Source organism: Candoia aspera, chromosome 13 (assembly GCF_035149785.1).
Source record: "Candoia aspera isolate rCanAsp1 chromosome 13, rCanAsp1.hap2, whole genome shotgun sequence".
Taxonomy (NCBI): Eukaryota; Metazoa; Chordata; class Lepidosauria; order Squamata; family Boidae; genus Candoia; species Candoia aspera.
The window spans coordinates 23,027,090-23,135,790 of record NC_086165.1 but is presented as its reverse complement, the minus strand read 5'-3'; the positions used below and the strand labels follow the sequence as shown (position 1 = coordinate 23,135,790).

The window sequence follows — 108,701 nt, the reverse complement described above, 5'->3', positions numbered from 1 at the left end:
ATGTACAGACTTTCAGCTGTTTGCAGTGAACAAATCAAGCAAAAGCAATTGAAATAGCTCAACACAACAAAGGCTTCAAGCGGTGTCCCCAAATTCAACTGAAAATGCAACTTATTCTGACTTCTCCAGTCTCAAAATTATTCAACCCCCTGAATAGAATCCGTCACGACAGCACACATACAGGATGCAAAACAGGCGTTGTCTCAAGCACACCTGATGCAACTAATCAAGGGCTTCATTAGTTGCACCAGGTGCGCTTGAGCTGGAACACTTGAAATACCTGAACTGGCTAGGGGTTTGTTGAGTGTCACGTTTGACTGCATGTTAGAAATACAGTATGGCTAAGTCAAAAGAACGGTCCAGAAAGGTAAGAGAAGAGATCATCGCCCTTCACAAACAAGGAACAGGATACAAAATGATAGCGAAGGCACTGAATGTTCCCGGAGACACCGTTGGAAGCACAGTTCACAAGTTCAAAGTTAAAGGAGCAGTGGTGACACTACCTGGACGGGGCAGAAGAAGGAAGCTGTCAATGGCTGCAAGCAGATTTCTGAGAAGGCAGGTGGAGAGAAACCCTCGAGTGACTGCAAAAGACCTGCAGCAAGACTTGGTGGCAACAGGCACTGAGGTTTCAGTGAGCACAGTAAGGCGTACTAAACACAGAAGGTTCCCATGCCAGAACTCCAAGACGTACACCACTACTGACCCAAAAGCACAAGAAAAGTCAGCTCCAATATGCTCAAAATCATATAAAGAACCCACAGACGTTTTGGGATTCTGTTCTGTGGAGCAATGAAACAAAACAGGAACTTTTCGGCCCGATGGATCAGTGGTATGTCTGGAGGAAGAAGAATGAAGCATGCGCTGAAAAGAACACTCTGCCTACAGTTAAGCATGGTGGTGGCTCGGTGATGCTCTGGGGCTGCTTTGCATCCTCTGGCACTGGAAACCTGCAGCGTGTGGACGGCAAGATGGCTTCATTGAAGTATCAGGAAATCCTAGGAGAAAATGTCATGCCGTCTGTAAGGAAGCTGAAGCTTGGGCATCACTGGACCTTCCAGCAGGACAATGATCCCAAGCATACCTCAAATTTCACTAAGGCTTGGATGAAGAAGTAGCCCTGGAAGATTCTACAGTGGCCATCACAGTCACCTGACTTGAACCCCATAGAAAACCTCTGGTGGGATTTGAAGAAGGCGGTTGCAGCACGCAAACCCAAGAAGATGACTGAACTGGAGGCCGTTGCTCATGAGGAATGGGCTAAGATTCCTCAGGAACGCTGCCAGAAGCTGGTGTCTGGCTATGCATCTCGTTTGCAGCAGGTCGTAGCAGCAAAAGGGTGCACCACTAAGTACTGAAGATGCTTGCCACGAAGGGGTTGAATAATATTGAGACTGGAGAAGTCATAAGAAGTTGCATTTTTAGTTGACTTTGGGGACACCACTTGAAGCATTCGTTGTGTTGAGCTGTTTCAATTGCTTTTGATTTGTTCATTGCAAACAGCTGAAAGTCTGTACATTTTGACAATCAACCTGATTTGCAAGGGGGTTGAATAATTTTGATTAAAACTGTACAAGGCAACACAGAGCAGGGCTTGGCCTCTGCCTATCCAGTGGCCCCCTCTAGCTTTATGATTCCTTCAAACAAGGGGCTGTTTTGAGATCTTGTCTCTTCTCCTGCGTTAAAGCCTGTAGGTGCTGGGTATGAAGAGGGTCACTGCCCAGCCCAGCTTTGGAAAAAGCCTGGTGGATGTGTGAGGAGCTCCTGGGGCCCTTAATCTAAAGGCACTGCGGGAGGAGGCACTTTTTCCTCTCTAAGCTACTTGCACAGCACTGCCTGCAGCAGACCAGGTTCAAGACCCCCATTAGCAGGATCTTTCCCCTAATGGATTCTCCCCACCACCAGTCTGGCAGAATCCCCACGGAGGCGAGGGCTAAAAGCAGGGCCTAATGGCACAGGGAGGTGCCTGCTAATGGATGTGGGAGCTGGGGAGGTCGGTGTGGTTTCTCTGCCCTGCCTTCCCGTCCAGTCCCTTCTGCAGAGCAGACAGTCCGGGCTGCCTCCGCCTGGGCGCCGCGGGGAAGATGCTGCTCGGGCTCCTGCTGCTGCTGCCGCCGCCGGCCTTCCTCCAGCCAGGTACATCTCCTTCCAGCCCCGACTCTCAGTTTCTCGGGCCTCATCTGAGCTGAGCGGTGCCCCTCGCGGGCTCTCCCTCTTGCAGCCCAGAACGCGCACCTCTGCGAGGGCTACTCGGGAGCGGACGGGCGCCTGCACGCCGGCTTCTTCTGCCCGCGCCTCTCGGACGCGCCGGCCGACGCCTACTGCTGCCAGCCCGGCGGGAGCGGCGCCCTCAAGTCCTGCTGCCCGCGGCCCGACGCCGACAGTCCCCGGAGCGGCAACGCCTCCGCCGCGCTCCCGGCGGGGCTTCGGTAGGGCAGGGCGGGGCCGGGGCCGGGGCGCGGAGGCCCCGCCGCCGGGCTGATGCGGTTCTGTCCCGCTGCAGGAACCCGCTGCTGCCACTGCTGGCCATGGGGCTCTACGGCAGCCTCGTCCTGGCGCTCGCGGCGGCCGACCTCCTGCACTTCCGTCGCCGCCGCCGCGCCGCCGGAAGGGACGCCGTCACGTGCCCCGCGCAGGGCCCTTCCCCGGAAGAGCGGCCCGTCGCATCCGCGTGACGCTTACCCTACGCGCCATGGCGGCCTCGCCGGCGGAGCTGCGCCGAGAGGGGAACGAGCAGTTCCAGGCCGGCCGCTACGCGGAGGCGCTGGCCCTGTACACGCGCGCGCTGGCCCTGGCCGGGGCCGGGGCCGGGGCCGGGGCCGGGGCGGCCGCCCAGCGCGCTCTGCTGTATCGCAACCGCGCCGCCTGCCACCTGAAGCTGGTGAGCCGGGCCGCCGGGGGCGCGGGCGCGGGCGGGGGCGCGCGGGGCGGGGGGGACCGGCCTTCTTCGTCTCCCGCCTGCCGCCTTCCTTTCGCAGGAGGACTACGCGCAAGCCGAAGCGGACGCCTCCCGAGGTGAGCGACCGGCCACCCCCTTCCCCCGGCGGCCCCGCGGCCTCGGCTTCGCCACCGAAACGCTTCCCTTTTGCTCTCGCGCAGCTCTGGAGCTTGACGGGCGCGACGTGAAGAGCCTCTTCCGCCGCAGCCAAGCTCTCCGGGGCCTGGGCCGCCTCGACCGGGCCGCCTCGGACTTGCAGAGGTGCGTGCGCTTGGAGCCCAAGAACAAGGCCTTCCAGGAGGCTCTGCGCGACCTCGGTAGCAGCGCCCAGGAGAAGGTAGGCCGAGGGACGCGTCCCCGCCTCCCGCCTGGTCCGGATGGCTTCCCCGTTCCCGCTGTACCGAGCGGCTTGGGGAATGGGCCGGTGCCATGCAGAGCAGGCCCTCTCTGATTCCGGGATTAACTGGAGAGCCAGTTTGGTCTAGTGGTTAAGGTGCTGGGCTAGAAACCAGGAGGCTGTGAGTTCTAGTCCCGCCTCAGGCATGAAAGCCAGCTGGGTGACCTTGGGCCAGCCACTCTCAGCCCAACCACCTCACAGGGTTGTTGTTGCGGGGGAAATAAGAGGAGGAAGAAGTATTAGATACGTTTGCCGCCCTGAGTTATTTATAAAAATAATAAAGGTTGGATAAAAATAAAATAAAAATAAATAAGGCCCTGAGCTGGTAATTGGCCTTCTGTCTCTTTCATGGCTGTCTCAGATGAAAGCCCTGACCTGTACTGACTCCAAAGTAGAAGCCATGTTTAAGTTGCTGCTGAGTACTGAAGAAAATGATCCAGACAAGAAGCAAAAGGTACTGGTCAAAGAGGAGGGAGTTGCAATGCACCTGGTGATGGGCTGGGCACAGTGTGCTGCATCTTGTCATGTGCCATTTTTGTAAGCTGGTGAGCTTGTTCTGAAAGTCTCAGGAAGTTTGCAATTCTGAAACTATCACTGGCCTGGAAAGAGCGTAGAAGCGGTGCAGAAATTTAGATGCTAGCATGTTCTTGCTTGCAACTTAGCAGATGTTCCCTCCCTCTAGCTGGTCTTTTAAACGAAAGTTTCAATTGAATGTTGTACCAGAATTGTAAATAATAATCTTGCAGGTATGTTTGGGGGAGGGGGCAGTGAGTGGGCAAGTAGGCATGTGCAGTCTCACAGTAATGGGGCATGAGCTTTGTAGTTTGTGGCGAGTGTCTCCCTTCGTTCCCCACCCACAACTTTTGATGTCCTGTAGCAGTCTTTCCTGATTTGAAGTACCAGGCTTCAACTCTCATTGGTTAGTGGCTACGCTGGCTTGTATTTATGGGAGCTGAAGCCCAGCATAGGTGGAGGGCATCAGGCTGGGAGGTCTGTTCCTCCACATAGCAAGACACGGGTGTCTGATGGGCCAAGAGTTCCCAAGATCTGATATAAGTCAGTGTGAACAGGGAAAGCTCTTTCAGGCCGCTAAACAGAGTGGTTCTTCTCCTGATCAGGCAGCTCAGAACTTGATAGTTCTGGCTCGAGAGGAGCCTGGTGCTGAGAAGATTTTTCAGAGTGATGGAGTGCGTTTACTGCTGCAGCTGCTGGACACGGGCCATTTGGATATGAGGATAGCAGCCTTGCGGACCTTCACTGGCCTCTGCCGTGGCCATTGTTCTCGAGTAAGGGCTGCTTTAAGAGAGTGTTTCTTCAGGGCTGGGGGGCCAACACAGTTTGCCTCCTGACAGTTTTGAGGAGGGCAATTTGGTGCTAATGTCAGTATAAGTCAGTGGGTGGTGTCTTTCCCTGAAACAGCAACTGCACCTGGCCAGGAGCTGGTGGAGGCACCCCTGCTGACCGGACTCCTCTTCACCAGCTGCCCAGCAAAGGGGCTTGGGGGAGGGCAAATGGTCACGCCGTTCTGCAGCTCAGTGCTGGGAAACAGTCTTGGAGATTCCTTGCCATCCTAGAGTGGACACTGAGGTGGTTGAACTCTGGACTTCTTGTGTGGTGCCATAGGGACTGGCTCTTGCTGTGCCGTTGAAAAAACAGCCCCACCTCCTTAGCCTTTCCTGCCTGGATCCCAAGACTTGAGAAGGAGTGCCTGCCCCCTCTTGAGCAACTCTGGTTAGACTTTGATTTCAGAGAAGAGGCTGGTTCTAGAGAAAAAATAAGAGAAGATGGGTCTAGGTCCTCCCCATGTCTCAAAGATGGGTCCCTCCTCCACAGACAGTGGTGATTCTGGGTGACCTGGGACCTCAGCGCCTCTTTGCTGTGCTGGAGATGGAGGATGAGCAGCTTTCACTGGCCACCTACAACCTGCTGCAGGTCATGATTGACACCCTCAAGCAGGGGCTGCAGAAAGATGTGCTCCACAAGGAGGCGGCTTTGGTATCAGGTGAGTTTCCAGCTGCCTTTCTGAAGGGGTGAAGGTTGTACCACCAGCCCTCCCCTGTTCAGGAGAACAATTGCCAGAGCTGCATTTTCATGATACAGTTTAGATGGATTTCAAGGCACCCTATGGATCATTACTTTCTCGTCTGCCTACTTTCATACCAGGAAGGGCCGAAATGGAAGTTGCAACCAGCCTGGCCTGCCTTGTTTCATACTGTGCTGAGTGTTGCTTAGGATGGTTGTTCTAATTATTACTGGCTTTTAGTTTTTTAACCTTCACCTTTTTATTTGTATCCACCAAGGATGAAACATTTTCTTAGATATTTGCAGGTGAACAGCTTGTGTTCAGTTACGCTAAGTCAGGTTATGCCTTTGCTCCCTTGCATGCTATAAGTGAGAGTAGCTCACAAGCATCGGTGGAGATATTGGTGACCTTCTGTCTGGTGCTTTTCCTGTAGACTCATCCGGAGAGCTGAAGTTGCTCCTCAGATGGCTGTTGGAGGCTCTCACTCGGGCAGGCCTCTCTTCCTGTGGTCGCGACAGCATCCTCAATTTGCTGATCAGTGTAATCACCCCGAAGTTGCTGCAGGCCTCCAACAACTCCTCGACCCTTTGGGTCATTGATCACGGTGAGCGCGGCCCTCTGCGGAGTAACTTTTCTATTCCTGTTCCCTTCTCTGTTTTAGTAAGCCATGTGTCCTTGCAGGTCTCAAAGAGATCCTGGAAGTTGGGGGCACGGTACCCCACAGTCCTGGAGGCCTGCGTGTGACAGAGAACACCCACATGACTGCCGCTGTCCTGCTCAGCAAGCTTTATGAGGATTTGAAGTGTGATGGGGAGAGAGAGAATTTCCATCGGCTCTGCGAGGATTATGTCCGGTAGGTCTGTGAGTTTGTAAATGCTGTTTGAAAGAAGGAGCTGTTGCTTCTTAGAAGTGAGTGAAGAAGAATGCTCGAGCGGAGGGCTAGCTGCTGCTCCTCTGGCCAGCTTTCTGATGATGATCGTTTCGTGACATTGCAGAGGCCTCACCAACGGGGGAGGTATGAGCTACCTCTGTTGCTGGTTGCTCCCCACAATACATTCTGCATTGACGTAGCAGTTGAGCATTTAGTCTCTTCCTTTCCAGGAACTGGTTCCAGGACCATGGCATGCCTGGAAAGCTCAGGGCCATCCAGACAGTGAGCTGCCTCTTGCAAGGCCCCTCGGAAGCCGGGAACCGGGTGCTGGAGCTGAATGGCATCATGGAGAGTATTTTGGCATTGTGTGCCTCATCCCAGGTGGCTCACCAACTTGTGGCCGTGGAGGCCCTGATCCATGCAGCTGACAAGGCCAAGCGTGCCTCCTTCATCACTGCCAACGGCGTGACACTGCTCAAGGAGATCTACAAGCACAGCGAGTGTGACAGCATTCGCATCCGGGCCCTGGTGGTGAGGAGGAGGAGGAGCCTGTTCTGGGTCAGGGAGTGTGTTCAGATATGCTCTTTTCCCTCCCTCGATTGCTTGGGACGAGGCCTTTGGTAGCGAACACCACCTGGTGCAGGTTGTGCGATGCATCATTTTCTCTGTTTTCAGGGTCTTTGCAAATTGGGCTCAGCAGGGGGCACAGACTTCAGCATGAAGCAGTTTGCCGAAGGCTCTACCTTGAAACTGGCCAAGCAGTGCTGCAAGTGAGTGAGGCCCTTCCTTGGCTGCAAGTGGTGCTCTGTCCCAGAGATGCTGGTACCTGGCCTGGCACCTTTTGTGGGGGGAAGGCATCAAGCATTGCTTGCTGCTTTCACATTTGTAAAGGTGGTGGACATCCAGGGGTGAGCGTGACCTGGTTACAGGTAGAAGTGCTCTTTGCATGCTGTGGGTGGAAGCCAGCAGCCCGAGCAGTTATCTGAGGTAGTTGCAGAATGGATGAGGTCTCATCTTTCATAGGTGCTGTCAGCATTGCTTGTTTTTCCCTAATGGCTGGAGTGAACCCCCGTGTTCCCTGCTGAATGGGCGGGGGGTGCTTAGTGGATCCGATAACTTCTTGTTCCACATCTAGATGGTTGTGCAACAAGACTCTTGACGTTAGCACCCGCCATTGGGCAGCAGCAGGTTTGGCGTTCCTTACCCTGGACGCAGATGTCAAGGAAGAACTTTTGGAGGACAAGGCAGCGCTGCAGGCTCTGTTCCAGCTGGCACAGGTAGAACTTCTTTGGGAGGCAAACATGACAGGGAAGAGACTGTCCCACCTGCTATGTTCCTCACTTAACGACCACTTGTTCGGTGACCATTCAAACTTGTGATAGTGCTGAACAAGCACTACTTACGACTGGTCCTTGGAGCTCTGGCCATCACAACGTCCCACAGTCATGTGGTTGCCATTTGTGACCTTCTTTGCTGGCTTCCAAGAAACAAAGTCAGTGGAGAAGTTGGCAGGAGGTCGCAAACGGAGACCATGTGATGTCCTTGCCAAACAACCTGCGGTGATTTGTGTAACAACAGCAACCAGGAGTGCCAGAATTGCCATCACTAAGCAGGGAGGCCAAGTGACATTGCGCTTTACGACTGCATCACTTAGCGACTGCAGTTCTGGTCTCAATCAGTACTGTACTGATTTGTAGCTTCCCAGGGTTAAACCTTTCATAATAATCATAGAGCAAAAGATGCAGGAGGTGTGAAATAGTAATTAGTAAACTTGCTCTGTTATTCTAGGCAAATAGTTGATTTCTAGAAAAGTGTTCAGGTGGACAGCTATGGACAGCTGATGAAATGATTCTTTTGACTAGATTATAGCAGTTGAATGATGTTCAAAAGGATTAGCAGCAGTAAAAAGGGTAGAGATGTTGCTTGTGAGTTGCTCTGTAAAAAATATTCACATCTGCACGAAGGTCCAAGGGGTTGAACTGAGATGAACTGTAGGATTGAAAATAAGGGACAAAAGCAGCGCTGTTCTTTGTGTCTCTTGTTAACAACCCCACAGAAGAGAAGATGTGGATGATGATGATTTCCAAAAGGAAATCACAGGTCTTTCAAAGAGGCATGAAGTCGTACTGAGCAATGTGAAAGTTATCGATAATAGATACCGAGAAGACAAACTCTGCCAAGCACAGCCCTTCTGGAAATTCCTGACTCACCAGCAAGCTTTCTCCTTCCCAGAGTGGGGAGGGGATTAGCGGTCTGTGACTTTATACCAGCCAGTAGAGAAGACGTGGATCAATGAAGTGGAAGTCGTGGAGCACTGGGGAAAAGTGATCATGCAATGCTGGAATTCCTGGTATTCAAGGAGGCAAAGGGTGGGGGTTGGTTGAACTGTGGCTTAGATCCCAGCAGAGCTTAGAACGATGACAGTTAGGACTCCACAACATGAAAAAAAGCCCAAGTCACGTTGGCTTTTGTGTGGGAGTTTTTAAAAACGAGATGCTGAACACAGTCACTGATGAAGAAGTGGCTGCTTCTGCTGCCTTCCGACATGGCTGCACACGAGTTTAATGAAAATGTAAATAGAGAGAGGGACACATTCAGAAGGTAGGAAGGATGGGTCACCATGGGAGAATATGTAGAGACTGCCCTGTATCGTAGTGGCAGGAAAGTTAAAGTTTGGGATGCACTGAAATTAGAAAAGGATGCTAGAAACTACCCAAAGCTGCCTTCAGATATATTTGAAATAAAAGGAATAGTTAGAAAAACATAGTCTGCTGCTCAGTGAAGATGGCAAAAGGGCAGAGGTTCTCCATGCCAGTTTGCTTCTTTGACAAGAAAATATGTCTTCCACCGAGCAAATACCAGATAACCAGAGGAAGCCAAATGTTGTCTGATCTTCAAAAGGGAAAAGAGGGGGTCCAGGAAACTAGCCATCAGTCTTCCATCAATACATGGAAAGATTGCAGAAAGCTGAAAACAGTGTGAATTTGTCAAGAGCAAGACTCTTAATAAAACCATAAATCGGAAAGCACCTTCAAGGTCATTTAGGCGACCCCTTGCCCATTGCAGGAACCCATCGTTACAGCATCCCTGGCAGGTGGCCATCCAGCCTTTGTTAAGGGCTTCAGTGTGGGAGGGTCTACCACCTCTCAGGGTGGCGAGCCATGGTGGCCTGTGGTGGCAAAAAATCGGGTCTGGGGGCACCTTTTCTGACTAACAGCTTTTACTGAAAGGCATAAGCTCTTGTGAGCGGCAGTTCACGTCATCAGACGCATAGAGTGGCTGCACCGATGTAGGAGTTAGATTGGGGTGAGGTGGGGAGAAATGGTAGAGGAAGATAGGTTGGCCCTACCGGTGGAAGTTGTGTAAGTACCTTATGCAGTGACAATTGTACTTGTTCGTTGATACGGTACTTGTAATCTCTCCCACGTACAACTTCCCTCGTGTTCGTTGAAACCTCCTGAGATTGTCTGAAACCGTTTGATGTATGTGCGTACAGCAGTTTCTCACTTGGTGATGCTGCCAAAGTCCCGCTTTTCCAAGAGAGTCACTCTGAGGTCTGCTGCGGAGTGTCCTGGGAGGTCGAGGTGCCCTGCGGATACTCTGTCCTTGTTTTGAGCCCGGATGTCAAACTTGTGTCCGTTAATTCTGTTGCACCAAGTTTGTCCTGCTTGTTGGAGGAAGAATCCACAGGGGCATCCCTGGCAGGTGATGGCATCGATCACACTGGAGGAGCAGCACATGAAGGTGCCTCTAATCTTGTGTGTTCTCCTTGGGGCCTGTGATGAAGCTGTTGGAGTAGATGTGGGGGCAAAGTAGACATCTGCGTTGGTTGCGGGTCTGGTTCCCAGGTTGGCATCATTGTCCTGTTGCTTCTTGTTGCTTGTGAGAATCTGCTTCAGGCTGGGTGGAGTCTGCACACAAGTCTGGACCTGCCCCCCAGTGCTTGAGAAAGTGCCGTGTCACTGTCCAGAACGGGCTGCACCACATTTGTTCTGCAATAAAAGCAGTAACATTTGGAACAAAAGATTTATTCTTTATGCTTTTTGTTGTGTGGCACACCGGTGGCTCTGGGGAGGTCAGATTCTGCTTGAACATTGGAAGAAATGTTCTGACGATAAGAGAAGTGTGACAGGGGAACCAGTGATCACCCAGGGGGTATGGGCTGGTTGTGTCCTGTGGAAGTTAGGCAGCTTCTCCCGGGGATGCTTGACTTTGATTCCTGGGCAGGGAAATCGGTGCTTCCCAAACTTGCTCCTTCATTACCCAAAACCACTTATCAGAAAGTTCTTTCTATCCAATGTAGGTAAAACACTAAGTCAGTTTAATGGGTTCGTGTGTCATTACCCAAAGAAAAAACACTTTTACCCAATTTTGGGTAATTTACCCAGGTTTGGGAAGCACTCGCTTAAATGGACCCTTCCAGCTCCAGAATTCCATGATACCTGCAAGTTACAAATGCTGGTTGGTGAACTCAAAGGACTAACTAGCTGCTGAGTAAAACTCCTCTCTCCCTGTTCTTTGCTTCCCCCGTAGTCAGAGAATCGGAGCTGTTTATTTGCAGTGGCCTCTACACTGGTCAACTGTACCAGCAGCTACGACTATGAGGAACCCGACCCACAGATGGTGGAGCTTGCTAAATATGCCAAGCAGCACATTCCTGAGAAGCATCCCAAGGTGAGGAGGACAAGTGCGGGGGAGATGAAGAGTCAGAGGCCTTCTGGTGATGGTGCCTGTGCCTGACTCTCCGTTCCACCACCTCCTTTGAGGTTGCAAAAGCCCTTTGGAAGAGGAGGGGCTATACATCTTGGAGGTGTATAGCCCCCAGGAGCAATGGAAGTGCCTGTAAAGGGCTCCCACTGCTGGATGGCTTCCCTCCTCGTCTCATATTCTAGGATAAGCCAGAGTTCGTGCACAGACGTGTGCAGAAGCTCTTGGCTGCTGGTGTGGTTTCAGCACTTGTGTGCATGGTCAAGAATGAGAGCCCTTCCTTGAGCCCTGCCTGCCGTGAGCTGATTTCCAGGTGAGGCTGTGCAACTCGGCCTGGAGCCCAGAGGTGAACAGGGTCTGGTGGAGGTGAAGGTGGAGGCGGAGGCGTGGCAGCGGGGAGGAGTTCCTGCGGGATGGCTGGGTGCCGGTCTTTCCTGCGATGGGCTGAAGATGACTTGCAGCTCCAGTAACCGTCAGAGCCTTGGCTAATGCTCCGTTAATGGAATGTGCCTGTGAGATGCAGCCATCTCGTTCTGCTGCTGATCTTGCTAGGCCCGAGTTCCTCTTCAGAGCTATACTTGGACGACTGGAGGGAAGGGAAAGGGCTGCAGAAGACGCTTGAGAACCGGCAGTCCACGGGCTGTGTGCATCTCCACAGTCCTTCTGGGAAATGGGTCTGAAGTTTCTGGACCTGTTTTTTTCTCACTGGAGACTGGGGCAAACTAGCATTATGATGCCTGTGGCAGGAAAGCATTGCTCAGAGCCCCGTAGAGCAGTCAAGGGATGAAGAGTATTGCCCACCCCTGCCTTCTGCAGCTGCCCTCTGTCTTGCAGCCCCTCCAAGCTCCTCAATTAAGATCACAGAATCCCAAAGTTGGAAGAAGCCATTTAGGCCTCGCCCAGCCTCCAGTGCTTTGTGCAGGATCCAGCCGAAAGCATCCCTGGGGTGCCCGTGTCACTGCCACTTGAAGTTTCTCTCCAGTGCGGCAGGCTTACCGGATCCTGTATTTCCAGTTGTCCTGGCGTTGTTCAGCCAAATGGTTTGGAACGTGACTTAGCAGTGTAGCGTGGATGCGACAGTTCCTCCTTGCTTGCCGCGGCCTGTTTTCCCACGTGGTGGGCGTGAGTGTGTGTGCTTGACACGGCCCTGACCCTCTACTCTGTCTTGCTCACCGCAGGGTTTTCCTGGCTGTAGTAGACAACCCAGAGAACCGAGGGGCTGTGGTGGCTGCCGGAGGGGGGAAGGTGAGTGTTGCCCCCCCCTCCAGCCTTGCCCTTCTTCCCGAGAGGCCCTGGTGCTGACCGAACTGTTCTCCCCCTTTCCTTCACCGCCACTAGGCTCTCATCCCTTTGGCTCTGGAGGGGACCGAAGCAGGGCAGAGCAGGGCAGCCCAGGCCCTGGCCAAGATCGCCATCACGACAGCTCCCGAGATGGCCTTCCCTGGAGAGCGGGTCTGTGTAGGCAGTGCTGGCTGGGGACAGGGAGGTGGCCCTGCCCAGGACCCCACCCCCCAATTGGAGCAGGGCTCCTGGCTAGCCCAGGGCTTTTCTTCTACAGGTCTACGAGGTGGTCCGGCCCCTGGTGAGCCTCCTGCACCTGACCCGCTCTGGCCTGCAGAATTTTGAGGGGCTGATGGCGCTCACCAACCTGGCTGGGACCAGTGAGAGGCTCAGGTGAAGCCTGTCCGGGTGGCGGGGGGGTCCCCGGGGTCACAGTGCGGCTTCCATTGCTACTTCTCCCCCCACCCCTTGCAGGGAGAAGATTGTGAAGGAAAAGGCCGTGCCCATGATTGAAGGCTACATGTTCGAGGAGCATGAGATGATTCGTCTGGCGGCCACTGAGTGCATGTGCAACCTGGCCTTGAGCCTGGAGGCGAGTAGCTCGGAGCGGGCTGGGAGGGCTGGCCCAGTCGCCCCCACGCCTGATGGCTGCCCGTCTTTCACATAGGTGGCCAAGCTGTTTCTGGCAGAAGGCAGCGACCGGCTGAAGTTGCTGGTTTTGTACAGTGGGGAGGAAGATGAGCGGCTCCGGCGGGCAGCTTCCGGGACACTGGCGGTGTTAACCTCGCTGCTACCACAGATCTGCAGCCGGATTCCCCAAGTGGTAGGTTGCTTGACATCCCAGCCCCCCAGTTGTTCGGGGCGTGCCTTGCTCTGCAGGCCCGAGAAGGTGGCCTGGTGCCAGAGGGCAGGACCCTTCTGCCAGAGGCTCTTTTCCCAGGAGCACCTCTGGGATGGGCATCACCAGCCCTGGAGGTGGAGCGGCTGCTGTGGCTTCCAGCTGGCTGGCTCCTCCCAGAGAGCTGCTGGGGGTCTGGCAGCCATGGTGCGTGGTCAGGCCTCGGAGGCTTTGCAGGGCCTGAGTGCTGCCTGCCTTTCCATCCTTCTCCCAGACAGTGGACTGGCTGGAAATCCTGCAGTCTCTGCTGCTCGCCCCCTGCACAGAGCTTCAGCACCGCGGTGCTGTGGTGGCGAGAAACATGATGTCGGCTGACCGGGAGCTGGCTGTGAAGCTGATGGAGAGCGAGGCACTGGAGATCTTGTCTGTCGTGGCCGGGGTGGAGGACAAGCCCCAGGTGGCGCGGGTGGCCAAGGAATGCCTGGCCCAGGCAGAGTCTTACGGCTTGATAAAGCCCAGTGCCTCTGCCCGGGAATGAGGGCCGTCGCCTGCCACTGCTCAGAGGCGCTGCTGCTGCTGCTGCCGCCGCCGGCCACAGGCACCAGGATGGGCTTCTGGCGAAATTGGCTGCTGGGACCAGGCAAAGTGGGAGCTTTTCTCAGGGCTTGTGCAGATCGTGGGCGGGTGCTGGGCAGCCTCCTGCTGCTGGAGAAGGGAGCCTTTGCCTTAGCCTTCCTCTTCCCACTTTCCACATTTTTTTCTCTGCATTTTGTACACGATGGCAGGCGAGCCCTGTGGAATTTAGGGAACCACGGGTCATGCTGCTTGAATAAAAACAAATGCACAAGCCTCTTCCTCCGTCTGGTATATTCAGTGTTCAAAATTACAGTATTCCGACGGTGAGAGCAGGTGTGTGGCGGCAAGAGAGCCACCCTCCCAAACTGCGGCTAAACTGGGCTAGCGTTTCCCTGCCCAAGAGATTGGCTCCAGTCCCCAAATTTTCAGCACCATCCCTGCTGGCTGGTGGGTGACCGGGAGCTTAATGCTGTGCCCTAGCCTGGCTTAATGCTGCTACCCAGGAAGCCCGCCCACCCACCATTGGCCCTTCTCTGTTAAGCAGAGCAGACCCCAACTGGCAGCAAAGCTGCCCTCCCTCAGGGCTGGCCAGCAACCAGGTAAAGGAGGCGCTGCCTGCTCAGTGGCTCCTGGGGCTGCCAACGCTTTCGAGTGCGGTGGCGAGGCGGCACCGGCACCTGTGCCCACCCCCACCCCCGCTGGGGTCTGCCAGGCTCTGTTACGCGGAGGCGGGGGCGATCCTGGTCGCGCCCGGCTCGGGGCCAGGGAGGCCCGGGAGACTCGTCGGGGGTTCCTAGCGGAGCGCCCCGGAAGGCTGGCTGGCCGGCCGGCCGGCCGGCCGCTGGAGGCGCTGGCGGACTGCGGGCCGGCGGAAGGATGGAGCCCGCGCTCGGCGACGGCGGCTGGTTCTGCTTCGGGTTCCGCCTGGGGGACGGCGTAGAGGGCGGCCCCGAGCCACATCCGTTGTCCGCGGACGGGCCCGGGCCGGTGTGCCGGGTGCGGCCCAGCTGGAGCTTCGCCGCGGTCGTGGCGGGGCCAGGCGCGGGTCCGGCGCGGGTGCGGCTGCAGGGCGCGGTGCGCGCCGCGCTGCCGTGGGACTGCCTGGACGCGCTGCCCTCCGAGACGCACGTGCTGCTGCTGCGGGAGGCCGCGCTGGAGGCCTGGCCCGCCGCGGGGCCGGCCGCGCTTCTGGAGGGGCAGCCAGCCTGGCGAAGGGCGCTCCGGCCGGAGGAGGCGGCGGCCGCAGGTGGGACGGGGCGGCGGGGGGGGGGGTGCGCCCCGGCCCGCCCGCGCTGACGCGCCTCCCCGCTTCTCTCCCCGCAGAGCTGCCGCTGGTGCTCGGCGGCTACGCGGCGCCCCGCCCGCCCTTCTTCATGCCGCTGCCCGCCGCCCTCGCGGCGCGCAAGCTGGCCCTGGGCCTCGAGCACGCGCTGCTGCTGGCCGCCGGCGGGACGCTCTACTCGTGGGGCGGCGGCAGGTGAGGCCCGGCGGGCGAGGGCGAGGCGGCCTGGGGGCGGCTTCGTCCTCTTCTCTCATCTGCTCCCCTCCGCGCAGGCACGGGCAGCTCGGCCACGGGGACCTGGAGAGCAGGCGGGAGCCGCAGGCGGTGGAGGCCTTGCAGGGCTTGCCCGTGGCGGACGCGGCGGCGGGCGGCTGGCACTCGGCGGCCGTCGGCGGTGGGTGAGGGGGCTTCCGGGGCGGGGCGGGGGGCGTGCTGGAGCAGCGGGGCCGATTGTGGGGGGCAGCGGTCTGTGGCCCGGATTCTCCCTCCCTCGCCTGGTCTGGGCAAGGCGGCCGCCCCTCCGGGGGAAGAGGCCTCTCCGCCTGCCCGCGTGCCGGGGGGTGGGGCGGCGAACTGATCCCCCTTCTCCGCAGAGGCAGGCGACTTGTACTTGTGGGGCTGGAACGAGTCCGGACAGCTGGGGCTGCCCTCCAAAACGGCAGCCGGGAGTCGAGCAGCAGCCACGGAGGAGGAAGCCGGTGAGTCCCCCGCCGCCGCCGCCGCCGCCGATTCTCTGGGAAGGGGCTGCTTTCGGCCCGGCCCCTTCGCCGGCCGGGGTGGAATCACTCCTTCTAATAGCGGGATTCTTTGCAGGCGGCACGAAGCTGAATGTGGGCCCTGGGGATGAGCCAGAAGGGGCCGAGGCAGCCTTCATTTCGATGCAAGCCCTTCCTGCGCTGCTGGACTTGCCTCTGGAAGCCGAAGTGCGCAGAGCCAGCTGCGGATCCCGGCACACGGCCGCCGTCACACGTAAGGGCAGTCCTGCAGGGGGTGGGGAGGCAGCTCCTCTCATACTCTTTTTTATGCACAGGCAAGTGGGTGGTGAGGGAAAAGCAGGCTTTAAAACAAGGGGAGGTGCTGGGTCAGGAGGGTTCTGCGTCTGACCTTGCTTTGAAGCAGCGGCCAAGGTGCATAGGATTCACATCAACAGCACTTGGTTTTTCTTCAGTCCCACAAGACCAAGCAGGCCCATTGCCACCTCCCCCAAATTGCAGCCCTTGCTCTGGAACTCGGGTGGCCTTTGCTAGCAGTGCTGCATCTCCGCCTCACCTCCCCGTGTTCTCTTTCCAGGCACTGGCCATCTTTACACCTGGGGCTGGGGTAAGTAAGGGTCTTGTGGGGCGAGGGCTCTGTTGCCACAGGGGTCTGTGGTACCAACAGGTATTTTTGTTCCCAGGCAAATATGGTCAATTGGGGCATCAGGATCTGGCCACCTCAGATCAGCCAAGGAGAGTGTCCTACTTTGTGGAGAGGAATCTCAGTGTGCAAGATGTTGTCTGTGGGCCATGGACCACGTATGCCCAGGCCGTGGCTGCTGAGAGCAGGCCCCTGCAGCAGCCCTGATGCACCCCCTCCCAGACATCTGTGTCCTGCCCTAACTCTAACCACAAGATGTTTCTCGGAAGACCGAGGGGCTTCAGAGAACTTCGTCTTGATCACTGAACCAGGAAGCCCCTCAAGCAAGAACCCAGTGGTTTTGGTAGCGGCACTTGGCGTGTCTTTCTACCTCGGATTTCATTTGCAGTGAGGAGTGCAAATGTTTCTTAGGGCAGCGCAGCCATGTTTACATATCAGAAGCACAACAATCAACGCAGAATAAAAATATCTTTTATGTAGAGCAAAGCCATACATTAAGAAAGCAGTCATTTAATTGAGGCAGTTCCTGTTGAGGTTATTCCTACAGCTCTGTAGCCAGGACAGGAGCACTGCAGCAGGGGCCAAACCATCACCCCAACTAACCAGGGAAATGGGGGGAGCTGCCTGGGCCACAAGTCCTGGTCAGAACAGTACAACTGATTTTCTGCTGATCTTCTGCATCCTTGAACAAGTGAACAGCCAGGCAAATAAATAAGAGGGCACTGTAGTGAAAAAGGTGCAAATCTAGCCATGATCATCAGAACGGACGGCAGAAGCCCCTGGGCTGCTTTCCACTTTTACCCCAGCCAGGAAATGGGCCAGTGGGTGAAGGGGGCATCTGCCCACAGCAGGGTGGCAAAGGAGGCATGGCTCAGCCTCCCCAAGGTGGCTGGGTTTCTCCCTTTCCCCAAAGACCCTCATTGTAGAGGACTCCCCATGTTTTCTTCCATTCCCGCGCACAGGATGGTAGGATGCCATCTGCTTAACAGCAGGACCCGGATGCTTGCCCAAGGAAGGATAGAGGCAAACCTCTGCCTGTTTCCCCTCCCCGCCCCCACTGAATTAGGCAGCAGTCCTGCGCACAGAACAACTGCTGCATCTATACCTTTATTCCCCTTTACATAAAACTTTTGTGAAATCAATTAATTAAAAACAGTTAAAAGTGGCAGCACAAACTGGGCCCCCAGAAGGTCCAGTTCCTGCAGGACACCAGACCGTGAGAGGGTCACGTGGCTGGCAATGGGCCTCCCTTCAGTCAGGATTGGAAACCGTGGAGTTGAGGACGTGGTACTGGTGCTCAGATTTGGAAGCCTTTGAAAGTCCGTGCTGGGGGGAGAGGAAAATTCGTTGAAGGATGTGGAATCAGACAGATGGAGCCATAGCAGGGAGCCCTGGAGGGGGCAGAGGGAGGGGTATTCTGACAGAATCTGAGGGAACCTTCAGACATTGTGTTTGGGCTTGCAGTGGGAGAGAAAGCAGCTGCAGAAAGGACCCTGGGTGACTTTCTTTAGGGGTACAGCTGGGAAGAGTTGCAGGCTGCCCACCTACCCTTCCCAAGCTTGCTTCCAGCCACGGGGCCTTGCATTTTCTACACACAGTGGCCTCTTGCTTTCATGCTGCAAGTGTGGCCAAGAGCCTCAGCCCCCCTTTGGCAACAGCTGCTGGCATGCCCACTGATGGAGCTGCCAGAGGCCCTGATGGAGCGCAGCCGAGCACCCCTCTGGGGATGCCTGGGGGCTCCTTCCAGGCTTCAGAGGCCAATGGGGACGGGGGACAGAGGAAGAGAAGAGGGAGAAGGGAATTACCGCAAACTCTGAATAGGTGCTGGCAACAGAGTATATGCTGCCATTACGCTGGGCAGGGACTGTCGGGGTACACCCACCGCTCAGAGCTGTCCTGTTGAGCTGAGACGTGTTCTCCTTGTTGCGCTCCATCCGGCTGTGGGGGGTGGGCTTGGCAGCCACGCAGCTGGGGGTCCGGGCGGGCTGTGGACACAGAGAAGGGAACTGCACTGGTGGTTAGAGCTTTGGGCAAGGGCAGCCAGAAGATTAACAGAAGGGGCACAGGAAGGGCCATGCTAGACAAGGTGCCCAACCACAGTAGAGCTTCTGTACTCTTCTAAGCTGATGGCCGCCATTTCCATTTCCCCCCCTTTTCAAACTATTGGCCCAAAGGCATTTCTGAGCCTCCGCAAGCTGCCACGCATCTTCTTTCAGCGCAGGCGTGGCACCATTTTGGCTCCACAAGCTCTGGTGCCCTCACCTGAGCACGGCTGAGGGGGAAACACAGGGGAACCCAGGCTCTCATGCTGCTTTAGCCTCCGGTGCAATCTTGCTTGCTTTCTGAACACTTGAGCTGCAGAAGGCCTGCACCCCAGCCAAACTGCCCAAGGGCTGGATTTGGGCAGCAGGCCACACACACAGGCTGCCCCCTACCGAGCCCCAAGAGCCTAACGTTGGCCAGGGCTCCCACTGAACGTCCACTGCGCTGTGGCCTGCATAGCACCGGCCAGCTGGTCACACAAGCAAAGCCAAAGCCTCTGCTTCAGCTGTGGTCACAGAGCCTCGCAAGCTGTTCGGCTTGCCCTGTTCCATGTGAGCCGGGCAACAGGCGCCGCTGCTGGTGCTTTTCCAGGCTCGTGCTAAGGAGGCCAAAGGCTTTTAACCACCTCAGAGTAAGAATTAAATTAAAAGGGTGCAAGCACTTGCTACTGAGTCCATCCCATGATGTTTTGGGGCAGATACAACCCTCGTCAATCTCACGCTCCTACCGATTCCTGTGAGGAACTCTCACTTGAAACTCTTGAGCATGACTAGACATTTCCTGATGTGAACAGAAGGCAACCTCTCCAAAAAATGAGATGGTTCTTACCGCTGTCCTTCAATTTCTAAGCAGTTTACTGTATTCTGTTACATTTCTCCCCTCACTTTCTAATTTTTCTACTTCTGGGTTACACTTCGCCACTTTTGCACTTGCCCAATTCCTACTACTGAGTTTCTGCCAGTTCCTCCTGCTTTTTGACAGACCTGGGAATGGGATTTGAACGTGCCTCCCTGGGCCAGTGATTTACCTTCCTTCCAGAAAGGGGTGGATGGCATCCAGGGGAGTTTAACACCGAACCTCGCAGGGCCGAGCGGATAGTGCTGTTGGGGGTTGTGGTGGTAATGTTGAGCTGCAAGAGAAGCCCAGGTGTTAGAGCTGTCCCTGATGCAAAGCAGAAAATCAGATGGCCATTTCCTTTCCAGGAGAAAAGTCCTGCTTACTTTCAGATCTATCGTATTTCTTTATATTAGAATACCTTCAGCTGCACGGAAAATGGATTAGAGACCTGACCGAGGACATAATTTCATGGTGTCTCACACATGGAGACTCACTTGATCGTACCCTGAAAGGTGTGCCTGTGCAGAGAACTGGGAGGGATTATGTGCTCTGGGGATGCACGAGTCTTGGAGAAGCCTACCACCCTGTTTTTTTAAAAAACACATTTTTAGAAACAAAGCTTTAACTGGGCCACTTAGCAAGTAACGCCAAGCCCACAATTTTTCCCCCTTGTCCAGAATAACCATGAGTTAGTCCTGGACCCAAGGAGTCTTCAGGTGAGCAAAAAAGGCCAAGAATTTCCAGGGCAAAGCTCTGCAGCTTGAAAAACAGCCGTGGAAGCAAAAATAAAAACCTACTACTTGGATAAGCTTAGAAAACTAGGGAGGGGAGGGGAAGGCTGCAGAAATAGGGAAGAAAAGCTGGTAGTAGGGAGAGAAAAGTCCACGAGTGAAAAAGACACTAAAGAGGAAAGGAAGAATAAAATGGGATATTTTTATGCATGGGATAAAAATACATTCCCGACTTTTGGGATAAAGGGCTGTGGGACTTCTTTGTGACCGCATTACCTTTCGTGCTTTTCCAGGTGTGGTGATGCCCAAAGCCTGTCTCTTGTTGGGGGTGCAGGGGGTGCTGCCATAGAGCATCTCCTCCTCCGTCTGGCGGGACTTTTTGAGTTGCTGGAAGACAGAAGGGAACGGATGGGTCTAAGCAGGAGTTGGCAGCCTCTTCAGACACAGCCTGAGATGTACCCCACCAATCTTGATCTGACCGATCTCAAGCAATCCTTAATATTTTTTAAAAAACAGATTTAATTCAGTAAAGACACAGACCAACTGCTTGGCGACTTTAGGGTTAGGGTTAGGCACCAGAGGGCAAGATGGGAGAAGCTGGGGAAATCCTAGAGAGGAGGACACTGCAGAAGGGCTGCAAGGAATCCCAGTCCACCTTCTGCACTGCCAGACATTAACAGCAGCACAACAGTTGGTCTTGCCATGGAACTGGCTCTGTTGAGGCTTGGGGAAGGGAGGCTTTTATAATCTGGGGTAGAGTCTTGCTTTGTGTGTCCAAAAGCCCAGCATCTTTTGGATCTGGGGAAGAAATGGTGGACTAAAGACAGCTCCGTGAAAAGCAGAGCCAACAACCGTGGCGGAATGAAGAGCCGGTGAGTAAACTTTGATTTTTGAAAGTTATAGACAGACTAGGGGTCCAGATAAATTTGAAATACGATTTTGGAATTAATTATCCGAAAGAATCCCTCCCGTGGAAAAATGCTTTTGTTTTGAACATTTTTTAAGATAACGTAAGACTTTAAAAATTGGACACTAGAAAGAACTAGAAGGAACTAAATATTACAATTAAAGGAGAACACTCAAACTCAACTTACAATTACAGGGTGAAGCAAAATATTCTAACATTGGACATATTGAAGGATATTTTTGAAAAATGGATCCAGAAGTTAATATTAATGGTGTCAACAGAGACATCTGCCTCTATGGAGAGACTGTGTCTAAAAGATGTTATGGAAGAAGAACAAGTTTTACGTGACAAGATTGAGACTGAGTTGAAGGTGGATTTACAAATGACAGGCTACAAGAACGACGTGGAAAAAGATGCTACACTAGACATACAAAAGAAACCAGCTGATGTTTTAATAATTAAAAGGGATACACAAACAATAAACCGAGAGACTAACCTGGATTATTTTCCTATATTGGATTTACAAGACAGGCTTGTTAAAGCTTTGAAGAATTTGGTGAGAAGGGGCAAAGAAACAAATGAAAAAAAATCAAGTTCTAGGACTTTGTTTGAAGGGACTAAAGGTCAAGGTTGTTAGAAGTAAAAGGAAGGAATATAAAGTTGGTTTATTTGATGAAGGTTAAAATGGATATGTTGTTATCTCTGGTGAAACTCCCGGAGTCCCTCTTTTGAGGGAGATGGGTAGTGATAAAATCTGAAATATAAATAAATAAAACCCTTAATGGACTTTTGCTGACATCAGGACTGAAACGATGAGGCTTTATGTATTTGTTTATAAATAAGAGATGGGATATGGGAAGAAAAGATCATTTGCTGTATTTAAAGAGGTGATAAGTTATTATAATTTTTTATACTTGTGATGAAAGGGGAAGTCACTTCTTCATATATTTCTTTTCCTTTACTATATACCTATTTTTTCTTTCTTTTCTATTTCCCTTCCTATTTTTTTTCTTTTTTCTTCTTTTCTGCACCTTTTACGTTTTATTCTTTTTCAGTTTGCATTAGTTTTTATTTTCGCAATTATAATCTTTAACAGAATTACTATTAAAACAAACAAAACCCCAAAGCCCAGCATTTCTGGAGGAAGCCTAGAACTGCCTCTTTTGATGGTAGGTGAAAGCAACAGCTGCAACGCTTTGCAGGGAAACCCGGTCCCCCTCTGCTTCCGCCACAGAGGGCCTGAGCACACCCAGCAGTCCATGGGCTGACTGCAGTGGCTGGGCAAGAGACATCGACAGCCGAGGCTGCCCCTCACCCGCTCCTGCCGCTCCTTCTCCTTCTCCAGACGGTGGAGGCGCCACTGCTCAGCCACGTGCTCCATGAAGTGCTGCCCGTTTACCAGGAAGTCCCGTGCTTGCTGGTGCTCCCACAGTTCCACACGGACCCTCAGCTCCTCCTCCAGCTGCAAGAAAAGGAGCCAGGTCAGGGCAGGCTGCCAGGGGCCCAAAGGGCAGTGGGGCTGGGCCACTTGCCTTGGGAAGGGTCTTCTGGAGCTTGGCGCGCAGCTTCTCTTCTTTCAGGAGGTGTCCTCCTCGGTTGGTGAAGCGGGCTGGGTCCGTGGCCTTTTCCTGCCGAGGAGAAGGGGGTCAGCGTCTCCTGTTCCCTAGGGGGGCAGCAGAAAGAAAGACAGGGCCCAGCCAGCCCGCAACCACCTCAAGCTCCTGAAAGAGACACCAGTTCTTCTCCCACTTGTGGATCGCGTCAAAGAGCTCCTGGTGCATCTCGTAATAACGCTTCAGCTGCACGAGCTCATCGTCGTGTTGCTGCAGTAACTCTTCCGTGAAGTGGTCTGCAAAGGAAGAAAGTAAGGTGGGTGGCAGAAGGGCCCCCCGAAGAGAAGCTAGCTCACCCCCAACGCAGGCCCCCCACCCACCTTGGTAGTAGGGGCCAAAGGCGCGCCTCTGCTCCTCTCCGAAGAAGCACCTGTCCCAGTAGGTGGCCAACTGCACCCGAATGGCCTCCACCACATTCTGGAGGTTCTGGCGCTTCAGCTCCTCCAAGCGATCGACTTCCAGGTGCAACTAAAGGAAGAGGCCGGCCAGAGTCAAGGCAGCAAAACGCGAAGAAGGGGCTCACTTAACGCAATCTCCCGCCAAGAGTCTGTTGGCAACGTGGCAGCCTGCCAGCAGGGACTCAGAGGAGACCGCTGCTCCTTGACCCCTGAAACGGACAGGCCCTCATGCCAAACAAGGCAGCCCAGGGAGTCAGTCGAGGGGAGGACCCAGCCGCCTTACAGCGTTCATAATGCCGGCTCTGGAACCCTCCATGTTCGGGGCAAAGGCCTCCCTCTCCTCCGGAGACACCTGCAGCCAGTCCCAGAGTGTCAGGACGCGGGAGCGCAGCTCTTTGCACAAGGCCTCCTTCTGAGCCCTCCTGCCCTCCAGCTAGGAGAGAGCACAGGGACAGCCTCAGAAGGACAAATGGGGAACCAGGAAGAAGGGCGGGTGGCCCAGGGAAGGTGCTTCCCAACCTGCTGCAGCAGATCCTTCAGCGCAGCCAAGTTGTCTGGGGAGAGGCGGAAGGCACCCGCCTCCTGGCAGGCGACCTCTCGCTCGAAGGCGGTGCTGGGGGCCTGCTCCAGCTCCTCCAGACAGAGGAGGACCTGCTGCTTCATGCAGAGGAACTCTGCCTGCTGCTGCTCCTGCCATGAGGGGAGAGAAAGGGAGGAGAGGTTGGCGACCGAGCCCGCCCCTTCCTGGCCCACCCCCTTGCCAGCCAGGTGCGCCGTCAGACCTTCTCAGCTGCCAGCTCTGCCAGGTGGCGCCGGAAGCGGTCCAGCTCCGCCAGGCTGGGCACGGGCTCGCTGCTGACGCTGTAGTGTGCCCGGCCGAGGAGGCCCGCCAGCTCCCGGTCCTGCTCCTGCAGCGTCCGTAGCTCCTGCTGCCTTTCGTGCTTCTGCTTCAGCATCACCTCCACGCGGGTGCGCAGGTCCTTCTCCAGCTGCAGGATGGTGGCCTCCTCCTCCTCCTGAAAGGAGAACGGCAGGCAGCAGAAAGGCCCGGGGCGGCGGGGCGCCGGGCGGCAGCGGCAACGCAGACTCACTCACCTGGAAGGGCGCCAGCTGCAGCTCCTGGCACAGCGCGGCCAGCTCCCTCCGGCACAGCGCGATGCTCTTCAGGAGCCGCTCCCGGAGACTCTCCTCCTCCGCGATCATCCGGTCCAGCAGGTCCTGCGCGGCGCCGGGAGAGAAGAGGCGCGCTTGAGCCCCCGGCCAGGCCCGGCCCGCCTCGCCACTCGCTCGGCCCGGCCCGGCCCGGCCCGCTCACCTTGACGTGCCTCTTGACCACCTCCGTGCGCTGCAGCCGCTGCTCCTCCGGGATGCCGATCTCCTCCCAGATGCCGCGCAGGTGACCCAGCGCCCGGGTCAGGCAGGCCACCGACTCGCCGGCCAGGACGTCGCTGCGGAGGGAGGGAAGGACGGAGGGAGGCCGTCAGCCCAGCCCGGCCCGGCCCGGCCCGGCCCGCCGCTCCGCGCCCCCACCCGCGCCCCCACCCGCGCCCCCACCTGCGCCTCATCGCGGCCAGCCAGGCGGCTCCGCGCCCCGCTGCGCCTCCGTCGGGACCGTTTCTGCTCGGCGATTCAAACGCCCGCCAGGCTGCGATTGGCTCCGCCCGAGGCCCCGCCCCGCGGGAGCTCTGCGGCGGCCAATGGGGGCGCCGCGCAGAGCCCGGGATTGCTGCAGCAACGGGCGCCCGGAGGCTTTCGCAGCTGCTGGAGGAGCGGCACCCGGGAGGGGCAGAGGTTGCATTCCCGGGCGCGGCGCCGCCCTTCGCCCTCGGGTGGCGGGTCCCGAAGGCGGTGCCGGCACCCCCCCGTTCTGCTCACGGGCCCCGCCCTGCTGCGGCTCCGCAGGGCTGGGTCAGGCCGCCCCCCAACCCGCCTTCATCGCCTTTGCATGAACCTTCCTTCGCTCCATCATAGCGTGGTCCGGTTAGCTCTTGCTTTTAGATGCTAGCCATCCGGGGCTGTGGCTAAACTATAATTACTGAGCCAATAAATCTGGGATCTGCTGCCATTTAAAATATTCGTGTGGAAAGGGAGAGTCCTGCCCCTCAAGACGGTGGAGCTGGCCTGTTTGTCGTTTAATTCCCTTCCCCCCACCCGCCCCCGTTAGGACCGCGCGTGTTACTGGACTTGCCTTTGAGTCTTGGCTGCTGACCTCTATGGAACGCACTCAGTCCTTTCCTTCCCAATTCTCTCCATCCAGGTTCGTCTTGCTGCCCCACCTACCCACCCAGCCCCCCCTCCAATTCCATCCTGCTTGGCTTGGCTTCTGCCAGAAGGGAAAGGAACCTGCATGTTTCTGGGTAGGGGACTCAGGGAGTGGGGAGAGTACACCCAGGGATCAATTAACTCAAACAGGATACCTTGCATGACAGGCAATTAGTTTTAATCAGAAGCAATTACTTCAATTGATCTATCGTTTTGTCCTGTCCCTGTCCCTTTTGGAATGTGGTTTCTGGCAAGGATGCATAGGTGCCTTATATGCAGACCATTTATTGCAGGAGAAGTTTCCAGGATAGCCGGAGGCTGAAAAGATGGGGCAACAGGCCCTGTGTAGGGTTTCTTTATATTTATGGAGGGTTTTTCCTTCATCTCCTCTTCTTGGGTGAGCTGTCTGACATCCTGGGCTTTCTTCCTTTCACTAAATGAAGTCCCAGTTTTCTTCTGCTGCTACACCCTTCTCTGCCTCACCAGACGCTTCCCCTCCGAAGGGGAGCCCCCATTTCCGAAGTTCAAAGCAGAGAGATCCCAGCGGCCCGCAGCGAAAGGCCAGAAGGGGAAGGGGCTGTCTCCCAGGCTCTTCTTGCTCCCCGGATGGTAAAAGACAGTGATCCTCCAGCTGGTGGGAACACTGACTCTCCCTGGCGGGGCAGGCCCCGAGGCCCTTTCGAGCATCCCATCGCCTCTGGTTTGCCTCGGAGGCGGTCACATCCTGATCTCCATGGTGGACTCCAGCAGGCGAGCACTATTGGTGATGGCTGTTGTCAGGATTATGAACCGGAGCCCTGGAGGCGGGGGGAAGCAGGGGAGGCAAACACGAACGGTGTGAACCTGCTGAGAACCAAAGGCCTCCCCGCCTCCCCACACCCTGGTTGGTCCAGAGACCTGGCAGGCCAAGAACTGCCCCAGGAGCCAGAGGGGTGGCGATGGGGATGATGCTGAGACCCAGGTCCAGGTCCACTGTTAGCCCAACGTATCTCACACGACTGAAAGAGGGAGGGCCATCTACACCCCCTCAGCCTCCTGAAGGTCGAGCAAGATAGAAATCCAAGAGTCTCCAGTCTCAGCCCCAAAATAGGTCTGTCAGGAAGCCACCACCCACCAGCTTTTCACTCACTTCACCGGACAGTGAGGGGAAACCAGCTGCAAAAAAGCTTGCTTTTTCTCTTGATTTTGCTAGAAACAGGGCCCTCACCTCAAACCAATCTGCAAGCCCACTTTCCCCAGCGCAGGGGCTCTGGATGAAGCACCCTGGAGGCCTGCCAGCGATCGCCCCAGTTCAGGTGCAGCTCATACCTCTTTCTCTGCCGAGGAAGCGGAGAGCAGAGATCTCAGAGAAGGTGCAGCCCCCTAGGAAGACTGCCAGGATGACTTGCTGGGAGGCTGATGCCCGAGGTTCTTCTGCAGCTGCAAGGAGAACAGACTTGAATCCATGTCTCCACATCAGCTGGAAGGTGCATGCTCACACCACCAAAGCAGAACGCTAGAAAATGCTGTGCAGGGATGTAACAACAAAGCCTCCTGGAGAGTTCACTGCCATGCCTCTACATGCTTTGGGCAGCGGAAGGGAAGAGCTTCACCATGGATGCCTGCTGGGATTGAGCGACTGATCAAGACTTCAGTCCAGTAGCTGGGATCTCTGGTGGTCTCCCTTCCACGTCCTAATCAAGTCTGACCCTGCTTAGCTTTTTCTGGATCAGCTGAGATCCCGTCGCAGCACAGCCATAACGGTTCCTTCATATCATGGCCTCCCAGGGGGAATTGAAATTGTCAGGATCACAGAGACCCTAGCAGCTCTCCTGACTCTCCTAATCCTGTTGCTAATTACATTTCTTCCTTTTAAACATTTTAGTGAGATTTAGTAACCACCATGAACCTTTCTTAAGGGACAGATGCAAATACTTTTACTCGTAACAAAATCCCCACCCAACTGCCAGAGCGAATGCGCAACGTGCTCCTTGCTGAGGGGAGCAACGTGGCTGGGACTGGGGTGCCCGGACCTTGGGCACAGGAGCCGCCCACACAGGTGCCCTAAAGCGAAGGTGCAGCGGCCCAGCTGGCCCACTTGCCTGTGACGAACTCATGGCCCCCAAGCAGCCTCGCCACCTCTTCCAGGCCTAGCCAGCCCTTGCGCTCCAGCACCTGAGACAGGAGGAAGTGGTCAGGCCAGTGCTGCCAGGGGGTGGGGGTGGGGGGAGGAAAGGAGCCCCCTGGAACACTCCCGTTCCCAGCAGATTGAGGGCCCTTTGAGGCACCTGTTCCATTATCTTGCAGCTGAGGGGGACGTAGGCACCGCTGAACACATAGGCCATGTCCTGGGGCACTTTCAGGTCATACTCTCCGGCCCCACGTGGGATCTGCAAGGGAACGAGGTGGTCAGGACTGTAGGCCTCTGCCCCCCGCTCCCTTAAGTGAATCTTAACTCACCAAGCCCAGTTTCTTGCTTACAGCTCGGAAATTGTTCTTCCTGGCCAGTGAGCTGAAGGCATCCGAGAGCTTCTCTGGGGAGAAGGAGGAGATGGAGAGGCTCGTGTGGACCGAAAGATGCCCATCTGAGCGGAAGCATGACGGAGCCCCACGCCCTGTACCTGCAGCTCGGTCGGTCACCAGCTTGCTGACTTTGTTCTCCACAGCTGTCAGAGTTTCACCGGACACTTGCTCCGTCAACAGCCCCAAATGCTTCAGGTTGTGGAAGGTCAGCAGGTGCTCTGGTCCGTAACTCTGCCAGGAGGCAGGAGTCAGGCATCGCAGCAGAAGGGGCCAGTGCAGAAACTGGCCCTTTCTGGCAATGCAGAAACTGGCGAAAGTCAGAGGTACCCTGGGGGGGGGGGCAGCCTGCACACCCCAGGAACTGACTCTGGTCCCTCTGCCCCCCCGGGGAAGGGCTGATCCTCCAGCCTCACCTGCAGGTACTGGGTCTTCAAGGAGCGGTAGTCCTTGGACGCAAGGCCTGGGGAAGCAGGGGGAGGCACAGAGGTCAAGGTCCACAGCAAGGCCTGCACGCTCCCCGACCTCCCTCCCCCGGAGCAAGAACCCACCGTTCTCTGTGACTGACAGCAGGCAAAGCATCCTGAGGCTCTCGACTGGGGCGACCTGTGATGGGAAGGAGTGCGGGGGAAAGCACGTCGGTGGACAGCCATTCCCCCACCCCAGCTCGAGCCGCTTCCCCATCCTCGCGTGTTCCGCCATCCTCTCACCTGCCGGTCGATGTGCTCCTCAATGAAGCTGATGCTCTCCCGGACTTCAAACCCTTCCAGAAGGGCTGCCAGGGAAAGCAGGGGGAGATGAGAGCAAAGCTGGCCCCGGCCTCAACTCCAGGGACTGGAACAGCTGGGAGCCCAAGCGCTCTCGCCTTCTGGGCTTGCCCAGGGCCCCCGGGGGCCTCCGTCTCCCAGCGCCCACCCTCCCCAGGAAGTTCCCTCCAGTTGCCAGAAAGGAAGCAGCCAAAGCCCACAAGCCACCTCCCAGGAGCAGCCCAGGGTGACCCTGAAGCCGAGGACCTCCCAGAATTGGGCCCGTGCCTGGGGCTGGCGGGAGGGGCACCCCTTCCCCCGCGGTGCTCCTCTGCCTTCCACATGGAGACTTCCAAGATCAGCACTCAACGCTCATGCCGATGCCAGCCTCGCTACGCCTTTTGGGGGATGCAATGTCATGCAAAGCCCAGACAGTGAGCCAAGGCAATTAAAGGCATTAAAGTAAGCATTGACTAAGCCCTTTATACCAAAACTGTCTGATGTGGCTCTCCGTGTGTTTCTCTCCTTGCAGCCATGCTCACCCTGCTCCATACCTTCCTTCGTGTATTTCTTTTGCAGCTTGACCGTAACTCATTTCCTCTGTGTGACCAGACCACCTCAACACATTTTTAAATGCCTTGGTAGTTGGTCCACAGTCATTCTTGACCCCATCGCTTCCTGCTTTGCCACTCACCCGTTCAAGTTACTTCTATGTTTCTCCTCACATTCCCGGCAATCGCTTTGACATAGGAAAGTTGGAAGCAGCACCTTCTTCTGCCCTTTTTAGGTGCTTTCATTTCTTTCAACAAAAGTTTATTCTGTGCAACAGGCCACATCCTATCCACTACCTTTATGCCAGCATTTGCATGTCCTAAAATTTCTTCATCCATTTCCCCTCATCTGTACATGTTCCTCCAAAGTACAAAGATTCATCTCCTTGCTCTGGTGTTTACCATCTATGTATCCTGCAATTATTCATTCCATTTCCCCATCACACATAACTACCTCGGTCTCTGGTTCATTAGTTTTTGTTTCCATGCTTGTTACTTTGTACATTCTTTTAATCATCACTGTAAATCCCATTTTTCAGTCAGCAACACAGTGCCGTCTGCATACAAAAGTACACGAATGTTCACGTCCACAACCAATACACCTGACACTGCCACAAGACTTCCTTATACGTTTATCCATAAATACCTTGAAGAGCCAAGAGGGCAATGTGCATCCTCTTCCTGCTCCCTGCCCATGGCTGAGCCACTTGCTAAGCCTCCCACTGATTCTCAGGAGCGTATTTCCATCATTTGATGCCCTCGTCACATTCAGCAACCAATCTCCAACTCTGTAACCTGTTCACTCTGTACGCGCTTTCTTACCATGTTCCGTCTTCAACAGTTCCTGGAAATCTTGTCTGGTTTTTTTCTTCATGATGGACTCACAGGCCCCAATATCTGCACATATGAGGAAGCTGGTCAAACCAGGAAGGGAAAAATAAATCTTTTTCACTTGGGGCCTGTTTCCTTCTGGGACACACCTAAAGCTACTGTGACTCCTCCAGCAACACGTCTTAACAACTGAAGGCAGCTGAAAGCCCGCCTGCTGGGGGACAAGGCCACAGAGCGGTCCTGCAGAACGGCTGTGAAGGCTTTGCTGGCCACATCTGCTGTGACAGGGCAGTGCGCCATGCCTGCAGAGAGGATCCGGGGAGGCTTTGTTACTGAGATTCATCTGCCAGTGACACGACGCCCTGACTGGGAGAACTTACGGAGGCTCAGCAGACGATGTTCCTGCTTCAAGCCCTTTAGTTCCTGGGAGACAAAATTCTTCATCTGCTTAATATCCATCCCACGCCGTCGCTGAAAGAGGAGACGTTTCCAACAGACTGGGCAAGCCAGAATCAGTTCCCTTGTTGCCATTATCGCCCCATCCTAGCCACTTACATCATACTGGGCCTGCAGGTTCCGTGCCTTCTGACTCAGGAGACCAAAGACATTGGAAAAGTGCTCATCGCGGATTTTGCTGAATACCTGCAGAAAGATGCAGGCAGCCTTATAGAAGCCGGACCACTGAAGCCAAGAGGGACCACTTGCCACTCTCCCAACCACCACCACCACCACCACACTTCTACTCTCAAAATCCCTCAAACCATCTTATGTCCCAGAACAGAGAAAAGCTTACCTTGTCCTGGGAATTCAGCAGGACTTTAATGCTTCGGTCAGAGGAGGTAACATCTGGACCAAAATCCACACTTCCTGCAGAAAATGGGTTCCTCAAGTCATTTGCCCCATGGCACCTAGCTTATAGGGGGCCTCTTGCTAGTTGCCCAGTAATTATCTTGGATGCTGGCAACCTCTCAATGCCTACAATCCAGCCCTCAGAAAGTGGCAGGTCGGATGGCAATATCAGAGGCTCAGGAGCAGGGAAACACTCACCACATTTTATGCGGAAGGTATCATCCACCAGGCCTTCGTAGACTACTTGAGAGCAAAGGGCCGTGACATAATCCACATCTGAAGAGAGACAGATAGGACACCCCTTGAGGCCCAAGAGGCACCTCTGGATGGGCTATAGTCTCGTAACAGAGAAGACCCCCAGCCAAGAAGTCGAAAACAGCTTCCACAGGCAGGATGGAAGAACAACTGTCTGAAGCCAGAGAGGAGCTGCCACTTGGTGCAGACACAGGAAGCTCCCAGGATTGAGCAGACTATTTCCCCACTTTTATCCACCAATTTCAAGCTCATTAATAAATCATTTGCTTAAAATGAGGCACAAACAGTTGTCTCTCTCTGAAATCACTGTGGCATTGGAGCCCTCTCCCTCTTGGCAATTGCTTAGGTTGCTGACAGTTTCCAGGACACATGAAGTCAAAAATCAAAAGTCTGTGGGACAAACTAGTATTTCAGAGAAACACGTCTCTCTCGTTGACTTCCAAAATATGCCTTCCACGCTCATGGTAAGCTGCCACACAGCTACTACACCCAAAGGCTAAGCAGGACTTCCCACTGAAATCCAGGCAGGCCTCGAGGCTCAAGGACAGACACCCAGTCCCTCCCCCCTTTCCCACAGGCCAAGCAAAGCCCCCCATCAGACCCCACCTCTGTCTATGAGAAAGATGTGGCCAATCTCTGGCTTCCGGCTCATGCTGTCAACCTCGCTCTCTTCCACTATTTCACGCCAAAGCTCGTGGACCATCTAGGAGAAAGGCACCCCTTACCCATCCATTGTCTTTGGCAGGACCCCTAGGGATACCACATAAAAGGCAGGAGTCCCTTGCAAGATCACTCCCAGTGACAGGGTCCTGCTTTATGTCAACAGAGTGCCAAAATCTTACCAACGTGGAGAAAAGCTTTCAGAAAGGCTTTTGGTAGCTTGGAAGGAAGAAACCCTTTTGTATAAGGGCTGCATTTATTCTGGGAAGTGTTTTAGTGGATAGACCCAAAAGGAGGAGTGGGACACCCCTTCTTTCTGCTTTCAGCCTGAACATGGCCCAGCCAACAACAGGCTCAAGGGAGCCTTCCACAGGGCATCTCCTTCTCTGGAGCACGTTCTCTACAAGCCAGTCCACCCGCCTGGGCTGACCAGGCCACACCTTAGCACACCGTCCAATTCCATATGTCTTGGCGAATGGGCCAAAAAGAGAGTTCATCAGCTGCAAAGCCTGGGCCACTGTGCTGATCCACCGCTGGTCCCCTTCCTGCAGAAGCAACAGAATGTGACCACCTGGGCATCAGGCAGAGAACAGCTGACTCCCTCAGAAACACAGAAATCTCTTGGTTGCGGATGCAAATTTAACTTTCGGAAATGCAAACAGCATTTGTGCACTCAACTAGCACTCAAAACAGAAATCAAATTAACAGCTTATCAAACGTGTAGTTGAACACTAATCAAGACCCACAACTGGAGCCCAGTCATCCTATCACAGGTATCTGCAAAGACTGTGCTGTCAAGTTATTAATTAGCACGTTTATAATTAGACATGGCTTAGTTTTGTCACAAAGATCTCCTTATACAAACATGTAATGCTTATAATGTTTTTATATGAATGTGGAATGCGATGTAACACATAATACTTTTATTGAGATTATACGCTGCTGCTTTGATACCTGTAAAATTCTGGGGTTTTTTAAAGGTCATCTTCAAGTCCTTAAGGTGGGTTTTTTTGTGCCTGTGTGTTTTTGAGTCAGTGCTGACTCCTGGCAACTCCTTGGACAAGTACCCAGAGTTTTTTGGCAAGGTTTCAGAATCGGTTTGCCCTTTACATCTTTTTCCTACGGCTGAGAGAAAATGACTGACCCGAAGTCACCCAGCTGGCTTCATGCCTCAGGCAGGACTTGGACCTCAAGGGTCTGCTAGTTGCTAGCCCAGTGCCTTAACCACGACACCAAACTGGCTCTCTCAAGGAGCTGCATCTCCCCAAAGCCAGAGCAAGATGCAGCGTCTGAGCTACTGGAGAGGCAGCAGACAACCACAGCCCTCTGGCCAAGACACGCATCTAAGCCAGCATAGTGAGAAAACGGGCCTTACAGAATGTACTACTGACCAGAAAATAATCACGGAAGAACTCGGGCAGCTCCATGCTGATGATGTCATCATCCACAGGGAGAAGCGAGAAGGACCACTCATCCCAGGTCACATCTGGAGAGGCGGAAACAGTGCTTGGATGCCTACTCTTGTTGTCTTTCGCAACCTGAGCAAATGGCCAGAGGTCTGAGTCTAGAGGGGGTAGACCAGGGGAATCACCGCCGCCCATCTACTTTCAAGCCCTTCTTCCTGCTCTTACTTTCGGACCGAGCAGAGGCATCCAGCTGTGCTGCACTGGACCTGGTTCCTGAGACTTACCACCATAAATCCCTTCTTCCTCCAACACCAGCTCACACATGTAGAACTGTGGGAGAAGACAGCCAGCTTCAGGCAACCTTGAAAACGCCACATTCTGAAACCTCGCCCCAGGAAACAAGATGTTCCAAGAGGTACAATTCACGCTAAAATGTGCTGCTTCACAAGAACCCGTGGGAGAAAAGGGCCATCGGCATGGTGATGACACACAGCTCTACGTTACCCTTTCATCACATGAGGCCAGGAAGTCTAGACCGGGGCCGGTGGAGACTCACACAATGAATAAAGGCCAGTAAATGGAAGCCCAGCCCAGACGAGGCAGGGATGTGGTTGGCAGATGCTTTAGCTGCCCAGATCAATGATGCTCCGCCTCTCCTTTCCTGGAAGCCTTGAGTACCTTGAGAGTGGTCTTAATCTTTTTCTGTCATCAGAAGCCCAGGGGCCCTCTGCGGCCCAAGCCTCCTTTTACCAGCTGAGGCTCAATAATGCAGGGCAAGCAACTGCAAGGACTGTACGTGGGGCTGCCCTTGGAAATGGTCGGAGTGCTTCAGCTGGTTCACTGTATGGCTAGAAAAGTCCTGGGCACAAAGGAACACGGCAACATTATACCCATTTTACATGATGCTCAGTGGCTCCCAGTTTGATTCTGTTCCCAATTCAAAGTGCTGGTATGAATTGACAAAGCCTTCATGGCTTCAGACCTCAGCATCTATGATGGTATGTGGGAATGACCTTGGGAGACCTGGAAAAGAGATGCTGCCTAGGAAACGGTCAGATAAGAGGGAGCATAGCCCACAGCTGGACAGTGGGCGGAGCAAGAGACAAGGGCAAGATTGATGTCAGCCTTACTGCATAGACTAGATAGAAAACATGGCCAGATCAGCTGATTCTACTTTATTATAAAGTAAATAGGATCTTAACAGAATCTCTCAAGTCTGAAAGCACAATTCCCACCCCCACCCCCCTGGTGTCCTTTACAATCCGACAGCTCAGGGAAGGTCTCTTCTGAGCCTCTTGCTCTGCCCACTATGCAGCTCTGGGCTATGTCCCTCTTGTCTGACCATTCCCTAGGCAGCATCTCTTTGCCAGGCCTCACAAGGTCATTCTCACATATCATTAAAGCATGTGAAGGACCCCTTCTTCCTCTATACTCCTCCCTGTGCCCCTGGAGCAGACACCCCACATAGCCCCAGACTGTCCTCCCCTCTGAGACAGAGCAGTGGAGTCTTTGCTTCCTGGCAAATATGTTTTAATTTACCCAGATCTTTAAAAATATTTTAAACAATTTATGTTTGCTGCTGCTGCTTTTGTTGTTACGCGTTATAAGCTTTCATCAATTGTTTAGTTTTGAAAGGTTCTAATTTCCTCTGAAAATACACTGTTTTCTGTATACTTAGTTTGTTCCCTGAAAGTACTGAGGAGCAATGTAATAATCCTCTAGTATACACAATATGCTTTATAAAATTAATACATCAATCCCACTTATGTAACAAAAAATAGAAAAAAATGTGATAAATCTTTGCGCATATATATACCGTTGATGACTTACTAACCAGCAATAAAATAAATTTTTGGAAGGGACCAGGTACAACACAAAATTGGGAAACGTCTTGTGCAGAACAGGCTCCGTGCCAGCACTTTCGGATAGCAACACAACATGTATTTGCTGTTAAACAGCCCCACGCATTTCTGGCCACTGTCGCACAGGGCCTTAGCCTGAAGACCGTTCCAGAAATCTCTGCTAGTGTTTTTTCTAAATTTGGGGCACTGATGGGATAGCATTTAAGGCAACAGAGATAGAGAAAAAAAGATACCCTGCCTTTCCTGAGCATCGCAATGGCCTGCCTGAAACTGTCACATGCACAGCCAACCTCAAAGAAGCCCCTTCCCTAGGACCACTGGAATCCCAAACAGAACTGACAAATAGGACTTGGGGCACGGGGTGGGGGTAGAATGGCAGGACAAAACACTCCAGGCTCAAAAATCTCTCCACCATGACAATTGGAGGTGGTGGAGAGAACTTTTTCCAAGTATAAAAGGGCAATGATTTCGCATCTCTTTCAAAGCTACTTCCAAATAGTCAATGCTCTAATTTGAAGTACTACCTTGCCAGATTGGGTTGGGGGTAGAGACACGCTGATGGTGACTTAAGGCCTGGGCCCCTCTCTGGTGAGGTGCTTTCACGCACCAGTGGCCCAGGCTTACCAAGCAAGCAAGCTGGAGCCCAGAAACCCCTCTGCCCCCCCTCCCCGAGCCTCACCTTCTGGGGGCTGAAGATAATCTTGTACTTGCGCACCCGACCTGCTGCCTTGTCAGCGTTGACCAGCTCTGCAAGGAGAGCCGAGTCAGCCACACAGTGATGGCCCAGGGTTCATGAGACCCCTCGCCGCCCTGGGGCTGCCCACCCACCCACCCGGCAAGGAGGCGTCCCTGGTCACTCACCCGCCACCAGCCTAACGCTCTCAAGGCGCGGACGGAGCAGGAAGCACAACCTGGGGGGGGAAGGGCAGGCCGCAGTCAGGGAGGGTCGGGCTGGGCAGGGGGGGTGCGCCCCCATCCCGTCCACTCACTGGTCGCTGGAGCTGCGTGCCGGCTTCTTCTCCAGCTTGTAGAGCTTGTCCACGTCGTGCTGCTGCGCGGAGAGACAGACCCGGTCAGACAGCCGGGCGCCCCCTCCCCAACCCCTGCCCACTCCCCTGGCCTCCCGCCGGGCACCTTCAGGATGGAGACGTTGGCTATGCGGTCAAGCGGGCTCATCAGGTCGGCCTCCAGGAAGAGGTCCTTCTTTCCGGGCAGCTGCAGGACGGAGAGCCGCGGTCAGCCCGGCCGGCCGGCCAACCCACCCACCCCCCCCCCGCTCCCGCGCCCCACCTGCTCGAGGAGGTAGACCAGCTGGTCTCGCGCCAGGCGCTTCAGGAGGCCGAAGTCGGGCAGGTCCGACGCGTCTCGGGCGGCCATGGCGCCGGACCCCAGCCGAGGCCCTCCCGGAAGTGCGCGGCTTCTTGCCCGGCTCTTTCCGCAGCTCCTCCGCAGGCGCGCGGGCGGCTGGCCAGCCCTCCGACAGGCCGAGGACGCGCGGCGCAGCCCCGCCCGGGCGGGCTATTGGTCGATGCCTCTCCCGGCCAGCAGCAGCCGCAGCTCCTCCTCCAGCGCCGGGCTCGTCCCGCGCAGCCCCCTGGCCACGCGCGACGCCCACTCGAAGTACTCCTGCACGCGCTGCTCGGGCCAGCCTGCCGGGAGAGGCCCCGTCAGCGGGGGCGCCCCAGGCCCCGGCCCGCCCCGGCCCCGGCCCGCCCCGGCCCCCACCTGTCGGCGCGCACCGGGCCAGGTCGCGCAGGTTGTAGAGCTTGTCGGCCAGCGCCACCAGCTTGGCGGCCGGGCTGAGGCCCGCCGCGCGCTCGACCTGGAGGCGCTTCCGCTCCGCCCGGGGCAGCGCCTTGTCGTCCGTCACCTGCTCCACGATGCGCCGCACCTCCTCCCCGAAGCGCTGCTCGATCTCCGCGAAGGTGGCGTCCGTGTCCTCCACCGTGTCGTGCAGCAGCGCGGCCTGGCAGCGGGCGGGCGGGCAGGCTTAGTCCGGCGGGAACCCCGGCCGCCCTCCCGCCCCGGCCTCCGGGGAGCCAGGCTCACCTGCAGCACCGCCACGTCCGTCACGCCGGCCTCCTGCGCCAGGATCTGGGCCACGCCTGGGGGGACAGCGCGGAAGGCGAGCGGTTACCCTCCCTCGGCCCGCGCCCGCGCCCGCGCCCCTGCCCGCGCCTCACCGATGGGGTGGTTGATGTACGGCGTGCCCTCCGGGTCTTTGCGCCGCTGCGCCGCGTGCTTCCGGGCCGCGAAGTCGACGGCGTCTAACAGCCGCGCCGCCTCGCAGCCGTTCATGGCCTCGGGGCCCGCCGGGAGAAGCGCCGCGGCACCGGAAATCCGGAAGGGGAGAGCCGGGCAGGGTCGGAGGTCGTCCCGCCCAGCCCCCGCCCCTCCCCCTCGCCTCTCCTCCGTCTCCCGGGGGCGCGCCCAGCGACCCTGCCCTCGGGCCTCCTGCTCAGAAGGGCACCCTCGGCCTCGCGGGCCAGCGGAGCGCGTCAGGCCGCGGAGCGTCCTTGGGGGCCCCTGAACGTCCCCCCGACCCCCGCGAAACCCTGCGCCGGCGGGAAGACAGACTGGCCAGCAAGGGAAACAAAATACTCTTTATTCAGAGCGCATGCTAAGCATGCAAGGGAGAAGATGAGCGTGGTTTTAAAATTGGGCAGCTCCAATTTGTCACGGTTCTTTCTCCCTCGGGCGTCCAGAAACAACGTTCTAGGTGTCTTCGAACGCTGCAGCAGAGAGAGAAACAAGTACAGTGTACTGTGCTCTGCGTACTGCTGCAACCTAGGACTGCATTTGCTTTTTTTGTTTCAGCTGCATCACATCAGCTGTTGGCCAGTCCCGCTCTCAGCCCAATCCACCTCACAGGGCTGTTGGGAAAATAGGGGGCAGGAATATTAGGTAAGTTTGCCGCCATGAATTATATATAAAAAGGCAGGATATAAAATAATTTTCCTGTTCCCAACAACCCTTTGAGGTGGGCTGGACTGAGAGTAGGTAATCCAGACACCCAGCCGGCTCTTTCGCCCAGAATTCTCCATCTCCTTGTTTCTAGGCCACCAAACTGCCTCTCAAACTGCCTAAGCCCATCAAAGTGAGCGTGGAAGATAGCTGTGGCTTGCAAAGGAGAAACAGATGCCATTTGGTCTTCTCCGTGCATTTGCCATTGTAATTCCTTTTATGTTGGGACACAAATCAGCTAATCCATATTACTGCTTTCTGTCTGTTGCTCCAGCTTATAAGATTCTCCTGAATTTGACACTATCCTGCCAGATGCCTCCTACCCTCCCATCTCTGTGTCATTTGCGAATTTGTATATTTTCACCAAGTCGCTTATCAACAGCACCGGGCCTAGAGCGTGGCCTCTGCAGTCCACCACCCAAGACTTCCTTGTGGCTTGATGCAGAGCCGCTGATGCGCCCTCCCTGGGCACCGTTGGTCAGCCGGCTGTGTCCGCCCACCGACAGCACGGTCCAGCATCCTGTGTTTGCTGGCTTCCCTGTTAAATCCTCATGGGAGATTTTGCGGAACGCTTTTGCCGAGGTCACGACGGACTGTGCTGGCAGATTGAAACGGCCAATTGTTCTGCTTGGCGTGCTTTATTCTTGATAAACCCACGCTGCCTCTTGCCAAGCAAGGCGTTCTCTGAATGCTCCCGAACCCACGAACTTGTCTGGAGCGAGCTGGTCCTCTTCCTGGAGCTGGGAGCCTCTGCCTTTCTCCAACTCCCTGGCGTCCTCCGGACTGCCCGAGGCTCACGGAATGGGGTGCCCGGGTGGCGTCCTCAAGCTCCTTCCAGATTCAGGTCCTGAAAACTTAACTGCGGCAGCCAGGTGCCCCCCAACCGCCCCTTCCCTTACCTTGCACCACTGCTCCTTCCCCTCCTGGCAGTTTGAGTGCAGCCCCTCCTGGGAAAAGAGTGAAGTAACGTGGGAATTCCTCTCCTCCCCCCTCCTGCCTTCCTCCCCTAGCAGTGCCCCCCCTTTACTCCTGAGCTCCCACCCCAAGCGCATCTTGTTGCTTTCAACTCCCCTTGTGAGAATTTCTGACTTTTTCTCCAGCTATTAACCACTTGCCTGGACATTGTCTTGGTGATTATACCCACGTTCCATTTCCTATCCGTGCCCCATCCCGTTTAGTTCAGTTGAGCGAGCCTTGGCAATCCACAACAGCTGCCCTTTTCCTCCTCATTGACCCAGCAATTCTTCTGCCAGTACCTAACCTTGGTTCTGGCCCTCCTGTGCTCCCTTTGAGCTCCAGGTTTCTGCTTGTGGGGTCCCACCTACAACTTCCCCAACTCACTGAAATGAGCTCTTCTGAATCTAACCTGTGCGTGGTGACCGTCCTCCCATTTCTCTTTCTACGGCACAATGAAACCCCAAATGAGGTGGTCATTTCCTGCTGCTTTTACCTCAACCAGCTTTTCCCTATTGCTTAGGATCAGGTCTGGGAGAGTCAATCTCCTTGTCTCAGGCTTCTGGAAAATGAAGTAGCCACCGAAAGCACTGAGGAATTTGAGTGGCCTTGTAGTCTTGAGTTGACTTCAGGTAGATGAAGATAGCAGGTCAATAAGACCTCCCATTATTGCTTCTCCTCCCTGAAAGTTGTGTAATCTGGCCCCGGGAGCATCTTCCAGACCCGCCCGCCTCAGTGGCCTCTAGCGCCACCCCAGAAATACTTTTGCTTTTTGTATTCTTACCCTGATGCTCTCAGCTGGACCTTCGATGCTCAAACATGCAGGGTTAAGTTTTACTCTCCTGGCAGTTTGATAGCTATATGCTGTAATATGAATTATAAAACCAATCATGTGCGCTGTGTATCTGTGATTAAGCACCACCGCCCAACCCACTTTTCGATAAAAATCACCATCCCTTTCTAGACTCTGCATCTTCAGGCACTGCAATACGCTCAGACCAGTTTTCCAAATGGAGAGAGGCTGGTCCTGAGGAGCTTCCTCTGCTTGCGCTTAACCACAGCACAGACCTTGGTTTTGGCCTCGTTCCCCCCCCCCACACTCCAGTCCCTCTCGACCTTCTGGTAAGCCTATGTCTCCCACATCATTCCCACACCACACAAGGACAGCCTCAAGGGGCAACATCAGACAACCAAGAGCAGGTAGGAGGCGCTTGGTGGCAGCTTCAGGCAGACGTGTAGCTTTAGTGCTTTTGGTGGCTGCTTCATTTTCCCTCCCACTCGGTCTTGCCTGCCATTGTCCTGCTTTTGCCCCCTGAACCTGTCCACAGACCCCCAGCACAGGCAGTCCACGCCGCTCAGCCAGCAGCTTAACCCTGTGGCCCATATCGGTTTAGCACAAGCTGAAAGTCTAGCCGCTGAACGGCATAACTCTGAAATACTGAGACTGATCCCAGCCCACTTGCCTGCTCACGGCCCAGCTCCCTTCCTGACCCTAGTGCCCTTTAAAAAACATTATTCAGGCTGGGCACAAAGAAGAAGGGGAGAGGGAGGGGCCCAGGAAAGCATGCTCCCTTCCCACCGCAGGGCCAGGCCTGGCCGATCGTCTTCTTGCCAGCTGATGACCTGTGGAAGAGAACCCGGCCAGTCCCTCTGCCCCCGTCTGATTGGGGGAGCAGAGTTGCTCAGGCTCAGAACAGAAGCCTGGCCAGCAGGAAAAGGACAAACAGCCACGGGGAGAGCTAACCTCGGGACTGTCGTCTGCTGCTGACCCAGGCAGGGAGGCCCTGAAACAGCCCTGCAGTATAGCCTAGTCTGTGCTACAGATCATCTTGAGACACTTTTCCTCCCCACCGAGCCCCCACCCCCTGCCATGCGGGCTTGTCTGTGGGAGGCTGCCAGTCTCGCCCTGGATGAGGGCCAGTCCTGAACCGCTACCTTCCCAACACCACCAAGCCTTGCTCAGACCCATCCATTCCCCACACCTGCAAGGTTCCCGCTTTCACCTCTGCCCAGTGGGAACATTTAGTGCATGAATTCAGTTGGATTTACTGAAGCCCTCGGTAACAAAGTTGGAAATAGGACATGAGGCTTGTTGATAAGAGAGTTCATTTGACCTCTTTTCCTCTGGACAGTTCAGGGGGCAGCCTTAGGGCTCTTCCATCAGTACCACTTGCCATGATGTTTCATTTTAGGAATGATCAGCAAACCAGAAAAAAGACAGTTTTTGTAAGCCATTTTAAGTATTCCTATGTGGTCTAAACTGCCTCAGGGAACAGTAAGAGGCCAGGAGCAGGGAGGTGCTGCAACCTCTTCTACCCATCTCCCCACAATCATCAATAATCCATTAATAACTTCTGATGCTACTTCCAAACCATTGATAAATTTATGAAGCTCTTTGCCCCCCACCCACCTCCAGTGGCAACATCATCTTGCTCAGGAGGTATCAGTATCAATTTTTGGACAAGAGGAGTGGGAAGACACAGCCCCTCCCACACGCTGACCATCACCACATCCAGCATCAACAAGAGCCATCCAGTGGCCCAGCACAGTTCAGCCATGCAACCAGTGGCTGTCCAGCCTGCAAATTAAGTCACGAAATTCCTCTTAAGCAGCCCCAAGAAAGAAAAGCCCAACTTGTCCACCCTTCCGGTGCACTTCTCAGTTATTTTTGAAGGGTCTGTCTGCTCAGCACACTTCCCTGCATTTTTCCCGGGCTGTTCACAGGTTGCCTCCTGACATCTACCCACGATGGACTTGGGAGGGCTGAGCTGAAGCCTAATCGGCTACTTCGCCAGAAACCCAGGAAAGGCCGGCCGGGTCGACCCGAGGGGGCGCGGAAGAGCTCAGCCCCCTTCCCCGGCTCTGCAGGCAGGCGCGCGGCTGCGGCCACGAGGGGCGAAGGGGGGCCGCCCTGACCGAGAGCTCCCCGGGGGGCGCGGGCGTCCTGCTTCCTTCCGCGCTCGGGGGACGGGCAGAAACGACTCCTCAGCACCCTGCGGATCACCTCCGGCGGCACTTGGAACCCTTGTGCCAGGCGGGCCAGCGGCCACTCCTCGGGGAAGGCGCGCCGGAGATACCTGCGGGGGGGAACGCGCGGACATCAGGGCAAGGAAGGGCAGGGCAGGGCCCGACTCCCCGCGCGGGGCCGCTCTTACCGGATCTGCTCCATCGCGCGGTGGGTCAGGGCACGCTCGGGGGGCTCCGGCGGCCCCATCAGCTTCCGCATCCTGCGCTCGCGGGTCTGCCTGGCGCGGCACCACAGCCTCCTGCGGGAGAGGGCGGCAGTCAGGTGGGGGCGGCGGTCAGGTGCGGGGCGCCGGGGCGGGGAGCGCCGCCTACCTCTCCAGCTCCCGCTGCTGCTCGTCCGGCGCCGGGGCTGCCCCGTCCGCGCGCCCGGCGACCACCCGAGCCAGCACCCTCCGTGGGAACGGCAGCCGCGGGGGCTTCATGGCCGGGAGGGGCCCGCTCCTAGCGGGAGTGCGCGCACGCGCGTCCGGCGGCGCGCATTGGCCTCCGCTGCCCCGGAAGCAGCACTTCGGGCCGGGGCACTTATCCTCGCGGAAAAGCGGGCGGAGAAGTCCCGCTTTACGCGCCGTGCGCATGCGCGTCGCTCGTTCTCGGTTTCCACCTTTCTTGCTCCGAGTGCGGTTTCCGCTTCCGGCAGGGCACAGTCTTTGGAGCCCGGCTGGGCCCCGCCTCCGAGAGGGAAGGTTCCGCAGATCTTGCCCGAACTTGGGTGGACTAGATGACCCGGGGATTCCATGTTGCTTTACAGTATAGTTTTGGGTTCCATGGTTTATGCTGCATTTAAATTATTTGTACATTTGTTAGATGTTAATAAGCCATTTCAAAGTCCTAAGAGGCTTATCTGGTAGCCTCCAAAATAGTAAGGATAGAGTCAGGATAAAGTTTGACTGGAATTCTGATTGAACCTTACCCAAATATCATTTGATTATTCTCCCATCGTCTATTTAATTTTTCTCCTGTTTGCCACAGCAGGTGGGTAAGGAGGCTGCAGCACAAGGCTTCAATTGCAGGCCTCTGTGCTAAGGAAACAGGTAGAGGGCACCAACCCTCCAACGGATCGCTTACTGGCTGGACAATAAAAAGCAAAGAATGGAAAGGAAGTTCCTCGCTGTGGACAGATGAAAACAGTGACACACCCACCCACCCTCGTTACAACTCTCCAGTTTTTGGCCAGGCAGAACGGTGTCCCTAAAAGAAGTGACCTCCCTCAAATGCCCAAATAGACAGACTTGGCACTTTCTAGGGAGGCCGTCAGGTGGCTGAGTGCGGGGAAAGCAGGGCTGGGCCAGGAAAATGCCATCTCCATGTGGGTGAAGCCATGTAGCTTACTGTTTACCCAAAAAGCATCTCTCCTACCATCGTTTTGTATCTGCTGGTGGAACTGACGAAAGCTCATCCACATCAGCATCATCCAGTTAAGGGCCTTTAGGGAAGAGGGGTTCAAGCACTAGGTATTTTTCTGGCTAACTTAAGTCGAAGCATTTTGCTTGATTGGGTCAATCTCCCCTTAGAGAGAACTGGCTTTAATTCCCTCTATGGACTATAAACTATGGAGTTGACCTCAACAGGAGCAGCATCTAGGCCTTGTTTAACAAATATGCACCCCCCACCGCTTAGTGCTCTAGAGAAGAATGGAGGAGGAGGTGTCCTGTGATTGACCTGCATGTCCCAATTAACCCCTGGAAGAGAGGCTGCTCAGACAAGCGGGCTCTTCCCATTCACCCTTGCGAGCTGCTGCGAGATAACCAACTTCCAGCACCAACCCCAGTCAGATCATTATTTCCCTCTTCTGTCGTCGTAGCAGGTGCCCAGGGCCTCCAGACACTTAATCCTCGTTAATATCTAATCTTCCTTTGCGGATGCCTAAACTGAGCAACTCCAGGGGTGGGGGCGGAGGGGAGAGACTGCAGGGCTACAAAACTCGCCCAACGAAAGCTGCCCCTTGAGAATCGAATTCCAGAGACCCGTCTGGGCTCACCTGGCAGATGGAGGAGGGATTCCTTGGCACTGAGTACATTCGGGGACAATTTCTTAATATTTATTTACCAAATTTGTCACTGCCCATCTCCTCCCACCAGAGGGACTCTGGGTGGTTTAATAACATTTCTTCAGAGTTTGTTGCCATCCTGCCAATTCCCTTGGTGTTCTTGTTCTTTGGTATCTATCCCGCAAGTCCTAAATTAAGTGCTGATGCACAAATTAGCAGCAATGGGCATCTAATGAAGTTTAACAGCATAAGATTTAGCAAATCCTTTTTCGCAAGATGTCCACAAGACCACCAGCATGGAAAGCTTTGAAATAGCAGCTAAATCATGAAAGGTAAAGCCAACTGTGAAAAACATGGGGCTGCATGGGTGGAAAGGGGCATGTAAATTTAATAGAATAAAACTGTTGCCCTTACCAAGCTCTGCAGGAGACTGGACTAAATAGGCACCTGGCTTGATCCAGCCTCAGGGTTCTTACAAAAATGACAGGGCATACCTTGTGAGTGAAAGGACAGGCAAGCCCCAGTGGTAGAACTGTATAAAACTTTAATATAAAGTTGGCTACAAAAGAAATTCCTTTCCCAGCCCATAGGGCTTTTCAAGCACTGTCCAGGGCTTGGGCAGGCTGACTGGCATCTGCAGTGGGGACCTGGCAGCAGAGAGAGCACGGGAGGAATACAGCTAAAGTGCATGGAACTGTTCTTGGAACTTGCTGTTAGCTGGAGGGGAAATGCCGCTCTGTGGATATGGAAGCTTTCAGGAGAACGGCTGAGAGAGATGCAGGTGTCTGGACGCATCCAGGGCAGAGACTCACTCCCCTCCTGGCACAAGGCTCAGTAGTAGGTGCCCCCCAGCCCCAGTTCTTTGGGCTCCAAGAGTCTGCTGAGATTTCAAGTCAAGTCCCTTTCCTGCAGGAAGAAAAGGCCAGCTGGCTAGGATCCACAGGCTCAGCCCCAGCTCAGGGTAGGGGGAGAAGTCAAGGTGCTGCTACCTGGGTTGGTTGAGATGCAATGCAGCCACGTTGGTGGAGCGGTGGGGACTTCCACGCCGGATGAGGGGGGCTGAAGCAGAGTTGATGGCCAGTCCGTGCACGTCAGTGCGGTTGAGAGGGGCGGACGGGAAGGGGAAGCTGCTGTACACGGTACCTGGTGCTTTTCCACCATGGGACAGGCAATTAAGGGAGCCGGAGCCCATGTACAAGGGTCTCTTGCCAGAAGAAGGGCTGTCTGCAAAAGAGCACGGGCGGCTGGGGGCTTGGGCACAACCAGGCGGAGCATTGCAAATCCACAAACGGACCCTAATTTCTGTTGCATGTGGAGATCCACAGCAGCTCAAAGGCTGCCTGCTGGGTGAAGTCCAGGATCACCTTTGCCCTTTTTCCGTTGCCCAGTGGGGCGGCGGTGTCAGGAGCAGAATAAACTTGTAGCCAGGACTGACTGCAGGGAGATGACAGCCCTTCATTCCCCCCCACCTCCTGCCCTGCGTTGGCTGCATCGTGGCTGACTAAGGGCGTGATCCAGATCCAACTGCAGACCCAACAGTTTCCTGTCCCAGGGCAGAAGGCAAGGATGCCCAGACAAGTCGTTCAACCTTGCCCAAGTCGGCAACTGTCTGGGGCCCTCATGTCCTCCTGAGTCTGGATACATTCCAGACAGGGAAATGGCCCTCGCAGGGCTCCCCGGCCCCCAGCCAGGTACTCACTGCCTTCTGCTTTGTTCTTGGCACTGGCAAAGTGCCGCCCTCCTGCTTTCAGCATCCGAGCAAGACTGTGGGGTTCACCCACCATGGCCGTGCCCAGCCAGCTCATGTTCTTGGGTCGCTGGAGGTGGAGCTGTGGCTCGTGAGAGGGGCCAAGACCCGAGAGGGCCCCCAGGATGGTTGGGATGAAGCCCTGGCTTCCCAGCAGCTGGACTCGTGTGGCGGGCTGCTGCTGCTGCATGACCTGGTGCCCAAGCTCCTGGGCGGAGCTCCTCAGGAGGGAGAGGGGGACCAGGGTCATCAGGTCCTGGGTATTGTGGCTATTAAGCATGTCCTGGAGAAAGTGGGGCTAGAAGACAAAGCAGCAGGTTGAGGTTTTGTTAAAACAGCATTCCGGGCCATCCACTGCTACCTGCCAGCCTCTGAAAGGTCCCCTCCCAGCAGATTCTCTGCAAAGACTCGTCTTGAGCTGTAGGAGGCAGGTCGTTTTAACTCAGAAAACAAGAGCCAGTCTGGTGTTGCAGTGAAGGTGCCAGGCTAGAAACCGGGAAGCTGTGAGTTCTAGTCCCGCCTGAGGCGCAAAGCCAGCTGGGTGACCCTGGGCCAGTCCCTCCCTCCCAGCCCTGGGAAGCAGGCAATGCCAAGCCACTTCCAAACATCCTTGCCAAGAAAACTGCAGGGACTTGTCCAGGCAGTCGCCAGGAGTCAACGCTGACTCGAAGGCATACGCACAAATCAGAAAAGTATGAATGACACATCTGGGCCCTTCCAAATTAGGCAACAGATTGCTGCATTATCCAGAGGGGGCACAGCCAAGTCCCAGGCCAGTCATTAGGTCACATCAGCAGAAGCAAAACTTCCGTGGGATTCTGCTTTGGCCAGATCCGCCCTTGAGTACCCTCCAGTTCTAGGCACCAGGCTCGAAGGAAGATGCAACACGCCCAGACCCAGAGGAGGAGGAGGGCGAACATCATCAGGGGACCAGAAGTGGAGCCTATGAAGAGAGAGAGGAAGACCGGGGGATGTTGGCTTGGAGCAAAGACAATTGGGGGAATCCAATAGCCCTGTCAAATACCTCAAAGGGTGTCATGCTGAAGACCGTTCCAAAGAGCTGAACATGGAATAATCCATTTAGGTTACTGGAAGGCAGGTTCTGGTTGAAAGTTGGGAAAAACTCACTGGCAGTAAAAGCAGCTTGAAAGTAGAAGCGGTGAGCTCCCCTTCACCAGATATGTTTAAGTGGAGACCAGGCAGTCCGCTGCTGGGGAGGCTTTATTTTGATTCCTGCCCTGAGCAGGGGTTGTATCTGGTGGCCTAAATCAGTGCTTCCCAAACCTTTTCCTTCATTACCCAAAACCACTTATCAGACAGTCCTTTTTACCCAATGTAGGTAAAACTCTTTAAGTCAATTTAAATATTCCTGTTGTGATTGGGTAATGGGTTCATGTGCCGTTACCCAAAGAAAAACCACTTCTACCCAGTTTTGGGCAATTTACCCAGGTTTGGGAAGCGCTGGCCTAAATGGTCCTGCTCCCCTCTAGGTTGCTGTGATTTCCCCCTCCCCCCCAGGACCACACTGGTTCCCAGCCCTTCCCGGGACGGCAGAGCTATACGGGAGGCTCACTTGGTTCTCGGAGATGTTGATGTGGGGCCTGTGGATTTCCATGGCCTTTGGCTCGGTGCTGCGCAGCAGGCGGGTCAACTGGTCAACAATGCCCAGTCCCCGGATAAGATTTTCTCGCCGCAGGAGGGCCTTGACCCTCTCCACTTCCTCTTCCTCCACGATGGCTTGTGGAGTCATGCTGTCGTATGGCAAGGAGGGCATCTGGGAAGAGGAACAGCTGCTTGCTCATTCAAAAATTCACACATGCGTCCATAACATAACTTTTAAACACTCCCCAGAAAGCAAAACCAGACCCTTGCTTGGCCCCACTTTGCCAGCTCCTCTGCTGCGCCAAGTCAGAAAGGCTCTCCTTGCTCCCTGGTGCTGCTTCTCCAGGCCCCTGAGTCCTCTGCCCTCGACACGGGCCCACTGTGCCTTGCCCGCGGACAGCGACTGGCAGTCAGCCGAGAGGGGGGAGGGAGCATTCACTTCGCCAGCATCAGATCTCAGCCAACTGGCTGCCCCCTTCGAAGGCCGAGGGGGTCAGCATCAGGGAGTTCTGTTTCCCCAGGTACATGCGGTGCCAAGCGGAGCTCTGTCCAGGTTTCAATGGGCAGCAATCACGGCGTTTGTGGCACAGAACCAAGGGGGCATTCCTGCAGGGTACCTTGGGGCTCCAGGTCTTGCTGTGGCTGTACGCCAGGCGGGTGGAGGCAGCCTTGCCCCTGCCCTTCTCCTGGGACTTCTCCCCGGCCGATTCCCCCTGCAGGCTCTCCTTCCCGTCCCTCTTCTTCCTCCCAGCTGTGCTCTCCCTCTGCTCCTGCTTCTGGCGGATCTCCTCCAGCTGCTGCCTGGCAAGGAAAGAGCCGCCCATCAACAGCCACACGGGGCTTGTGTGCACCATGAACCCCTGAGCTGGCAGGCTCTGAACAGTCCTTGCTCGCCCGCTACCTGGCACACTCTTCCCTAGCCTTGGAGGCCACGGTCTCTTGGAAGAGGGATCCACTGTGCTTGAAAAAAGGGGCGTACTTCTCGGTGCCACAGGAGGGGAAGATGCGCCGGTAGTGGCCCAGGTGGCTGTCCTCATATTTCTCCGCTTGGGCCAGCCAGGCTGCCTGGCTGCTCTCCATCTGCTCGCGCCTGGGAGACATGGAAGAGCTGGTTGTAAGCCACAGATCCACCTTGCCCGGGGGTACTTTTGTGCCTGGTGCCACATCCCGCCCAAAACAGACTACAGTTCTGGTTTCCTCCTTGCCCCATGACCGTCAAGCTGTGGCAGCTTGAGAGAGAATACAGAGTCAGCAGTGCTTGGGGAGTGCTCTCTGGGTGAAAGTGAAAGGTCCCCTGTGCAAGCACCGAGTCACATCTGACCCTTTGGGGGGACGCTGCTTTCACGACTTTTTCTTGGCAGACCATAGCGGGGTGGTCTGCCATTGCCTTCCCCAGTCATCACCTTCCCCAGCAAGCCGGGTGCTCCTTTTACTGACCTTGGAAGGATGGATAAACTCTCTGGGTAAACCACCACAAACAGGGCAGGTGTGAGCAGGACAGCGAGGCTTCCTGCCTACTTTTCCTTTGCACAGCCATGGATTCATGGGGCTAACAAAGCTACCTGGCCTCCCGGGGCTGCTGGTGGGCCTGCAGGAGGCGCTCCTTCACCCGCCTCTTGTCTTCCTCCAACACCTTCCTCTTGTCACAGGCACGCAGGTTGATGAGATTGATTGCATCACAGAGTAAGGCATCCTTCACTTCCCGGTCCAGACGTGAATCCGTGGTAAAGCTGGGGGAATGGTTGACCTGAAAGAGTGATTGAAGACCCCCAAGACAGCGTTTGCATTCATTCTGATCTGGGGGACCCTTAGGAGTCCAGCTCTTTTGTAGGATCGCAAAATCTCTTCTGGTATCTGTTCTAGTATTTTGTTTCCTAGGATAACAGCTTGTAAGGCTGTATGTATGTATGCATGTATGTATCTATCTAATTTATCCCCACCCATCTCCTCCCGTCGGAGGCCTCTATTTAGTATCTAGGACCTAGGTTAGTAGAAAATGCTGAATAGAATAAAAGATAGGTATTACATCAGGCAGAGGAAACTGTTTCTTAGAGAAGTGCTCAGAAACTTTTCTGCTGGAAGGTGATGGGCAGAGCTTTGACAATTTCAACCAGTCAGGGCTGACAACAGAAACTTGCCTAGACAATGTTCTTAGTTTGAAATGTCTGTTTCTACTGCTTGATGGATGTTTGAAATTGTTGTCCTACTTCACCCCCAACTTTCAAAATCTATGAAGACACCATTCCTGTTTCTTTCAAATTCAACAGATGCTGAGAGCAGGTAATCCAAAAGCGAACCCTACCCAGGTGGGACACCTGACAGGCAGGTCTGTCAAGCAACCCTTCCCACTTCTGGCTGGCACCTACCTCCAGAAGCCACGGCTTGAGCTTCCGGTCGAGGAGGATGTCGAAGCCCAGAATCTCAAAGCAGGCACAACCAGAGACATGGTTGGGGAAGCAAGTGCGATAGTTGTGCTTCAGAACTGGGTGAGCAGCAATGAGCGTTTTGATTATGATGTCCTCAATGTCCTGCCACAGTTCAGCCGTGTCATAGCTGTGCTCCCGCATCCAAGCGTTCAGGGTGGACAGCTTCCTGTTGGATTGGGTGAGGAGGGAAAGAGCTGCGGCAGCAATCCTCCTGCCCAGGATCATGCAGCAACAACCGCAAACAGGAATTCTAGGCCCTTTCCAAGGGAACCCTGCTTTAGTGTGCAGCCAGATCCCTCGTGTTCACTGAGGTATGCAAAGAGAAGCCTACAGCTGCCAATATCCCACCTCATCCGGTGTGGCTTGAATGATCCCAGCCACTTGCTCTAAGGGTTTTCGCCCAGTCCAGTTCCCCACAGCTCTTTCTGAGCTGACAATCTTGACAGGGACTTTCTCACCGTGATGCAGGCATCCCTTACTGCCCCCCTCAGGAGCAATGCACACGGCTCCAATGGAGTAAGCCAAATACTTAACTTTTTTCAAAGCAGCCAACTCATGGAGCTGAGAAAAGTGGAGTTTTCTGCAAATGGGCACTTGATCTCCTATCCCACCCCCACTCCCCATTGTGCCCACTAGCAGAAGTGCTGCCCCCCCCGCAAGGGAATGGGCACAAGCAATACCTCTTGCTGCCTGTGTTGTCATCCCGCACAAAATTCTCATTATGCTTATTGATGGCGTAGTTGGTCAAGTGCATGCAGATGTCATCCTGCAAGAGAGATGGTGGGAGGGGTAGCATGATGCTCCACTTCTTGAGGCCCCTGGAATTCTTCCCTTGCCCGTCTGCTTCCTTCACCCTCTCACTGCCACCCTGCACCAGCTCTATGATTCCCATACTTCCCAGCCCAGGGAGCTTTGCAGGTCCAAGGACTGAGCCCAGGACGGCGTCCAGGGCTACATGGGCATTCCCAAAGCCCCATCAGACACCAACAGCTTATCTTCCTACAAAGCGAATGCCAGTTCCTGGGCTTCTTTACCAGGTTGCTGCTGTTGGGCTCGATGTACCTCATGGTGGCAAAGCGGGCCAGCCCCTCCTCATAGACAAAGATCTTCAGGGGGTCGCAAGAGGTGACCAGGACATAGATGCGCATGTCAAACTTAAAGCCATCAATGAGGAAGGGCTACAAAGAGAGGATGAGTGACTGAGAGTCAAGAGGAAGGAACATATTCCGGTCAGCACTGATGATCCTCAGCCGAGACAGCAAGACAACTGCTGGCCCCTGTGCTTCCAGCCTACCTTGGTAATGTACTGCTGGCAGATCATGTGCTCGCCATGCTTTATTTCCTTGGGGTTCCGTGTGATGAAGATGCCCCGCCCCTGGCAGCCACTGTCTGGTTTGCAAATGTATGTCCTGTTTTTCCTCATTCGCCCATAGGCTTGGAAGTCCCCGTAGCTGTGCAAAGACAACACAGCAGCTGGCATGTGAGAAGCTCCGCGTACCTCCCAAGTCTCCCCACCTCAGCCGCTTAGGCTGGGAGGGTGCCCTGCAGCTGGCACCGCCCCTTTCTGGGTCCCAGAGGAAGCAGCTGCCTCCTGCTCACTCACTCAGCTGGCAAACACCAGGTGCGGGGGAAGATGCTGTACTCCTTGGGGAAGAGCTTGAGCATTCGGTTGAGGTTGCGGGCGAGCAGGTCCTTGCGGCAGATCTCTGCCATGCCTGGAAAGTGATTGATTTTCTGAAATTGAGCAAAAACAAGAGATTTGCAGAAGAGGGGACGGTCTTCTGGTATCTCTGATGAAGGAAATGGAAGTGCCTCAGTATATCCTTCTTTGTTTTGTTGTTCTTCAGAATGCTTTACCCCACGTTTCAATCACAGAATAAGTTTTCCTAAACAGCTTCAATATTTAAGAATAGAAAATGATCACAAATACGTGTAAAAAACCCTAACCCCCATAACAAAAAATAAAGGTACCTTACCAACTCTTATTAATTTCACCTGATAACTAAACAAAGTGAAGTGCCACATAAAAATATATGGGGAGAAAATACTATAGGTAGGAACCTAGCTATGCCCACTACTTCATCAGTTCCTGTTTTGCATCCTCCAGAGGCTCTTCTGATTATTTCCCATACATGAAATATGTAGAGTAAGCCCTACAAGAAGCATAACAACTGGGAATATCCCCAGATTCTAGTGCCATGGCCCTGCCCATCTTGTGGCCCCCTCCCTCTTTCAACCCCCCAGCTTGAGGGGGAGGCTTCCAGTCTTAACGTCCTGGCCATCAGCCTTCCCAAGCTATAAAAGGCTTGAAATCAGAACTTTGAATTTTCTCCAGACAGAGAGCCAGTGACGGTTCCTTAATCCTAGCAAGATATCCAGGCAACAGCTCAAAATATACTTATTCACCAAGTCTTTGCGGGATAACAATTGCTGCTGCAAGACTGGGCTGCCTTCAAATGAGCTGCCTTATTGACAGGATGTTTTTAATTATTGTACAATTAAACAAAATACCTTCGCTGTTAGTATTACTATCAGCATTACTATTCACTTGTGCATCATTCTGGGCTCCCTTGGAAGTAATAGTGGTTTGCAAATTAAATAAATATTTGGGTAGCTACAAACAGTGATTTAGCTAGGAATAGGCAAGGGTCACCAGGGTCCAAGAGCTCTTTGTCTGCTACCCAGCAACCTGATGCCTGGGGAGCAGGTAGGAAGGGAGAGAGAGAGAGAAAAAGCTAGCGTTAGGGCACAACACAAAGAGAAAAGGAAATGTAACAAAGTCAAAAATGGGGGTGTAGAAAGGGATGGGGTAGCCCACCCAATTTTCATTCTGCTCCCATTCAGCCTCACCCCAAAACACTTCATGCCCTATAGGAGACTCTTAGCAGAAAAAAAATCCAACCCAGTCGTGACCCAACTATTACATTCTGCACAATACTCAACGTACTGTGGTATTCTGATCTAAATGTTACCAACAGGGTGTACAGATCAGGAAAGCAGCTATTTCTGCACAAGGGGGCTTGCAACTGTTTGCGCCCCACACCTTTCCCCATGACCCCAGAACCAGCTTAAGTAAATCATGCAGCAGAGTCAAAGGTGCAGAAGACGGGGAATGGTCCTTCTGGTATGCTGACTGGTGGGATAGATGAAGACCAGAGAATTTATGCCTGTCCCCCAAATCCCAGTAGAGCCACATGAAACAGCAGAAGCCAACAGTGCTGTGGTGTTGTAGAGCCTAATTGGTCAAGGATGCTGGCGGGTTTCCTACAGGAATATTTTGCATTATGTTGACGACAGCTCCCTTTGCCCTGGCTGTACTGGGTACCTGGAACCTCTTCATTTCCATGACACGCTCCAGTGAAACTGAGCAATCAGTCCAGTAAACAGTCCACTCCTCATCCTCCCCCACTTCTTTCAGGCCACAGCGCCGAGCAGCACGCCTAACTGCAGCAAAATAAACAGATGGACAAAGCCGGTTCCAAGAGGCATCTGGACGATCTTTTGCCCTTACCTGCAAGAGCAGAAGCTACAGGCACCTGAGCATCAGGAATTATCATTCCGATTATTCAACCTCACAGTCCCCTCCAAGAGCGTCCCTGGAATCCTCTCTTCCCATGCAAGGGACCCCATGGCTCTCTTGGCCCAGACTAGTCAGCACTGCTGAGTCCAGGGTCCTTGCCCTGCTACTGGCTCATCCCCACTGTACAGCACAAAGCTAATAAAGGAAATAAAATTACACCCTCCTTTGAAATGCAAAAACTGAGTCCCTGTATTGCCTGCTTCTTCCCAAAATGCCTGGGTGTGATGCTTCCCCACCCCCAAAAAAACTGGACACTTAATTCTTCTTATCACAGGGGAGAAAACTATGTTAACTTTAGTTATTTCATTTTCATTTTGATCCCATGCCAATGTCTTTGTTCTTGCACACAAACATTGCATGGCTGTGCCCTAGGCGATGCTTGCTGCGTGAAGAGGAAGCTACTGAAGAAGAGACCCTGACTTACCACTTTCATATTTACAGTTCACTAGGTTGATGGACAGCAGCCTAGAAGGAGAACAGAGAAGGCAGTTGCACAGGGCAGGGAGAAGAGGCTGGAAGAAGCAGCAGTGACTGCTGCTGGGACTCCCACAAGGAGAACCCGTGCTTAATCTCGAAACCCCAAGACTGTGGCAGCAGGCTTAGTCCTCGGCAAGGACTGGGAAGCCGGAGGAAGAGCACGGGGGGGGGGGGGGGCTACACCCTCCCCTGCAAAGAGGACAACCCGCACCCGCAGTTCCTCGAGGGGACACACCTATGTTTCCTTTTCCTCTTTTGCCTCGTCTCCTCCAGCTCACATCCTTCTACGGTTTGTTCCTCCAAGTCGATCAGGGAGACCCCGGGCTGGTCATCGCTCCTCTGACCCTTATGCCCTCGGCTCGGGGCTCGTTCTTTGTCCTGAGAACAAGCGTGCTGAGATTCTTTCTGTTCTGCCTCCAGTCTTTTCAGGCATTCGTTTGCAGACTCATCTGACAGGCCTCCTTCCTCATCTTCCTCCTCATCTGTTTCGTTCTCAGATTCACTGCTTTCTTCTGCGTTGATCTTCATTCTCTCAGGCACTTTTGCAAAGAACATGAGAAAAAGGGATCAGTACAGCCGGGCAGCAATTGTGACAACAGCAACTATTATTGCTACTTCACCCAGCGCTTCTGAACCTTGGCAACTTGTAAGATGTGGCCAAGGCTGAGAAACACTGGGTTAACCGGTGGCAATCATCATCAGCCAGCCTTCCGCCCTCGCAACACCGCTCCTGCCCACTTCGTCAAGCCACCCGCCTCTCCTCCGGTCCTCGCCAGCGGCCGCCCTGGGACCCCAGCCGGGAGACGGGCGCCGCGCCCCGCGCATCTCCGGGGAGCGCGCCGGCTCGGCTGGGCCCTGGGGGAAGACCTGCTCGCGGCCGAACTGCCCGCCCCCGCCGCTCCCGCCCGCCCCGCTCACCGGGCCCGGCGGCTCTCCCGGGGCAGCAGCGGCGCCTGGGGCTCCCTCGGGCCCCGACGCGGTCACCATGCCGACCACGGGCCCCGCCCCCTCGGGCGGCCTACCGAGAGCGCGCTGGACCCAAGCGCCACACGCACAAGGGACGCGAAGGCGGGACGCCAGCGGCTCTGTTTGTCATCACTAGGCGACCGGCTTTTGTGACGTGTCCTGGAGCTTGCTCGCCATTGGGCCATAGCCTGTCCGTTGCAGCCGGGACGTTTCCGCTGGCGAATGACGAAGCGGAGCTCGGCCCGTTGCTGGGCAGCCGGCGGCCGAATGTCGAGGCGCCCTGGAAGAAAGGCCCGCCAGGCGCCTGGTGCAAGGGAAGGGAGCTGCTCGCGGGCGCTCTCCCCGGGAGCACCGGAGCCCGGGCGGAGCAAGAGAAGCCTGTGGACGCCTGTCCAGGGATGCTGGTGCGGACGAGCGGGTTAGTCGGGGCGGAGCGCGCGCTTTGTTTTGCAAATGCCGCCTCGGCGGGGGAGCAGGCGATTTGCTGTCAATACTGGACAGAAGGTATGCTGCAAGGAGGAGCGGGGATCTGAACCCCGAGGTTTCCAAGATCAGGGGAATCGAGGGCGGGACTGAAGCGGCGAAAAACCAGAGCAAGTAGTTGAAAGAGCAAAAGCGCATGGTTTCTAACGGCAGAAAAGACCGGAGGGACTTGGTGAATGTCTTGGTGTAAATGAAATTTGATTTTCTTTTTCTTCATGCCATGAACTCTTTTGCTCACTACTCTGTTGTTTTCTGCACCACCCAGGGTTGTGGTTAGATATGGGCGGCCATACACAGTTGTAATCCAAATTGTTCAACCCCCATTGCAAATTAGGTTGATTGACAAAATGTACAGACTTTCAGCTGTTTGCAATGAACAAATCAAAAGCAATTGAAATAGCTCAACACAATGAATGCTTCAAGCGGTGTCCCCAAAGTCAACTGAAAATGCAACTTATCATGACTTCTCCAGTCTCAACATTATTCAACCCCTTCGTGGCAAGCATCTTCAGTACTTAGTGGTGCACCCTTTTGCTGCTACGACCTGCTGCAAACGAGATGCATAGCCAGACACCAGCTTCTGGCAGCGTTCCTGAGGAATCTTAGCCCATTCCTCATGAGCAACAGCCTCCAGTTCAGTCATCTTCTTGGGTTTGCGTGCTGCAACCGCCTTCTTCAAATCCCACCAGAGGTTTTCTATGGGGTTCAAGTCAGGTGACTGTGATGGCCACTGTAGAATCTTCCAGGGCTACTTCTTCATCCAAGCCTTAGTGGAATTTGAGGTATGCTTGGGATCGTTGTCCTGCTGGAAGATCCAATGATGCCCAAGCTTCAGCTTCCTTACAGACGGCATGACGTTTTCTCCTAGGATTTCCTGATACTTCAATGAAGCCATCTTGCCGTCCACACGCTGCAGGTTTCCAGTGCCAGAGGATGCAAAGCAGCCCCAGAGCATCACCGAGCCACCACCATGCTTAACTGTAGGCAGAGTGTTCTTTTCAGCGCATGCTTCATTCTTCTTCCTCCAGACATACCACTGATCCATCGGGCTGAAAAGTTCCAGTTTTGTTTCATTGCTCCACAGAACAGAATCTCAAAACGTCTGTGGGTTATTTATATGATTTTGAGCATATTGGAGCCGACTTTTCTTGTGCTTTTGGGTCAGTAGTGGTGTACAGCTTGGAGTTCTGGCATGGGAACCTTCTGTGTTTAGTATGCTGAAAAGTACTGTGTTTAGTACACCAGCCCCAGTCGGTGGTGATAGAGGGGGAGAGATCCGACCCTCGACCTCTCCTTTGTGGGGTGCCACAGGGTTCGGTTCTCTCCCCTCTCCTATTCAACATCTACATGAAACCGCTGGGCGAGATCACCCGTCACCATGGGATGAGGTATCATCAATATGCTGATGATACTCAATTGTATATCTCCATCCCGGGTGAGGTAAGTGATGCTGTGACTGCCCTCTCTCAGTGCCTGGGGGCTGTAGGTGTCTGGATGGGGAACAACAGGCTTCGGCTGAACCCTGGTAAGACGGAGTTGCTGTGGGTTAAGGGTTCCTCCGTATCCAGGACTTTGTCATCTTTAGTTCTGGATGGGGTTGCACTGCCCCAGACGGACCCGGTGCGTAATCTGGGGGTCCTCCTGGACTCACGGCTCCTGCTCAAAGAGCAGGTGGCAGCCGTGGCCGGAAGGGCCTTTGCACAACTTCGTGTTGTGCACCAGTTGCACCCTTTCCTGGATCGGGAAGCCCTTCGGACAGTCACTCATGCCCTTGTTATCTCCCATATAGACTACTGCAATGCACTCTACATGGGGCTACCCTTGAAGAGTATCCGGAAGCTTCAGCTGGTCCAGAATGCGGCCGCACGGGCTATTTTTGGCACCCCTAGAAGGGCGCGCATAACACCTTCGCTATGCAAGCTGCATTGGATACCAGTTTGCTTCCGGGTCCAATTCAAGGTGTTGGTTATCACCTTTAAAGCCCTACATGGCATGGGACCAGGCTACCTGAGGGACCGCCGCTTCCCCGTATCATCAGCCTGTCCCACCCGATCATGCGGAGAGGGCATTACGGACCCCATCGATAAGGGAATTCCGTCTGGCGGGGTCCAGGAGGCGGGCCTTCTCGGCAGTAGTGCCCGCCCTCTGGAACATCTTGCCCCCGGAGGTGAGATTAGCCCCATCGCTGCTAGCCTTCCCGAGGAAGTTGAAGACCTGGCTCTGCCACCGGGCTTGGGGCAGGGAGGAGAATCGACATACTTGGGGTTGGCTAGTGCCTTGAAGTGCCCCTCCTACGCAAGGACTGAAGGAGATCACAGCCATCTGGATTTTATGACCTGGGGTAGTTGAGAAATTGTTTTAGTGGGATTTTATTAGAATTTTATTCTATATTTATTAGAATTTTATTGTATATTTATTGTTCTGTATTGTAAACTGCCCAGAGTCCCTCCGGTCGGAGGAGATGGGCAGTGACAAATTTGATAGATAGATAGATAGATAGATAGATAGATAGATAGATAAATAAAAAGAACACTCTGCCTACAGTTAAGCATGGTGGTGGCTCGGTGATGCTCTGGGGCTGCTTTGCATCCTCTGGCACTGGAAACCTGCAGCGTGTGGACGGCAAGATGGCTTCATTGAAGTATCAGGAAATCCTAGGAGAAAACGTCATGCCGTCTGTAAGGAAGCTGAAGCTTGGGCGTCACTGGACCTTCCAGCAGGACAACGATCCCAAGCATACCTCAAATTCCACTAAGGCTTGGGTGCAGAGGAAGTCCCGGAAGATTCTCCAATTTGGGGGTTTTATACCCATTGACTGAGGAATGTTTTGATTAGAATCGGCATGCCAAAATTTGCATTCACAGCTTCAATCTAGAGACGCTTGTTGCTGAAACCAATAAAACAACTTTCCTTTCCTGTAATGGATTGTTACCAAGTTTCTGTTGTTGGGATCTGAATATAGTGGATCTTACAGCCACAGTTTTCCCAGGCTGAGAAAGCTGGACCATCGGAAAGGCCGAAGAAGAAGAATGGATGCCTTAAATTGTGGTGCTGGAGAAAAGATCAAATCATTCCATGCTGGTTGAAGTGGAACTCTGCTCCCACTGGAAGCACTAATAAAGAAGCTAAAGCTTAAATATTTTGAAAACTGAACACAAAGAGTCAATGGAGGAGCTCCTGATGTTTGGAAAAATCAGAGGCCATTGAGAAAGAGGCCAACAGAAGACAAGGTACCGAGCTCCTGTCATAGGTGAGGAACAGGACCGCACCAGGACTCCCGAGAAGCAGTTTGCCCTAGCAAGATGGTGCCTGTTGGGCCATGAAGAGTTGGAAGTGGCTGACAAGAAGGTTGGATTACTTTGACTTATCTAGAAATGTAAGTGGGATTAGCCCTTGGATGGGACCACCAGGAAACTCAGGGTTGTGAGACAGACTGGGCAGTCGAACATCCTGGAGGAAGGCAGAGAGAAGCCACTTTCAGAATGCTGTCTAGAAAACTGCAAACATGCCCAGGTCAGTTACCAGGGGTCAGGTTCGACTTGAGGGAGTCTACTTTTACTAAGCCTTGAAGAATTCCTGCCTCCCAGAGAAGACCAAATCAAAATGCCCAGTAAGTGGTAACACTTAGCCAAATTTAACTGGGCTCACGAGCGGGAAGTTAAAAAAACATTTTGAAAGCAGCCTACAGTATTTACTCCGTACCACACCAGGAAAACTGCACAGAGCCACCTGTAGAGTCACCAGGAATTGAGCCTGGCTAAAAAAATTGGCTGGTTTGAGAATCAGTGTAGTTAGTTTATGGTTCATTGTATTGTTCAGTTCCACAAAATTGGGCTAATCACCTATACAGGTCATCCTCCCTTAACTATGGTAATTGGGACTGGCAACTCTGCCACTAAGCCGTACGGTTGTAAAGTGCAATGTCACATGACTGAGCTGACTTACAACGGCAGTTCCAACAGTCCCAGTTGCCACTGTTAGGTGAATCCCTGTGGTTGCAGCGTTCCACAGTCACATGATCACCATTTGTGACCTCCAGCTGGCATCCTCATTGACTTTTCCTGTTGTGAGCTGGCAGTGAAGGTTGCAAATGGTGATCAAGCGACCATGGGATGCTGCAACCATTGTAATTGCCAAGCACCTGAATCGTGAACATGTGACTGGGGATGCTGCGACAGCTGCAACTACAAGAGTCATAAGTCCCCTTGTTCAGCACTGTCGTAACTTTGAATGGTTGCTGAACGAGTGGTCACTGAACAAGGACTACCTGTAATTCATTTAGTAATGGTATTATTCAAACACATCCCTTATTTTAGATAGTTTTTCCCAGTCCAACTATTAGATGCTAGATTTACACTAAAGATTTTGTGGCTAAAATCTTCTGTTTGATATACCCTCTGGCAGCATACTAAAGCCAACTTAGCAACATGCAATTGTTGTGTTCAAGCACAATGTACTATGCTCCCATATATAAAACCAGATTATGGCCAAATGCAAAGGTCTGGTTCACATAACTTTGGAGGAGGGCTGGCTCCCCACAGTGGAATTAACCCAGTGACCCAAGCCCATGCGTAGCTGACCATGTTGCACAATTTGCAGCAGTCAGCATCTCTTTTGGAGCCACCAGGGCATGGTGAAGGCAGAGGCTGGAGTGAGCAATAGGAAAGGGGAACCCCTCTGTTCAGCCACAAAGCTCCCTGGGCCAACTGGCTGTTCCCTTGTAGGTAGCGGCAAACTAAATATACATCTGACTCTCAAGTGTGATTTAGAGTCCAGATTGGGAGTAAGGTAAGAGTCCCTTGGCGACGATGGCAGTGCCAATCACTGGTTGGCATCCCCTCTTGTAAGACACCACAGGATGATTTAATTTTGGCTCGCTGCAATCTACAAACACAGCCTGTGACTTCCCTCCTAGCAGCAAAGTGCTTTCCCTGTGCTTCCTCAAAAATGTCTGCAGGCCCGTTTAAACACCCCACACAGACAGACAAGAATCTTTCCCAGAGAAGTTTTATTTTCCTTACCAGTTATTAAACCTATTGAACTTGTGCTTTATTGTCCAGCATCTCTGTCCTCATCCCTACTCTGTACCTCTTGTTAGCCCATAAAGAACAAACTAAATGTGTCTGCAAGAGCTAACTCTCTGTGCCTCATAAATGGCTGGGCTCCTCTGGATTAATTAGGCTTATCTCAAAATTGTAAATTCAGTCCCAAGTTTCATACATGCAAAACCAAATTTGAGAAAGTGAGTCACATTTCCAGGAAAGTGTCTTGGCCTCTGGAGTTCCAAGGCAGAAACTGGCATCCTTCCAGAAGCTCTAATGGGCCCAGATGGCTCCCCACCTTCCAGGGAGCTGCCCTGATCAGTCTGGCGTCCGTCAGCAGCTTCCTCTTGAAGACCCCACCCTGGAGCTCAGATCCATAGCAGGAACAGTGGAGCCTTGCAGGGGCTGGAGACCTGGGGTCTGCTCCCTGGGGGGCTCCTCCCAGTCCTCTGAGGACGGCCGTTGAGGTGATGGAGGCTGCTCTCGGAGGAGGTCCACGAGCTCATGCTGGAGCTGGGCTAACTGAGTATCCGAGAGGAGACACTGCTGAATTCTTTGAATGGCTGATGCCTCAGTGAGACCATCGTATTCCTGGACAGTTTTAGTAGGCAGATGTCCTGCCAGTTCACAAACTGCCACATTGAAGGCGGATTCTTCCTTGGTACCGAAGCAGGCTTTCCGTGCCCAGAGAATGATCCGGATCCCAGGCCGAGCTCCTGAGTCCATGGGAGCCTCGGGGGCAGCACCCCGCGTGGCAAACAGGTTGTGTGCAATCTCCCTCTGAGAGAGATACTGGGTGACCCGGGTGATCCGGCGGGTCAGCAGCCCTAACTGCTGCCCGTCGTCGCTGTAGAAGAGGAAGCCTGGAGCCGGGACCTCTTGCAGGAGATGGAGGCCCGCTTCGGGCAGGAGGGGCCGGCAGGGGGCGGACTCTACCATGAGCTCCCAGTTCAGGTAGAAGCCATGCAGGTGCAGATGGTTGACAGATGCAAAAGCTCCCAGACTGTTGAAGCCCACGCGGAAGCCAGGGTGGGCACTGAGGAGGAGGGCATCCAGGCCAAAGCGCAGGGCCTCCGGGGTGAGGATCTGGGGCAGAGAGCGAGCAGGGTCCGGGATGAGCAGGATGTGCCCAAACTCCAGGGGGCTGACGTTGATCACCACCAGAGCCCCGGATGGGCTGGCCAGGGGAGGGGGGCGCCCGGACATGCGGAAGAGGATCTCCTCCCTCCGGATCTTGCAGAAGTTGAACTGCCGGGGGTCAAACTTCTGCTGGACGCTGCGGACCTCCTGGGGCCGCCTCCTCTCGGTCCCTCGTCGGACGTTCAGCTGGGCCACGAGCCCCATCCTCCCCGGCAGGATCCGGGTCTGCAGCTCACCCAGGCGGTAGCGGAACAGCCCCCTGCGCAGCCGGTCCTCCCAGCCCGCTCGCAGCGCTCGGTCGAAGCGTGACAAGGCAGGACTGCCGGGACCCCGCGCGGCGCTCTTCCGCCACTCCAGCCCGCACAGCACCAGATCCGGCTGGCCGTAGCAAAAGAGCTCGGGAGGCTCCGGGGGGGCCCGGGCGCCCTGGCCGGCCGCCCCTAGCTTCACCGCGGCCATGCTGGAAGCGCCCGGCCGAAGGAGCTGGGCTGGAGCCGGGGCCGTCCCAGGGGCGGGCCGAGGAGGAGCCGGCGGAGCTGGGCTGGGCTGGAGCCGAGGCCGTCCGAAGGAGCTGCATGGGGGGCTCGGGCAGCCGCCTGCCCCGCGACCTGCTGGGCGAGTACCAGGTGCGTCCCGGGGAGGCGGGGGGCGGCAGAGGGGGGCGGGGGGCGCCGGGCGGCCGCGCCCCGCCGCTGACCGGCTCTCTCCTCTAGGAGCTGACCTTCCTGAGCAAGCAGGAGATCCTGCTGTGAGTACGCGCGCCGCGGGCGGGCGGGCGGGCGGGCCGGCAGGGAGCGGGGCCGGGGCCCCGAGCGTGGCTGCTCCCGGAAGGACGAAGCCGCCGCGCCAGCCACCGCCGCCATTTCCGCGTCGGGCCCGCAGGAAACGCCCTGCGCGCCGCGGGAGGCGATCGCGGGGGGGGGGGGTGGCCCGGCAGCCCTGACCGCCGCCTTTGCCTCCCTTGCCTGCAGCGCCCACCAGCGCTTCTGCGCCCTGCTGCCCAGGGAGGCCCGCGGCCAGGCCTTGGAGACGCGGATCCCCACGAGCAGCCTCCTGACGCTGCCCGAGCTGCGGGTGAGCCGCCACTGGGAGCCGGCGGGCGGGCGCGGCTCCCCGATGGCGTCCTCTGGACGTTGGCCCGGCGCAGTGCGCCTTCCCCCGGCGCTGACCCCCCCCCCCCGCTTTCTCCGGCCTCCCGCCTTGCAGGCTAACCCCTTCCGGAACAGGATCTGCCGCGTCTTTTCTACAGCGGAGAACGGGGGAGACGACCTGTCTTTCGAAGACTTTCTTGACATGCTGAGCGTCTTTAGCGACTCGGCTACCCCAGAAATCAAGTCGCATTACGCCTTCCGCCTCTTTGGTAAGAGCCAGGTTTCTAGGCAGGCGAGGTTTTTATGGAAGTATTACAGCTGCTGTTCCTGCCTTGCTCAGAGGAACGTCTGCCACCTTCTACAAGCAGCACCCAAATTCTATTTGGTTTTCCTATTCTGTGGGGTTAGATGCACTCCGACTGCCAATTGTTGGGAGTGCAACAGAAATGGCTGTGCCTACATGGACAAAACTGGCTTAGATCAGGGGAACACCGAGGCCTCTGGATAGTGCTGCCAGTCTCTTCCATCCTTGCCCTTCTGGGCTGATGGGCCTGCTTTTGAACAAGTGTGGGATATTCCTTGAGTTTACCTTGCCCTGGAGCCTGTTCTAACAAGCAAGACTGGCTTGAGGAATCTTAACACTGTCCAAAGCAGTGCTTCTCAACCATGGCACTTTTAAGCATTGCCAGCTGGGGAATTCTGGGAGTTGAAGTCCACACAGTTTAAAGTTGCCACGGTTGAAAAGCACTGGTCCGAAGAGTTAATCTGGTTTAATAACCTTCCTCCCCTCGCTTGTGGGATTATACGGGAGTGGCAGCTTCTCTTTGGATCCTTGTTCTACTTTCCAAAATCGGGGGGCCCTGAATGTAGCGGAGCTGAGCCTGTCCTCCTAGAAAGCCTCTAAAGGAGCCTCAAGAGAGCTTCTAGCTTTGGGAACCATAGCTAACCACACTTCTCTCCCCATCTTCTCCCTAGATTTTGATGATGATGGCACTCTAGATAAGAAGGATTTGGAGAAACTGGTAAACTCCCTGACAGGTGAAGGAGAAGACAGCAGGCTGAGCTCGCTGGAGATGGACCAGCTCATTCAGAACGTGAGTACTGGAGTGTCACAGCAAGAGGGCTGGCAGCAGGGCAACTGCCAACTCTAGCCAACAAAGCCCCTTTGCTTTTTTGGCAGATCTTAGAGGAATCTGATATTGACAAGGATGGGACCATCAACCTCTCCGAGTTCCAACATATAATTTCCCGCTCTCCAGACTTCACCAGGTATTGCCTGTTTTCCTTGAGATGTGTTCTTGGCTGAATCAGTGGTGTGTTTTGGGAGGGACCTGTACTGTAGTAGCAACCTAGTAGACCAGACATCAACAGTATTTGAATAATTAAGCCTTTCTTTCTCTTCCAGCTCCTTCAAGATTGTGCTCTGATTCTTTTCCACGTTTTCCCTTCTTCCCCAACTGGCTCAAAGATTCCACACCTCAGAAGATGGCTCAGTTCTTTCATGCCTCCCAGTCCATGCAGTAAACATCCCTAGGATTTATCTAGCTCTTACAGCCAGTTGCAGCCTGGCCTTGCAGTTATACCCATCAGCTGGTGTTCTTATACGGAGTGGTGGGAGAAGAAAATTGGGGGCTGTGGCTGCTACTCCCTGCTCCTGCTCCACCTTGTGGTTCTGGGTGGCTTGGGGTTACTGCAGTAGAAGACCAAAACAAGCAGAGCAAATTGTGGCAGGACTTCTGTGCTGCTCCTGGGTCTTGCTGTCACCATGGTTTTCTGGTTGCAGCTTGCTCACGGAGCAACCGACACTTCCCAATTAAACTGTACACATAAACTAGGCATATTAAAAGTTCTGAATCACTGCATATTTCTCTTGCTTTACAAGGGGTGGGGAAGAGCATCACCTGTGAGCCAGCCTCCTGAGCTTTATGAATATGGACGTGACATCATTTTGCTTGACTTCTACATTCTGCTAAATAAAACTCAGCGAGTGGAACCTACTCATGTTCCTCCATCTTTATTTCACCTTCTAAAGAACAAGTTCATTACGTATTGCTCCCAACACAGCAGAGGGTGGTCAGTTTTACCTCTGTGAAGGAGCTAAGAACAGAAAAAAAGGAGCTCTGCTGCCTTCCCAACCTTTGGCTCGCTTCTCTCTGACCAGCCCTCGCATGGGTGGAAAGGCAGCACTGCTGCAGCCTGCTTCCCTTTGGGGTGAGGCCCAGCCGGGAGCACAGAACAGCCCGTGGAGGTCCCAGCTTGGGACAGAGAAGAGCTCTCCCTGCAGGAATCCCAGCGGGCCCTCTTGGGTCTTCCAGGGCTTAGCACCTTGGGTGGGAGGGGAGCCCTGGCTGAGCGGGGTGGAGGGAACTTTCCTAGGATGCTGCTGTGCTGGTTGGCCAAACAGGCCAGGGGAGATTATTTATCTATTTATGGTCACAGACCATGTATAGCAATCAGGTCATCAGTGGACTCACAAAAAAAGGACCCCATAGCCAAATTCGAGCCCCGTGAACTCTCGTGGCAATCGCAACCAAATGGAATTTAGTGGAGGTACCTGCGGTCTGGTCTGCTGATAAACACACTTCCCCCTCTTCAGGCCAGCCCAAACACTTGGTAACAAGGGGCCGGCTAGCTCAAAGCACCAGCTAGTGTAGAAGGGGCAGCGCAGCAAGTGGCTCACTCGATGGCTTCCTCAAATGCGGCCCGAGAGTTGCGGGCTATTACACCTCCCTTGTGGCAAAATACCAAGACTAGCTGCGTGGAACTGGCAGGATAATAGAAGTTCAGACACGGAGAAGGATCTGTAAGTCGGGCCTCCGCTGTGATGGTTTGAGTCCGTCCAAATCTCAGGAGACAAACTTTTGTGGTAAAACACACCATTTTACACAAGTACAGAGTGCAAGCTGGGGCTCCTGTGACTCTACCTGTATGGCCAGGGAAGAGCCTGGCCCCAAGCGGAGACCGTTCAGCGCAGCCGTCCGGTGGGAAGCACCGAAGGACGCTCCCGATCCTTTCCGCTCTTCAGTGAACATCGGCTATCATGCAATCCCCTTCCCCAGCCCCCGATCTCTGCTTTTACAGACATACACATCGCATAACGGAGTTTCTAGCGCTAAATGTTTGACCGTTTTTCTCCCCAGTACACAGTTGGTGAGAGGCCGGACCAACGTATCTCCCACCCTTCCCTCCGCTGAGAGAGGATGCTCAGCCAGAGTGTCTCCTTTCACAGTGACGCCTAGGAGGGCCCTTTGTACCACACACGTTGACCTCCCAGAAATGGTCCCACCAAACAGGCCAAAGAAACAGGAGCTATGGGCCTGTGGACTTTGAAGAAGCCCCACAGGCTGGTGTTCCCATTTTGCTCCATCCTGGTGGTGCTTGTGAGGACTGGGCCCACGAGCCTGGAAGTGCAGCCTAGACCCTGGGGCTGCACATGGTTTGCGCATCTGGAGGCTACCCCTCTTCTCAAAGCTAAATGGCATTACTATGTGACCTGCTACGCAGGAACCCTGCTGCAGGGCTAGAGTGCCTGGCCCTATTACTCAGCCGAGTGGGGCCCACCCTTCCTGCCTGTTCCTATGCCAACATACAGTGGCACTGGAAGACTATGCCCTGCTCCTTTGGCAGTTCAGAGTGGTGCCTCTTGGGAAAGATCACACAACTGAGTCCTGGATCTCAGAGCCAAGGCGAACACGAGGGCGCTGGGAAGGAGCCAACACTTCCACAAAGCTCTTGGATACATTAAGTGGTCGCTGATCGGACTCCAAAAAAGCCATGCGTGGGCAGGCTGAGGGACCATGCCCAGGAGTGCTCACCATGAGATTTGCACACAGTGCCTGGTAGCCCTTGTGGTCTGGCAGAGGAGCAGGCATGTCCAGGCCACTGAGGGGGGGCATATTCTCAGCTGGCAGAGTCTCCCCATTCAGTGAGGTCCTGGGATGGGAACAGCTGCATTGGCCTTGCTTGAGGAAGACCTTCAGGCTGACATGGTGCTTGTGCAGCATGAAAAGGATCAGCAGTGTCATGGCAATGCCAAAGAGCATGCACATCACAAGGAACTCTGTCCAGTAGGTCCTGCCCTCCAGTCGCACTGAGATGCCCTCTCCTGAGATGCTCCTGGATGTGCCAAGAGTCTTCAGAGGGTCTTGGATGGGCACCAGTTTGGCCTGGAGGCTCGGCTCCAGGTTTACACAGTAGTTAGCCATCAACTGTTGGAAGCTGCCCTCCTGAGACCAGCACTCATAGCGCCCAGCTTCACCCAGGCTCCCCACCAGCAGCAGTTCTCCTTTGGGTAGCACCAGGAAGGAGGGGCTGAGGGCAGCCCCATTGTGCACCCAGTGCCAGGAGGCCAGGTTGGACAGCAGCGGGCAGGGCAAGGACTTCACAGCATTGGGCTGCAGCACCACCTGCTGACACTGGGATTGCTCCGCTGGGGGAGAGAGTGCACATCAGGTCAGACTGTGGCCTTCGCGGAACCGGACTCTCAGAGGTTAACTAGGCTCAAGCGCAGGAGACTGCAGCCCCACCAGCAGAACCAAGATGCTTCTCGGCTTCTGCGCCAGGAGGGGTGGAGCGGCTCTGCCCCTTTCCTTCCCCCAGGGCTCAAGGCCTGCCCCAGACTGTCTGGCCCTTTACCTGCTGAATGGCTGAGTTCCCCACCGCTGGCCTGGCAAAGCTGGCTGGTCTCGGCCCCCTCAATGTCCTGGACCCAGGTCCTGATGGGGGAAGCAGGGGGAAGCTGAGCAGCTCTGCCCAGGAAAAAGAGAAAGCAGGGAGGGTCCCCCGGCTTGGGGGGCTCCGAGGACCATGTCAGGGGTCACATCTACCCTGCAGGCCCACCGTGAATGGACTGCCGCGAGGAATGGCAAGGGATTGGGAGAAAGGAGGGAGTGGTTCAGTTCTGCCAAATGGTCTAGCAGCACCCAAGGGGGGCCAGTGGGGGGGGGAGCCAGCCCACCCCTGGGGAAGCACTTACGCCAGCTGGCCCTGCGGAGGGCTCGGGGCGAACAGCTGACAGGCCGCTCCGCTCCAGGCACAGTAAGGGTCTCCGGCCAGGACACATTCTCCGCAGCTCCGATACAGGCTGCAGTTCGCAACAGGGACCTGTGCCAGGGCGTCATAGGAGGCAGCGTAAACCAGACCCTGTGGTGAGAACGGGAGACCCTCCAGCAGGCTGGGGCAGCAGCAGGCGCACACACAGTGTCCTTTAACAGTACTTCGGAAGCGGCTGAGGGTTTCAGCCACAGCCCTTCCACCACCTCCAAGGGCTGAGGCATTCCCTCGGCATGGGGAGGGACAGCTTTGCTTGGTCCCCGTGGTCACGAGAGGGGCCTCGCGTTCTCTCCTGCGCCCAATGGCATCTGCCTCTTGCCAACCTCGGCAGGAACCCAGGGATGCGTCCTTCCCGAGCAGGAGAGAGCAGAGCACGGAGCAGCAGTTTGAATGGCACCGATTCTGGAGCCCAACCCACGCAGCAGCGCGGATGGCGGCCAACCGAATGGCTGCTTTCCTCTGGGCAAGGAGCTGCTCCTGCCAGGGGGCCAGAGGCTCACCCCCTCCTCACCCCGGGTCTCCCCTTTCGCTCGCCGCTCTTGCCTGGGCAGGATCCAGCAGCAGCTCCAGGACAGGCTGCGCAGCGGGGAAGAGCTGGATTTCCTCGATGATCCTGACTCCTTGTCCCGCGATCACAGCCTTGTGCAGGCGGCCATCGTCTGTAACGCACAAGAGCACCCAGTGAAAGGCCCTGCAGGCCCGTCCCTGCCACCCTGCCCTTCCCCCCATCCTTGTGGGAATGTCGCCCGACTCGCTCTTGCTCCTGGCAGGCCTGGTCCTCCACCTGGCCTCTGAGGGGTGGGGAGGCAGGGGTCCCTTCCTGGGCAGGTTCAGACACTGCCTCAGTGACAAACAAGGATGGAGTTCCAGCATCACCTCCAAAGACGGATCTTCTCCAGGTTTTTCCTAACTTGGCACTGATGCCCCAGTTTCACAAGAACAGCCAATCACATGTCCTCCCACACATTCCCATTTATACACTGATCTGCAATTGCCACGGCAATGCCAAAGACGGCAGCAGCAGAACGAACAAATCCGGCTCTCCGCCCACCTTTCCCGCTCCTCCTGCTCACCTGTGCCCAGGAACAAGACATCGTAGGCCTGCCTCAGACTCTGGACACGCTGCACGCTGAGCTGCCGGTATCGGGAGCGGTCCTGCACGAGGAGGGCCTGGCTCCGCACGGCGCTGCTCATCAGGAAGTGGTCCTTGAGGTAGTTGAGCACCCGGTCTGGCAGCTGGAGCGAAGAGGCAATCTTCATCTGGCGTGCGTGGCGGTTGATGCACTGGGGAAGGAGCGGACTTTTAGCCCGGGTCGGCCCTGGTAGAGCCCCTGCTGCTTGCACAGGCGCTGGGGGTCTCATCCACTTCTGATCCTTCCAACCACCCCACCCAGGGGAGCTTTGGGGAGAAAAAGAGGAGGCTTTAGAGTCCCTCTTCAGCCCGGTTGCTCTGTGAGCCTCCTACCATTCAACTGTTTTTAGCCAAGACTCCTAACAGGTACTTTCTGGAGAAAGAAGTCTGCTATTTCTCAAAAAAAAAAGGAAAAAAAAGGAAAAAAAAAGCCAAGATTTGGGGACTGCTATGTCTGGGTGTTTAACGCAAAAGCAAAAGGTAGAAGCAGCACAGGAGTTTGCAAAATTTCTAGTTCAACTCTTATTTTTAAAACATTGTGCTTCTAAGATGTCTAGACGTTTACAGAATTATTCCGCCAATACATGCAGGTAAAGACTAGCATTGTCACACACGTTGCAAAACACACAGCAGCACCAGCCAGCCCACAAGGTTTGCTCGTACAGGAATCCGCAGAGGAGTCACTTGCCGCTGATGGCTCTCATGGCGCATCGCTTGTTCATGGAAATGCGGTGGAGAACAGTAAAAATCAACCACATCAGCAATCTGAATGGTGAGCAGCCAGAGAGACGTTAAGAGAAGCTGCATGTTCTCCATCACATTTAAACCTGGCCAGGACTGTTCCTTCTGTCAGCACCGGCCTTTGAGCTGGGTCTCTCCTGAAGGTGCTGAAGGCCATGTGGGTTTTCCCAGTCTTTCAGCCTGGCCCCAAGTGCTTAGAAACTGTGGAGTCCTGGGTGCTCTCTGAGCCTTGTTGTTTTCTTGCAGACGTTTCATTGCCAGACTCGGCAACATTTTCAGTGCAAAGAGGGAGTGGGCCTTGCTCTCAGTTTATATACCGTGGCTTGCCCTGCTTGTGTTGGAGAGGGGGGTGTTCTCTCCCTGGGAGTTCCTTGATTGGGCTGTTGTTTCCTCTTGGTTGATTTGACTGAGTTAATAGTTCCTTGATTGGGGTGTACTGTGCTGTTTGACAGTTCATCTGGTGTTAATCCTAGTGTTGATTTTTGCATATCTGGGTGTTGATTGCTGGCAAGGGAGCGTACTGGTCTTTTGGCTTTTCTACTGTCTCTTTTGAATGGTATGTAAATGTTGTTCACCTCTATGTGTCTCTTGATGGCTGCTTTGTCTGAGTGCCAGGCTTCCAGGAATTCTCTGGCGTTTTGGATTTGGCTTGGTTTAGGATGCTCTCAGTTTCCCAGTTGAAACTGTGGTTGAGTCTGTCCATGTGTTGTGAGATTAAGGAGTTCTCATTGTGTCTTCTCACTGCCAGCTGGTGTTCGTGGATGCGCTCTGCTAGTCTTCTGCCTGTCTGCCCTACACAGTGGCTGCTACAGTCCTTGCACTGTATGTTGTAGATAACTCCTGTTTTTTCTGCTTGGGCTACTGGGTCTTTTGGATTACTTAATGTTTTGAAGAGTTTTAGTTGGTTTATTTGCTATGGTGATGCCATGCGGTTGTCAGTCTGCTGGTGGATTCTGAGATGGCTCTGATGTATGGCAGTTTTATCCTTTTCATAGCTTCTGTTGGCTGGGTTGCAGTGGGTCAGGTGATGAGGCACTTTTTGATAAAGTTGAGCGGGTATCCATTTTGCTGGAAGATGCTGTACAGATGACCTGTTTCCTTTTTCTGCTGTTCTGGGTTGCTGCAGTGTGTAAGTGCTCATCTGAATCATGTTCTTACACAGCTTCTCTTGTGGGAGGTTGGGTTGTTACTTAGGTAATGGAGCACTTGGCTGGTGTGGGTAGCTCTCCGGTAGACTTGTGTTTCTAACTTGCCATCATTTCCTCTATTGATGAGGATGTCCAGGAATGATAGTGTGTTGTTGTTTTCTTCCTCCCTTGTGAATTTTATTCCATTAAAGAACTTGATGGTTTCGTGAGTTTCTTCCAGTTGTTTCTTTTGTATTATGACAAAAGTGTCAACTTAGAAACTTCTTTTCACAAGGAAATCACATGCTCCACATAGCCAGCCCATTCAATCATGCAGCTGCAGCATTCTGGACCAGTTTACGTTTCTCAGGCCCTTATTACCGTTCTGGAGCTGAAAGGATTGACTTAGGCTATCAACTCCAACTCCTGCTGAGGAGAGCAGCCCAGTTAAGGCACCCCTAGAAGATGGTTGTTCAGCCTCTGCTGGAACCCAGGATCATGGCTTAGCGAGATATGTGGACAAGACAGCACGCTTGACAGCACTTTCTTGAGCTCCCCATCGGGTTTTCTCCTTGCTACCCACAGTGAAATACCTGAACTGGCTAGGGGTTTGTTGCAAGGGGGGGTTGAATAATTTCAATTACAACTGTACTTATCTGAGTTGTTTTAGATTTAGTCTGATCTTAACACTCTTTGCTTGTGTAAGATGGGCAACAAATCCAACCAAGCCAACCGAGGAAATAGTAAGGTGTGAAATCCAAGGAGAGGAGAAGACCAGGCCTCTGGCACCTAGGGAATCCTAACTCGGAGGAGAGGTAGGGAGTGGTTCCAGCTCTTTGAACTCTTACGATGCTCCTATTATGTGTGAAGTTCTGGCTCAGAATAACAAGGAGCAACTGATGGTAATTGGAGAGGAGATATAATGTGGATTTAACAAGGAGCTTGAAGGAGAGGAGGAGGATCTAGGTGGCACCTCTCCTCACTTTGAACCCATGAAGGACGTTACTGGCTCTCCTGATTTTGATGTAGTCATGATCTCAATTTCTGATCGATTAGCATCAGCCAACTATAAAATTGATGAGCTAAGTCCTTATCTGAAGCCTTTATAGAAACTAAGAATATGCTCCTTCGGGGCCAGAACAAGAGCAGAGTTCTCCCTGAAGGACAGAGGGCAAGTGGAAAAAGAAGAGGAGGAGAGGTTAAGCTGCATGAAAAACCAGCTTCTCCCAGGGAGAAACAAGGGTTATCAAAGGTTGCTAAAAACATCCATTGGAATCCTCACTGCTCCCCCCACCCCGCACAAGAGTCATGCTGGAAATAACCAGGGATGTACCCCACAAGGGAGGCTGGAGTGACAGAAGGGCTGTTTTGGACTCTTTACCATCAGTCCGGTCCTCGTCTGCACATAATATTCATAATGGCTTAGAAGGAATGTTTTGGCTGCCAAGCTGGAATGGATGCAAGGGATTGTTGCTGGCTTTTAAACTTCCTTTAATTCTTCAAGTGATTTTTAGGAGAATAACATCTTTTTGGAAGTTTCAGATTTCCCCATCCAATTGCTACAGCAAAGGTGAATGTCCTTAAAAAGCGTAGCCTGCTACTCCAGATCAGATTTCTTAGGAGCACTCACGAGGGGCAGCTGCCATCCCAATACCCTTAATCTGTCCTTGCAGAGCTGTCAGGTCAGAAGACAAGCAGGCAGCACCTCGGCCTGGGTATGTTCAGTGATGGCCCTGCGTGTCTGAACACCTCCCTCCTCACACCATTCAGGTGTTGTACCACTCCTGCCACTGGGAGATCTTTAAGAGTAGCAGGGATGGAGGACGAACTCTGGGCACACAGCTACGTTAACATGCACATCTCCCTCCTTGAGTTGGCAGACTAGAGCCTTGCAACTAATTACATCCTTCTGGCTCAAAATCAATCATCAATCAATTTATTTAAAAAATTTGTATAGCTGTCCATCTTAAAACCAAATTCTGGGCAGCCACAGAGGCATAAAAGCAACACGTACAGCTAAGAACATAAAGCAAGGGAACCCAAAAGAGAACCACCGAAAAACCTGGCACCGCAGCCACACGGGCCTGAGGCCACCCCTCGCGCTCCTGCCTATTCTGAGCTCACCCCACCCCAGTGCCTAGGGGAAGAACTGGGTCTTGAGTGCTCTCCGGAAGGTTGAGAGGGCAGGGCCCCATGCACCTCCGGTGGAGGGCATTCCCCAGGGCAGGGGCTGCAGCAGAAAAAGCCCGCTTCCAAGGACCCGCAAGGTGACAATGTTTAAAGGAAGGAACCCGGAGTGTGCCCACCCCATCCACTCCGGTGAGACAGGCAGATGCCCTCAGGGAGAGGCAGTCCCTCAGGTATTCCCTATCGTGGGACATACACTTCCAATCCAAACAGTACAGAACTGTAATCAGCAAGCAGCTCCATTTGGGAATGTCTCCTGATTTCCTTTTAACCATGAGGCTGGACAAAGAAAAGGAGGCTCCTAAACACACAGTAGAAGATATGCAGCTGCCCGAAGGCTCTACTGATTCTGAAACCCAAATGGAACCTGCAACCCACCCACACTTCTACTCTTCCTTTTCCAAAGGCTGCTGGGCCTTTGGCAGAGCACAGCACACTTCAACAGCCTCCCCTCTGCAGTCAGCACGGTAGGTATAGCCAGGCACCCTTTTAACCCAGGAGATGCCCCTGGGCCTCTGATGAAACTGAACCCTTGGAACATGTCTTTGTGGGGGTGATTTTACAAGGCATCGTGCTCCCAACTAACCCAGCCTTTAATGGACAGCTGCTTGGTCATTCACACCAAGGGTGTTTAGAATTTGTCCTAGAAGACAAGCGCCCCGAAATCCCCTGTATGATAGCTAGATTCTGTGCTCAAGCCATAAGGTTTCACTGTTCAGACCCAATAACAGAAGTAGGCAATTTATTTAATTCGTAAGATTTTATTTATTCTCTAATCTATTTGATAGCTTTAAATTTTATGATCCTTGGACTGTAATCAAGTGTTCATTTGTTTGTTCGTTCAAGTGGCAGTAAAAGATTTCAGTTCAGCTTCATTCAACTCAACAATACGACCTGCCCCGGTGGATTTAATGCAGGGCAGACTCAGCGCAGGGGCTGGTAACGCCCCCCCTCCCCTGCAACCAGTGTCACAGGGGTGGGGAAACAATCTTGGGCATCGAGGCAAGGCTGGAGGAATCCAAATGCTCTCCCCAGCTTCGTCCTGGGCCCTTCCTGTGTCTCACCAGCCATTCATCCAGATTATTTTTTGGCCACTGAGTTTTTGTGAAAGAATGAACAAGGAGACCGCAAACTGTCAATCAGAACAGAGTGGCCTTCAGACTGGCAGCCCCCTCCGGCATCCCCCCTTCGGCCTGCCCTTCCTACCTTAGCAGCAGCTGCAGCTTTTCCCCGTTTCTGTTTCTAGTGATGGGACACTTTCTGGAGGAATAATTCTATCTGGAGCTGAAGGTCACGCTTCTCTTGAGCTCAAGAATCCTTTCCTCTTTCCTTCTCTTGCTCTCTTTTTTCAATGAGGGCAGCGGCCTTTTCGCCTGGCACTTTTCTTTCTTAAAGGGGGTGTTTTCCCTGTCTTCTCCTGCCCTCGCTAGCTTTTTCTCTCCAGCTGTCTCGCTCTCCATAACATGCCTTTTAATAAGTTTGCTATTTTAACAGGTTTCTTAAATGTAACGTGTTTCCTACCCGTCAATGTTAATCTTGTAACGGACAAGGAGGCACCAATGCCAACCTTTTGGGTTACCAACTCTTATGGGCTCTCTTGTCATTTTTTCATTTAGCTTACTGGTATGTATGTACAGGTAGTCCTCACTTAGCAACCACAACTAAGCGATGTGGTCATAAAGTGAAATATCACACAACTGCATTGACTTACATCAGTTCTGGCTACTGTTAAGTGAATCACCCATGGTCATTAAGTGCAACATCAAGTGACCATGACTTGCGACTTCCTGCCGGCTTCCCCATTGATTTTGCTTGTCAGAAGCTGGCTGTGAAGGTCACAAATGGCAATTGCATGACCACAGGACACTGTGACCATCATAAATGCGTGTCGGTTGCCAAGCATCCGAATCACAATCACATGACCCCAGGAACACTGCAACGTCCACAACTTCAAGGACTGGTCGTAAATTTCCTTTTTCAGCACCATCGTAACTTTTCACACACACACACACACACACACACACACACAATCAGTGGTGTTCTGTTCAGATTTTGTCTGTTTTACGAATTAATAATTAATAAATTAATAAATTATCATTACTATAATTATACATTATTTTATAATTATTATATAACATATATTATAAATATAATTATTATATATTTAATTATAAAATAATATATATTATAAATATTATAATAAATAACTAATTATTAATTTAATGATCTAATCTAATCTAATCTAATCTAGACAGATGATAGAAACAGAATAAATGGAGTTGAATTGTGGAAACAGATTCCAATAGAATGCTTCAAAAAAGTAACAACAGCTTCACGGCGATGTCAAGTGAGGGGGTGGTGAGCTCCCCTTCACCAGATGTGCTCAAGCTGAGGCTGGAGAGCCACTTGTCCATTAGACCCAATGGCCAAATCGGGCGCTTCTAACTGTACCAGCTTTTTATTCTGAAAAGGCGGCAAAGGCATTTCTATCATGAAACGTGACACTACCCCAGGAGAAAGATGGGCAGATGGGCTGCAGTAGCAGATGCCAGGCAGGCAAATTGCAATCCCATCATATTTTAACTTGCCCCTTCCAGGAAAAGTACAATAGACCAGACCAAGAAATCAACTGCATAGGAAGGTTAAAACTACTTTATCGAGATTGGCTATAATAACAGAGTCTTGCAGGTCTGACTGCTCTGTACCACCTCCTCCCCTCCCCTCCTCGCTGTAGTCCAGTGAATTAGGGAGGCATCTGCCTGAATGGCTTCAACAGGTTATCTGGGCGTTCTGGACTTAAGGATGGCTTCACCCCCTTTTGCCTAGGCAACAGATCCCGCCTCTCTCCATCAGGATCATCTTGGCTCTTGCAAAGGGTTAGGGTCCCTGGATACCCATACCTTCCACAGAACAGTGGGAGGAATAACCACCTGGGTAGGGCTGAAGAGGGAGGGGATGAAGAGAGGCCTACCAGCTCCAATCCCAAGACAGTGGAAGCCACTTACTGCTCCCGGGCGGGGTTCTGGCACAGGATGGATGTCTGTGTACCACTGCTGCGTCTCCCGGTTGACCTCTCTGTAGGGCCCACCGAAGGCTTCCTCCATGTCTGAGATGGAGAAGGCACAAACCGCCGCAGTCCCGGGACCTTTCCTATCCCTGTCAGAGAGGTGCAGGAGAGGCAGCGTGGGCCACAGGGTGCCCAGAGAAAGCCCTTTCCCGCGATTCCCCTCTCCCGGAGACCCGCACGTTGGGCCCTAATCATGTGCCCCTACCAAGGGGCAGGGCAGGCTGGCTTGTACCGAGGCCATCACCCTTTGTGGGTGTTGGGGGGGCCAGCTGTCCCAGGCTCACCACTGAGAGGTAAAGACCCCATAGAAGACCGTCTCTGGCCAGCGCTCGCCTGACGTCAACACAAACATGTCCTGAAGCACATTGAAGGGGAAGCGGTCCTCTGGGTGTGAACACAGCAGCTGAGCCTTCAGGAAGGTGGTCCATCGGCGCTGGAGGACCCGCTCTCCGCCCAAGTCACCCTGGCAGGGAGGAGGAGAGAGGACGCAAGAGTGAGCAAGAGGAGGAGGGCGGCTGCCACAAAGCTTGCCAAGCCACGTTCCAACACTCTGCTGCCAGGTTGAAGAACACCAAGGGCAGCCACAGATTTTGTCTGAAACAGCAGAAACCCCCTCACTAAATCCAAGCCTGTCCCAGTCCTGCCTGGTGCTACTTTGGGCTCCAGCTGAAATGCCCCCCACCCTGCTTGGCTGCCAAGAGAGACTCCAACGTGATCAGTCACCCCTGTAGAGTTCGCAGGCTGCTTCACAGCTGGACAGCAGCAGATCCACCTTTCAGGGCCCCTTCTTTCCCGCTGACACCCCCCAAATGCTGTCCCAGCCACTGCTCTCCGCCCCTCCATCCTGGAGTCCCAGCCAGCCTCCCTCCATAACCCAGCCTGCGGAGTCCACGCAAAACTCAGGCAGCCTACGAGTGAGCGCGACAGGAAGAGGAAGAGTCAACAGTAAAAGCTGCCGGGATCTGCTGACGACACGTGCAAGGGCCTAGCAGTCTAGGACAGCTGAGCAGAGAAAGGCAGGAGTGGATTTTTGTGCCAAAAAAAATCCTTTTTCGCTCCTTTTCAGAAGAGAAAACATTAATTATGCTGGGCAGGGACTGAAAGGCTCTCCAAATGGTCCTGAGATCAGCTGGCTCAGTTGGCAGATGGCAAGTTCCCCTTTCTGGAGACCCACCTCATCTGAGAATCTACCAGGTCCCATCAGAAAAGGAAGATTACATAAGCACCCACACAGATCTCTTCAGCAAGTCAGCTCAGAGGCCAGGAGCCTCAGCCAAAAGAGGGTCTTTTGGTCTCTATGTACAGCTGCACTTTCCTGGTACCTTAAAGGAGCTTTAGCAAAATGGCCTACCAGAGCAAGGATCACTTTTGATTGACTACCCGATTTGCATTTAAATAAGCCAGCTCTGCCAGCTCCTTGCTCCTTTGCTTGCTTGCTTTTCCTGTGTTTGCAGCCTCTCTTTCTGTTCAGCACACTTGGGTGTGTGCATGTACTTGTAAATATGCTTTTTTGTATTTAAGGACTTTGCCCATCCAGGGCTCTGGATGAGGAAACTGTTTATGTTCTATGCTTTGTTTGAACACAATTTTTTTTTTGCTGAAATGCCTGGTGTCTTCTTTCTGATCTCTCCGGCCAAACGCTTTCCAGTACTCTGCACAAACTCCAACACTGTTGACCACACACTGATTTTAAGAGAAATCCCTATCCGGGGGGACCCCACAGTCCTTTGATCACCTGGCAATATCCTCAGAATGCACTTTGAAGGACTCAGTCCTTGTTATGGATGCTGGAGTTTAGTTTTCCCTAGAAGGCATCTGGGAGATGAAGGGGTGTTCTGGCAGCCCTTCTGCATTGAGGGTGGATGCCAGTCAGGACACATCAGCCAGCTTGGCACTGCAGAGGCAGATGGCAAAAAGGGGGCAAGTGGCACCAGCAGATTTCGGCCCACCCACCCCCACCCCTCACCTTGCACACACGTGCAACGCGGGACACAACGGTGTCTTCAAAGAAGTCAAATTCCTTGCCGGTTTCACTGAAGAAGAAGTAGATCTTGCCATCCTCATCCTCCTGGGTGCCACTCTCGCGCAGGAAGGCTGAGCCCACAAAGAACGGCTCTGCACCACAATGAAGGAGGCAATAAAATTAACAGCAATCAGTAGCAACGTGGATAGAGCAATTGCCCAGGAGCTAACGGATTAATTAGCTCAGATCCTGGTGCCTTCATGGAGATGCCCCTGTTTTTTCCATGGGCAGCCACTGAGGTGTTTATCACTGGCTTCCTCCAGGACCCCGCCTGGAACACAGTCACGGTACGCCCTGGTGGCCTCCCATCCAAGCACTAGCTAGTCTGACCTGGCTTGACACTTTGAGATCAGCTGGAGTCGTGTTGGAGCGCCACATGCGGAGCAGCTGAGGAGCAGCGATCACAAAGTGCACCCTCAGAGTCGGAGCCCAACTAGAATCCCTCGAAGTTGCAGAAAAGCCAAAAGCTGCTTCATGCCGCCAAAAGAGCTCTCTGCCCCGCCCCACCCTGCCCGTGTGGGACAGTCCACCCTGGGTGGTGCAGCTGCTCTCTCAGGTGTTGGGCAGGTGTGGACTCCCCACCCCCCAGTCGTCGCCCCCCCCCCCCGGCCACCCATCACACACCTTGCAGCCAGTTGAGGGAGCTTTCCGTCTTGATGGGTGGGCGGCTGCCAAGGCTACGGAAGATGGTGGGCTCGTTGCCCTGAAACTTGCTGACGGTCCCCGTATACAGTTCGCCATCTGAGAGAAAGCAGCTGCCCATCAGGGCCGCAGGAAGCTTTCTGCACACGCTACACAGACCTGCTGCTTCCTCCCCACCAGCAGAGGGAAGAGAAGACACCCCCCCACCAGTATTGTCCATGGTCGGTGAGTCCAAGGGGATGATCCCGCCCCCCTGGAAGCAGCACCTCCTCTCCCATCCACAACAGCCCAGGGCTGCTGTTCACCCCCCACCACACCCCAGAGCTCCTTACCAACCAGGATGGCTGTGGATCTATACTCTGGGTCAAAGGGGCAGCGCCCCTTCCCGTCCTCCAACAGGAGCTGCCCAGAGGGGTCCCGCTTCAGCTGGAAGTCGGGCAGGCTCTGCAGGGAGAGAGGGCAATGTGGAGACCGACCAAGAAGGCTGGACCCCTCAAAGGGCAGGGGCAGAGCAGGGAATGCTGAGGCCCCCCCACAGCCCCATGCAGCCTGAGCTGGCCAAAGGAGGACCCTGCAGGGCCCCCATCTTCTGTTTTCCCTCCCTCCTGCGAGGCTCAGTGCCGCAGACAGAGCTCCAGTGCCAATGCAGCCTCCCGGAGCTCCTGCACAGGAATTCTTGTCTCGGGGAAGACCCTGGGTGCAAATTCTGGCAGGGAGCCCACACGGGGAGGGGGGGCAGGCAAACCGAGGTGTGCACCCTCCCTGCAGCAGGCAAGGGCTGCTGCCCAGAACATGGCCTTGGGCTGGCTTTCCCACCACTTTGGTAGAGGGCTCAATCCTGCACAAGGCTGTCCAGGGCAGCTGTGAAAACCCTTGCAAGAGACTCATTTCAGCCTGGGTTATAAAGTGTCTTATTCTGAAGGCTAATATCTTAGGCCAGATTAAAGGCATACAGTGCTAGTGGGGCTCAGGACTCCATTTAGTCTGCGAATGGCAGGATCCTAGGCAGGAGCAGGGTAAGAAGGGAATCGGCTCTATCTAAATTAAGTTAGCCTGGTTGTTCTGTCGCACTAAACATTCTGATTTGTCCGCAACTTTTGGAAGGCCTCAGGCTATGCCCTGCTGAGCAAGGTGAATCCGATTCTTCAAGAAGAGCAACTCGGGGCTGGGATGGTCCTCACAATGTAGGTGCAGGCAGGGCTGAAAGCGCTGGTCCCACAAGTGTACAGGTGGGTGTCGTTCAGTTGCAGCAGGACCTTGATGTAGTTGTGGCAGTCTCTCTGCAAGGAAGGGAGCGGCCTGGGCTCAGGGCTGGCCAAAGGAAGGTGTCACCCACCACCCAGCTGGCCCTCCAGGGCCTTCAGCGGGTCCTGCTGGGCTTGTGCGCTGGCTGCCCCGGGGAGGGGGAGGCGGCGCCAGGTGAATCCCAGCCACCCGGATGAAGGGAGCCCTGCTCTTCTCGCCAGAGGTTAGCCGGGGGCAGGGGGGGAACCAGCATTACCCACCTGAGGGTCCTTGCCCTTGAAGACACACTGCTGCTTCTTTTCTTCCCCAGCATCCCAGGTCAGCTGCAGGACAGGGAGACATGCTGCCATCGCATCGCCGCTTATGGAGGCAGTCCCACCCCCGGCCTTCGGGGGGTGGGGGGCTGCTGCTCAGGGACCTGCTGCTCTCTGGCCGTTTTCTTGCAGGAAAACAGCTGCCCGCCGTGGGCTGCTGGCTTGTTCCTTGGGCTACTTGCTGGTGCTTGCCTCAAGCCTCACTCGCCCAGCAGCGCCACGCCTTGATTCCGGGTCTGGATGCGTGCCAAGAAGGAAGCCGCCCCAAGACTAGCCGAGGAAAACAGTCTTCCAGTAAGGGGGGACGTGCACTGCCTGCCCGCCAGAGGCAAAACCACAACCAGACCCTCCCCACCACTGACTCCCAACTTTTCAAACTGTCCCCCATCAGAGATTGAACACCCCTTTCTCTGGGAGGCCAAGTTCCCACGCTGGGTTTTGTCTCTACCACCAAATATGGTGACTGCACAATGAGATGGCAGGCCAAGGGGATGCCTGCAGGGGGAGCAGGGAGGGGGGTTCGCATGGCCACCAACACTGCAGGGCTGCTCTTCTGTGCTAGGATGGGCTGATGTCTTGAGATGCTGCTAGCCAGGAAAACCACGCAAAGGCCTCTTTCTTCCTCTGTCAGGCGGGGAAGGAGAGCAGAGAGGCCACGGGCGTTCTGAACTGACCTGCTGGTGCTGCGGCCCAGGAGAGAAGGCGCTTGTGTCGAGGGCCAGGAGCGTCTCACGGGCACCAACGTACAGGACCCTGCCGTCTGGGCTCAGCATCATCACTGTGTAGTTGGTGATTCCAGGCATCTGAAAGTCTTTCCACGGCCTCCGGGGAGAATCTTGGGGTGCAGAAATGGGGGACAGGAGGACAGATAGCCCATGAGTGGAGGTCATGCTCCATGCAGCCCTTCTGAGCATCCCAGACTGCCAACAGCAGCCAAGGCCAAGGTACCCACGTATTTTTACCGGTCCATCACTCATGCATGTTTCCAACTAACGGCATACAGCATCACTTCCACTGAGATTTACATCCGCATCACATTCCGGGAAGCTTCCCCAAATTAGAAACATCCTGCCTTGATGATGTGCATATGCGGTACCTCCTAATTGGTGGGATATCACCAGCAGGAGGTTGGCTTGCCAGGTAGTCTCTAAAGTATGCATCCTGGCTTGCCTGTGAGCATGCTTGGTAAAACTGGCTATGCTTGTGGCCTATTGACCAAGCCACACCAGGGCTTGCCAGAACCGGCCTTACTGTTAGCAGGGAATGCGGCTGCCTGTGGCACGCGGGCAACGGGGGCTGGCGACCAAATCCACCCCTTCTCTATCTTCTTCAAAGGCACCGTGTGAAACCTTTGCTAGACTAAAGCCAGGATGGGCAGTGGCAGCCAATCAGCCTGAGCCCACCTGCTGGCACCCTCGGCACAGGAAAGACAGCAACTTGGGCTATAAGGAGATAATAAGGATAACAACAAGATGCTTACCAAATGGTGAAGGGTGTGCATTAATGGAATTTAAGAAGATATTGCACGTCTGTGATGCTAAGAGACAGGAGATGTACATAACAGATGTGAATTAAGGGGCTCTGATCAAGTACGTGGTTTTAACGTTTATTACATGTACACATGGCAAAGGATGGAATATCAATCTAAAAGCATGACTGATTTGATGGTTTGTGGTGAAAAACAAAATGAGTGAGGAACACAAGGGTGATGAGAAAGCATATGTCATGCATGGAAAGTATTGGAAGTCAGATTAATCTTCCAGTGGAATGAAAGGAAGAGGGCCTGGCAGCTGCTCGGAGCACAGAGAAAAAGCACATTTCAGGAACGATAGCCATGTGGCATTTTGCTTGTGGGAAGTAAAAAAAAAAAAGGAAGTTTGGTGGAATTATGAAATGCCAGAGACTGTGGATGGGGAAACAAGGTACTTAAGAGAAGACTGCTGCAAGAAATGATGAAATTAAGATGCTGTAATAACATGCAGAGAGAAAAAGACATTTACAAAGAAAGTTGTCAAAGAATAAGAAGACTTAAGGCAGTAAGAGGCAGAGAAAATGCAATTTTGATGGGGAAAAAAGGATTATTTTGGAAGTGGATGAATAAGCCACCTGAAGGATAAATGGCATTAAAAGTAAAAATGATAAAATGAGACAAAACTGAAGCGATGGAAGGAGAACTTTCGAGATTTATAAAGGCAATAGCTGTTATTATTCCGTATATAAAGGGAAGGGTGTTGAGGTTTTCCTACTAACGATTAAGACTGCTATTGTACCTAATCATTTTGGCCTGGGTGAAGAGGTTGTATTTGATTGACTCCTTCACATGGTTCATGCAAATCGCCTGGGGGGAGGAGGACCTGCCCAGACTTCTCACTTCCTCTTTTTTTTCTCTGCCGGCAATGTAGCCAAGCAAGGCTTGCTCCAAAGGGGAGCTAAGTCCTTTAAATATGTTTTGCTTTTGTTTTGCTTTCTGTAAATAAATTATTTTTATAGAAATGCCTGGTGTGTGACTTTTCTGATCTCTCCTGGGCTAAAGGCTTTCCCAGCATCTGCCAACAAAGGGTAGCAGGAATGAATGCAAAAACTAATTGGGAATTAGTTTGTTTAAGTGTGCCTGGGAAAGTATTTGGCAGAATTATCATCTTAGGACAGGAAAGCCGAGAATAAGTAAAATTTGGGAGATGTGGTGTAGCTTTGCACATCTTCTGGTTTAGAGATGGAGAACAGACTTGAATTAGAGAATGCTCTGCATGACTATGGAGTTGATGGATGGCTACTGAATGCGGTAAGAGCAGTATGTGATGGAAGTAAAGCATGCCTGAGAATAAGTGGAATGCTTAGGGAATGGTTCAATGCTGAGAAGGCTCCAGGACAAGGATACGTAATGTCCCCTTGGTTTTTTATTTGTGGATAAAGTATAAGGAATACTTGTGGTGACTGCAGAGATGTACCGGCTGGTACTTTCATATGCAGAGGATGCTGTGTTGTTGGCTGAGAAACCAAATGATCTGCAGCAAGTGCCTAGATTACATTAAGCAAGGAGGAAGATGGATCTGAATATTGATGTATCAAAGACCTGTCTATGTGGCTGATTGCTGACACCAACTTGATGGCACATTTTCAATCAATCAATCAATCAATCAATCGATCGATCGATCGATCGATCGATCGATCGATCGATCGACCAACCAACCAACCAACCAACCAACCAACCAACCAACCAACCAACCAGAAAACCAATTGGTTTCTGGACAAACAGCCACTCTGTCTTGCTGGGATTTAACTTCAGAAGCTACATCCTGTCCAGATCCTTTCAGCCTCCAGATGCCAGATTAGGCTACCTACAGCATTTCCTGCCTGGCCCACAGAAGAAATGTATAATTGGATATTGTCTGCGTATTGATGATGCCTCTCCCTGAACTAATGATGACCTCTCCCAACAGTTTCATAGACGTTAACTGCAATGGCAGAGAGCACCTAGCCCTGTGGCCCCCCCATACCAGTCTGGCCGTGGACTCAAACACTCCTTTCCCACTAATATCAATTGGAACCACTACTTAGCAAAAAGCAGAACCATTGCCAAACAGTGTCCCTAATCCTTATGATCAAAAGCTGCTGAGAAACCTAAAAGGACCAAGGGAGCTGCACTTTCTCCATTCAGGATCCTTTGGAGATAAGACCACAAGAGCAAATACAGTCACTTCTGTTCCATATCTAAGTCTGAATCCTGACTGCACTGGATCTGGATAACCCATTTCCTCCAACATCCTCAACAATTTCACCTTCTCACAAAATTTCACCTGCTTCATCTGCTTCACTTCAGCAAAGGATCGTTACCTTGTCGTGGTGCTGGAGCTTGAGCACCTCAATGATGCCATGAGCTAAACCGTGAAGGGCCACCCAAGACGGGAAGGTCATGACAGAGAGGTCAGACTAAATGCGATCCCTGGGGAAGGTAATGGCAACCCACCTCAGTATTCTTGCCGTGAAAACTAAATGGATCAGTACAACCAGAGATATGTCGGTATACCATCGGAAGATGAGACCCCCAGGTCGGAAGATGGTCAAAATGCTACTGGGGAGGAACAGAGGATGAGCTCAACTAGCCCCAGACGTGATGACGCAGCTAGCTCAAAGCCGAAAGGACGGCTAGCGGCCGACGGTGCTGGTGGTGAACGGCGAATCCGATGTTCTAAGGATCAACACACCATTGGAACCTGGAATGTAAGATCTATGAGCCAGGGCAAATTGGATGTGGTTATTGGTGAGATGTCAAGATTAAAGATAGACATTCTGGGCGTCAGTGAACTGAAATGGACTGGAATGGGCCACTTCACATCAAATGACCACCAGATCTACTACTGCGGACAAGAGGACCACAGAAGAAATGGAGTAGCCTTCATAATTAATAGTAAAGTGGCTAAAGCAGTGCTTGGATACAACCCAAAAAACGACAGAATGATCTCAATTCGAATTCAGGGCAAGCCATCTAACATCACAGTGATCCAAATATACGCCCCAACCACAAATGCTGAAGAAGCTGAAGTAGAGCAGTTCTATGAGGATCTGCAGCAACTACTGGACAACACGCCTAAAAGAGATGTTATTTTCATCACAGGAGACTGGAATGCTAAGGTGGGCAGTCAAATGACACCTCGAATTACAGGTAAGTATGGCCTGGGAGAACAAAACGAAGCAGGACACAGGCTGATAGAATTTTGCCAAGACAATTCACTCTGCATAACAAACACTCTCTTCCAACAACCTAAGAGACGGCTTTATACATGGACTTCACCAGATGGACAACACCGAAATCAGATTGATTACATCCTTTGCAGCCAAAGGTGGCGGACATCTGTACAGTCGGTAAAAACAAGGCCTGGAGCTGACTGTAGTTCAGATCACGAACTTCTTCTTGCACAATTTAGGATCAGACTAAAGAGATTAGGGAAGACCCACAGATCAGCTAGATATGAGCTCACTAATATTCCTAAGGAATATGCAGTGGAGGTGAAGAATCGATTTAAGGGACTGGACTTAGTAGATAGGGTCCCGGAAGAACTCTGGACAGAAGTTGGCAGCATTGTTCAGGAGGCGGCAACAAAATACATCCCAAAGAAAGAGAAAACCAAGAAGGCAAAATGGCTGTCTGCTGAGACACTAGAAGTAGCCCAAGAAAGAAGGAAAGCAAAAGGCAACAGTGATAGGGGGAGATATGCCCAATTAAATGCAAAATTCCAGAGGTTAGCCAGAAGAGATAAGGAATTATTTTTAAACAAGCAATGCATGGAAGTGGAAGAAGACAATAGAATAGGAAGGAGAAGAGACCTCTTCCAGAAAATTAGAAACATTGGAGGTAAATTCCAGGCCAAAATGGGTATGATCAAAAACAAAGATGGCAAGGACCTAACAGAAGAAGAAGAGATCAAGAAAAGGTGGCAAGAATATACAGAAGACCTGTATAGGAAGGATAACAATATCGGGGATAGCTTTGACGGTGTGGTCGGTGAGCTAGAGCCAGACATCCTGAAGAGTGAGGTTGAGTGGGCCTTAAGAAGCATTGCTAATAACAAGGCAACAGGAGACGATGGCATCCCAGCTGAACTGTTCAAAATCTTGCAAGATGATGCTGTCAAGGTAATGCATGCTATATGCCAGCAAATTTGGAAAAAACAAGAATGGCCATCAGACTGGAAAAAATCAACTTATATCCCCATACCAAAAAAGGGAAACACTAAAGAATGTTCAAACTATCGAACAGTGGCACTCATTTCACATGCCAGTAAGGTAATGCTCAAGATCCTGCAAGGTAGACTTCAGCAATTCATGGAGCGAGAATTGCCAGATGTACAAGCTGGGTTTAGAAAAGGCAGAGGAACTAGAGACCAAATTGCCAATATCCGCTGGATAATGGAAAAAGCCAGGGAGTTTCAGAAAAACATCTATTTCTGTTTTATTGACTATTCTAAAGCCTTTGACTGTGTGGACCATAACAAATTGTGGCAAGTTCTTAGTGGTATGGGGATACCAAGTCATCTTGTCTGCCTCCTGAAGAATCTGTATAACGACCAAGTAGCAACAGTAAGAACAGACCACGGAACAACGGACTGGTTTAAGATTGGGAAAGGAGTACGGCAGGGCTGTATACTCTCACCCTACCTATTCAACTTGTATGCAGAACACATCATGCGACAAGCTGGCCTTGAGGAATCCAAGGCTGGAGTTAAAATCTCTGGAAGAAACATTAACAATCTCAGATATGCAGATGATACCACTTTGATGGCTGAAAGTGAAGAGGAACTGAGGAGCCTTATGATGAAGGTGAAAGAAGAAAGTGCAAAAGCTGGTTTGCAGCTAAACCTCAAAAAAACCAAGATTATGGCAACCAGCTTGATTGATAACTGGCAAATAGAGGGAGAAAATGTAGAAGCAGTGAAAGACTTTGTATTCCTAGGTGCAAAGATTACTGCAGATGCTGACTGCAGTCAGGAAATCAGAAGACGCTTAATCCTTGGAAGAAGAGCAATGACAAATCTCGATAAAATAGTGAAGAGCAGAGACATCACACTGACAACAAAGGCCCGCATAGTTAAAGCAATGGTGTTCCCTGTAGTAACATATGGCTGCGAGAGCTGGACCATAAGGCTGAGCGAAGGAAGATCGATGCTTTTGAACTGTGGTGTTGGAGGAAAATTCTGAGAGTGCCTTGGACTGCAAGAAGATCAAACCAGTCCATCCTCCAGGAAATAAAGCCAGACTGCTCACTTGAGGGAATGATATTAAAGGCAAAACTGAAATACTTTGGCCACATAATGAGAAGACAGGACACCCTGGAGAAGATGCTGATGCTAGGGAGAGTGAAGGGCAAAAGGAAGAGGGGCCGACCAAGGGCAAGATGGATGGATGATATTCTAGAGGTGACGGACTCGTCCCTGGGGGAGCTGGGGGTGTTGACGACCGACAGGAAGCTCTGGCGTGGGCTGGTCCATGAAGTCACGAAGAGTCGGAAGCGACTAAACGAATAAACAACAAAAACATCTGCTTCATTTTCCTGATCTCCTCAGTGAAACAAGGAACACCCCAGACTGGCAGACCAGGGGAGGCAGCTCATATGCAATTTTGTCTAAGGCCACTGCATCACAGGGCCAGGGGTTGAGTTCCCCAGATAGATGATGCTGGGGGATTTTAGCCTGCAGGGAGGTCAAGCAGGGAGGTTGCTCCGCAGCAGGGGGGCTGGCACAACAGCAGCCCTCCCAACTTGTCCCTCACCCAACATGGCAGGATTGAGATGGCCTCTTCAAACAAGGGTAAGCAGACACCCCACCAAGCGGGCACTGATTGCTTCCCAAACCCTTCCCCAGCTGCCCTGAGGAAGCAAGCAGGGCATGGACACAGCCTGTGGGTGGCTGACATCAAGGAGAACCTTTCCCATTTCATCAGAGTACATGAACTAAAGGAGTCCAAAATCTCCTTGCTAGGTTAATGTATGTTGTTCTGCTGAAGTGGAATCAAGATCTGAGCAAATACGAGCAATGTTATCATCAGTGTTTAGCTACCAGCTGAAGAAAGACCTTCTGGCCTGTGCTCATAGGCCTTAGACAGAGTGGCTGGATGACAATCTGCTGACGCAATAAGAACAGAGTAGCATTCATGCTTCCAGCCCTTATGTCCTAACAGCCAGGAATCACGCTGAGACGAGGAGTAGTTCTCTAGTGTTTATTACTGCTACATTAAACAGAATCCTAACAAACTGAAGAAGCGTGGGAAAAACCCAGACAGATAAACCCCCAAAGTTAGGGCAGGTCTGATCCGTGTCTCTTTGAATGGCTGCTCAACTCCTCAGTACCACGCATGCGTTTCCCCCCCTGGATAGGGGCCCCCTCCTGCCCATCAGTGCTCATGACACTTACCTCCACTGCGTAAGCCCAAATTTACTCTTGCGCCTGGGTCAGGCCGTGTTCATTGCCCCTCTTCCTCACCACACTCTAGGAACCACCCCTGTGGCTTGATCTCCTGGTGTGCTTGGGACTGCATCCAGGGAGAGGCTGCTAAGAGTAGATTCATCCGACACCCTTACGGCCTCTGCGTCCCAGAGATCGACAAGGGATGTGCCAGAATTGCCCGCTACCCTGCTGGGAAAAAAAGCAAGTGCCTGCTGGAGCCAAGTGGATCCCTTGGGCACCCCAGACAGACACCTTAATTGCTCCCCTGCTCTTGTGGAGGTCAGTGGTACTGATTAAGCATAGGCTGGCTGGGAAGAGATCTGACCATCACCGAGCAGAGGTCTAGCGTAAGCTGATGTTAACTACCACCTTTTCTTATTTCATTCCTTGACTTTTTCTCAGCTTCCTATTTCTTACTGTTTTTCTGTCCTCTGAGTAACACCACTTATGCTGTAAGGAATCACATGATGGGTATGTTCTATCTATCTATGGATGGATGCATCGCCAAGTATCGGTGTTGGTGAGGAAACTCAGAGCAGTCATAAGTAAGATCCTCTGGCAAGAGCAGCTAATGTGAAAAAGAGCTGAAAATGGGTGGAAGTTCTGAAAGGAACACTAGAAGCACAACTGCAACTATTCCATCAAGAAAAAAACACAAGAGGTGGTTGCACAAGACGTCTAGTGAAGGTAGGAAAACAAAAAATGTTTCATATGGAAAGATGGATGGACCACCACGGATCCTGTGGAGAGGGAAGGAACTGGGCACGTTTAGCCTTGTGAAAAGAGAACTGAAGAGGGACAGGCCGGGAGAAGCACTTTTCATATCCCCAAAGGATGTCACTTCCAACAGACCTTTTCTCTCTTCAGAATGGAGGTTGCAGAGCAACGGACTTAAAAGTACAGAAAGACGGATTCCAATTGACTGTTAGAAAAACTTTCCAAATGCTAAGAACAGTTTGAGGGAAGAGCCAACTACCCCGAGAGGTGATGGGGTTCCCTTCACTGGCGGTGCCCAAGGGAGGCCAGAGAGCCAGTTCTTGGGGATGCAGCAACTTCCTCCCTGTCCTGGTCCTGTCCCCACAGCCCACCTTCACTCTGACGAGACCAGACGGCGATGCCACCCTCACACATTTTCACACGGGCTAGATCCAGGGCAGAGATGGATGGATTTCCTGCCACTCTTTCCCGTATCCCCTACTCCGCTTCACACATTATCTGTGGTGGGAAAACCAATCATCAACCCCTCTCCTGAACACATGGTGGAACAGGTTTGGGGATTCAGGTTTTATTATTTATTTAGGTTTAATTTATATCATTTATTGTGTGCTCCTTGTGATAGGATTATTGATCTCCCGGGAGACCAATAGCCTTGTGAAATTACTTCATAAGGTGCTATAATGCAGAGGTCATCTGGGCAGTAATCCAGAGAGAGATTATTCTGTCAGTGGAACAGAAGATCAAACAAAGCACCTTCCAAAAATCTGCCTGAATGATGGATTACAAGAGCTGGTCAGAAAGCCAAAGCAGAGAGCTCTCAGAGTGCTTTCTCTTTTCCCTCCTGAAGCCAATTTCCTCTGTGAAGTATAGTGTTGGAAGGGACCACAAGGATCATCTAGTGTCTGGCCCAACCCTCTGCAAAGTGCCGAAGAGCCATTTAAACTATCCCTGAGAAGCAGCTGTCCGGCCTCTTCTTAAAAACCTCCAGAGATGGAGAAGCCGGAACTTCCACGGGTAAACACTTGCACTGCAGTGGAGATCTTTCCTTCAGGAAGTCTTTCCTCACACTTACATGACATCTAGGCAACTGCAACTTGCACCCCTTATGTCTGTCCCAGTTTCTGTGGCTGTGGACGGCAGTTCACGACCTTCTTCCCTGGAGCTTCCCTTTGTATACCTGAACACAGCTCTCAGGTCTCCCTTTCAGACTGAACATCTAGTCCTCAGGTCCCCTCTGCTACCCACATCTTCTGGAAATGGACACAGAACTGTACACAGGAGTCCAGGCGTGTATTCTTGCCAGTACCAAGTAGAGAGGAAGAACGATTTCATGTGCCTGTGATAGGCTGCTTCTTCCAGTGCAGCCCAGAATCATCTTGCTCAAGCAGGGTCTCTTTTCTTCCCACCCCCATTGCACTCGTGTGCATTACTCGCTTTCCCGATTCTGGAATCTCTCCAGATACACAGATACACGCCCCCCTGGGGAAAAAAAAACACCAGCAGGATTCCTGGCTGACAGTCTGTTGCCCTCCTGGGAGCTCCCTTTTCCAGCATGACAGAAAGAGATGGTGTGCCGGCTCATTCCCGCAGCCAACATCCAACGGCCGTCGGAGCAGCTGGACACAAGAGCCTGAACGCCCCCACCCTTGATTCTATAAGCAGCAGCTACAGATGAAAACCACCCCAGCTAGCTTTGGAAGTATTTTGGAATTATTAGACAAAAAGAAATAAGGTCCAGACAGATGACCTAAAATTCTCTGAGCATTTGAGCAATTAAATGCGATTAAGACGAACTGAACAGAACTGCAGCTTTTATTTTAAGAGGACTTCCTATTTTTATTCCCTCACGCTGAGCCAAATGTGGCCCTCGCCCCAGGCACTTGTTCGCCCACTGCAGGCGGGACCCTGTGTGGCGGAACAGCCGGGCTTCGAGCAGAGGCCAGGCTACGTGACCTGCACGCCCCTCCTCCTCTAGGATGGCCTGCCTCTCCCGGATGGGGGGCCACCAGAAGGGTCTTCCCTTGATTCAGTAAGAGGTGCCCAGGCCAGGTCTCCATGTGCCACTTCAAGCCCAACACCGATCTTGGCCTGGAAATCGCTTGCAAGCCCCCCAGCCGCAGGGCAGGGCAGGGCAGGGCAGGGCAGAGCAAAGCGGGAGCAGCTCGGGACCTCTGGGATTCAAACGCCGCTTGCTGCCTCCTGAGACTCGGTTCCGCCGGGCAAATAAACCAGGGCAGTGGGGGGTGCTGCTCCCTGGCATTAGAAATAGCAGGGGCGGGCGGACTCCTCTGGGAACGTGGCAGCTCTGAAGTCTGGCCAAGGCCTCCACCCAGTGGACTTCAACAGGGCCACCCCCGGAAGGTGAAGCCCCGCCCGCTGACCTCCGCTGACCTGCTGCTCCCAGAATCCTGTTCTGCGGTGGAACCTGTCTGGGGTGTCCACGGCAAGTCTGTGCCTGATCTAGGGCCTGGGCAGGCGCCAGCCTGCTGCTGCTTCGGGGAGGCTCTGGCACGCCAAGGCTGGAAACCACTCCCTGTGCCAGGTGGCAAGATCCAGGCAAGGAAGGCACTTTCCTGTCCCCCAAAGGGCAGGGGCACAACCCCACCCCAAGGAGTGCCCTGCAGTCTGCCAAGTTCCCGCAGACCCGGGCCTCTTTCCCACCGTCCTCCGGGGGCTGCTCTGACGGTTGTTTAATGTTTAATGGGGGCAAGAGCAATGGCTGGTACAAATGGCTGGTACCCTTCGCTGCCCTCCACAGTCCTGAGAAACTGGCAGTCTCTGCCTGGCAGCCACACCAGGTTCAAACATCTGAGCCAGGAGCGAGACCAAAGAGGAACGGCTAGCCGGATCCCAGAAGCCAACAAGACAGCAAGACTCTGTCCAAACCCCGGATGGCTGAAGTCAGATTGATTACCGCCATAAATATGCCAACCACATCTGTGGTTTGTGAGAGGAACTGGGATTGTACAGCGAAAGCCTCTCCACAGAGGGGCTGCAGGAAGGGCTCTTCTCTACTGACCACGGGGGCTCCCCCGGTCTCCTTTGCCACTGGAAGGAAAGACGCTTGGGGGCTGCCAGAGGATGGGGAGTCCCAGGGCTTGCAATGCTACCGAAAAAGGAATGGAAGCATTGGTATGCGCGCACCGGCCTTCAGGAAGCTTGGAAAAGTACTTCCACAGGCAGAAATCCTTTAGGGTTGGGAGCTGCCAAAAAATAAGACCCTGGAACTCATCACTCACCCCTCCAACGAGGAACACCTTGGGAACAGTTGCGGGTGTCTAGGGTGCTTCAGCTGAGCTAAGAATGAAGACTTAAATGGGGGTGTAATGACCAGGAGGTTAATAACTGCAGGAAGCTGCAAAGGCTACAACACCAAAGGCTGGCAAGGGAAGCCAAAAGCAACCGAAGGGGCCTTCTGGGGCTTGGCCAGGAGTAAAGGGAAGGCGCAAGGAGAAGATGGAGGAAGGTAACAAGGCAGGAAGAGGGCAGAACTCCTCAACTCCCACTTCTCCCCAAAAGGTGCTGTGTTCAAATGGACTTAAGAACAAGTGACAAAAGGAGGGGAGGGCAACCCAAAGTAAGTAAAGAGATGGCGAGGAAACGTCTGGCCACCATGGACAAGTTCAAGTCTGTGGGCCCCTTCTGGGGTCGTTGGGAAATCACAGAGGACAGATGTGGTGCCAGGGACTGGAGAAGGGAAACAGTGGTTCTGTCTTCCACAAGAGGAAAGTAGAGGACCTGGGTAATTAAAGGCCAGGCAGCTTGACAGCAATACCAGACACAACTCCGGAACAGGCTATTAAGCAGTCAGCTAGTGAGCAGGGACGCGGTGGCGCTGCGGGTTAAACCGCTGAGCTGTCGATCGGAAGGTCGGCGGTTCGAAACCGCGTGGCGGGGTGAGCTCCCGTTGCTCGTCCCAGCTTCTGCACACCAAGCAGTTCGAAAACATGCAAATGTGAGTAGATTAATTGGTACCGCTTCGGCGGGAAGGTAACGGCGTTCCGTGAGTCATACTGGCCACATGACCCGGAAGTGTCCTATGGACAACGCCGGCTCCAAGGCTTTGAAACGGAGATGAGCACCGCCCCCTAGAGTCGGACACGACTGGACTTTACGTCAAGGGAAACCTTTACCTTTACTAGTGAGCCTTTAGAACAGAAGGAACAGCTTGGAGGGAGTCAGCAGTGTTTCAGCAATAAGCAGGGCCCACTCAGTCTTTCTGACACAGTGACCAGTTAGCTGCCCTGTGAACGCAGTGGACATTGTGTACCTTGACTTCAGCACAGCTTTCAACATTCTCTCAAGAGATTCCAGTTGAGCACATGGCAAAACACGGGCTGGACTGTGCTACCACGGGATGGATATAAAGCTGGCTAAGCAACTGTACTGAACGAGGATCTGTCAAGGCTCCACATTAAGCTAGAAGAAAGTGTTGAGTGGTGTGCCAGAGCCCCATTCTAGGCTCTTTGTGGTTCAACGCATTTATAAAGGACTTGGACGAGAGGCTGGAAAATATGATAATGACATTTGCAGATAGCACCAAGACAAAGGAGATAGCAAACATTTTAGACAGATCAAGACTGAGATAATTCTAGCAAACTGGAACAATGGCCAGAAAGTGGCAAAATGAATTTCAACAGAGACAAATGCAAATGGGGATGGGAATAGAGTATCATCTACCTTGATTTCAGCAAAGCTTTTGACAAGGTGCCACGGGATATTCCACAGACATGCTGGTTGGGATGGCACTTCCGTATGGTGGGTCTACAACTGGCTCCCTATCTGTACTCAGAGGGCTCTATGTTGAGCTGGGGAGAAAGGATCAGTGGGGTCCTGCAGGGATTGGCCTTGGGGCCAGTATTAGTCAACACACCTATTCATGACCTGGATAAGGGCTGCTTGTCAAATTCACAAATTACACACAGACACAAAGTGGGGTATTCGTCACGTGGAAACAAACCCTAAATCCAAGAAGGTTTTGTGGTTATTGACAATAGAGTGAATCACAGCGTGAGACAGCTGTTAGAAGGGTTCCGAAAGGGAAAAAAGGCTAAGTCCTTAAACTTGCAGTTAAAACTTCTTTCGCTCAGGATTGAAGGAAGCTCACCCGGTGTTTTCAGACTTGTCGATCCAAAGGTTCCTAACAGCTGAAAAGCAGCTAACAAGCAACTTCCAAAAGGGATTAAAAAAGGAACCCAGTGTCCTTCTGAAGGTGCCAAAGGTAGGTTGAGCAAGAGGTCTTTTCCCTCGTCTCCCAGAAATCTAAACCCGCTGGAGACCACTGCCTTGTGGTCTCCTCACAAGGAGTGCATCTGGAGCACTTGTGGGTGATCTCAGGGCCTCTCTTTGTCCGGAGAGGAATTAGGAAGGGCCAGTCTACTTGCTGGCTCTTCGTTCCGCTGCGGTCACCGGCTCCGCTTTTTGTGGAGCTGTCTTCAGTTTGCCATTTCCTCCCCTGAAGTCCCAGCTGTTGGAAGGGTTAACACAGCTCTGGGTTGCATCAGAAGCAGCAGCGGGTTAGAGAGGGTTCAGCAGAAGGCAATAGAGATGATACAGGGTCTTGAGGACATGGCCTAAGAGAACAGACTGAAGGAATCTGGGATGTTCAGTTGGAAAAAAGACCAAGGGTGATGAGGGGACCATACTGGGCAGCAGGACCTGCAAAAAGCATCTGAGTGTCTGGACAGATCACAAGCTGAACATGAGCCAACAATGTGATGCAACATGATGCAGTCTACAAAACAAGCCAACACAATCCCAGGCTGCTTCAATGGAAGTGTAGCGTTAAGATCAAGTTCCTCTCTATTCTGGACTGGTCAGACCACACCTAGAAGTGCAAGGTGCTGTATTTCAGCATCACTGAAATGTTGCAGCATGACTGAGGGCTACAATCTATTAAGAAGGAACAGGCTTTTTGCACTTGAAGGAAATGGAGCCCTCGATGGTCGTTGTTATGCCACTGGGGGAACTGCATCTTCGGACAGACAAGGAGAGGGCAAGAGAGAAATTAACTACAGTAATTTGAACAAATTCAAGTCTCCAGGGCCAGCTTGTTGACATCCCAGGTTACTGAAAGAACTAGCAGAGGGGATCACCAAACCCTTCTCTGTAGTCTTTGAAAACTCCTGGAGGACTGGTAAGATCCCAGATGATGAGAAGAGAGAAAACGTCAAGCTCATTTTCAAAAGTGAGGAGAAAGACAACCTGAGAAACTACAAACTGCCCCCGTGATATCTATCTTGGCAAAGCCGTCAAACAGATCATCAAGCAGCATGTCTGTGAGCACTTGGACAGGCATGCTACAATTAACAGGAGCCAGCGTGGATTTCCCGCAAACAAATTGTGCCAGGCTAATTCCTTTTTTGACAGAGCGGCTAGCTTAATAGATCAGAGGAATGCCGTAGATGTAAGGTATTTGGACTTCACCAAAGCATTCCATAGCCTTCATGATACTCTCTGGCATAACACAGTAAAATATGGGTTAGACGATACTGCTCTTAAATGGATTCACAATTAGCTAAATGACCATACCCTAAAAGTGCTCATTAACGGCTCCACTTCAGTGGAGGAAAATACTGAGTGGAGGGCCACAAAGCTCAGTGCTGTACATTTTTATCAATGATTCAGGTGAGGGAGTTGACTTACAGGTAATCCTCACTTAACCACCCTAACTGGGACTGGAATTTCCATCACTACGTGAAGTGGTTGTCAGGCTAAATGTCATGTGACTGCACCACTTAGCAACAGCAGTTCTGGTAGTCCCAGTAGTGGTCGTTAGGTGAGGACCTCACGCTTCTCCTGCCCTGTGCAAACTGCCAGCTCTGTCCTGCTGCCTCCTCCCTAGCCGGGCCCAGTGAGCTCCCGTCAGCAGATGAGGCTCTGCCACCCTGCCCGCCTATCTCCATCTCTGCCCTTTTGGCTGCCCTGCACTACACCACCACCTATCCCCACCACCCCTTGGCCAGGCTTGCCTCGTCAGCAGTGGGAGGAAGAAGACGGCAGGAAGGTCAGCTGGGAGCAGCGGTGAAGTGCAGGGGGAGATAGGCAGGTGGGGGGAGTTGAAGTGCACACTGTGGTTGTAAATGCAGGTGGGCTGCCAAATGCCCAAATTTTGATCATGTGACCATGGGGACGCTGCAATGGCTGTAAGTTTGAGGGCCAGTGGTAACTACCATTTGTTCAATGCTGTTGTAACTTTGAATGGTCGTTAAGTGAGGACTAGTTGTATTAAGTTTGCAGATGAGACAAAGCTGGAAGGGTAGCTAATACTTCAGATGAAAGACAGAATATTCAAAAATATCTAGGCAGGCTTGAGCAGAGAGCCAAAATGAATAGGATGGAACTGAACAGGGAGAAATGTAAACTTCTCCATCTGCGATGGAACAATGAAAGGCAAAAATATAGGATGGGGAGAACTGGTTTGGCAGTAACACATGTGAAAGGAACTTGGGCATCCTTGTCAAATCTTGAGTCAGCAGTGCGATAACAGCTGCTAAAAAGGCAAGTGCTATCTTAGAGTGCACTAGAAGAAGCACAGGATCCCAATCACAGGAAGAGACTGTCCCTCTCTATTCTGCCCTACTCTGGCACCACTCCATGTGGAGTTCAGTTCTGGGCACCACCATTCAAAAAGGACAAACTGGAGCAAGTTCAGAGGATGTCTACCAAGACAATGTGGGGTCTGGAACATACAGAAGAAGGGCAGAAGTTATTCAGAATTGTCCCAGAAACAGGACAAGACACAAAGGGTCTCTAAGTACAAAGGAAACATCAAGAGCCATTTCCCCAGACAACTGCTCTTCCATGCTGGAACAGGCTGCCGGAGTTGGTGGATTCTCCTTCACTGGTAAGAGGCTGGGCAAGCATCAGTCAGAACACTGCAGTAGTGGATGCCTATACTGGGCAGAGGGCTGGACCAGACGGCCTCTACGGGAGGAGACCAGGGAGACAGTTTTGAAGCAAATATTCAGCATCCATTATTTGCAAGATTCTGTTACTAGAGTCTATCTGACAGGCCAGAAGTATAGTTCGCATCTTCCTGTGGAATCAGTTTCCTGATCCGGTCTACTACATAGGGCTGTCGCTAAGGTACCTTCCAATCCTTAGACTGTATAATCGTATGAATGGTAAGGACAGCCCTCCCCTTTTTTAGCAACAAGGCGATGTTGGCATTACAGGGCAGTTCATGAAAGTGAAGAGGAGCTACTTAGAATTCTTCAGAGAAGCAGTGAATTGTCTTGGCTAAGAAACGCTGTCTCCAAAGTCTCCTTGGGTCATGCAAATTGTCTGTGGTGTGACATGGGGAAGCGCTCACCTGAAGCCGCAGTCACTGAAAGATGAGCTAGCGAGTCTTTCTCTCCCACTGGCCCTGCCCTCCCATCCTAGAAGGGAACAAGCCTCTCCCAACTGAACCATCAGCCTGCAATTAAAGAACAGGCAGCCTGCCCCACCCACCCCCAGGGAGACCTGAGGCCCCAGGAGTATCCCAGTCCCAACCAGCAGGTCAGAAACCCCCCAGGAGAACATTCTGGTTCCCATCTGGTTTTGTTAGCAAGCACTTTGTTGCATGATGACTCAGGGGGTGTATTAAAGGAAATACGTCATGTTAATGTTTTCAGAAAAGGAGGCAGAGAATCCATAGCAAGCCAAGCCAACACGCAGCAACAGTCTAAGTGCCCAAGAAATGGGGACGTGTACAAGAGAAAAACAACCTATAAGTTGCTCTTTTCTCCATGAAGGTTTAAACGTGTCTTGTCATTGCCACTGAGCAATTGGGGACATTAGCACTGAAAAACATGACTTCCTTCTGGAATGCGTACAGCTTTTGAATTACTGCAGTTCTAGGTGATTACAAATGTATTATAACTTTTTGCTTTGCAGCGTATTTATCTGGAACACATTTACTGCCAGAAATATGGAGTTCCTCTTGAACAAAACAATACTCACAAATCAGTTGAAAAGTATTTAACGCCAGTTCATTACAAAAAGAAAAGCTGGCAGCTTTATAGTCTTACACTTTATTTTTTCATGGGATCAAAGTTGTCTACAATGTTGTTACTTTTAGCTATTTTTCTCACTTGAATTTTGTTTTACCTTGTTCTTGTAGTGACATGCCCACTCAATTTAGGCTGCATATCAAAAAGGCACTCTGTGAATGCTCTAATAATTCATTGACCCAGACAAAGCAGAGCCTAAGACAAACTCCCTCTGGGCCCTTTGAGCAGGGAAAGGGCTGGCCCCTGCAGAGCACTCTTGCCAGCCGAGCTGGTCGGGCAGGCCCCGCTGCCCCAGACAAGCCTGGAGAGGGAGGGGCTGGTGGCTGCCGCTCTGCCCAGGTGTGCAGCGCGCGGAGGCTGCTGCTGCTTCAGAGTTGAGAGTTGCCTGTGTGTGCACAGGACAGGAAGACCCTGGCCTCCAAATTAGTCAGGCTTGGCTTTTTACAACTTGTGGCGGCACCCTCATGGGAGAAGATGCACCTCAGTAAGTGCATTTTCAGAGCCCCCTTCCAACCCAAGGAGGGCCCTTTGAGATGCCTTGGCCCTTGGATTTTGGTCGTCGGGAGGGGAGGGGGGTCGAAATCACCACTTTGGGGCTTGGGCCACTTCAGGGTTAACACCTGTGTGCATGGAATGGAAGCCTGGGCGGAGATACTGGGACCAGCGGGTACCCCTCTCACGACAGGGACAGGCTTTAAGGGTGAGGCTCCCCCCCTTTTGCTACTGTTGCCCATCCTAAAATGGCAGACCGCTGAGCCAAGTCATGGGGGCCGGGGCGGGGGGCAAACGACGCAGCGCTAAGAGGCCCAGCGGGTCGGTCGCAGGTGCGAACTCCACCGCTGGGGGGCCAACATGCCGAACCCGGTGGCCGAAGTAACCCGCGTGGCCCAGCCCGTAAACGAACAATGGGCGCCGAGTCTGTCCAACATGCCAGCCAGTCCGATATTCACCCGGCGCAGCGGGTCGGGCGCGCGCAGCCGCTCATTCCCGCCCCAGCCCGGTGGACGGCCGCGACTCGGCCCGCGCGCCCCTCCCTCTCCCAGGCCCTCCCGCCCGCCACGCACTTGGCCGCCCCGGGCCGGAGGCGGCCCGCAGCCGCCACGCGCCCCCCGGCAGCCGCCTCCGCTGCCGGCCCCGGCGCACCCGCTGGACCAGCCCTGCATGGCGCTCCTCGCCCGCCCGCTCCCCGGCCTACCGTGGCTCAGGCTCAGGCGCGGCACCGCCTCCCCGGACGCGGCCAAGGGCACCAGCGCCAGCCGCAGCAGCAGCAGCAGCAGCCGCCGCCGCCGCGCCGGCCCGAGCGCCGGGCAACCGGCCCCCATGGCGCGGGACGCCCCGGCAGCAGCGAGGTCTGGGGGCGGCACAGCGCTCCGGTGGCCGTGCGAGTGCAGGGCGAGGGCGGCAGCTGGCGTTGCCAGACTCGCCCGCCGCTCCTCACCCTCGCCGGGGCGGGCGTGCCGGCGCCTCCGCCTTCAGGGCGTGGCAGGCAAGCCTGTACCTGAGCAGGAGCCGCGCCCCGCCCCGCCCCGCCCGGGGCACCCCTCGGGGGAGGAGCGGGGGCCGTGCGGCACCTGCCCGTCCGTCGCGCCGCGGCTCTTGGCCGGGGACGGGCGAGCCGCTCCCGGTCCTTCGAGGCCGCGTCCGCCCGCCTGGGAAGCTGCTGGCTGGCCGGGGCAGAGGTCCACGCCGCGCGGTTCGCGCGGGCGGGAATCCTCGTGGCAGAGGTGCCGGCCCTCCAAGCGCGGCGGCGAGGCGGGGGCGAGGCTGCTGCGGGAGCCCCCCTGACGCTGGCGAAGAACCCGCCGCTTGGGACAGGGCGGCTGTGGCCCCCCTGGAAGTTCATCTTCCGGTCGGCCATGATTCCTTCTTTCTTTCCCATAGATGTTTCTTTTCAACTGCAGGCCGCCCAGAGTGGCGAGGAGTCGGGATTTAAATAAATAACTCATCATCTTCGGAGAAGGGCTACCTACACACGCAACCATAGTCGCTGTTGGGGGGGCGGCTCGCGCGGCCTCGTTGCAGGCGCCGTTCCGGAAGCCGAGGCAGGCGACTTTTAGCTTTGGCCCTTGGCCGGGGCGTACCCTCCTGCGCCCCGCCGGACCTGATGCCCTGCTGCTGCCTGGCAAAGAGCACGAAGGGTCGCTGCTGCCCGGAGCGTCCAGGCCTCCTGGGGTCTCCTTCGCTTGCTTCCTTAGGCCCCTCTCCAGTTGCCCTCGGGGTTCTTCCAGCTGTCAGGGGAGCCAGGAGTCCCGCATCAGCCGGCCAGGCGTGGCTAAGAGGCTGCTGGGCCCCCAAGGCCCATCCAGAGGAAGCCCTGCCACTCCCCTCCTTGCACCACAGCTGAGACCCAGAAAGGGGGCTCCCTCGGTCACCCCCTGGGAGTGCAGTTGCATCCTCGCCCGCCCGGTTGACCTGTACCCAGTGGGGATGGGCTACGAGCCACCCACTAGGGCTGGGCAGACTGGGAGCTGCTTTGGGGGCAGGGTTGAATGGGCCCTCGCGGGACACCCTCCAGGACCCCGCCTCTGCCAAAGGAGCCAGCTGGAAGGGAGGAGCCCCAACTCCATGGCCAGCCGGCTGGAAGGATCGAGGAGGGGGCGCTTCGAGACAGCATCAGGACCCTCCCCGTCCCTGTAACCCAGAGGTACACAGAGGCCCTGCGGGCAACTCCTCCCATCGTTTCCATAGCAACAAGTCCCCAGCAATAGTGATGGCAACGGGAGCCTGGGAGCATGGCCCCAGGTCCCCATGAGGTCAGGGAGCTGAGCTGGCACCAGCAGTGAGTGGAATGGGGGAGGGGGCGAGGGCCAAAGGAGCAGGGGGCAAAATGGAAGGGAAGGGCAGCCTGGTCACCTTGGCACTTGACAAAAAAGGCAAGGAATGCCCTGCCCCTCTCTATTTGCCCCAGAAACTTTGAGGGTGAATTGGCTTTCTGCCCGTACTTATTTATTGCAACTATTATAGGAGGAGGAGGACGGAAGGGCAGACGGAAGGACAGACCAGCAGGCGACCTCCAGGGCCCTCCTCCCTCAGGTCAGCTGGAAGGGCCTAGGTGGTAGGTTGCTCTGCTCCGTCTGCCCTGGCTTGGCATTCTGGAACCCGGCATTAGGGCTGGCCAGGAAGCAGGGTAGGAAGTGGGCCGCCTGCCCCTTGCAGGTCTCCACTTAGACCAGGGTCTGCCCTGAAGCCAATTCAGTGGCCTGCTAGAACCACTGAAATGGAGCAGAGCTTATAACACATCTTAGAAGCTGGCGCAGAAAAAGAAAATTATCTTAGATAGCTTCAGTGAGCATGCCAGAGAAACACAGGTTACTGCTCTTACACATTCAGCCCTCCCAAGCATAAAGAATCACACTCTTAGACAGATTAGGTTAAGATAAGTAAAAAGAAGCTTACTGACTTTATTCTTTGTTGCTTCTGCTACATCCATCTTGGTGGAAAAAGATGAAGTTCCTTTGTTCTTCTTTTCTTTCTAATTACGTAGTTTGCCCTAAACTCTCAGCCCTACAGCTGCCAAGAGCTGTGTGGAAGAAAGGGGCAGAATCCATCAAGGCCCGAGCTCATGGCCCTGATGAGGAGAGCAGCCTCCCCCTGGATGGAGAAGGGGGAAAGACAGGAAGTGGGAGTGGCAACAGCTTCCTCAGAGTTGCATTGTGGGGCAACTTAATTTACATGTTAATGAGGCATGCTGGATTTGCCAAAACTTCCAACATGCTCCAGCTTCCCTGTCCAGGTAACCCTCTGCACCCAATTCTGGGCTCCCCACTTCCATTCTGCCCTTAAGGGTTCAACAGGCATCCAGGCCCCCTGAGGCTGGAGTGGGGGGGCTTTCTTCCCAGCTCTTCCAAGGAAGCTGCCCTGGACTCTTTCCCACTAGGAAGCCAGGTCCCAAGCGGGGAACCCGCTCTGGGAGTGGGCACCGGAGGAGGGGGAATGGAGGGCCAGAACCTCTTGGGAAGGGGTGGCTTTTCCGTAGGGAAAGGGCCATTTCAGGGCTACACGCTGAAGAGGGTAGACCGAGTGCATGTTTTATGCTGGGTGTTTATAAAGTGCTGCCCCCTAAATAGAAGAACTCCACAACTGGGATACTCTAGTCTTCAAAATAAACAATTCCATTTTTCTTACCAGATAGTTTTTAACAAACATAAAATAATGCAAAATAAAAAAACAATTTACCATAAACAAAAACAAATGAAAAACATTACACAAGAAAATACATATAGAGAACAAACAAACCAAAACATTGTATTTACTCTGTTGTCTCCTGCATTCACCTGATCTTACAAGTCTTTAAAAAGAAAAAGTAAGCTTTCAGGGTTGACCAAGCCTGTCCAAGCGTTTTTTCCAAAGGGAAAGGAAAGGTGACATTTTCTGATCAACCGAATAGAGCAGCGCTTAGGCTGTCAGGCAGCCCTGGCCATGACGCTTCTCAGAGTCTGAAATGCACCAAAGGGCTCACAGCTTCGGGGTCCCTCTGGCTGTGGGAGGGCCTCAGAGTGGGGCTGCTGCTTCCGGGCGGTGGGTCTTGGCTCCTCCTCCCTTCCTTGCCCTGCATGTATTTTAAGCACACAAAGTCACCCATGAAGCTATTCCTGCCAGGTAAGCAACATTATGCACTGCCCAGAAAAACACTAAGCACAAGAAATGAAAAGCATGTGATAACGGAAACTGGTAAAACTCATTTGCACCAACGTTGCCCACTATACCTCTCCATATTTTTCTATCCCTGCAAGCCAGCTTGCTTCCACCATGTCACCATTTCATACATTGCCTTTTGGCAATGGCAGTGGAACTGCCTGCTTCTTGAAGTCATGGGTGTTCCATCATTGGAGGTTCTCAAGAAAAGACCACACAGCCATTTGCCCAGGATGGTCTGAGGATTCCTGCGCTGGGCAGGGGTCAGCCTAGCAGTCCTCTGAGGTCCCTTCCAACCCTAGGACTCTAGGGCTCTAAACTCATCTATTGCACTCTTCCTTCGTGTATTTCTTTTGCAGCTTGACCATAACTCATTTTCTCTGTGTGACCAGACCATCCCAACACATTTAGAATGCCTTGGTAGTCGGTCCACAGTCATTCTTGACCCCATCGCTTCCTGCTTTGCCACTCACCCGTTCAAGTTACTTCTATGTTTCTCCTGACGTTCCCGGCAATCGCTTCGACATAGGAAAGTTGGAAGCAGCACCCTCTTCTGCCCTTTTTAGCCGCTTTCATTTCTTTCAACAAAAGTTTATTCTGTGCAACAGGCCATGTCCTATCCACTACCTTTATGCCAGCATTTGCGCATCTTACAATTTCTCTGCTTGCTCTAATTTGTCACCGTCTATGAATATATTGCAAATATTCCCTCCATTTTCCCTCAGAAAGATAACTATCTTAATCCTTTATACATTAATTTTTAGATCAAAACTTCCTTTTACATCAGAGTCTGTCATTCAGGATCTCAGCCAACATATAAAAATAAAAATATTTTAACAATAAATATATAGATTTTTTAAAAAACCTTCCACACATTTAGCCATTAACCCCTTAACCAGGGGAACAACATCCCTCCTCCTCTTGCTCTATGCTGAAGGCTGAGCCACTTGCTAAACTTTCCGCTTTATAAGCACACAGGTTTTACTTCCTTCATATACAGTACCACTTTTATCCCTTTCAGCAACCAATTCCATATTAATACAAAGCATTTCTTAATTCAAGTCTATTCACTTCATCACTTTCCTCTTCTAAATCAATAGATGTTGATAAATGTACAATGAACTTCCTCACATTCAAACAATAATAAACAAGTTAATATTAGAATGTTAAGACAGGGTAGAAAGCCTTTTAAAGAGGAGGAACACATTCAAGAATTGGAAGTGGTATAGAAGGAAGTCTTTCCAGATGTTTTACAGGCAAAAGAGCCTCTCCTATGGATCTGAGCCCATGGGTTCTTACACAATGGCTGTTCAGCCAACTCCTGTTTTTAAAGTTTCCGAAGTAGGTGATGAACACCTTGAATTAAGTCAGGAAAGCAGATGACAACCAGAGTGGCTCCTTTACTGTAATTAACCTTTTATAATTAATCCTTTAAAGATAGTCCAATACTGAGCACCTTGACTTCTTTGAGCTGTTTCATATATTCAATAACATAGCTTTGCAATGAACACGTATTTACTGCACAGTCCTTTGGACACAATATGACAGGATGAAAAGGGCTGGAACCATTGCAATACAGTATCACCAGATCTTGACCTGACAAGATGATCCAAATGCCAACCATGGTTGGCCTAAAAAACAGTGACATGGTTCCAAAGAACCAAGATAGCATCCTCCGGTTGTAAAGGGGGTCATTCATTCTCCTGGGCCAGCCGATGCAAAAAAAAAAAAAGCCAGTGGAAGGCTTACAAGTGTTTATTGCCACATCATAATATTTCTGAGAATAGCTGGAATTGAGTGGATAGGTACCCAGAGAGGGTGTTAAAAACTTAACACATCCATTACTTGCAATGTGAGTGGTAATCTGCTAGCAGGAGAAAAAGACAGAGTCCCAAATTCAGCTGTAACAGTCCACCTTAGGGTCCCAGTACAGGGTGAGCTGCAACAGCCCAAGGAGCCCAGGCCTGGAGTTGGCTGTAACGGAGGGGCATGGGCCTAGAGGCTGCTCTTGTATAGCTTTGGATATGGATGTGGCCTGATTACGGGCACTGCCGCCTGCTCCTCTCAAGAGACTTGCTGATTGCCTTTGCTCAGACCTTCAGAGCTACCGGCACACGCTTGGGTTAGGGGCCCTGCCAGAATCTGGCCCCTCATTTTCTGAATTGGGTCTCCTCTGCTCAGGCACCTCGTCTCAGAGGAGTCAGGTGAGGCCATAACATCCATCAAGGTAATCAAAATGGTCCATTTGGACCCTTTGAGTAGGCCAGGTCAGGAAACAAATCCCACAAGGATTCCAGGAATACTGCTTTATTGTTGTAGGTCTAAGAGCAGGGGTGTGAAAGCCTGTCAGCTTTCACAGCATTCTCCTGCATCTCTTTCTCATGCTCCCTCCTTTGCCAGGACTCAGCGGTTGTTTCCTTTCTCTTCTTGGTTCTCCTAATGACTCTTGCATTCCTCCAAGGTTATCCTCTACACATCTCTTGGTTGAAAGCCTGACTAAGCTTTTCTGAGAATGCAACAGCCTCAGCCACCTTGGCCAAAAAACCTGGTACATCTGAGACTGGCTGATAATTTTCCCAGTCTGCTGGGTCAACAGATTTTAATAAAGGATTTATTAGCACCTCGGTTAAGCCTTCAGTTTGTGAAAGGAGGCATTGCAGATATCCTTTCCACATTCTGAGAATTCAAGCAGCTGGACAAGCAGTTGCCAAGATTGCATTTCTCATTCTTCCCAACTGGGCTTGAAGTAAATCACAGGTCTCCAAATTGGCTCCTCCACTTGACTTGGCAGGAGACTCCCAGACTCAGCTCAGCTAGATCAGAATCTTCATTGCAGACAAGAATGAAGTCATACATAACCACCGATTCCCCACCATTGTGCAGCAATGCCAGTCTGCACATATGGATCCTGTTCTAGCTGAACATGGATTCAATCAGGTAAGGAAGGAGTCTCGTTTCTGGCCCCAAGTCTCACAGGGTCAGCCAGGCAAAGTTTTCCAGGCGCAGAAGGGAAGTAGAAGGCCCATAAAGGAAGAAATAGTCTGGCTTATGTGATAAAACCTCAGCTAGCTTGTTACGTTAGTTAGAAATGCAAGAGATTCAAGAGTTGAAATGGGAAAGATACACCCCCCTGGCCTTGCACTGTCTAAGCTTGTGCTCCAAATTCTTGTGGTCTAAACAAACTTCTTCTGGGTATCTAGCACCTCTGGAGAAATAGAACTAATGCTGAAGGGATTCCTTGGCGGCCAAAATCTCCATTCTTTCTTTCAGATGGCACGAGCTGTTAAAAAAGGACAGCACGGAAGCAGAGTCTGTCCACAAAGTATGGGGCATACGGGAAAAGCTCAACTCCCAAGGCAAAATCAGCAGCATCAGCCATGCAGCAAAGGGATGGATGAGAACTGGATGACAGGGGATGGGCTGAGCAGTGAATACCCATCCGAACTGAAGAAAGGCTTCAGAAAAGAGCAGTTTCTTCGTAGGATGAGTTGATGGTTAAATGATATGGCCAGTGCAGCAAAGTTAGGAATGAGTAAAAATTGGCAAAGCCCAGAAAACACTGTATTTCTTTGATAGTGCAGAAGTGACTACTAAAACAGAATGGATGCTATCTTAGTCCAACACAGGCTGATCAAAGGCCCATTTCTCTATTTCAGTATAGTGGGTGTATTCACAAAAGAACTGCTCAGAGTTGATCTATGTGGACAGCAGAATCCTCAGAATTAAATCAGCAAATTGCCCAGATACAACAGTAATAACAAAATCTGTAAATTATAATAATAATAATGAAAATGATTTATAAATTGCATGAAATGAATGGGGCATTCACCAATCTGAAAGGCATTCCTGAATATTTAAACTTTCTATAATGTGAACCAAAAGCAGTTAAATGTCCATGGCCCTATTTCATGTGAATCAGATCGTAAGCCCCTAATTTGATAAAAATATCTGTCTTCTGTACTGTTCCAGCAACAGAAATTAAGGGAAGAGAGTAGTGATCTTTAATGATTACAGAATTCAGGAACTAGTAACCATGGACTACAGGTAAGGAGCAATTGTCATGACTCAAAAAAAAAAATGGCAGAGGAGGAGGAAGAACAGCCTTTCTGTAAATTCTTCCTGAGAAATTCCTGTAGGCAGCCTCTTTATCTGATCCTGGGCAGTGGTGCTTTGTGGAAATCTAGGCTGCAGGGTAAGAGTGTGCACGTGCAGAACTGATGGGGAACAAGATGCAGGGCAGTGGTAGCTACAGCAGTGGTAGTTTCCTCCTCCTCTTTCTCAGCAACCTTCAAAAGATTGAGCTATTCATTTAATTTTTTGAATAATGTTCTCAGTAAATCTCATCTGCTAAAAAAAAGTGGTCTTTTCCCACATAAACAACTGTGGTGGACAGCCCCTTCTGAAACAAGGGACACAATTTGTTTAATGGGTGAGCTGAGGGTTGTACTTGATGGAGTTTTTAAAGGTTAATAAAAGAACTCCAAGTAGCTAACCACAATATTGCAAAATAGAAGCGTGAACCAAAGAGAAACTTGCACAGTAACCTTAATTACATTCAGAAAAGAATTCAGTCTTCACACAGTAGTTAGATGAAGAGAAAAAAAAAGTAGCTTACATTTATTCAGTAGATCTGGATACAAGTAGATTCATAGTGGAAAGCACTTATTCATCACTGGTTCTTTGTAGACACATTTCTATGTGGAATAGAAATGTCGGCATGCAAGCAAGATGAAAGGGATGAGGGCTGCATTCTGCAGCACCTCCTGCTTGCAGGTGTGCCCAAGAGGTAAATGGAGATTGTTAATCCCTAAACCCAAGGAGGAGGAGGAAGTGGAAATCAGGTGACCCATGTGACATCCCACAAGCATAATAGAGATGCGTTTACTAGAGAGACCCCCTTATGCTTATGACCCCTGATAATTCCAACAGTACTAACGTCATTAAGAGGGGAAAGCAGGTAGGGCCAACCCAAAACAAAACACCCCGGGACATCCATGAATGTGAGTCAATTAAATTAAACACCATACAGATGCACTCTCTTGGGCAATGGCTCCCAGATGCTTCCAAGGTGATTGGAAGACAGGCCCAAAAAGCTTAGCAGGCAGGGCTGCATCTGGCTGGACCTGCTTAGTGCTGGCCAGGATCAAAGTGGTATAAAAATCTTGTTATTTTTTAAAGATGCTGCCAAGGAAAGAAAAAGCATTTTCATCTAGGTTGTAGTGTAGCCAGTTTTAGAGTTAGACATAGAGTTCCATATAGGATAGTCAGGGGACCTTCTTAGTAGTACTGGAAGGTGTAGGAGTCACAACTTCCTTGTGGAAATAATTAGTTCTTATGTATAAAAGGATGTGGATGTATGATCCTAAAGAAGGAAGATCTGCAGTGCAAAGGTATTGGAGGGAGGAGTGATAGAGCAGAAAAGATTCAACCAGTGGGGTGGCGGATCCGAATAAGGTCTCTCTTATGACCAATGATGAGTGGAGTCAGCAGAGTTGTGCCACATTGGAACATTGTGGGCAACTGCAGTGTGAGCATTTTCTTCTGGAGTCCCTCTCCTGCAGAATCGCTTCTCTGAGAAATGAGACCAGCAGCTGATGCTCTGCACATCATCAGCAACTTTATTATTTAAATAAGCATTTGGCTAGGATGTACTTGGTTGCTGCTAATGATCTTGTCATTGTGATTTTATAGTGATGTTTATTAATAGAGATTTACCATGTTATTCTTTAGCGCTTTTGTAAGCCACTTAGTTCCCCTTTCTTGAAGTGACATAAGAGCACTTGGAATGAATGAGCGTATACCCTTTTTTCTTAAACAGGTAGAATCCTAAGAGTTGGAAGGGATATTAGAGGTCATCTAGTCAGGCCTGTCTGATTACCTCACCGTGCAACTGGCTGGCAGCTTGTACCGTCAGGAAGTTCCCCCGGCCTCGAGCCCTTGTGATTTTATCCCACGAATCCTGGTCTTGCCCACGTGGAGCAGTTCTGTAGAGAAGGAAATCCACCCCCTCTTCTAGGTGGCAACCCTTCAGATAGTCCAAGTCTCCTCTCATATGTCTGGATTTTTTAGCTCCTCCCCTGACCCTACACTACCCTGAACTTGCTTCACCTTGACTGCCTCCTTTCAGAACTAGGGTGCCCAGAACTGGACACAAGGCTCCACGTGGGCGTGACCAGCGCAGAGGAGAGGGAAACCCTCACTCCGCTGCTCTAGCCTCTCCTCCTCGATTGTCCCCCCAAAAGAAACGTTTGTTCTGGCAGATACTAGCAGCGGTCTGACCCATATCTGCAGAACATGCGAAGCGCCTGCCATGAATGCCGGTCTTCTTTTCAAGGGCTCAGCAGGCCTCCCTGGTTATGTCGCGCGAGGCCCCTTGGCCGTGATCACGAGGAACCTGGCCTGGAGTGTGCTGGTTGGGCTCAGAGGCCTGGGGGGTGGGGGGACTGCAAGCAGAGCTGTTGGCTCACTGCCCCCCCACCACGTCAAAGGGCCTCACACTAAAGACCCACAGCAGTCTAAATGGTAAACAACTTCCTGTTTTGTCACGAAGCCTATTCATGCCACCTGGTCCATTCTCCCTTGGGCAGAACTCTCCCAGATTTTCAGGTTGGGTAAAGCTGAAAAGATAAATCAGTGGCCCTGCAGCATGGCAGGTGTGTGTGTGTGAGAGAGAAAGAG

The 108,701-nt window shown here is 53.0% G+C and overlaps 9 protein-coding genes across 16 annotated transcripts; 3 read left to right on the top strand and 6 right to left on the bottom strand.

Moving 5' to 3' along the window:
• Positions 1-2,466: 2,466 nt before the first annotated feature.
• Positions 2,467-13,907, top strand: UNC45A (unc-45 myosin chaperone A). Its single transcript, XM_063314089.1, has 18 exons — positions 2,467-2,881; positions 3,100-3,275; positions 3,697-3,789; positions 4,454-4,621; positions 5,169-5,337; positions 5,792-5,962; positions 6,040-6,211; positions 6,460-6,760; positions 6,905-6,999; positions 7,365-7,506; positions 10,763-10,903; positions 11,122-11,249; positions 12,115-12,181; positions 12,275-12,388; positions 12,495-12,610; positions 12,692-12,809; positions 12,885-13,040; positions 13,330-13,907. The coding sequence occupies exons 1-18, from the start codon at positions 2,482-2,484 to the stop codon at positions 13,591-13,593; spliced, it is 2,991 nt and encodes a 996-aa protein (XP_063170159.1). The 5' UTR covers positions 2,467-2,481; the 3' UTR covers positions 13,594-13,907.
• Positions 13,908-14,492: 585 nt separating this feature from the next.
• RCCD1 (RCC1 domain containing 1) lies at positions 14,493-16,737 on the top strand. Its single transcript, XM_063314090.1, has 7 exons — positions 14,493-14,877; positions 14,955-15,108; positions 15,186-15,307; positions 15,507-15,611; positions 15,727-15,882; positions 16,204-16,233; positions 16,310-16,737. The coding sequence occupies exons 1-7, from the start codon at positions 14,508-14,510 to the stop codon at positions 16,474-16,476; spliced, it is 1,104 nt and encodes a 367-aa protein (XP_063170160.1). The 5' UTR covers positions 14,493-14,507; the 3' UTR covers positions 16,477-16,737.
• A 555-nt stretch (positions 16,738-17,292) lies between these two features.
• On the bottom strand, positions 17,293-24,443 carry PRC1 (protein regulator of cytokinesis 1). The gene is made up of 14 exons (XM_063314157.1): positions 24,353-24,443; positions 24,114-24,246; positions 23,894-24,016; positions 23,581-23,814; positions 23,318-23,488; positions 23,082-23,231; positions 22,721-22,868; positions 22,500-22,636; positions 22,320-22,415; positions 22,103-22,249; positions 20,157-20,267; positions 19,340-19,441; positions 18,075-18,254; positions 17,293-17,595 (listed from the first exon to the last, which is right to left on the bottom strand). The coding sequence occupies exons 1-14, from the start codon at positions 24,361-24,363 to the stop codon at positions 17,521-17,523; spliced, it is 1,818 nt and encodes a 605-aa protein (XP_063170227.1). The 5' UTR covers positions 24,364-24,443; the 3' UTR covers positions 17,293-17,520.
• Positions 24,444-25,283: 840 nt separating this feature from the next.
• LOC134504860 (vacuolar protein sorting-associated protein 33B-like) lies at positions 25,284-37,072 on the bottom strand. Of its 4 annotated transcripts, XM_063314281.1 has the most exons (25): positions 36,903-37,038; positions 36,769-36,824; positions 36,590-36,685; positions 35,854-35,934; positions 35,709-35,770; positions 35,581-35,630; positions 35,399-35,466; positions 33,142-33,187; positions 32,843-32,937; positions 31,892-31,996; positions 31,398-31,494; positions 30,735-30,812; positions 30,481-30,554; positions 30,243-30,329; positions 30,068-30,158; positions 29,679-29,753; positions 28,270-28,334; positions 28,111-28,165; positions 27,976-28,022; positions 27,661-27,793; positions 27,500-27,573; positions 27,328-27,429; positions 27,142-27,214; positions 26,369-26,479; positions 25,284-25,857 (listed from the first exon to the last, which is right to left on the bottom strand). In XM_063314281.1, the coding sequence occupies exons 1-25, from the start codon at positions 37,015-37,017 to the stop codon at positions 25,778-25,780; spliced, it is 2,016 nt and encodes a 671-aa protein (XP_063170351.1). In that variant the 5' UTR covers positions 37,018-37,038; the 3' UTR covers positions 25,284-25,777. The 4 variants fall into 4 exon arrangements, 3 of the variants coding, with proteins under 3 accessions (XP_063170351.1, XP_063170352.1, XP_063170353.1); XM_063314282.1 differs by lacking the exons at positions 36,590-36,685; positions 36,769-36,824; positions 36,903-37,038 and adding an exon at positions 36,010-36,124; XR_010068687.1 differs by lacking the exons at positions 25,284-25,857; positions 26,369-26,479; positions 27,142-27,214; ... (14 more) ...; positions 33,142-33,187; positions 35,399-35,466 and having other exon boundaries at positions 36,445-36,685; positions 36,903-37,061.
• A 3,784-nt stretch (positions 37,073-40,856) lies between these two features.
• Positions 40,857-42,199, bottom strand: NGRN (neugrin, neurite outgrowth associated). The gene is made up of 3 exons (XM_063313924.1): positions 41,977-42,199; positions 41,793-41,903; positions 40,857-41,714 (listed from the first exon to the last, which is right to left on the bottom strand). Exons 1-3 carry the CDS (start codon positions 42,084-42,086, stop codon positions 41,300-41,302), a joined length of 636 nt encoding a protein of 211 aa, XP_063169994.1. The 5' UTR covers positions 42,087-42,199; the 3' UTR covers positions 40,857-41,299.
• Positions 42,200-44,181: 1,982 nt separating this feature from the next.
• TTLL13 (tubulin tyrosine ligase like 13) lies at positions 44,182-54,562 on the bottom strand. Of its 4 annotated transcripts, XM_063314148.1 has the most exons (17): positions 54,402-54,559; positions 53,719-54,022; positions 53,431-53,471; positions 52,752-52,870; positions 51,030-51,160; positions 50,721-50,877; positions 50,461-50,604; positions 50,107-50,192; positions 49,367-49,592; positions 48,563-48,747; positions 47,902-48,090; positions 47,618-47,801; positions 46,972-47,172; positions 46,423-46,500; positions 45,351-45,696; positions 44,641-44,875; positions 44,182-44,557 (listed from the first exon to the last, which is right to left on the bottom strand). In XM_063314148.1, exons 2-17 carry the CDS (start codon positions 54,009-54,011, stop codon positions 44,545-44,547), a joined length of 2,628 nt encoding a protein of 875 aa, XP_063170218.1. In that variant the 5' UTR covers positions 54,012-54,022; positions 54,402-54,559; the 3' UTR covers positions 44,182-44,544. The 4 variants fall into 4 exon arrangements, with proteins under 4 accessions (XP_063170218.1, XP_063170219.1, XP_063170220.1 ...); XM_063314149.1 differs by lacking the exon at positions 46,423-46,500 and having other exon boundaries at positions 54,402-54,558; XM_063314150.1 differs by lacking the exons at positions 44,182-44,557; positions 44,641-44,875 and having other exon boundaries at positions 45,582-46,341; positions 54,402-54,562.
• A 5,707-nt stretch (positions 54,563-60,269) lies between these two features.
• Positions 60,270-61,573, bottom strand: GDPGP1 (GDP-D-glucose phosphorylase 1). The gene has a single exon (XM_063314153.1). The coding sequence runs from the start codon at positions 61,571-61,573 to the stop codon at positions 60,308-60,310; it is 1,266 nt and encodes a 421-aa protein (XP_063170223.1). The 3' UTR covers positions 60,270-60,307.
• On the top strand, positions 61,572-64,202 carry CIB1 (calcium and integrin binding 1). 2 transcript variants are annotated; one of them, XM_063314155.1, is made up of 7 exons: positions 61,638-61,740; positions 61,828-61,862; positions 62,086-62,188; positions 62,321-62,474; positions 63,181-63,299; positions 63,386-63,474; positions 63,611-64,202. In XM_063314155.1, the coding sequence occupies exons 1-7, from the start codon at positions 61,690-61,692 to the stop codon at positions 63,630-63,632; spliced, it is 573 nt and encodes a 190-aa protein (XP_063170225.1). In that variant the 5' UTR covers positions 61,638-61,689; the 3' UTR covers positions 63,633-64,202. The 2 variants fall into 2 exon arrangements, with proteins under 2 accessions (XP_063170224.1, XP_063170225.1); XM_063314154.1 differs by lacking the exon at positions 62,086-62,188 and having other exon boundaries at positions 61,572-61,740.
• Positions 64,203-64,498: 296 nt separating this feature from the next.
• SEMA4B (semaphorin 4B) lies at positions 64,499-80,998 on the bottom strand. The gene is made up of 13 exons (XM_063314156.1): positions 80,410-80,998; positions 79,682-79,744; positions 79,358-79,456; positions 78,509-78,620; positions 78,159-78,275; positions 77,478-77,626; positions 75,796-75,974; positions 75,450-75,600; positions 68,331-68,541; positions 67,801-67,916; positions 67,181-67,347; positions 66,841-66,920; positions 64,499-66,634 (listed from the first exon to the last, which is right to left on the bottom strand). The coding sequence occupies exons 1-13, from the start codon at positions 80,710-80,712 to the stop codon at positions 65,859-65,861; spliced, it is 2,523 nt and encodes an 840-aa protein (XP_063170226.1). The 5' UTR covers positions 80,713-80,998; the 3' UTR covers positions 64,499-65,858.
• Between the last annotated feature and the right edge of the window lie 27,703 nt (positions 80,999-108,701).

What these genes read in the sequence shown, in the direction of transcription:
- UNC45A (XM_063314089.1), top strand. Translation starts at nt 2,482, where the DNA reads ATGCGGTTCTGTCCCGCTGCAGGAACCCGCTGCTGCCACTGCTGGCCA. An exon ending in ATCCAGACAAGAAGCAAAAG is followed by an intron (nt 3,790 to 4,453) that starts GTACTGGTCAAA and finishes TCTCCTGATCAG; the next exon opens with GCAGCTCAGAACTTGATAGT. An exon ending in TGGCTGCCGGAGGGGGGAAG is followed by an intron (nt 12,182 to 12,274) that starts GTGAGTGTTGCC and finishes CACCGCCACTAG; the next exon opens with GCTCTCATCCCTTTGGCTCT.
- RCCD1 (XM_063314090.1), top strand. Translation starts at nt 14,508, where the DNA reads ATGGAGCCCGCGCTCGGCGACGGCGGCTGGTTCTGCTTCGGGTTCCGC. An exon ending in GGAGGAGGCGGCGGCCGCAG is followed by an intron (nt 14,878 to 14,954) that starts GTGGGACGGGGC and finishes CTCTCCCCGCAG; the next exon opens with AGCTGCCGCTGGTGCTCGGC. An exon ending in AGCCACGGAGGAGGAAGCCG is followed by an intron (nt 15,612 to 15,726) that starts GTGAGTCCCCCG and finishes GATTCTTTGCAG; the next exon opens with GCGGCACGAAGCTGAATGTG.
- PRC1 (XM_063314157.1), bottom strand. An exon ending in GAGCCGGCATTATGAACGCT is followed by an intron (nt 22,869 to 23,081) that starts GTAAGGCGGCTG and finishes CTCTTCCTTTAG; the next exon opens with TTGCACCTGGAAGTCGATCG. An exon ending in AGAAGGAGCGGCAGGAGCGG is followed by an intron (nt 20,268 to 22,102) that starts GTGAGGGGCAGC and finishes TCTGTCTTCCAG; the next exon opens with CAACTCAAAAAGTCCCGCCA.
- LOC134504860 (XM_063314281.1), bottom strand. Translation starts at nt 37,017, where the DNA reads ATGAACGGCTGCGAGGCGGCGCGGCTGTTAGACGCCGTCGACTTCGCG. An exon ending in TACCTTCCGCATAAAATGTG is followed by an intron (nt 30,555 to 30,734) that starts GTGAGTGTTTCC and finishes CATTTTCTGCAG; the next exon opens with GAAGTGTGGATTTTGGTCCA. An exon ending in GGTGACCGACCGAGCTGCAG is followed by an intron (nt 27,574 to 27,660) that starts GTACAGGGCGTG and finishes CCTTCTCCCCAG; the next exon opens with AGAAGCTCTCGGATGCCTTC.
- NGRN (XM_063313924.1), bottom strand. Translation starts at nt 42,086, where the DNA reads ATGAAGCCCCCGCGGCTGCCGTTCCCACGGAGGGTGCTGGCTCGGGTG. An exon ending in CAGCAGCGGGAGCTGGAGAG is followed by an intron (nt 41,904 to 41,976) that starts GTAGGCGGCGCT and finishes CCTCTCCCGCAG; the next exon opens with GAGGCTGTGGTGCCGCGCCA. An exon ending in CGCGCGATGGAGCAGATCCG is followed by an intron (nt 41,715 to 41,792) that starts GTAAGAGCGGCC and finishes TCCCCCCCGCAG; the next exon opens with GTATCTCCGGCGCGCCTTCC.
- TTLL13 (XM_063314148.1), bottom strand. Translation starts at nt 54,011, where the DNA reads ATGAAGATCAACGCAGAAGAAAGCAGTGAATCTGAGAACGAAACAGAT. An exon ending in AGCCCAACAGCAGCAACCTG is followed by an intron (nt 50,193 to 50,460) that starts GTAAAGAAGCCC and finishes TCTCTCTTGCAG; the next exon opens with GATGACATCTGCATGCACTT. An exon ending in TCAAGCCGTGGCTTCTGGAG is followed by an intron (nt 48,748 to 49,366) that starts GTAGGTGCCAGC and finishes TCACTCTTTCAG; the next exon opens with GTCAACCATTCCCCCAGCTT.
- CIB1 (XM_063314154.1), top strand. Translation starts at nt 61,572, where the DNA reads ATGCTGGAAGCGCCCGGCCGAAGGAGCTGGGCTGGAGCCGGGGCCGTC. An exon ending in TTACGCCTTCCGCCTCTTTG is followed by an intron (nt 62,475 to 63,180) that starts GTAAGAGCCAGG and finishes TCTTCTCCCTAG; the next exon opens with ATTTTGATGATGATGGCACT. An exon ending in CGCTCTCCAGACTTCACCAG is followed by an intron (nt 63,475 to 63,610) that starts GTATTGCCTGTT and finishes TTTCTCTTCCAG; the next exon opens with CTCCTTCAAGATTGTGCTCT.
- GDPGP1 (XM_063314153.1), bottom strand. Translation starts at nt 61,573, where the DNA reads ATGGCCGCGGTGAAGCTAGGGGCGGCCGGCCAGGGCGCCCGGGCCCCC.
- SEMA4B (XM_063314156.1), bottom strand. Translation starts at nt 80,712, where the DNA reads ATGAGTGATGGACCGGTAAAAATACGTGGGTACCTTGGCCTTGGCTGC. An exon ending in CTCCCTCAACTGGCTGCAAG is followed by an intron (nt 77,627 to 78,158) that starts GTGTGTGATGGG and finishes ATTGTGGTGCAG; the next exon opens with AGCCGTTCTTTGTGGGCTCA. An exon ending in GGGGTCTTTACCTCTCAGTG is followed by an intron (nt 75,601 to 75,795) that starts GTGAGCCTGGGA and finishes CCTCTCTGACAG; the next exon opens with GGATAGGAAAGGTCCCGGGA.